The 112,162-nt window shown below is 38.9% G+C and overlaps 1 protein-coding gene across 8 annotated transcripts; it reads left to right on the forward strand.

Annotated features, from left to right (window-relative positions):
- The first annotated feature begins 4,687 nt into the window (after positions 1 to 4,687).
- On the forward strand, positions 4,688 to 104,932 carry Ktn1 (kinectin 1). 8 transcript variants are annotated; one of them, XM_027386554.2, is made up of 44 exons: positions 4,688 to 4,825; positions 23,716 to 24,270; positions 27,317 to 27,454; positions 29,613 to 29,783; positions 31,889 to 32,019; positions 38,018 to 38,134; positions 40,546 to 40,686; positions 44,076 to 44,182; positions 45,394 to 45,526; positions 47,024 to 47,111; positions 50,925 to 51,091; positions 51,608 to 51,676; positions 53,091 to 53,128; positions 54,125 to 54,215; positions 55,054 to 55,122; positions 55,594 to 55,631; positions 55,763 to 55,844; positions 57,905 to 57,973; positions 63,237 to 63,271; positions 63,674 to 63,764; positions 64,363 to 64,431; positions 65,643 to 65,680; positions 66,597 to 66,687; positions 66,833 to 66,901; positions 68,132 to 68,169; positions 68,731 to 68,821; positions 68,899 to 68,967; positions 69,699 to 69,736; positions 73,542 to 73,632; positions 75,469 to 75,537; positions 77,310 to 77,344; positions 79,816 to 79,906; positions 81,909 to 81,995; positions 85,355 to 85,444; positions 91,012 to 91,092; positions 91,717 to 91,806; positions 91,936 to 92,028; positions 92,593 to 92,664; positions 92,890 to 92,973; positions 93,133 to 93,216; positions 99,355 to 99,438; positions 101,625 to 101,720; positions 102,330 to 102,447; positions 104,504 to 104,932. In XM_027386554.2, the coding sequence occupies exons 2-43, from the start codon at positions 23,748 to 23,750 to the stop codon at positions 102,432 to 102,434; spliced, it is 4,053 nt and encodes a 1,350-aa protein (XP_027242355.1). In that variant the 5' UTR covers positions 4,688 to 4,825; positions 23,716 to 23,747; the 3' UTR covers positions 102,435 to 102,447; positions 104,504 to 104,932. The 8 variants fall into 8 exon arrangements, with proteins under 8 accessions (XP_027242355.1, XP_027242357.1, XP_027242359.1 ...); XM_027386556.2 differs by having other exon boundaries at positions 63,674 to 63,737; XM_027386558.2 differs by lacking the exon at positions 93,133 to 93,216.
- The last annotated feature ends 7,230 nt before the right edge of the window (positions 104,933 to 112,162 follow it).

Genomic DNA, 112,162 nt, shown 5'->3' on the forward strand with positions numbered 1-112,162 from the left:
TGGCTCGGGCGCTTGGCCTCACAGAAGCTAAGTCGCCCGGGTACCCGTATCTCCAATAAAGCCTCTTGCGGTTTTGCATCCAAGCTCGTGGTCTCGCTGATTCCTGGGTGCGGGTCTCCCTCTACGAAAGTACCTCTTCGGGGGTCTTTCAACACACACACACACACACACACACACACACACACACACACACACACACAGAGAGAGAGAGAGAGAGAGAGAGAGAGATTAGAAAAGAGGGAAAAAAACTGAAATGAGCTGGTGTGTATCCTTTAGCACTCTTCCATCAAGTTGTTGCCAAGGTGTCAAGAAAACATTGCTGTGAACAAAGTGGCATTTTCTCCCTGGGCTAAAGAAGTTTGAGTGTCATCAAGGATGTATTTTGAAATATAGGGACAGATTCTGCCTGACATATGCAAGATCCATCTAAAGCAAGTGTCTTGCGTAGATTTGATGTTTGGGGAAAATAAGGTGAATGACCAATGGTTCCAGTTTTCCTAGGATGGAGGGATTCCCTAGGATGTGATCTACTGATCAGAAGTTAGATCTTGCTCACAGAGATCCATGACCCTTAAGTCAGAAGAGCACTCCCCTCCTGTGTTGTTTTAGAGACAAAAAAAGGCAAGAGGAAGGCCTCAAGTTTCTATGAAAGTAGGTACGTGTCTCCCAGTAGAAGCCTTCTTCTCATTGGAATGGAGACTTTGAAATCTACAAATATTAGGAGGCAATGAGTGTGTGTGTGTGTGTGTGGTGGGGGTAGGGAGAGAGAGGGAGAAGGTGAAAGAGAGAGAGGGAGTGAGTGAGAGAGAGAGAGGGTGAGGGAGGAAGGGAGGGAGAGGGGAGAGATGGAGTGGAGAGAGAGAGAGAGAGAGAGAGAGAGAGAGAGAGAGAGAGAGAAATGAAAAGAGCCATCTCCTTTTTTTTTTTTTTTCTGTTTCTGCTCCAGTAATGCACTCTAGAGAGCTGTGCTCTTTTGTGTTCTGATTGCAGCTGGCAGCTCTTTAGAGCTTATCTTGCTTCTTGTAGAGCAACACTCCAGTATTGCAAGCCACCATCTCTCTTGCTCATCACCCTCGTCACTGAACTGGGTCTTTAACAGTCATTTCCCACCAGTCTATCATGCCAGCTTCTTCTGGTAAATACTTCAGGCCTTAGCTGTGGCAAGAATCTTTCTGCTGGGTAATGGGTTCCCATCTCAGAAGCCATTCATCTTGTATTTCAGAAAGGCCGCATGACTGAAGTCAAAGAAAGAGAAGCTTTTCAAGAAACAGTCTGTGGTGTCACATGACAGAGAGGTTCTACCAGATGAACTGTAAGATGCTACATGGCTGTCTCCAGGAAAGTGACAGCTTGGATCTAGCTGTGGGTGTAGAAGCAAATTGCCATAGGACAGGCATCAAATAGGTAGAGAGAACACACTGTCAGGTGAGCACCTCTCATATTACTGAGAGTCAGAGAGAGCTGGAGAGTGAAAGCATAGAACAAGAGAGCCAGGAGGGCATTACTGATGGAGCAAGGCCCCTCGGGATGCCAGAGGGCTGACAGCCAGAGCTCTGAGTCATGGGTCTTGCTGCCTAGAAAACTCATTCTGTAGCCTTCATAGAATAATGACTTACAACAGAGCTTGGGATCTACTTCTTCTCAAAGGTGTGACATTTCCTAAACAATATAAAGAAGTACCAAGCCAGGATAGGCTCCAAAGCTACACTGAGAAACCCTGTCTCGAAAAACAAAACAAAACAAAAAAACAAAAAATAAGCAAACAAACAAAAAGTACCAAAAGGGAGCTTTTAAAAAACTGTTGAGACTGCTGGTCGTGGTGGTGATTGGAAGATTCATTCAGTGCTGTGGCATCTTGGAAGGAACAGTTACTTGAAAGACTCCTTGAGCCACTTTCCTCTTCATCTAGCTTCAGGGTCTTTCTAAGTGGTCTCTTCAGCAATGGAGTGGGATTTCTTCTTTTTCAAGACAGGGTTTCTCTGTGTAGCCCTGGCTGTCCTGGAACTTATTCTGTAGACCAGGTTGTCCTGGAACTCACTGAGATCTGCCTGTCTCTGCCTCCCAAGTGCTGGTATTAAAGGCACACCAGTGGAGTAAGATTTCTTAAGAAATCTTAAGAGCAGTTTAGAGCTCTAAGATTAGTGGCTCCAAGAGACAGTGAGTGGAACAATGTGGGCCTGTAACCAGGCATAATTTTAATTCTGCCACATTTGATTGGTCATAGCTATTACAGAGCCCTCCCAGATTCAAGGATGAGGACATACATCCAGAGTGGCAAATGACTTGTGACCCTCTTTGTTATGCAAGCCTTTGTATGCCACAAGTTTGAAAAGATTACCTGTGAAAGGGGCACCTCACAGACTCCCATCTGTACACTTCCTCCTTTGTATGTATGTGTTTCTTCAAGACAGGCTTTCTTTGTGTAGCCCTGGCTGTCCTGAAACTTGCTTTGTAGACCACCTGGCCTCAACCTCACAGCGATCCACCTGCCTCCGACTTCCAAAGGCTGGGGTCAAAGGCATGTGCCACCACTGCTTGGGTGAACTCTTTTGTTAAAGAGTTGATTACGTGTAGTTTCTAAGTTTCTTCTGTAGTTTCTAAGTTTCACTGAAGTTTCTAAGAGTCTTCTTACTCCGTTATTCAAGTGAAAGTGGTCCTAAAATCCTCCCTCCCAGTTCTGTGCACAGCCTCACATCTCTGCCTTTTCAGAGCTGGTGGAGTTAGGACATACAATCTCTTACTCATATGTTGCAGGAATAGGCAGGCTTCTCTTCATCTATCTGTATATTCCAAGTCTTTAAATCTTTTTCACAATCAAGGAAGATGGAAATTGATACATGCTAGAGGCAGTAAGCTCTGTTTTTCTCAAATGAGGGGGAGGAGAGAGACTCTTTAGGTAGCTACATTATAACTTACAGTTTTCAGTAAGGTTTCATTTCTTGGTTATGTTATTGCTGAGTGGGAATCCTTTTTAGTAACTTAGTTGTGGGTTCTGGCAACATTGGTGGGTAGTAAGCAGTGGAGGTAGTTATAACCTAGGTTAATTATATGTATTAATTACAGTTAATTATGTTTCATTGTATTATATTTCAAAACTTAGGGCTGACCTTAAATCCCAATAGGGCTTGCCACCTGTAACATTTCTGGTAAATCTTTTTGTTTTGATGTGAGCAGTTTGAAAGCTTATAAAGGATGAAGCATCCAGCCACTTCCCTTTGAAAAGTCAAAGTTCATCCAGAAAAGATGAAGTAGCTGATGCATTTATACTTCTTTATTGACTGTAAACAGTAGTACATTTAGAGAACTGTTTCCCTAAAGACCATTTTAATGTCTAACAAATGCACCTAAGTATTATTTGTGAGTAAAATGATGTTTCCCCCCAACTGGAAGCCTTTTTTTCCCCCTTCTTCTTTTTCCCTTATTTGGGCAATTAGAGTTGTTTGTAAGCTATTCAATAACCTTTAAATTCTATTACAGAAATGATACAGTTCCTCTTTGTATTAAGCCACTAATGGCTTCACTTCCCAACAAATTGGGATCTTCTGACATTCACCAGTTCAGGAGACAGCCGCTTGGAAATAGTGTTTTGCTGGCCTTGGGGCCGCTTAAGGCTGAGTAACTCTTATGAGAAAGAAAATATGAGAAAGAAAAAGAAGAGCAGGCTCCTTGGGTTCAAATCTGATAGAATGTCGCTGTGGAGTGACTAGACCTTGGCAGGATTCTCAATGCCTCATTAGGCTGCTGCTATATCTGCTTCAGTTTTCGTTTCTGTTTTGGAGTTGCTCTGGAGAGCTTGGACAGAACTCATCCGAACACAGACGCACAGTATTCTTGTCACTAGCCTATAATGAGGACATTCTCTGTTAATGTTGATTAAAATCTGCAGCTCAAATCCTTAAGGATTGTATCTGGTCCGTAGGTGGGTGATGGTGAGCCTGCTTCTTGTATCTTTACCCACACTTCACAAGCGTGTGAATCTTTTGGTAACTTTTGAGAAGAGCTTAGAGTATTTTGAAGATACGTTCTGGGTAGTGACCGGCATTCTCTGAGAGAGTAATACAAAATAACCACTAAAAATCAACACTGGACCAATCACTTCCATCCTAGCAGCGGAGAGCAAAGAGAAGCGGGGATTGTGGCCAGTCCTTTGCGCTGCATCTTCTCGTTATTTCCCCTGGCTTAAGGAATGGCCAGCAGCCAACAGACACTGCACTCGCAGTATTTGCACACAATTTATTTACGTCGGTGTTTAATCTCTCACTCTGGGTCTGTAGCTAGGAGTGCTCCAAGGACAATTCAGAGAGAACTCTAGATAACCAGCAAAGGGAGCGTTGGTTTTTGTTGTTGTTGATTTCTGAGAAACCCCAGCCGAGTGTGTGTGCCTCTGTGTGTATGTGTGCTAGTTGAGTGATGTCTAGTAACTTTGAGTACCGAGGAATTATCCGGTGTCGGGGGCCAAGTGGTACTCTTGTGCGAGGGTCACGTGAGACCAAGGCCGATGGTTGTGGGGGGCGGGGAGGCAGATTACAGTTGAGTCGCTGAAGGGATTCCGTAGAGACTTAAAGGCTGCGGGGTGACGTCTCCGCAGGCCAGCGGGGCATCTCGAGGCCGCCGGCCGTGCGGCCTGTCCCTTTAAGGGGCCGGTCTCCGGGCCCCTGTGGCCGCGACGCCCGGACGTGCGGAGCCGCCCCGCCCCGAAGCCGCCCGTTTCCTGCGGGGCGGCGCGACGGCACCTGAGCTACTGCGGCGGGGCCTCGGAGCGTGCTGACCCGGCCGTAGAGCCCTCGCCGCCGCGTCGTCCCGGCCCGGCTCCCGGCTGCGCAGGGTGAGGAGAGGGCCCGGGGGGCTTCCTTCCGTGCGCTCGGGCGCGGGGCGCGCTCGCCTGCTAGGCCTCGGCCCGGGGGTCGCAGTCTGCAGCGTCCGCCCAGGCCGCGCCGCCGCTGGCCCGCTCTGAGCATCCGCCTGCGGGTTCCGGCTCCGGGGCTCCTCCTCGGCCTTCCCCGGGCCGCGAGGCCCGACCCTTGCTCCGCCAGTGCCCGGAGCTCCAGGGCTGTCTCCCGAGGGCGAGGTCGGCCGCGGGGTGACCGTGGAGCCTATTTTTAGCCGGGCCCGCGGGCCCCCGGGAGGGCGGGTGGATTAAGGCTCTGAGGAGGGTGCACGGAGGGAGAGCCTTGCTCTCGCCGCCCTGGGCCGCGGCCGGGCCACGCGTGCGCCATGCTGGAGCCGCTCGCCTCTCGCCGGTCCCGGAGCGCGGCCCCTCCCACCGCCCGGTGCGCCGAGTTAGGGGAAATCCCGCGAAGTTCTCCCTCCCTTCCTCCCAGGGGTGTGTCCGCCTCAGCTCCCAACAATGGGATTCGGGGCGTCCGGGAATCGGGCCCGGTTCCGCGGTGAGGGGGCAGAGTCCGGCCACCCGGGACCGGGACGCGAGGGGAGCAGCGTCCTCTCCTTTGTCCGGCCGCGTCTCGGTTAGGTTAGTAAGTGGGCTGTTTCTAGTGTCAGCCGGTCCTTCTGGGGGGAGGAGGAGGAGGAAGCCGGGATTCTAACAGACACAGATTCTACTAGAACGGATTCTGAAGCAGCTATTGGAATAAGCAAGCATAGCTCCAAAAGCTACGGCTGAACAGTTCAGAGTTGTTGGGTGTTTTGAGAAATTTACACCCCACGCCCAGGTAAAGAGGAATACCCCAAAGGTGACACTGCATTGTGTTAGCAGGTGACTTAGGGTGATTTGAATTTTTGCTTGAGTTAGGTTGCGCCTGTTTTCCCCACCTCACCCAGTGAGCAGTGGCAACAGTGGCTTCACTGTGGCTTGAGACTTGGGGTAATGTTCCCACGAGCTGAGCCGGAGCTCGCTGGCTGACCTGTATTTTGTGTGTCCCGCAGTAGCGGTTGGTATTTGATGTATTGCTTAATAAGTAAGCTCCTCCCCTATTCCTTTCTTTTAGGGATCTTTTATGAAATACTTGGGCTTAATTATATAGGTTTCTTTCCCGTGCCTACCTTGAGTTAGAAACTCTCTTTTAATTTTGTAGCCCTCAGTGGACATAAGTGCCTTAATTATCAGGTGCGTTTAGAGAATAAGGTGTTCTACTTTACTGAGACACACTGAAACTTAAAATATAACAGGACTTATTGGAGACATTTCCTCAAATGTATTAAAACACTTTTCTTGAGTCATAGTCAGCATTATGAAGAGGCATTTGTTTTTTATTGGTGTTGGGATATTTCTGTGTCCTCCCTAAGTCTGTTGTAGCTTCCCCCTACAAACAAAGTCCAATAAACAAAATCTATCCAAAACCCACTCACCTCAAGCAGTTCATTGGCTTCCTAGTTTCTAAGTTTAAATTTTCCTTTGTTAGGGTTTCTAAAGACCTAAAGAGTAAAGCTTCTTCTGAGACTTAACTTGCAAAGGACCCCTGGTGAGATTGGTTGTTGGTCACATTTTCTTTTTTAGCTGGAATTTTACTTGAACTATTTGGAGGATGTATTGTTTTTCCAGGGAAGGGCGCCTTGGGATGAACCAAGAATCTTGAGAGTGCGGGACAAACACTGCTTTGGAGTGACACCTCTAGCCCTGGAATGTGTATTATTTGTATGCTTTTTTTTTATAGCAAACTTTTAATTAAAAAGATCTTCAATACTTGTAAAAATGAAAAATCAGTAAGCTTAGTGGGTCCATGAGAGTTTGGTTTAGGAAGCTGACCTCATAAGTTGTAAGGGAATGCAGGAAAAAGTGCTTTACATGAACATTAGGTGTTTGATGTGCTTGTGTGTGCTTTCAAAGTACTTTGAAGGCAAACCAAAAGTATCCATGGAGACTCGAAGCAACTGTGAGAAGTGGCAGTGACTGCCTCCTATGAACAGACCGCATGCCATTTCGTGCTGCTTCAGTTCCTGTTCCTAGGAACATAATTTGGGGTGTTCTGATAAAAAAGATGTAATTTATATGTAAGTGGTTGGGGGATATTAGTCTAAGAATATGAGCTGTATTTTCCCTATAAATAGAAATTTAAGGAAAAAAGAACTAGTTGCCACTAACCAAAGAGTTTGATTAACTTAAGCTGTCTCTAAAGTCTAGAAGAGAATAGTAATACTTTACAAGTGTTTGTCAGGTGAATGAACTGGTGTTTACAGTGTCTTTGAAAGACGCTGCATTTCACTTTAAAAATATACTGTTGGAGCCAGGTGTTGGTGGCGCATGCCTTTAATCCCAGCACTTGGGAGGTAGAGGCAGGCGGATCTCTGTGAGTTCATGGCCAACTTGGTCTCCAGAGCAAGGGCCAGGATAGGCTCCAAAAGCTACATAGAGAAACCCTTTCTCGAAAGATACTGTTGGGCACTCTTGAGCCAGAGACAGTCAGTCAGTCAGTTCCAGGTCAGCTAAGGTCACATAGTAAGATCCCATCTCCAAAATAAAAATAAGAAAGGTTGTGAGTTTTAGCCTGTAACAACTAACCTACCCTCCCACTCATCCTTAAAAGAAAGGGCCTAGTCTTTACCATAGAGATAGTTGTACCCATGTTTATTCATTATAGCAAAGAATTGGAATCAACTTAGTTATCCATCAACAGATGAATGGATAATGAAAATTAGGTCTCTGTATTAAACAGAATACTATCCATCTCTAAGGAAAAATGTCAGAAAATTTGCAATAAAATGGATTGACTTGAATGTATACTAGTAATCAGGGTCACACAATCTTAGAAAGGAATAACTGAATGTTCTCTCTTGTAAGTGGAGTCTAGCCTATAGTATCTATAGATATAAACAGTGTACACGTACAATAACATGACAGCAAGAGAACAAAGACTAAGTATAAGGGGACAAGGGAGGACAGTGCTGGTGATGGACATGAGTTGTGATATAGGTTATGAGAGCAGTTAGTTTTCTAGTTCTAATCTGTCATGGACTTTTTTGTTTGTTTTTGATGGTGGGTAAGTACATAAAATATATTTGCTACTGAAGGTGTAAAATTATTGTGTAGCTTCACACCTTCCATTTTGAATGTCAGTTCTAACTATAGAAGCTCATTAAGTTGTATGGACTTTGGGTCTGGTTAATTTTGTCATTTGATGTTTTTATTTAGAAGTTTATAAAATAAATTAATAAAACACTTTGGCACTAAAATAAAAGAAAAAAGAAAGAGGCTCACTGTATAGCCCTGACTGGCCTTGAACTCACAGAGGTCCCTGTTTTTGCAGCTGCCTCTTGAGCGGTATGCCTGACTCCTGTGGGCTTTTAATTGCTTTAATATACAAAGAAGCAAGACAAACTTTTGATAAAAAAATAGTTTTGGTAGAGATTCTGATTGGAAATATAACATTCCCAGGAAAGGTATATGAAACGTTCAGCTCTTTAAAATGTTGTGGTCTACTACTGTGAGGATCATTTACCAACCCCCCTCCCCCCAACATTGAGGACTGACCGGGGCCCCACACATAGTAGGCAAGTGCTGAATGGCTGACTCATCTACATACCTAGCTCTCTATCATCTTAACTACTAAGGAGGAAGGAGAACTTTTAACTATCAGTTAAGTCTGGGTTCAGCAAAGCCATTTGTTGATTGATGGTAACAATTGTTTGTACCCCTTTTCTTCCAGGATTCTCTGGGTATTGGGTTCCATCCTCACTAATTTGCTCTTTTTCTTTATTGGTCATCCTATAAAAGTTGATGTGTTCAATCCTTGATTCACTTTCTTTTTATATTCTTCTGGCAGTCTCATCCAGGGTCATGGCTCAAATAACTATTTAAATGTCTGGTGTGATTTCCTTCAGCACTTCAGTGTTAGGTTTTTCCACTCAAACTAAGCTTCCCTGTTTCTCCTTCGCTTACTTCTTCTGATGCTGCTGAACCCATTGACAGCTGATGCCATCCATCCAACAGTCTGGTAAAAATTGGTGTTCTCTGATGCTTGGCATCCTCTGTTTTTTCTTGTCCTAATAACCACTTTGCTGCTCATGGCTTGGTCCAAGGCATCTCACTTCTTGCTTAGCTATTTGAAATTGTCCTCCCAACTGGGTCTCTTGCTTGAGTCTAGCTCCTCACAATCTTTGCACCATAGCAACCAGATCATATCACTTCTCAAAGTATCCCTTATAGACTGGAAGGCCTTATACAACCTGGGCATGCCCTCCCCAGCTCTCTTTGCCTCATTTAGCTGTTGACCCCACACCAGCTGTGTGGGTTAGGGTCTGAAGGTTATTATGTTTCCATCACTTTCCCCATAAAATATTTTCATTGCTTACTCTCTTCCTTTTCTATTCAAGTGTCGTTTTTTATTTCTGTTTTATTTAAAACTATACTCCTAGTCTCTGTACTCTTCTAGTTTCTGTACCATGTTCCGTTTTATCTTTTAGCACTCACACCTTCTAGCATACAATATACTTTCCCTGTTAATCAGGTTTATTACTTCTTCTACCCTGAAACACATACTGTAATGCAACTTTTAAGAGAACACACATTTTATTTGTATTGCTTGTTTACTTATGTATTTATTTTGAGAGAGGGCCTCCTCATATAGTTGAGGCTGGCCTTGAACTTGCTATGTAGTCCAGGCTGTATAACCTAGGTTGGTTTGAGTTTGTAGGCTTGAGTTTGCAACATTTCTGCCGCCTTCTTCCCATTATGGGATTATAAAAATATGTCATTACAACTGGCATTTCTTTAAGTGTTTAAGGCATCCTCTGGCTCATAATAGGTGTTAAGGAAGAATGTGTCAAGTGAATTAGTTAAGCCTGTGTTCTGCATTTCCTTTATTTGATGGATACTGCCTTCTGGATACCTGTAGCTTTTACTTTGTTCCTTTGAGAGAACAGTAGGGGGGAGTGGCAGGGAGACTCGGGAAACCTTTTGGTAGAGGGAATAATGTTACACTGTGGTGGAGACTAAGTTACCCATTCCATCTAATTAAGACCATTGGTTAATTTAAAAAATTGGTTAAAACAAGACTGTACATTATTTGGGTGAAGTGGCATGTGCCTTTAATTGCAGCACTAAGGGGGCAAGGGAGAGAACAGGCAGGTGGATTTCTGGGAGTTCCAAGACAGCCTTGTCTACATAGTGAGTTTGAGGACAGCCAGAGCTACTACATAATCCTGTGTGATCCTGTCTTGAAAACAAAAACAAAAACAAAAACAAACCCAAACCAAACCAAGACACATTAAATATTTGTACTCAAAGCATTTAGCATTAATTATATGTATATCTTTTTATTTAGAGTAATCAATTTTCTTAGAATAGGGGTCTTCTGATTTTCCTTCCATAGATTGGAGTTCTTCATTGTCTATATCTTGTTCTGTTTGTTTGTTTGTTTGTTTTTTTGAGACAGGGTTTTGCTGTATATCCCTGGCTGACCTGTAGATCATGCTGGCCTCGAACTCAGAAAGATCCACCTGCCACTGTCTCCTGAGTGCTGGGACAAAAGGCATGTGCTACTACTGCCTGAATGTCTAAAACTTACAATACTGTTTCTTTAAAGTAGAATGAAAATGTTGACAGTGGAAAATTCAAAATCCTGCAGTTTTCTAGTCCTTCAAAAGGTCTTGATTTTATTTTCCTACATTTAGCTTTTGGCAGACATTAGTCATATATTTTTGAAAAAGAGGGAGATGCTAGTGCATCCAGGGAGAGGCCAAGACAGCACCATTTTGAGTAAACTTGATAGTAGCTTTAGTTAGGGTCTTATCAGTTCTTACTGCTAAGGAGAATGCTGTTAGCCCACATTTCTTTATTTTACTGTTTTTCTTTTCTTTTTTTCAAAGGGGGTACTGGTGATTGAATCCAGGGACTTAGGAAAGCTAGGGAAGTGCTCTATCACTGAGTTACACCCCTGTACATTTCTTTGTTTTGATTTGAGTAAATTTGTAACTATTAGTACTTTTCTGAGATTCAGTGAGTACATTGTTAGAATATACGTTGTTATGCTACATGCTCATTGGGAAAGTGGGGGCAATTTTTTATTGTTACACAGGAACAAGATGAGTTGCCAAATAAACAGTAGTAAACTAGAAGTTGACTGGAAACCTGCCAGTCCTAGGCCCTATTAACACTTAGGTTTTATGTAAGTTTTTTTTTTTTTTTTTTGGTTTTTCGAGACAGGCTTTCTCTGTGTAGCTTTGGAGCCTATCCTGGCACTCGCTCTGGAGACCAGGCTGGCCTCGAACTCACAGAGATCCACCTGCCTCTGCCTCCCAAGTGCTGGGATTAAAGGCGTGCGCCACCAACGCCTGGCTAAGTTTTTTTTTTTTTTTTTAAATTTAAGATTTTAAAATTTATTATGTATACAGTGTTCTGCCTATAGGCCAGAAGAGGGCACCAGATCTTATTACAGATGGTTATGAGCCACCATGTGGTTGCTGGGAATTGAACTTCAGACCTCTGGAAGAATAGCCCTTAAACTCCGAGCCATCTCTCCAGCCCCATCTGTAAGTTCTTTATTTCTCTTTCTTGATTATATGCATTCATGTGACAATGAATGTTAGGGCTTCTGAAGAGCTTGGCTTTGAATACGGCCTTGCTGGTTAGTACTGCCTGCTCATTGCCATGTACTGAATGCTCTTTGCTTCTTTTTTTTTTTTTTTTTTTTTTTTTTTTGACTTGTGTATATACTTTGCCCCTAAGCCAGTTTTGGCTTTGCTTTGTTTTGTTCCTTTTGAACTCTGTAAGTGGGACTCTGTTTGCATGAATTTATTTGAAACTTCACTTTTTCCATTCAAACTTTGTAGTCACGGTGCTTACTTTTATTGCCACATAGACTTTTGTATGATTGTTGTTTTTTTCTGAAACAGGTTGCCCAACCTAACCTTGAACTCAGATCAGCTGCATCATTGTGTCTGTCTGTAGCTTTCTGTATGTTGCTGGGCATTCTTGTCTCAGTTTCTTAACACATGGCTGTTGATTTTTGTTGGGTTATGTATCTTTTTTTTTTTTTTTTTTGGCTACTATAAGGTATTTGTATGACTTAAAATCATGGCCAATTATATGTTACAGATATCTGCTGCTACATTATGGTTGTCATTTTTTATGTTGACTGTATTAAAACTAGTTTAGTTTGTATCATTATTTCCATTGGTGATTTATACATTGTATACTGATATTGTAGTTTTGTTCCTGAAGTTGACTTTGTAATTTCTTCTTCTATGTGACTGTCTCTTTATCTGCAAGATAGCTCTTCATTGTGTCAGGTTTCTCGTTTTTTTTCAATGATGTGTTTATTTGCTAGATTCCTCAGTAGTTCCTTACAATATAGGGTTGTATCCATGTAGAATTCTTAAAAACAGTGTAGATAGTTATATACTTTGAAATAGCAAACTCAGAATCCATATGAGATGTCACAGATTTGTGGACATATCAGACCAGGCCCCTGTTTGCTCTGCTTTTCTTAATTTGCCAGGCCTTGCTGCCTAACTCAGTGAGGACTGGTTGCTTTGTGTACAGCTGATAGTGTTCTTGCTATTGAGTAATCAGATTTTCTTTAACCTCTCAGCTCTTTTTGAAGTGCTTTGGCATTGTTCCCCTACCACCCTTGCTTCTGGTGGAGCTGTGCTGCAGTCTACTGTTTGTGTAGGCTTTCCATCTCTGCTCTGCTTTCCCTTAAATAGACTGTTAGGAATTTGCTCGTGGAGTGACATTAAAGTCAAAATTAAAATGTAGACTACAGATTAGATTGTAATGTTTTAGAAGCAAGCATCAGTGAGCACCCTGAGCCCATCTGAGAGTGTGTGTGTCTGTAGCATAAACCAGGAAAAAACTTTTCTTGGTTGAAGAGGATGAACTATTTTTGTACTTACTAAATTTATTTTTGTGTGTGTGTGTGTGTGTGTGTGTGTGTGTGTGTGTGCGCGCGTGCGCGCGCAGGTGTGTGTAGACCAGAGAAAAACTTCCTGGGGTCAGTTTTCCTCTTCAATCACAAGGGTCCTGGGGATTGAACTCAAGTTGTTAGCCTTGGTGGCAGACGCTTTTACCCATTGAGCCATCTTGCCAGCTCTATTTTTATACTTTGGTTAGGCCTTTCCCAAGTTCTCTTGTGATTGAATTAATCATACTCAAACTAACATTGTGAAAGTTTTCTTCCCAGCCCATGCCATTAAATATTTGCTAGCACTAGTGAAAGGTGATTTATATTTACAAATGTAATTTTCTGATGGTTTCGTGGAATCTAGCATATAATAAGCTGCATTTGTTTAAAGTGTCACAGCACTGGTGAAGTGGTGACCATTTTCAAAGAACTGAACATGTACTTGATGTACAGCATTTCTTGGTTTTCTTTTTTTTTTTTTTTTTTTTTCTCGAGACAGGGTTTCTCTGTGTAGCTTTGGAGCCTGTCCTGGCACTCACTCTGGAGACTAGGCTGGCCTGGAACTCACAGAGATCTGCTTGCATCTGCCTCCCGAGTGCTGGGATTAGAGGCGTGCGCCACCAACACCTGGCTCATTTCTTGGATTTTTTAGTAATCCTCTTTTGTCCTGGTTGCCAACCTGAAGAGAGGTGTTACAGCATTTCAATTTGTATATCTTTAATGTTATGGAGGTTGCTTTGAAAACACATATGCAGCTGGGTGGGTGTGCTGATGCCAGTCTGAAACCCTATGGGAAAAAAACAAAAGGTGGGGGTCGGGGTAGAAAATGACTAGAAGCCAATCTGATGGGAGGCATTTTCTTAGAGATTCCATCTTACCAGCTATGTCTAGGTTTAAATCAAGTTGACAAACTGACCAGCAGGGTGATTTGACTAGAATATGATTTTAGGTGAAAATTGTGCATTTTGATGGTCTTTTCAGGAAAGGTTAATGCTTTGTCTATATTTTCTTTGGCGTTATTTATCTTTTACAAATTTATTTATAATAAGCTTGTTTTTTTGGGGGGGGGCTGGAGAGATGGCTCAGAGGTTAAGAGCACCGACTGCTCTTCCAGAGGTCCTGAGTTCAATTCCCAGCAACCACATGGTGGCTCACAACCATCCGTTATGAGATCTGGTGCCCTCTTCTGGTGTGCAGATATACATGGAAGCAGAGTGTTGTATACATAATAAATAAATAAAATCTTAAAAAAAATCATTAACAAAAAAAAAAGCTTGTTTTTGAGATCTCTTACTGGCAAATGTAGTTATTTGTAAACCTTTAGTTCTCTTTATAAAGAGAACTCACTCTTTTTTCAGGTTTTAAGTACTTTGTTTTCTATTTATAAAAGTTTGGATTATGCCGGGCGTTGGTGGCGCACACCTTTAATCCCAGCACTCGGGAGGCAGAGGTAGGCGGATCTCTGTGAGTTTGAGGCCAGCCTGGTCTCCAGAGAGAGTGCCAGGATAGGCTCCAGAATTACAGAGAAACCCTGTCTCGAAAAACCAAAAGAAAAAAAAAAGTTTGGATTATTTATTTAAAATACCATGTGTGTGTACGATGCTGTACGTGGGTGGGTACACGTGCCACAGTGCATGAGCAGGGGTCAGAAAACAATTTACTGGAATTATATATCGTTGAACTCACAGGGGATCCAGGAATCACACTTTAGGTTGGGGGGCTTGGATGGTGTGCCAGTTATTTCTGTATTGATAAAATACCCTGACAAAAAGCAAGTTAGGGAAGAAAAGGTGGAGTGGGTTGTGGAGGGGAAGGCGTGGTAGCAGGAGCAGGAAGCGCGAGATCCTGTCTCATCTGTACACAGGAAGTAGAGGGAGAGCTGGAAGCTGGGCAAGGCCTCTAGTGCTGTACTCTGCCCTGCGCTCACAGCCTTCACCAGCACCGCCATGAGCCTGTCAGGGCCGGGCTCTCAAAACCACCACAGACATCAGGCTAAGACACCTCTCTGCCTCTGGATGTTTTTATTTGATGTAAATGATCTTGTCTTTGCTCTACTGATTTGAAATAACTTCAGTAATCTATTTGGGTTTCTTTGAGTTTGTTTTTTGAGACTGGGTCTCACTGTGTAGGCCTGGCTGACCTAAAACTCATTGTGTAGATCAGTCTGGCCTTGAACTCACAGAGATAAGCCTGTTTGTGCTTTGAGCACTGGAGTACTCTGCCACATTGGTTTAGGTTTTTTTTTTAAGTTATTAAAAGAAAATTATGTTTGCCTTTATTCTTTGTGTGTCTGTGTGTGTGCAAAGTGATTTTTTTTTCATTTATGGAATCTTGCAAAGTACAAATATAGTTATTTTGGTCACTTCTTAATTTACAAAGTTACCTTGTCTTGTAAGTGGTTATACTCTGGTACTTATATCTGCACTGGCTTGAGTTTCTCCTCTAATCTAATGGAGGTGTGCTAATGGATGCTCTTTGAGACAGGATCTCACTTTCTAGTTCAGGCTGGCCTCAAACTCCCTATCCACCTGCATTAGCCCTCCAAGTGTTGGTGTTATAGGCATGTGCCACCATGAACCTACTTTTAATCATTTATTAGTTTTAAATTTTTGATTGCTTTTTATTTTTATTTTGCAGAAATCCTAATTCATATTTGTTCACTTTTTCATATTGACTGCTTTTTGTTAGTATTTGTCTTCATTAGGGTTTCTGTTGCTGTAGTAAAATACCATGACCAAACTCAGTGTGCAGCGGGTGGTTTTGAATGAAAATGAGGGCATGACCTCTCCCAATGTTGGTTGAGAAGTTTTTTTTTTTCTAATTGTAGATATGATAGAACAAACTGCAAGAGGCTTTTAGAAGGGTCCAGACTGAACATAGCCAGCAGACTGAACCAGGCTATGAGAAGAGAGAGATAGGAGGGAGAGAGAGAGGGAGAGGAACCAAGAGGCTGAGAGAGCATATGGGAACCAAGAGGGCATGTAGCCCAAGTTGCAGCCTTATACAGGAATCAGTAGCTGGGGGAAGTAGGAGGGGAGGGGAGGGGAGGGCTGGGAAGGAGAGGGGAGAGGAGGAAGGGAAGCCCAGCACATGGGCCAGAGAGATTTAGAGTAGGGAGTGGGGGAGAAGTGCTGGGAGGAGCCACAGGTATTGAGACTTGTCCTGGTTTTTTTGGGACCTGACAATTTCATCTTACAGGTTATATAGTCCATCATCAGGGAAATTAGATCAGAAATTCAGTTAGGAGCCTGGAGGCAGGAACTTATGTAGAGGCCATGGAGGAGTGCTGTGGATTGCTTGCTCCTCATGCCTTGGTCAATCTGCCTTCTTGGTTGCGTACTTGACCACCAGCCCTGGAAGGGCTTGCCCACAGGCCTGTCTGGTGGGGGTATTTTCTCAGTTGAGGTTCCTTTTCCAAAATGACTTTAGTGTCTATCAAATTTGACATAACACTAGCCTGCACAATGTTTGTTAGTATGACATTTTCACGCATGGATATAGCATATTTTGATCATATCCATGCCTCTGTTAGCTTCATCTGTCTGTCTCTCTGTCCTTCCCCTGTATTGCCCTTCTTTCTGGTAGTGCCCTTTGTACTTCATGTGGTTTTCTACCCGTATTCTACAGAGGAGAAAATGTTTGATGCTTGTGTGTCTGTGTCTGGGTTTATTCTGCTTAACATGATTGTTTCTAGTTTTTTTTATTTGAAAATGGTTATTTTTTATTATTTAAATTCTTTAATTACTACTCATTTACATATCCATCCCTCCCATTCCCTCGCCCTTCCATCCTCCCATGTTCCCCACCAAACCCCCTAACCCATCCCCCAACTCCTCCCCAGGGATAGTGAGGCCCTCCACCAGGGACCTTCAAAGTCTGTCATATGGTTTGGGGGAGGGCCTAGTATTGTAGGCTTGAAGGACAGGAAACATGGTACAATGGTGGTCTGTTTGGAATGTAGAGTATTTAGGCTCAGTGATCAAATTACAGATTGTTTCACCAGGTTGTAATAATAAACTTGCTCAGTGTAGACCTCACAGCTCCTGTTAACTACCTTGTTCATTGAATAGCATGCTTATGGACTAACTCATGAGCATGTGTATCTTTTAAAGGTGTGTTCATTTAGAGACCCCATGCCATTGTTTTATAGTTAAGGAATTTTAAGTTCCTAGATTGAAAACTGTATGTACTTGGAGATATATATATATATATATATATATATATATATATATATTTTTTTTTTTTTTTTTTTTTTTTTTTCTTGTTTTCTTGGATGTACCAGTTTGCCTGTGTTGTTTGGTGAGTATACAGAGCGGGGGGAGGGGGAGGATGAGAACCACTTTTAGTCTGTATTTTGATAATTCTCCCACCCCCCCTTTTTTTTTTTTTTGATATAGGGTTTTTCTATATACCCTTGGCTGTTCTGGAAGTGGCCCTGTAGATAAGGCTTGGCCTTGAATTCAGAGATCTACCTGCCTCTGCCACCTGGGAACCGGAATTAAAGGCATCCACCACCACTACCACCGCCTAGCTTCTGGTTTATGTAATTTTATTATTAAAGTGCAGAAAATTTTAAAAGTGGTGTGTTTTTGTGTGAGACTTTAATTTGTTTTAAGACTCATAGTTTGAAGACAATGTTGCTAGATTCGGGAATAAGTGAATATCCCAGTAAGAAGAAAATGTAATTCAAATTTCTTTTATTTATTTGAAATTTAATAGTATGTGATGCTGCCGCTTCAGTTTTCCTCAATATGCAGACAATTTCTTATTTCTGTTTTTACTTTTAGAAGTATGATGTATGAGTGTGATTCACATCTACCATTCTGTATTTGGGAGTGTGAGCCAGCCTGAGCTACCTAGTAAGACCATATCTACCTAAAAAAATACTGTAATACTGTGCATTAAGAATGATTCCATGCTGGAGAAATGGCTCAATGGTTACTGGCTGCTCTTCCAGAAGACCCAGATTAAATTCCCAGCACCCATATGGCAGGTCACAACTGTCTAAAATTATAGTTCCAGGGAATCTAACACCCCCATGCAGTCATGAATGCAGACAGAACACTAATGCACAGAAAATAGAATTTAAAAAAAAAAAAAAAAAAGGTTCCTAGTGGGGCGTGGTGCCACATGCTTTTAATCTTGTGGATCTCAACCTTACTTTAATACAGCTCCTCATGTTGTGGTGATCCCCAACCATAATGTTATTTTGTTGCTACTTCATAACTGTAATTTTGTTACTGTTATGAATGATAAATATCTGATGTGCAACCCTTGAGAAAGGGTTGCTCATCTCCAAAGGGGTCATAACTCACAGGTTGAGAACCACTGCTTTAAGAACCAGATGGGGGAGGTCCTTCTGTATGCTGTGAATGTGTTTCTCTTATTGGTTGATGAATAGAGCTGTCTTGAACAGGATGTAGCCAGGCAGGAAATATCAACAGGTTGACCAGACTAGGAGAATTTTGGGAAGAGGAACTCAGAGAGTGAAGCTAGGGAGACACCATGTAGCTGCCAAGGAAGGAAGAGGCCCGGGCATCACCGGTAAACCAAGACCAGGTGGAGATACATAGATAAATGGAAATGGGTTAATAATTAAGAGAGAACTAGCCAGTAAGAAGTTCGAGCCATCAGCCAAACATTTTATTGTAGTTTATAACTAATATGATTAGTATAATACAATTTAAATGATATATAATAATTATATAATTAATATAAGTCTCTGTGTGTTTGTTTATTTGGGACTAAAGGGCTGCTGGACCAGGAGGGACAGAAACTTCAGTCTATAAGAACCAGTGCTTAAGAGAACCACTGCTTTGAGAACTACCACTTGGGAGGCAGAGGCAGGTGGATCTCTGAGTGTGAGGCCAGCTTGGTCTACAGAGCTAGTTCCAGGAAAGCCAGGGCTACACAGAGAAAAACGTTGCCTCAAAAAACAAACAATAAAAAAGAGGTTCCTTAAGTTTTAAGTTTTTGTTTTGTTTTGTTTTGTTTTGTTTTGTTTTGTTTTTGAGGCAGTGTTTGTATAACAGCCCTAGACCAGGCTGGCTTTGAACTCATTGAGATCCATCTGCTTCTGTCTCTCAAGGGCTGGGATTAAGGGCAAGCACTGCCACCACCCAGCTTAAATTTCTGTTTTAATGTGAAAGAGATTTAACTATTTGTTATTTGATTCTATTTAAAAATGTATCTTTTTTATGCGTAGTCAGTTTATGTAACTGTTATGTTCAATATAAATGCTCTTTTATGCATTTTTCTATATTGTAGTCTTAACTCTGTTGTGTAATGTTTTTGTAGATGTTCCACATTGAAATAATTTATTTTCCCATTAAAAACAGGCAAATCCGGCCAGGCATTGGTGGCGCACGACTTTTAATCCCAGCACTCAGAAGGCAGAGGCAGGCGGATCTCTGTGAGTTCGAGGCCAACCTGGTCTCCAGAGTGAGTGCCAGGATAGGCTCCAAAGCTAGACAGAGAAAACCTGCCTCGAAAAACAAAAAACAAACAAACAAACAAACAAACAACAACAAAAAAAGTCAAATCCATCTCTGTCTCTGTGTATACACACATATACTTTGACTGGTTAAGTAGTTTGACTGGAATTCTTAAAATTATTTTTAGAATTACATGTCTTTGAGGTGGATCTCACGGTGTGGCGCAGTCTAGCTTCTTTACCGGTGATCTTCCTGCTTTAGCCCGCAAGCACAAGGTTTCAGTCACATCTCCCCACATGTCTCATACCATTATAATTTTGCTTATACATATTTTTAATATAAACTATATTTGTGCCCTCTAAGAGATTTATTCAATTCAGTTTAACTCACGATTTAGCTCAATTTTTATAAGAAAACATACATTTTAGGAGGACAAGTAAATAGAATTTAAAAGCACAATGATTACCATTTATAATTAACATATTCTAAAATATGGCATGTGACTATTATTGCTCCATTTTTTTCTTGGTTTTGTAATGCTGTGGGAGTCATGCATGCAGTCAGGTGCTTTACTATTGAATAATCCCAACCCCTACATTGTTCGTATTTTTGGAATTCTTTAAATGTACTGCAGAGTTGAAATCTTTGATTCTTATTTTGGAACAAGGCTTTTATATATTTTCCCTTGGAAGATCTGGGAATTATGGTAAACATTGGTTGGGATTTTTTTTTTTTTTTGGTAGTAAAGAAATAGTTGGGGTATTTCATCAGTTTCTTGAAGGATTTATGCCTGAGTAAAATATAAGAGACTAGTGTGTGGACTGTGCTTTGAGCAGAATTTGGGCTTGATTTCTTGTGATCCTGTGCAAATTTCACTCCTGATTTACTTAATAGAAATTTAATTTGCCATCATTGGCTGTTTACAACATTCAGATTAGAATCCATTAAAGTTTGTATATGGTTAGGTTTAAAAGGTAATTAATACTCCATGCCTGATAAAGGGGAGAGGTGACACAGGTCACTTTTGCCAAGTCTACCTAGTCTCTTATGTCACCAGTTCATACAAACATAATGAATTGCATATTATGGGCTTAGAAAAATTTAATGAACCAGTTTCTATCAACTACAGCTAAATTAACTTTGTCTCAACCCCTTTTCTTCCCCTTTCCCATGGTAAAATCCTAATATAGTCCCGTCTCCCCTCCCCCCCCACACTCTTTTTTTAGTTACTTTTAATTTCGGTCCTAGGCCCTCATTGCCAACTTTTCCCCTTAATGTATAACCCTGTTGCTTGTAGACAATGTGAATTTGAGGTATAGTAATGGTTATAACCCATGCTTATTTATTAATCACTTATTTTGCCTGTAACAAATAAGGAATTGAACATTTTGTAATCTTCTTTTAAGTCAAAGCTTAACATTTTAAGGCAAATGGTTCTGACATTGCTATATCACTATTTTTAGCTACTGAATTTATAATATATAATACATCTTACTTCTAAAATTAAGACTTTTTAAACTTTGGTTATTGAATTTATTATATGTGTAGCTCTGGCTGTCCTGAAACTCATTCTGTAGAACAGGCCTTGAACTCATGAGATCTGCCTGGCTCTGCCTCCCAAGTCCTGGGATTAAAGGCATGTGCCACTATGGTTGGTTTATGTAACACATCCCCCCTCTCCCTTTCATTGAGACAGGGTTTCCTCTGTGTAGCTGTGGCTGTCCTGGAACTCTCTCTGTAGATCACACTGGCTTCAAACTCACAGAGATCCCCCTGCCTCTGCCTGCTGAGTGCTGGGATTAAATGTATACTTTTTGACTTTAGTAGAATTGAATTTAACCAAGAGCTATAGTATTTATAGTTTTTGTTGTTACCTTAATTTTTTTTAGATAGCGTCTTCTGTAACTCAAGCTGGTGTTGAATTTGTACCAGCACATCCAGTTTAATGGTTCTAAGGATTGAATCTTAATGCCCCAAGCAACCTACCAACTGAGCATTCCCCAACCAAGTACTTGTAGTTTAAATAGCTATACTCTGAGTTGGCCTTGAAGCTGAGTGTTTGATGTCTTTAGTTTGTATGTTCTGCTGCTGTGTGTCCTGACATTGTGCTTAGGTTCTCCCATATAACAGCTGAGGTCTGTATGAGTTCAAGCAAAAGTCTTGAGGGAATTCCATGAACATCCAAACGAAGACAGTGACATTCCTTCAGACCTTGGGACCTGAAAACGGATATAGAACTGAGCAAAACTGTGAGGATGGTGTTTCAGACCTCTGGTTTGGAATTGGGTCTTTGTGCCATGAGCATTTGCTGCTTTTCCTTTCTGTTTGGATGAACTTGGTCAGTATGATCACAGAGGAAGATTCTGGAAGCCTAAGTGTGTCCAAGTGTATAGGTTTAGCTTACTTTTAGCTTCTGTGTTTGCTGCTAAGCAAAACTTTGAAATGTGTACCAATTTTTCTTCTCTCAGTGGCCTAGCACAGCTGTATATCCTTTGGATACTTTAAAAAAAGAAAACAAAACCCTGATCTTTAAAAGCATTTCAGTTGAACAGTAGCTAACAGATAGTGTTTAATTGACTCACAAACAAGATGACTTGTCAGGGTGGAACAATTTTAAAACAGCATGTTATTCCCTTCACCCTTGGACTTGTGAGATCTTACCATAGTAAATTGCTTGTGGAAAGGTGAATTTTAATCAGAAAGATTAAATCTTTCTTGTGCCTGTTGAAATATTTTGTTTTCAGGTTCTGTTTCAATTTTAGATGTGGGTCATTGCTGATGTAACTTGAATGCTCTGTTTTGCTGGGGGTTGGTGGCACAGGCCTGTAATTCCAGCACTTGGGAGGCAGAGGCAGGCAGAGCTCTGTGAGTTCAAGGCCAGCCTGGTCTCCAGAGTGAGTGCAAGGATAGGATCCAAAGCTACATAGAGAAACCCTGTCTCAAAAAACCAAATAAATAAATAAATAAAATATAGAATGCTCTGTTTTAAATGAGCTATAAATTAAAGACAAAGTTGATTTTAATAAGTTTAAAGGTGTTTATAATTAGCATATACAGTCATTCTGTGTGGTTGGTAGTTAACACAGACAAATATAAATGGCTCTTTTGAAAAAATTCCATTCATTCAGTCATTCATTCATTTAGGGAGGATCCCATGTAGCTCAGGTTGGTTTTTAACTCTTGATCCTTTTGCCTCAGCCTACCAAATGTTGGGATTGTAGGCATGAGTTACCATACACTGTCCCTAGTACCTTGGCCTACCAAATGCTGGGATTGCAGTGTGTGCCACCATGCTGTTCTGGGTACCTTTATTTTGTCTTGTAATATTTGTAAGTTTGTAAAAATATTTCTGGTAAAGCAAAGTTCTTAAATAACTAAGGAAAATGATTCCACATTTAAGAAGAATTTGCTTTTTGTTTTTGTTCTGTTTTTTCTTTTGAGATAGAGCCTCACACTTTAGCCTAACTTGGTCAGAGGGTGCTTGAGCTTCTTACTATCCTGTCTCCAGCTCTTGACTGCCAGAATTCTAGAGTCATGTGCCACTGTACCCAGTTCATGAGGTGTTGGGAAGCAAACTTTGCTTCATGTATGGTAGACAAGTACTCTATCAATCCTTTACATCCATAGACCATCCTCTTTAAAAAACAGCACTATTTACATATTAATTGATTGTTTCAATAAGAAAAAGACCACATGCATAATATGCTGGTTTTAAGTTCAGTATATAGTTGGGGATAACTTGGGACATAAGATGCTCTTGCTCTACCTCTAGAGTGCTGGGATCACTTGGGGCTTTTACTACCAAGCTTGTTTTTTATGAGGTGCTGGAGCTCAAACCCAGGACTTTGTGACTGCTAGGCCTACCAGTAGATCCATTCTCAGCCGCAGAATATGTCTTCTTTAGTCATCTTAAGACCATTAATTGAATTGAATTCAAGACCAGTGTTTTTAACCCCTGAGTCATCTCTCCAGCCCCCAAATTTGATACTTTTAATAACATCAGTATGTTGGTAATTGCTACTATATCTTTATTTTCTCATGTAGTAAGTGACATATATTAATATTATATACTAAAATGAGGGAAAGTACTAAAATAAGTACCAAAAGTAAGGCTGGAGGTATAGTGTATGGTATAATATGTTAGGAATGTTCTGGGTTCAATTTCTAGCAGTACTCGTGACTCCATCTTTCACCTCCGACCCTGTCAAAAAAGGAGGGCAGTGGAGAAGACTACCCTGCCTTTATTTGCCCCCTTTAGGGTCTTTTCATGTGGTTTGATCTACTAGACTCAACTACCACCTATTTCCCTTTCGTAGTATAGTTCAGTTGACAGAACCCATGTTTCAAACAGATAATTTGTTTTGGGCTCTGTTTGCAGATTGGATTAGATTTGAAATGCTAATTGAAAGGGCAGGGTGTTATAAGTTTAATTGTTTTATAACTGACTAGAGTTTTTCTCTGTCTTTTTTGCCTCCCTCATTTAGATTTTTCATAGGCTCACATTAAGAAAAGCACCATGGAGTTTTATGAGTCGACGTATTTTGTTGTCCTTATCCCTTCAATAGTTATTACCGTCATTTTCCTTTTCTTCTGGCTTTTCATGAAAGAAACATTATATGATGAAGTTCTGGCAAAACAAAAAAGAGAACAAAAGCTTATTTCTACAAAAACAGATAAAAAGAAGTCAGAAAAGAAAAAGAATAAAAAGAAAGAAATCCAGAATGGGGCCATTCATGAATCTGATTCTGAGAATGTGCTTCGGGACTTGAAGTTACCTGACGCTTCGGCCGGGGAGGAGGAGCAGTTTGTAACTGCTCCACTGAATGTACTGGACACTTCCAGCAGTGTCAGGGAGAGAAAGAAGAAGGACAAGAAGCAGAAACCGCCACTGGAAGAGCAGATCATCAGAGAAAGTGATGCATCAAAGACTCCGGGCAAAAAAGTGGAGCCCGTCCTAGTTACAAAGCAGCCGGCCCCACCTCCCGAAGCAGCTGCTTTGAAGAAGAAAGCAGGGCAGAAGAAGTCTAAAAATGGAAGCGGTACATAATCTTTTTAACTCATTGTATGATTGTATGTAGTGAGTCCAAAACAGATTGTTCACTTCACTGTTCGCTAGTTTACAGGAATTGGGAATAGAAATTAGCAGTCATTAAAGAAACACTTTAAACTTCATCTGTAACTACATAAAAGACTCACTGGAAGGACTAGTAGTTATTGAGGGTGACATTTAGTGAAGACATTGTAATCAATGTGATAGGAATTGCAAAGGTGAAACATTGTTTCTCACTTTTGGTTCAGTTTTCAAACAGTTACATATCTGGAGGCACTGGGCCTCCAGAGATGAGTCATATGCCAGCTATGGATACTAGCATAACAGGTCATGATGGTAGAAAAAGATCAGATGATCTGGGTCTCAGGACTTCTAAGATGGGCCACTTGGAGCATGCAATGCCAGGCATAATTTTAAAGCTTGAGAAAGTACTAGCTAGTTGTGATTGTGCATATAAGTATATATTTAGGTAATCTTGTATGTATACATACATACATATATATGCACATATATGTATATATAATTAAGAAACATTGGATTGAAAATACTTCAAAAAGGATTGTGTCTGAAAATATTTGAAAGAGTGTTTTCAGTATGGGCTGTCATTTGAAATTGTCATTTCCTAGACAACACAGTATAATGACTATGTCTACTTTTTATGATGTATTATAAGTAATCTAGAGATACTTAAAGTATATAGGAGAGGTACATGGGTTATACTGAAATACAGTGTCATTTTCTGTAAGGGAATTGAGCACTTTTGGACTTTGATATTGGTGGTGCTTTCTAGAACCTGTTTCCCCCCATGGGTGTCAAGGACGAGTGTACAGCAGAAAGTTCCTGGGAAATGGCAACTGATGTGTGCAGCTGCAGAGCGTTGGCATTATATGAAGGGACTGATATTCTTTGTTTGTCCTTATTTATAGTTTTAATGGTTATGTTGGACTTACAAGTAGGGCTTGCTTGCAGCTATGACCACATAGGTCCTATAGAAATAATAGTAAGTAATGCATGCCTTAGTCAGGAAGGACATTGCCAGTGACAATCAGTAAGCCAGTGACAAAAGGTGCTTTATGTAGAAGTATGGAAGAAATAATATAGAACAAATCAGAAGCCAAAGCAACAGTAATTAATGGAATTTGTGGGTAAAGAGTTTATGGAGGAGGTAGTGCCTCAGCTGTCTTTTAGGGCTAAGTCTCTTTATCAAGGAAATAGTGAGCCTTACCCTACATTGACAGAAAGCTACTTGTCCAGGCATAGGAGAGTTCCATGAGTCTGGAGTATTGTTAAGAGTGTGGTGAACACAGCTGAAGAGGTCACAGTACCTAGGTCATGATGGTTTTTGTAAACATCCCAGGAAGTAGGGCTTATATTAGTTACTATTAGAGCTTTCAGTCAGGTTAATACAGTTAGTTTTCTAAATTTGCTATCATTTGCCTGCCTGTCTATCTGTCTATCATCTATCTAATTAATTAATTGGTTTATTGAGTACTTGGTAGGGAAACAGTGAGTTGTGCGATATTAGATTGTATTTGTATATATATTTAAACACAAATAATTTTTTTAAGAATTAGATATATGATTTATTTTTAATGTATATATATTTGAGTATTTGCCTATATGCATATTTGTGTGTATCACTTGCATTCCTGGTACTTTCATTGTGTCAAATTTCCTGGAACTAGAGTTTTACTAGATGATTATGAGCTACCATGTAGGACCTGGGAACTGAACCAGGTCCTCTGCAAGAGTAGAATTAGTCATAATTATTGAGCCACCTCTCCAGCCCCTGATTATATTTTAGAAAGAGAGTTCTTGGACAGAATTTATGAGAGCACCATGAGGCATTTTCACACAGGCAGAAAGACTGTTAAGACAGTGTCCTAGAGTTAGGTCATGGGGCTAGATTATTGTGGTAGTGCCAAAAGGGAGGAAAGTTGAGAAGTACACAAATTAGGAATGACCAACCTCATATATGAGTGTGGGGGAGAAAGAAGGTGTGCTCAAAGCTGATTGAGATTCTAAGTTAGGTCTGGCAGACTTCAGTCTGTGAGCTAAGTCATCTTGACTTCTGTTGCCAAGAATAGATTTTACATTTTAAGTGATTGTGGCAAAGAATCAAAGAATAACAATTGGAGTTATGTAGAAATTATCAGTTAGGCTTCAGTCTCCATAAAGCTACGTTTGAGTGCCATCGCTTCTGTATACCTGTGACCAGCTTTCATAGTGGTTGATAGTGGACAGTCATGGTTGTGGCAGAGCATGTGTGGCCTGCAAAGGCTAAAGCATTTATTCTCCGGCCCCCAGAGAATAAGGAAGAGTTTTCCAGTCTGTGATCAGTGCATGTTTGTTAGCACTAAGGTAAGGACTGAATGAGAGAAGAGAAGAGGGTGCTGTCAGTTTGTGTCTCAGGCGCCTGTTTGTGTCACTCACATAGAGAGCAACTGAGGGTGCCACTGAATATGTCTGTGTGAGGGCCAGGGTGCAGTGCACGCTGACAGGCCAGAAATGTGAAGGTAGTAGTTGAAGTCATGGGTGTCATTCAGTGTGAAGAACCCCAGCATGTGAGGTGTTCTTAGAAGCAGTTCACTAAGGACATGTGAAAAGAATGTAAGGAGAGAATTAGGAATTAGGGAGCTTAAATTTTTTTAATTGCAGTAAAATTTGGGACCCAGATTTGAGTTAATCCCTTATTGGAGTAGGAGAGATAAAAATGGAAAAGAGAGCACAGCTTATTATTTGGTCCATGGGAATGGATGTGGAAGGTGTGGATTGCAGTGGTAGGGAAGTGACCATACTGTGAACTGAGTGGAGCTGGGAATGGCTCTTAAATGAGAGGAAAGGGCCACGTACATTGAAGAGTTGATATTGTAGAGTAAGAAAGCTGGAAGGAAAAGTTTTTGGTAAGAGAGATTCAATGTGAGACTAAGCTTTTTGTGGTAAAGCGTGCTGGGAATTATTTGTTAATAATTTCTTGTTTTCTGATGTGTTCATTGTTTGCTATGATGATTTTCTACCACTTATATTTAATAAAGATGACCAAGATAAAAAGGTGGAAATGCTGATGGCACCCTCAAAAAAGCAAGACATACCGCTCTTCCATCAAGAGACTAAACAAGAAGGTGTGCCGGGAAAGAAGAAAGGTTTGTCAAAGAAGCAAAAGACAGAAAATGGTAAGATGTGTGGATTTGTGTTTTATGAATGCTAATTGTAGAGAGATGTGGGCAGCAGCAGCTCCCGAGACCTCTTGTGTGTACTTTAACCACTGGAATTCTAGTGCAAGCCTACAATTCTTGCTTTAAAAAGCTTGCCTTGCCTTGCTTTACAGGTGTGCTAAGAATGATTGTGTTTAAATAATCATTCTTGGTTTTGAAAAATAATTAGCAGTATGTACAAGCTAGATAGAATAAAAATATTCCCCAAATGTTTACACTTAATTTTTCCAAACATTTTATTTTTTATTACAATTATTAACCCATTAATTGGACACATTAATCATTTTAAAAAGCTATTTTGAGATTGTCTGATGCTCAGGCTGTCTTCTACCTCACCATGTTAGTTGAGGATGACTTTGAACTTCTGATTTTCCTGCCTACAGTTTCCCAGTGCTAGGTTCACCTGGCTGGTCCAGAATTTGAGTGGTGCTGAGGATTGATCCCAGGGCTTTTTGCATGTTAGATGAGCACTCTGCCAACTGACCTGTATCCCCAGCTCTAGTAATGGGCTTTAATGTGAGATGGTCATATAGATGAATTCTTTTGGTCATATCTACCTCTTACTGTCTTTCCTTCCTTAATGCCCCTCCTTCCCTGGTCTCTTTCCTCTTCGTTCATAGTCATGTTTCTATGTTCAAGTTAGTTAGTTTTTACAAATGAGAGAATGCATGCTTTTTAATATCATTTGAAAATTATAATTCACATTTGTTAGACTTAGCATTAGCCTGCATTTCTTACTATGCCCTACAAATTTGCATGTGTTTATGGTAGGCATCCAGTTAAAAGTGACAAAGCAATCTTATATTTCAGAATTTTCTAGAGAATGCTTGGCTATAAGGTTTATGGAGATTAAACAGCAATGTTCACAAATGATGCTGGGCTGTCATATTACTTAGTGCTAGAAAACAGTGTTTGGAAAGAGAAATTATGAAGTTTTATTACATTAAAATTATGGTGTGCCAGCTATAAGTTATGAGACAATATTACCTGGATATGTTTTCATACAGTTAAGCTTCACCAACTTTAAGTAAGAGGTAGGAATTATTAACACAAAAATCCTTATGGGGAAGGCAGTACAAGATGGAACCCAGGGTCTTAATGAGTTGCTGCTAAGCTGCATCCTCGAGCCCTGAAAGATTGAGTGTAAAGGGATGTAATGAGATTTTCATCTGGGTATAGATATTTGTTATCTCTAAACAAGATATATTCAAATTCTTTATAGAGTTTCTCACATTAACATTGGGAGCAAAATCTGCAGGCTTCCCTCCATTCTCTTCCCCTCCCTCCATCCCCCCCCCCCAAAGACATGACCTCTCTGTATAACTTTGTTTTTCCTGGAACTTAATATGTAGACCAGGCTAGACTCAAACTCAGAGCTCCATCTGTCTCTGCCTCCTAAATGCTGGGATTAAGGGCATGCACACCACACCCAGGCCTTCCTGTGTTTTCTTGATAAGTGTAGTATGGTGTACCATAGAAATTAAAGAAACTTAATTTAAAGTGATCACGTGTGGGTTGGCAAGGCTGCAGAAAGCTGTGGGTGTCATCCCCAGCACTGCTAAAACCAGGCATGGCGGTGCACTCTGCCTGGGGAATCAAGCCAACCTGGGCTGTATAGTGAGTTCATTGCCACTTCTAAGAGTACTTCATCACCATAAATAAAAATGAACTGCCTAAGAGTACTAATGAGATGAAAAAGGTTGATCTGTTCAGACAGAGAAGTGGCTTGGTGATACATCTATAATTTCATCTCTTAGAAGGCTGAGGCATGAGGATCCTGCATTCAGGGTTATCCTGGGCTACATAGTGAGATCTCATCTCAGAAACCGAAGACAAACTCAAAGATTAAACAAGAGCTAGCTACAGGATAGATGTCAAGAAATTTTTAACACCATTAGAGAAGATATAACCATTTTAAGATGGTTTGAATGACTTAAGAACATTAAACTGATACTCTAGAAATCATGTTAAATGATGAAATGGGAGTTTGAAACTAAATTGAGCTACTTGTAGAGACTTTAGAATCACTGTATCTGTAGTTTAAGTATGTCTGTATATTGTTTAAGTACTCTGTTATACCGTTTCAGTAATGATGATCTTGTTACTTAAATTGCAGTCTTGGTAGATGAACCCCTTATTCATGCATCTTCTTACATTCCTCCGATGGATAATGCTAACTCAAATCTTGTGGTGGATAAGAGAGAAATTATTGATGTGATTAAACCTGACCATGTAGAAGGGATCCATAAATCTGGAGCTAAAAAGCTGAAGATTGAAACTGACAAAGGTAGTATGCAAAATGTTGTGATCTGTTAAATTATAAAATTATGATTCTGAGTGCTTGGACTGGCACACATTTTCTTATAGGATCAATGAATTGGAGAAGACTAATAAGCATCCTTGAAGTAAAAAACTTCTAGTTCAGGGCTTCTTAACTTTTAAACACTTGACCATCTTTTGCAATCCTAGGTATATAAAATTGTTATGCCAACAAAACATTAACTGCTAATAAGTCAAAATAATTTGTTTCAAAACAGTATACATATAATGTTACCATTTGTTAAAGTTGAAAGCAAATTTACGTTCTAATGAGATGAATATGCTTGTTTATTTTCACATGAAGAATTAAATGTTGATTAACTATTTGGTATTGCAGGACATCTTTATCTTTCTGAATTGGTTTATTTTAAAATTCCTCTATGCCGAGAATGTTGCACAAAATGACAGAAGTATGTTTAGGGCTATTTCAGAAATTGTTGGAAATTCTGTCTTAATCCTAAGCCAAAATTCATTTAGCGTTAATAAAACAAGAAACAAAACTTCAAATTGGTAACTGAAACAGCATTTAAAAAAATCAAGCATTCTAACAACATAATCTAGAGAACACACTGAAGAAAGACAGTAGGAAAACACTAGTTTGTTTTCTATAATAGCAAAGGACTTTGTATGTGTTGTAAAGACATTACAGTTTATTTCAGGCACTCTGCTGTGGTCTTTTTGTTTGTTTGTTTTGGCAATTGGGTACAAGCTAGGGTCATTTAGGGAGAGAAATCTCCAGTTGAGAAGATAACTCCTCTATTAGATTGGCCTGTAGGTGACTCTGGGGCGTTTTCTTGATGGATATGGGCAGGCCTAGCTTTCTTTGGGTAGTGACACCCCAGGCAGGTGGTCCTAGGCTGTTTAAGAAAGCAGGCTGAGCAGGCCATTGAGAACAAGACAGTAAGCAACATTTGTGCTGACTCCCTTCAGTGAGAGACTGTGATATGGAAGGTAGAAGCCAGAAGGGAGGATGTGATCTGGGACTGGTGTTAGAGATGTCTCTGAGCCTACATGTGGGTGCTGGGAATTGACTTTGGGTCCTCTGGAAGAGTAGCCATTGTTCTTAACTACCGAGACATCTCTCTAGCCCCTAAATAGATTGTTTTAGCTGGGCATATTTCTGTACTTATTCTGAGAGTGAAAAACAGGATTCTAAGTTTAAGACCAACTGGGGCTACATAAAGAGATGTTGTCTCAATATATATTTAAGAGCAGCTTTAAGTTCACATCACAATTGAGTAGAAATGCCGAGTTTTCATTTACTCCTTCATTCCACATGTGCAACAATTTTTTTTTTTTAAACATGTAGTACAGCTGATAATATAAAAGGCTTAGGCTGGCTGCCTTGGGTCTCAGGGGTAGAAGTTCCTTGAAGAAAGGGAATTTGTTGCTTAACAGGGCGCTCTAGGGGAATTAGAATAGGTGAATCCAGAGGCATTTCTGCATACAGTGTTTTAATATATATTGGTATTTAGTTGACTTTTTAGAAGCAGATTGCATTGTTAGAATTATCCTAGACTTATTTCTCTTCAGTGGAGTTTGGTTTACAAAGTCAGAATTATTAAAGTTAAATGAGGATACTGTGAATCTACCCGGTACAGATGCTAGCATATACTACATGCTTAAATGTCTTTAGAAGTGAGGCAGCACTGGTGGGATGCCTCAGTAGGTAAAGCTGTTTGCTGCCAAGCCTGGTAACCTGAGTTCAAGCCTTGGGACTCAAACATGGCAGAAGGATAGAATCTCAGGCAAGTTGTCCTCTGAATTGCACACGTATGCTTCCCTCCCAGACAGACAAACAAATAAATAAATGGAGTAAAATTAGAGCATACTGGCAATTTAGTATCCTGCAGTCTGGATTCTAATGTTAGCTAATGTAACCTTTCTGTGGTACAGATGATAAAACATGTGCTTTCTCTCTTGATTAAAGTGTCTATTGTTACTTGACCTGAAAAGTCCATTTTCTTGTGGTTATTGGCTTTCTGGGTCAGGGATTTTTTATGTTTACCTTTGCTCAAATTATTGTTTGGGTCTCTGCTGCTAACTTTCTCCTGCTTTTGTTTTTTAATAAAGAAAATGCTGAAGTGAAGTTTAAAGATTTCCTTCTGTCCTTGAAGACTATGATGTTTTCTGAGGATGAGGCTGTTTGTGTTGTAGACCTGCTAAAGGAGAAGTCTGGTGCGATAAAAGACGCTTTAAAGAAGGTGAGCACAGGGCTGGAGAGATGGCTCAGAGGTTAAGAGCACTGGCTGCTCTTCCAAAGGTCCTGAGTTCAATTCCCAGCAACCACATGGTGGCTCGCAACCATCCGTTACGAGATCTGGTGCCCTCCTCTGGTGTGCAGATATACATGGAAGCAGAATATTGTATACATAATAAATAAATAATAAAATTACAAAAAAAAAAAAAAGAAGAAGGTGAGCACAGGTGTTGGTTGTGGCCCAGTTGTGAAGGGTTGTTAAGTGTTACAGACGAGAGGTGCCTTAGTAATGACTCCACATTTCTAATGCCCTCATAGTCACCTCTAAATGTTGAGGAATGCTTTAGAAATCATCTCATGTCGATGCTCATTTATGCAATTGTTTACTCAGGTGTCCTTTGAGTCATCTGCTGCTTTGACAAAAGCCACTTGTTTAAAATAGGCAAGATTATTATGGCTTTGAAGTCACTTGGCTCTTCACTGAGTTGGATGGTGCTTTGCTTTAACTTAAAGTCCTGATGAAGTCAACATCAAGGGATTTCTAGATAGAAAACACAGATAATACTTTTGTGATCCAAGATTTCACATTGGAAAGACTCTAGGACCTTCTGTTCAGTGTTAGTGTCTCTGTGTTTGTAATGTTTCTCTTCAAGAATACATGATTTGGAGTCTGAGTCCATAAAGTACTTGATATATACAAGCATTTAAGTCTGAGTTTCATTTTTAGAACCCGTCACTGGGTATATGGCTTACCATGATCATTTAGTGCTCTGTTTCTCATCTCTAGGACTCATGTAAAATCCTGGGTGTGGTGGCATGTGTGCTTACAGGCTTAGTGCTGGGGAGACAAGAGCTGAGGAGGATTTGTTCATGCTCACTAGTTTGCTAGCTGGCCAGGACAAAGAGAGACCCTGCCTCAAATAAACAAGGTTGATGGCCATCCTGAGATGTAACACTTGATGACCCCTGACCTACACACTTTCATGTAACCCTTCTCCCCCTTTCAGACAGTAGAATCATTGCTAGGGCTAACAAAATCTGTTAAAAAACAAACAAACAAACAAAACCTCTGCTGGGTGGTGGTGGTGCACACCTGTAATCCCAGCACTTGGGAGGCAGAGGCAGGTGGATCTTAGTGAGTTCGGGGCCAGCCTGGTCTACAGGTCCAGTTCAGCCAGAGCTGTTACACAGAGAAACCCAGTCTTGAACCCCCCCCCCCAAAATAAAAAAATCCTTGAAAACAAAGCCCTGTATAACTAACAGTGTTTATATGGTTCATGTTCACTATATTGTTGTAAATACTTTGTCATGTGGAAAAAGTGTCAAGTTTGCAAGTGTTAACTTGTAGAAAAGATGACCTGGTATTCTGGTATTCAGTGTTATATGGTTGACTTAATTTTCCTTATTTTCAGTCCTGGCACACACATAACATGCACTCCTCCTCGTCTGCTTAGCTACCTTTAAAACCCAGTTGGATTTTATCTTGAAGACCATGCTAGTGTGAGTTATCAACTATTACCTGCAGTAGTCTGGTTTTGATTTTTCTCTTAGATCTCTCATCTATTTTTCTATGTACCCGTGAGGTGATCTTCAAGAGATAAATCAGGTTATTTACTCACTGCTTAAAAACCCCATTGGTGCTTTTTTTCTGCATGTAGACTAGTATATTTTTTATTCTTTTTTTCCCCCAGTGTTTCTCCTTTATTATTTTTGAGTGTGTGTGTGTGTGTGTGTGTTTGAGATCTTTTGTTTGCTTATACTTTATTTTTGTTTAGTTTTTACTTCTCAACCAAAGTTTTCCTCTTTCTCTCCACCCATCCCCTCTCCCCCCATAAATGTCAGCCAGCCATTATATGTCAGGTTGCAGTGATACTATGCACCTCTTCTTCTGTTAAGGCTTGATGAGACAATCCAGTAGGAGGAAAGTGTCTCAGAAGCAGGCATTAGAGTCAGAGATAGCCCCTGCTCTCACTGTTAGTCTCATAAGAAGACCAAGTTACACAATTGTAACATACATGCAGAGGGCCTAGGTTGGTCCCATGCAGGCTCTCTGGTTGTAGGTTCAGTCTCTGTGAGCCCCAATGAGCCCAGGTTATTTGGTTCTGTGGGTTTTCTTGTAGAGTCCTTGACCTCACTGTCCTACAATCCTTCCCCTCTGTCTTCACAGGATTCCCTGAGCTCCACCTAATGTTTGGCTATGGGTCTCTGCATCTGTTTTCATCAGTTGCTAGGTGAATATATCTAAAGAGGTTTTAGTTATTTGTGGAATTTGGGAGAAGTTTGTAACACATGAATTATTTCAGGTGACACTACTACTAGCCAGCTGTTTAAGGTTATTGTCCTTAAAGTTAAAATCAATTGCTTTAAGTCTATCTCTTATTAAGGAGATTGCTGCTGACTTATGGAGATAGTTATTTTATAGATGGAAGCACTTTTGAAGTCTTGAAGACTGGCAAGTCAGAGTACCTTTGACTTTTAGTTAAGGTAGGCCTAGGAAGAAGTTAAGTAGTTATTAAGGTAAAATTCAAAGTGGGAATAAAAGTAACACTGCCTAATGGTCTGGTTGTAAACAAGCAGAAAAGGACACTGGCATTAAGGCTACAGTGTCCAGTGTTGATAGGAGAAAATAAAAAGTAAAATTAACATTTTTGTTGTTTACTATAACACGAGAAATAAAAGACCCAGAGACTGATATTGGGGTTCAGACTTAAAGCTGAAGATCAGAAAAGCAAAGTAGCAGGCCAATAGCTCTTACTACTGCCTCAGGCTGAAAGAGCTGATCCTGCTGCCTTTCCTCACCTTGGCTGTAGAATCCTGAAACTGAATGTCTTCCTATCCTCATTGTGGCTGGAGAATGAATGCTCGATACTGAGACCAGGCTCCTGTTTTATATTCCTCCCTAATGCTGGGATTAAAGGCATGTGATCCCAGGTGCTGAGATCATCTTTGTGTGAGCTGTTTCTCTTTAGGACTGGATCAATCTTGTGTATATCTGGGTGGCCTTGGACCCACAGAGATCTGTCTATCCCTTAATCCTGAGTCCTGGAGTTAAAGGGGTGTGTACCACCACCTCCCAGCTTCTGGCAGCTGGGATTAAAGGTGTGTATCACCACTGCTTGCTATCTATAGCCTGAGGTTGACTTTGCTTTTCTGAATCCTCAGGCAAGCTTTAATAAATCATAAATAATATATCACCACAATTCCCTTTTTTTCTCTAATACAAAAAGAAAAACCAACAGAAGAAAAAAACTATACAATAAGTACAATAAGTATATAAGGGATATATAGGTAATAAGTTGGCCAACAATGTCTTGTTCATTTGTATTTGACAAATTCGGAGAAAATATCTAGTCCATTATCTGCCCTATCTTAGTGAGTTCAAAGTCTTGTGCCTAATTTACTTTTTGTTCTAATTTGCATTATCAAATTGTCTCTTAATGTCTTTCAAACCATTTATACTTTACACACCTTTAGTGCATTTCTTTTCTGAGTCTGGTAAATTATGAAAACTATATACTAACTAGTCTTCAACTTCCTCAGAGACCCAAGAAGGAAATATTGTTAACTGAGTAAGCAGGAAGTGTGAGCAAGTGACTTCCAAAAAATGTAAGAAATGATAAAAACAGTTGGCTGCCTGGACAATCACCCAGGGTTCTCTGCAATGTTGGGGCATCCATCTTTGGCCTGTAGACCTAGTATCTCTGATAGACTTTTCTGTGAAGCAGGATTTTCTGAAGGGCTGTCCCTCCTTGACTTGGCAAGGTTTTGCAGTCACTCTCTTTTGTGTCCTATTTGTCCAATTTGGATAGCATTTTGTCAGTAGTCGAGGCAGGTGCACAAACTCCATGTGAGTTTCTTCTATGCCTATTATCTTCTCTTAAGTAGACTTGTGCTGCCAGGAGCAGACATGTCTCATTGTCATCAAAAATACCTATGTTATTAAAACATTTAAAATGCCATATTCTGTAGATCTCTGAAGTGTTTGAAGACAATCTGTTTATGTAAAACATATCTCTGTTTGACTTTGAAAACACACCTATTGTGATTGCAAGTCAGATTGTAATAGGTGACTAATTACTCACCTATGTTTCCTTATTATCTTATAATATAGTTGGTAAAACTAACTTTCAAGAACTAGAAATTTGCATTACATTGATAAATGAGCCACATAGGTGCAATAACTTGAACAGGATTAGAAACATGTACAATATGTCTTAACAAATTAATCTCAAATTTGTATCAATATACAATATATTTAAGACTGGTTGTTGCTTTTAAAAGTAGATTCAATAATCTACCTTTTATCTCATCATATCTATACTTTTTAGAGGTACTACCTTTTTATCTTATCAAAAACCTTGAATCAATATTTCCCTATATTCAATTTTCTTTCTGGCCATAACCAACAACATTTTGTAACCAAATTCCTAAACAATGACAAGTATCCATAGCCAATTCAAGGACCAAAAGTGTCCACAGTATAGTAGAACTACTGCTGAACTTCCCACTAGCCAGTGCAGGCAGCAGGTGAACCAGTGGATAAACACTGCTCATTATAATGCTTCAATTGAGAGAATGCAATTTGATGGAACTATATGGCAAGAATGTGAAATTCAGGCTGTTTATGTGAAAAATAGTAAAACAAGAAATAATTGAATTTTTTTCAAGGGAAGAGATTGAAACTCAGGGAGATAAATGTTTAACCTCACTTGACTGTCAAAATCAACAAAGCAGAATCCTAATGTGGCAAAATTTTACAAGTAGAGTTTCTGCAAAACCTTCTTGGACACTCATAGAAACACAATTGTAGTTGATGAGTTTGAAGACGGATGGCGGGACAGCCAAGGTCCGGGCCCACCTTCGAACCACAGAGCCAAGATTAAAGGCAGGGAGGGCCTGCGCCCACATTCTAACCATGGAGCTAAGACTAGAAGCAGGGAGGCAGGTGGAAAATATGACTATGTGGCAAATAGAAATGCTATCAGAGATTGTGAGAGGAAGGAAGAAGGGAAGCTAATCGTTCTTATGTATCTAGTGTGGAGTGCCCCTCTTCTAAGAGGGACCCTTTCTTCAATGGTCGTTGTGATGGGAGTGGATAATGGTGAATTTGCCCCATGCCCTCCTTTGGGGCTGTGTAGGCAGTGAACCCTTTTGTTCTGTTGGGGCCTCCCATAGACATTTCTGGAATCCTTGCTCACTGTGCTCTTACTATAGTAAAGCTGGTACAATTTCTTTATTGTTTTCTCATTTCCTTCATGTATCCTTTACAGCTGTCTTCCAAGGATGTTCTCGCCTGAAACTGCATTTGTTTTTCATGTGAAATGGGACAATCTTGTTTTGTTTTGGATTTTTTTTTTTTCTGTTTGGCAATGGTGTCTGTTGACATCAGATAACTGGACACTGGTGGCATCTGGCATGTTTTGACAGAGTTGTCGAGCACTGTTTGATCTGTCTGTCTTTCCTGTACTGTGCTTTTGAATTACACATGATTGCTTGTTGCTGAGAGGTCACATTTGATTTCAGAGTCTCTTAATCTTCTGGAAGAATAGGGAGGGGAAATTGCTGTTTTTGACTTTTGGGCTTCTAAGTGTTAGTTTGATACTTTTTGGTTAAATATGTTTCTAATCTAATTGTACTCTACTAATTTTAGTTATGTACTGTTGGAGTGACTTATCTTTTTGTTTTTGTTTTTTTTTCGAGACAGGGTTTCTCTGTGTAGCTTTGGAGCCTATCCTGGCACTCTCTCTCTGGAGACCAGGCTGGCCTCGAACTTATAGAGATCCGCCTGTCTCTGCCTCCCGAGTGCTGGGATTAAAGGTGTGCGCCACCAAAGCCTGGCTGATTTATCTGATTTTATTTAACTGACTAGTATTTAGCAATCATTTTATTTTAGATGTTGTACTTCCTATTGACCCGAGGGCTCTTGATGGCAGTTAGTTCATTCCCACGGTTTTCAGTGGATCGTGTTAACTTGCTCATTCTGTATTGATTTCCATTTACAGTCGAGTAAAGGAGAGTTGAGTGCTCTTCTGCATCAGCTTCAGGAAAAGGAAAGGCTGCTGGCTGCTGTGAAGGAGGATGCCGCTGTCACAAAGGAGCGCTGTAAGCAGTTAACGCAGGTGAAGACATTCTTAGGTTAAGGGCTGAGCTTCCTGAGTCAGCAGTGCGACCTTAAAGACCACCCAGGCTCTTTGACTTAATTTTTGTGTTATAATTTGTACACTCAAAGTAATTCTCTTTTAGGATTTTGGTATGGAAGGCTTGCAGTCTTTGATGATAATACAGATAAAATATATTATTAGAGAGTCTAACTAGAATAGGAAAACCATTGTGCTTAGAACATAGGAGTTTATTTGATGTGTATCTGTTCTTCACAGAAGTATAACATTCAATTATGTGATACATTGTGAAGCTCTTATGTTACTTATGGATAGAAAGTTGTGTGATAGTCATACCTTTAAAATCAACTTCTTTAACACCTTAGATATTTCAGTCTGAGGGTAAAATCTAAACATAAACAAACCATTTAAAAAATGCTGTATAGAATAATGAACAGAATTGGAACTCCAGAGAGAACGTGGTCTCCTTTTGATGCAATAGTATAGACAAGTTGTGTGCCATCTCTTCACCACCCACTTGACTGTGTAAATCCTTTGCGTGCTTTTGACTAACGAGAAAATCAGTGGAAGCACAGAATCTGTTAGCCTGCTTCCTTATAGGCAGCTTTAATATAGTTGGATGTGAATATCACTTAATACTGTTTTTTTGAAGTTTAAAAAAGATAGGTAAGTTACTTTTTGATATTTTGGTTGTGAGCCTAGACTAATTATTTCTCCAGTCCACTAAGTTACTTTTTAGTAACTCATTGTCCTGTATACTGGGTTTGTATATACTTACTTGGTAACTAAGTTAAATAGCTACATAAAAAGATAAATCTGACTTAATTATCTTCAAATGAAATTTATTAATACTTTTGAACGCTATATTTTATATGGAATTAAATGCGGTGCAGTACTTATTTTTCTGTTTTATTTTGGGACAGTCTTAGGTAGCCCAGCTGGTCTAAAACTGGCTGTGTTGACCTTGAATTCCTGATCCTCCTGAATCCACCTCCAAGTGCTGGGATTATAGATTATGCCACACACCTGGCTTTAGTACAGTGCAATTCTTTTTTTTTTTTTGTTGTTGTTATTTTTTCTTTTTGTTTTGTTTGTTTCTGTGGTGTCCTGGAACTTGATTTGTAGACCAGCCTGGCCTCAAATTCACAGAGATCCACCTGCTTCCTGAGTGCTGGGATTAAAGGTGTGTACACTACCACCTGGCTTAGTGTAATTCTTTAAAAAGAAATTGTTAAGTATATTATATATCAGTGTAACAACTTTCAAATATAAATCTTTTTTTAAAAATTTTATTAGTTCAAATTAGGAACAAGCTTGCTTCACATGTCAATCCCTTCTCCCTCTCCCTTCCCTCCCCCCCAACATTCCACCTGCCCCTAGCCATCCCCCCTCCACTCCCCAGGCAGGGTAAGTCCCTCAAAAGAGTCTCCCCAAAGTCTACCACATCATCCTGGGCCAGCCCATGGTCCTTCCCCTTCTCTAGTTCAAGAGAGCATCTCTTCACATGGGATGGGATCTCAAAATTCTTTTTTTTTTTTTTTTTTAAGACTTATATATTTAATACAGTGCATTACCCCTGTACAAATTTAAAAAAATTAAGTTCAACATTTCTAGACCAATATGGCTGTTAATTTCAAATATAAATCTTAAATATGAAGTAGAAGTTTATAAGTAAGTTCATAAATTACTTTATAAAAACTTAAATTTTGTCACAGCTTTTTTTTTTTTTTTTTTTTTGAGACATATTAACTAGTTTATTATAGGCTTGGCAGAGTAGGGAGACTAAGAGAGAAGGAGGAACAGGGGTAAAGGCTGACCGCAATGGCCGGTCACCATAGAGAGTCAGAGAACGAGCACCAGATGGGAGAAGAGAGAGCAAAGCAGAAGTGAGCAGAAAGAGAGCTTGTCACAGCTTCTTAAAGCAGGAATTTATTGATATCTTCAGATAATTACAATTGCTTTTGCTTTCTGGCTTAGCCATTTTCAAGTTTCTTTGCTGCTGTAGACAAACCCTGCTCCTTTATTTCCCAATCTAGCGCCTTTCTCAGTGTTTTCACTGAACTCCAAAGGAAAGTAAGAAACAATCACTGTTTTGCCTTAAAATGTTTTTTCTTATCATCACATTAGCATGTAGGACTTATTTTAGGCTCATAGACTTTAATAATTAAACCAAAAAGTGCATTTGAAATAGAAACAAATTGGTAAGTGCTTGTACTATGAAGGGAATTGTAAAGAGTGGGCAGATGTAGAGGACTCTTGGTTTTTAATTCCCCAACTTTGCTTTTTACCCAAGCCCTGATTGAGTAGTCATGATTTTGTTACTGTTAAATCATTGGCTTTTTTTGATAGTATTGTAATACCTTTTTCATGACAAGTTCTTCATAAATTTCTTTTCTGATTTACTATTCTAGGAAATGATGGCAGAGAAAGAAAGAAGCAATGTAGTTATAGCAAGGATGAAAGATCGGATTGGAGCACTAGAAAAGGAACATAATATATTTCAGAAAAAAATGCATGTCAGCTACCAAGAAACTCAGCAGATGCAGATAAAGGTGTGTTTGAAATCTTGGAAAGTAAGAAGAATATGTCTATTCATTTAATTTACAGATGGTGATGATGATGATGATGATGATGATTATTATTATTGGTTTTTCGAGACAGGGTTTCTCTGTGTAGCTTTGGAGCCTATCGTGGCACTTGCTCTGTAGACCAGGTTGGCCTCGAACTCACAGAGATCCGCCTGCCTCTGCCTTCTGAGTGCTGGGATTAAAAGGCGTGCGCCACCAATGCCTGGCCTAATTTACAAAATTTTAAGTGCCTTGTACATACGGGTTGGGCCATTGGCACAGTGGCTAATTAACTCACTGTTGTTCATTCTATTGTAAATAAGTGTTCTATATGGAGATAAGGTAGGAAGGCTGGAAGCCGATAGGGAACTACACTGTGCCTGTAGAGGTAAGCATCGTGTGCTTTGCTACAGTGGAGTTAGGAAGGTGGGAAAGAGTATTGGTAGTAGATAGAGTTTTTACACACACAGTATCAGACTAGGGTCTTCTGGATTAACTTTGTCAAGGGAGACTGAAGGAATAGGGGAAGGCTTTAAGAGTTACTTGGTGTAATTCTTTATTTCCATCTCTGTAGATGGTGGGTCATTGGCTTTATTTTGGAAAACCAGAACTTTTTGTGAGACATATAATAAAAGTTTTAAACGTTGAGAGCCAAGGTTGGAATGAAGAAAAGATATAGAAATAAGTATGGGCCCATTTAAAGGGCCTCCTATGCCTGAAGATTGGACAGCCAGTGAATGAATTCAGGGAAGTCAGCAGTGTGTGATTCATTGTACCTTTTAGTGATCACTCTGGCAGCAGTGTGGAAAGTAAAATAAGGGGCAGTTGGAAACATTTGCAGGAATCAAGTCAGGGTGGTCACAGAGAAACCAGGTGTTGACAATGAGAAGATGAGTTGGACTGATCTAAAGAACTGGATGTGCTTGGCATTGCAGTGGGGGAGAGGGATGTAGGGAGTGATGATTCCCAGAGGGTTAGTGAAAGAGACTGCTGTGTCCTGTGGCCATATACCTTTCACCAATCTCTGAATGTTTCCAGAGATCTGGTTTTTAGGACATTTTCCATATATCATTCATTTTCAAGATTTCAGTTAGGTCTGGACCAGTGAATTCTTATTCCCTTCCTTCCTTTTTTCTTCCTTCCATCTCTTGCAGAACAAAGCTTGGATTTGTCAGTTGAGGTTTTAATATTCCCCATAATGGAACTCTTCCAAATTGTCACTTCCATTTGCTGGCTGATGTTTTAGCTCTAAAGGAATGTATGGATCTGAGACTGAACATAAGTAATGTCAGATTCTTACTGATCTTGTTTTTATTTTCTGATAGTTTAAGATGTTTTCCTTACAGTGAATCCTTCAACTTTTGTGTTTATTGCTTAGTTTACAAATTAATCTGAGTCTTACTCTATGTAGAGTAAGGACAGCTTTTACAGACTGAGGCACTTGGCTTGGTTTAGGCTGTGTGTATTCCCCTCTCCTAAGAATGCACCTGGCACCCTAGGGTTCCTACCTGCATTGAATTGCAAAGTTGTCCCACCTCACCAATACAGTGGAGTAGATTTCTCCTTCTCTAACAACTTTTTTGTGGTTAGTTTCTAGTAAACATATTTTGGGACATATCCAGGTACAGGAGGCAGAAGGCCCATCCAGCCTGACCTAGTTTTGAATGCATGAGTGGTAAGACAAACTGTGTCCTCTGAGTAAATACTGAAAAGTCCCTACTTACCTTCCTTCTTATAGTTGTGCATAATTGACCGTGCATAGATTAAAATCATATACATCACAGGAAGGGACAGGTGTGGGTGAACAAAGGCTTACATAATCCAAGCCTGTTAATCAAAACAGAACTGCCCATATTTGCCTTCAGCAACCAATTCTGTCTCCTGGACCCCATAAACACGGGCCTCAGACAGTAGCCAGGGATATTTGAGTGCTCTATCTCAAGAAGCCACTGCGTACTTGCAGCGTATCTGCTCTGTGATTTAGTTTTACTTCTGTACAGTTACCTTGCTTGTTTGATGTCTATGTATAATTGGTCAAATTTTTGAATAAGATGCCAAAAACATGTAAACACCTAGTTCAGACAGTAACCCTAGTAATATAGTATTCTTGCATTCAGTTCTTTGCTTAGACTAATATGATAGAACTTTATATATAATAATTATAGCCCCTTTCTAGTATGTTTTTCTTTATATTCTAACTTGTAATTGGTTCCAGAAATTTTAAAATAAAATAACTACTTCAGTCATATTACTATTTTGATAAAAAAGTTTTAAAATTATTCTTCACAGCTAACAAAGTTCAGTGTTTCTCACAGAAATATCAAATATCAGATACCAGTAACAGAAATGAGTGGCATTGTTAGGTTGATGTCTGTTTTCCTCTTGTCTGTCTTCTCATCCCTTAGTCATTTGAGGCATTCTCTCTCATCAGGTGGGTTATTAAAAGAAGTGATCTTCATAGTTTTTTTTTAATGTGATCTTTTAAAAAATACTTTTTAAAACATTTATCATTATATGTGTATGAGTGTTTGTCTGCATTAATGTGTATTACCACATGCATGCCTAGTGTCCTCAGAGGTCAGGAAGAGAGTATGGGATACCTGGAATTGCAAATAGTTGAGAACGGCCTTGTGGGTGCTGGGGATCAACTTGGGTCCTCTAGAAGAGCAACAAGTGCTCTTAACCACTGAGCCGTTTCTCCAGCCCAGTGATCTTTTCTTGATTACTAATTGAAGAAGAAAATAGCTAAGATGTTAAATTTATGTCATTTAATATATGTTATTTAGCACAGTAAAAGACTGAGTGGTCTTGAATGTTTTCAGGTAGATTTTGTGGTGTCTGTTAGCTATGCTTAATTTATAATGTTTAAACTTTGGCCAGACTTTTATTTATGTATTTATTTTTGCAATGAGGGTCTCCACTCATTGTCCTGGGTGGTCTGGAACTTGCAGACTAGACCAGGCCCGCTTTAAAACTCAGAGGTCTATCTGTTTCTGCCTCCATGTGCTGGGATTAAGGCATATGACAACTCATTCAATTCACAACTTTAAGAATATTGTTGGCATAATGTTGACCTATTCTGGGGTCAGGACAGGATAATTTTGTGTAGTAGGTTATGAGAAATCACAAATCATATCTTAGTTCTGAAACTTGATGTGTATTTGTTTCTTATCTCAAGATGTGAGAGTAGCTGCTGATCTGCTTGTTTACTTATTTTTCATTCATCACTAAGCAGTTCTTTCTTTAAGTGTCTTCCTATTGACCTGAAAAAAGAATGGTTTGGGTTTCATTTTCTTAGTGCCTTTCACTCTCTTACTATAGTGGACTTTCTCTTAACGTTGGCTTTGTTTACTAAATTTGTCTTTTTAAAATAGTTTCAGCAAGTTCGGGAACAAATGGAAGCAGAGATAGCTCATTTGAAGCAGGAAAATGGTATACTGAGAGATGCTGTCAGCAACACTACCAACCAGCTGGAAAGCAAGTATGTCTCCACGTTTATTCCCAATTAAATGGCAGACTGCTTCTTTTGTCATCAAAAGGATGCTTGAGAAACTGCTTAGACTTTTGCTTCTTCCATTTGCTTCTAATCTTGTTCCAAGTACAACTGTTTTCTTTGTGTGAAGCCCATTGAGTATCACTGTTGCCTGTGGAGTAACATACGTGTACCGAAGCTATCTATGTGTCTCCAGCCCAGCACTTCTTAAATTCCATTATTCTCAATAGCACCTGTGATGCTAATTTAAAAAGCATAGTCTTTGTCCTCCTACTTCTATACAGAATGTGATCCAGGGGCCCAAAAGTGGAGCACAGGTGGTTCATGGGTCATTTGAGAAACTATACTTTAGAAAGTCTTGCACAAAGTAAGCAGTCTTAGTGATTATTTATTTATTTATTTATTTATTTATTTTAATAATGAAGTAAAAGCTTATTCATAGAATTTAAAATGATCTCTTCCTCTGGACAATAGGACAAGACCTGTTACAATAATATTGATATTAAGAGGGTGTTGGTTTTTTAAAACATTTAATTTAGTTAATGTCTAAGAGTATTTTGCCTCTGTGTGCCGCATGTATGCCTGGTACCTATGGGAGGCCAGAACAGGGTGTTGGATTTCCTACAACTAGAATGGTTGTGAGCCACATGTGGGTAATGGGAAATGAACCTGGAGTTTCTTCAAAAGCAGCAAGTGCTCTCGACCACCGAGCTTTCTCTCCAACCTCTGTATCAGGAGGCTTTTAGTATAATGGCAACATTGTCTGTTCATGCACCTTACTTTCTGGTTATCCATTTTAAAAATATTTTATAGTGATTTTCAAATTTAAAATTATTGAGTATATGACACAGCATGTGTTGCATGTTCTGTGTCCCATGGGCACACAACAGCTTTGGGAGTCAGTTCTCTCCTGCCACCATGGAATCTGGGGATGGAACTCAGGTTGTTGGGCTTGCATAGCTTTTACCCTCTTAGCTATCCTGCCAGCTCTGTAGTGTGGTTTTTAGAGCTTGCCATGATTTGAATAGTCAGGAGTACATTAGTACACTTAGGGCAACAATATGATACTTAGTCATGTTCCTTTACATTTGCCTATAAGTAGGTTACCAGCTCAGCACAGCTAACATAGAGTATGTTGTGCTTGTGAATTCTTTGTGTGTGCAACACTGCAAAGCCCCTAATCTAGCCACTGTTTTCAGGCAGTCTGCAGAGCTAAATAAGCTTCGCCAGGACTGTGGGAGGCTGGTGAGTGAGCTGAACGAGAAGACCGGGAAGCTGCAGCAAGAGGGAGTCCAGAAGAAGAATGCAGAGCAAGCTGCCACCCAGTTGAAGGTGACACCACCTTGCCTCTTTGTACCATTTTGTCAATATTATTGATGTCCAGCTTTGCGATCTAAATAATTTCATGATCTAAATGGGAATATAGGCTTGAGAAATCTAGTGTGGAGATTAATGAGACCCACAATGCAAGGGTTCTTTCTTTCTTTCTTTCTTTCTTTCTTTCTTTCTTTCTTTCTTTTTCCTTCCTTCCTTCCTTCCTTCCTTCTTTCTTTTTCTTTTTTCTTTTTTTGTTTTTTGTTTTTCGAGACAGGGTTTCTCTTTGTAGCTTTGGAGCCTATCCTGGCACTCGCTCTGGAGACCAGGCTGGCCTTGAACTCACAAAGATCTGCCTGCCTCTGCCTCTTGAGTGATGGGATTAAAGGCCTGTGCCACCAACGCCAGGCCGGGTTCTTGCCTTTTCAAAGTTATATCTTGATAAAAGAATTGAATGTAGGCCTGGATTTGAAGCTAAAGACTGAAGATGAAATGAAGAGAAATGAAACCAAGTGGTTGACAAGTAAGGGTAGAATTTTGTTTTATATATCATGGTTAGAGTCTACATATGGAAGGCAAAAATTATTTTAGGAACTACCCCCTCCCCCCACACACACTGGAATAGTTTTGTTTTGTTTTTTCTTCTTCTTCATTTGAGCACAACACCAGAGTATCCAGTGGTTTGCACTTGAGCCCATGGTGTACAAAAATCATACTTTTTTTTTCAGGTCCCAGAATGATACAGTGTGTTTGGTAAGCTGCTTATGCTGTCGATGTGGAGGGATGCTCAGGCTGATAGAAGGAGGAACAGATGTATTCTCTTATATTACCTGAATTCTGGAATGTATGTGTTTTGAGGAATGATAGCTACCTATTCCTCCTTTCACTGAAAAAGAAAGATTTTCTAAAAATACATTGTTCAATTTATAGATGTTATATTTAGTGTGAGTATTAGATCATCCATCCATATTGATATGAGGCCAGTTCCAGACAGTTTCATAATTACCTTTAGAAAATGTATAACTTGATTTCTTTTTTTTCTTCCAACTTTTGATGAATCTGTGTGAATGTGACATCAATGTCTTTTCTTTAATACTGGATTTTCTGGGGATTTACTGCTGACATGGATGAGGAAATGTGTTCTGTATAGGTATGAATAAATAATAAGTGACATTACAATTAGTAATCTTGGTGTTTTGCAATATGTATATTTTAAAATATGAACTTTAGGTGCTTACTGAGATTTAGCAATAAAGGTATTATCTTGTCTCTTAAAAGCTTAATGGACTTTAAGAATGGTTGGTGAACAATATTGATCATTGCTGGTGGACGAGATAAGGATGTAGCAGCAGCTGTCTGTCTTGATTCTATAGTCCATGTAATAGAGTTTCTGAGATGTTGGATGAAATGATGGATGTGCCTGACAAATGCCCTCCTCCCTTTTTACATTTGAAATCTTGTCTGTTTGTGTTGATTTTTTTTCTTCCTTTTTTATTTCTCTCTTTAAATATCAAGGTCCAACTACAAGAAGCTGAGAGGAGGTGGGAAGAAGTTCAGAGCTACATCAGGAAGAGAACAGCAGAGCATGAGGCTGCACAACAAGGTAAAGGTAGAGGCTACAGAGAAAGATTATTGGTCTTTAGTAGAGCCAAATAAAATTAGATCTTGTCCTTTTGGATTGTCTTATTTCTTCAGTATTTGTTAGGTGTTTTAAAATAAGCAACCTTTTAGCCTTCTCTGCAGTGCTGTTAACTTCCAGGAGAGTTAGCATCTGATAGGGTAGAAGGGCTTGGTCAATGCATGACATTGTTTCCTTTCATGGTTTGCCTTTGGTATTCCTAGTCTTATGAAGAAACATGTTGCTTTAGTCTGTCTACTTTAGTAAATGTTAACTTCGGTTACTCAATTTTTTATCCATAATTTGATACATTCCTGTGTGCTGTTTTTATTTCTACTATTCCACTTTGTCTTAGGGTTTCTATTGTTGTGATAAACACTATGATCAAAGTCCACTTGTGGAGGAAATGGTTTATTTCATCTTAGAGCTTATAGTCTGTCATGTGGGGCAGTCAGGGTCGGAATTCAAGGCAGGAACTGATGCAGAGACCATGAAGGAACACTGCTTACTGGCTTGCTTCTCATGACTTCTTTTTCTTTGTTTTTGAATTTTTGGGACAGGGTTTCTCTGTGTAGGCCTGGCTTGGAACTTGCCTCTGTCTCCCAAGTGCTGGGATTAAAGGTGCATGCCACCACCACCTGGTCTCAGTCTACCTTCTCATAGCACCCAGAACCACCAGCCCCATGGTGGCACCACCCTGCACCCTCTCACACTAGTTATCAGTTTAGAAAATGCCCCATGGGTTTTTTGACAGGCCAGTCCTTTGGAGACAGTTGCTTGATGAAGATTTCTTTGTTAGATTGATGTGAAAACTAGCTGGTACATCTTTCGTACTTGAATGTGGCTCCACATAGGATAGATAAGAGTTCTTACTTGCCAGTGCTTTGGTTTCCTCCGTATATCCCTTTTGGTCAACACCAAAATGTACACAAGATTCTTTAAGACTTCTTTCTACTTTTATACAAAGTTGGTAGTTCTGTTAAGATATTTGAAATTTAACATTTTATCAGTGAAACACAGGAAATCTTGCTAGGAAGACTGTCAGTGTAAACCAAATAGCTACAGAAAGTAAAAAGGCACTAAACATTTTCTTAGATTTATTTATTTTATTTTACATATGAGTGTTTGCCTGCATGTATATATGTGTATCAGGTCCATATATGCCTTGTGCCCAAAGAGGTCAGAGGAAGGCCTGGGAACCCCTGGAACTGGAGTTACAAATGGTTATGAGTTGCTGTGTGGGAGCTGGGAACCAAACCTGGGTCTTCCTGTAAGAGCCACATGTGTTCTTAAGGACTGAGCCATTTGAGCCATCTCTCAAGCCTCATAACTATGTTCTTTTACTTTTTTGTGATTTACCTTGTTGTTTCATTTAACTACTGTGCTCTGACAGTGCCATGAGATCTTAAGTGTTTTACTCCATATTTCTAAACAAATGCAATGCCGATGCTTAGTTTTTTTTAAATAATAAACTTGATTTATAAGTTTTTTTTTTTTTTAACAATACAGTGGACACAATTCTATAGTCTCAATGAGCTGTATTTACACTCAGTAGTTATTTCAGAGCTGCACATTAGAGTTTACGCTGCTGTTATCAGATATATTTGTATGTATTTATTCATCACCAAAAATGGAAAATCCATGGCAGAGTGTTAACTAGAACATGTATTTAGTTTTATATTCCTTTTCATAACTTGTGTCTATCACCTGTGTCTGGTCCTTCCTTATGTCCTAATAGCTAGCTTTTCTTGTTCTTTTCTTTATATTACACTGTGTCCACTTGTACATTTATTTATGTATATGCTTATATTATTGGCTGATGTCCATGTAAGAGAATAAATACAAGGTTTATTTCTTTTCTGAAATTTTGTGACCTCACTAAATATTTTTCTCCAAATTTGTGATTACATTTTTCTTTAGAGATGGGCAATATTCCATTTTACACACACGCATGCATGCGTGTGTGCACATGCGTGCCACAGCTGTTGATGGATATCTGGGTGGATTTTGATTCTTTGGTTTATTGAGTAAAAAAGCAATAAAGAAGTGCTTCTTCTTGGTAGAAGCTGACTTCCTGTCTTCCTGTTACAGAAAGGAAAGTCTTAATCTCATTTCTTCCACTTGTCTCATTGTCCTGAACTGTTGGTGTACTTTCATTACATCAGTATTCTTTTTTTTTTTTTTTTTTTTTTTTTGTCAGCATGACTATAATGGAATGGTGATCCAGGATTTATGTGAAAACAGATTTGTACTTTTGCTCTTATTTATTTCCTGAAGCTTATTATTACTTCCCTTTTTCCTTGCTTGATGCTATTTTATTTTAAAAATTTTGCATTTCTTAATCCACTGCCCCTCAACATTTTAGGTGCTTGAGGCAGGGAGTTGTGTTAGATTTTCCTCATGGTCCCTCCTGGAGGTCAGTTTTCATGCTCTAGTGCTTGTGCCTTCCTAAGTCTCGCTTCCTCTCTTCCATTCTGTTTGGATTCTATGTCACTGCCATGTTCTCCCTCCTTCATGACTAAAGCTTGGTTTTCACTAGCTGCATATGAATATGCCTAGACGTATGTTTGTGGAGGCCTTACGTAATCTGAAAACATCTTTACCAAGTTAGATTGGTCTGACTGGAGGTTGAATTGCAAGTCAGCAATAATTTAATCTACAGAATTTTGACGTCATGAACTTAATGTTTTAATTGTTGGTGGTAAATATTATCCATCTTGAGTTCTGATCCCCAGTATGTCTATTATATGTTTAATTTTCAGGAGTTCTTTTTTGAGTTGTATTGTTTTGTAGATGTGAGAACTTTCTTTCTTAATGGAGATATATGCTCACGCACAGCTGCATTCTTCTGTCTGTGGTCATGGGTTCCCTCCAACCTGTGGACTTGTTTGTTCATGGTGGGGGACAGGGTGATGGTTCTCATGCTGCCTGATAGCTCCTCTCCTTAAGCTTTTTGATTTAGGGTGTTCCTCTTTTCTTCCCTTCCAATTTAGAGGTTGTCTTTAAGTTCACTTTGTCTTCATTTATTGTGATTTTGAGTTAAAATGGTTTAGATATACTTTTTTGATACATTTTTTTTTTTTGGGGTGTATCTGTAGGAAGGAAGAAAGGCAAACAGAAAAGTTATCTTTCAAATTACTTAAATGCCATTTTAAATGTCAGCTTTTACATAGTAGATTTCCTTGGTGTCTTTCTGTGTAGCAGAGTTCAAGGAATTTATATGAAATATGCTAACATAATTATTCATGTATCTCTGGGGAAATAAAAAGTGCTTTCAGGAAATGGTAGATCAATTTAAAATTTTTGTATCCCATTTAGTTAATGTTTATTAAATGTTGTGCCAAGACTTAGGCACAGTTCTGGATATAGAGGCAAGAAAATCTCTGACCCAGAAGAACTCACTCTTAGGACAACAGGAATTGGACAGGGTGGCAGTTATTATACAAGGAAGGATGAGCTGCTGCAATTGCAGAAGGGCACAGAGAGACCTGTGCAAGTGCTGCAGAGAAGGACACACACACACACACACACACACACAGACACACAGACACACAGACACACAGACACACACAGACACAGACACACACAGACACACAGACACACAGACACACACACACAGACACACACAGAGACACACACACAGACACAGACACACACACAGACACAGACACAGACACACACACACACAGACACACACACAGACACACACACAGACACAGACACAGACACACACACACACAGGATGGAAGAGGTGAAAGAAGAGGCATTTGTAAGACATAGTATTTTTGTTTGCTGTAGATTTACAGAGTAAATTTGTGGCCAAAGAAAATGAAGTCCAGAGTCTGCATAGTAAGCTCACTGACACCCTGGTATCAAAACAGCAGTTGGAGCAGAGACTGATGCAATTAATGGAGTCAGAACAAAAGAGAGTGAGCAAAGAAGAGTCTTTGCAAATTCAAGTTCAGGTATATGTTTTTCTTTCTTTAAAAACAAGGGGTTGTATTTATGTGTTTATATGTATGAATAAATAATTAAAGAAACATCATGAATTAGAGTGAAGGAGAGGATATATTGGAGAGTTTTTCTGGGTGGTGGTATCATTTTGATTTAAAAATTGCAAAAAAAAAATCAAAATCTGTGTCTATGTAAATGCATTACATTCAAATAAACTTCCATTTCAGTGTCTAAAATATTAAGAAAAACAAATTAGGATAAGTGTGGTATGTCTTAATTCTTAATAGTGGCAAATAATTAACATTTAATCTTTGAGTATTTGTTAAAAGATGAACTCATCCACTTCTTCAGGACTTCTTGTGATAGGATCAGGGATAGTTAACAGCCTAGATGTCTGCCTTGTAAATTAACTGAAAAATAAGATGCTTGATAAACCAAGAACATGTAAATCATTGTGTTCATGTTCACTTGGATATTTATTAATAACACATCTGTCCTTTCTCTTTTTGTTTTCTGTTAACGAAAAGGATATTTTGGAACAAAATGAAGCTTTGAAAGCTCAGATTCAACAATTCCATTCCCAGATAGCTGCTCAGGTAATGGTGCATTTTCAGTTACTTATTGTTAATCACAGCTTTCTAGCTGTTTGAACAATTATCTGACGGCCCGTGTAGTGCCAGGCTTCAGTAGTTGGGAGACTGGTCAATGAATCAGTATGTAGTGGCCCCAAGTTTAAGACACTAAATATTATATATAATACTTGTGAAGCATTAAGAACCCCAAATCTGTATAGTTAGAAGGGTTAAGTGAGAGCACTCACCCCTGGGAAAAATGCTCACAGCTTTGTCACAAAACAAAAGGGATAGCCACGTAGAGCTTAGAATAGGGACTGCTGTATTGGTTGATGGATTGTCACAGAATATTGACTTAGCCTCTAGAGTCTCACACATGTACACAGGGTAGCTGTGTTAGCTTCAGCTCCCAAAGTGATAAGACCTGTTGTTTGACACTCATGCTTTGATTGATTGGTAGGTCGGTTTTGGAATATAAATGATAAAACATTTAGAAAAAAAGTGAAAGTTTCTACTATAATACAAATACTATACACATACTATAAATTTCAGTTTTAGTTCAACTTTTTAAATTATAAAAATTATTTGTAGCAACAAGTACTAGAAATGTGTATCCTGGGCTGGGGAGGTGACTCAGCAGTAAAGTGTGCCTTCTGTTGTTCCAGAGGACCACAGTTGAATTCCCAGCACCCCTAGCAGGCAGTTCACAACTGCCTGTAACACCAACTCCAGGGTATCTGATGGCTTCCTCCATCATCTGCACTCATGTGCCCATGGCCCCCCCACAACACTTAACACATACTGAAATAAAAATAAATCTTTAAAAAAGAAATTTGACTCTCATGTTAAAAGTTTTTTAACGTTAAAATTGTATTTTAGAGTTCAGACTCCCAAAGCTTTGTGCACATAAATGTTTTTTCCTAATTGCTTCTTTGTATAGATGATACTTTAAAATTATTTGAGGTTGGATTGAGATCTCTATCATTAGCTGACAGAAAAGTCAGAAAAGCCTTTGAGAATGCTGAGACCTTTCATAGTGGGAAGGGAGCAGCATGTGCATTCTCCCCACTGTCTTAATCACCAAGTGGATCATTTCAGAAGGTTTTGCAGAGCAAGAGAGACACAGGGGTAGAGATGGCCTTTGTGAATGGACTTGCCCCATATGTACTTGTTGCTTGTCAGTTTCATAGTTCCTAGGCCTGCCCACTTGCTCAAGTCTTAATATCCTGTGACGTGATGTGTAGTTTCCTAATAACTGGCTGTTGGTAAACAGATTTGCTTTCAGAATGATAGCTATTCACCATAGGCCAGATTTGTCTTTAACAACTTTATATATGTTAATTTCTCTTGTTTTTTAAAGCTCTGTTGTGATTATTATTGTACAGCTTTTAAGCTTTTTCTCAAATGCTCTTATGTTGATGATGTTTTTCTTTCTCAGACCTCCGCTTCAGTTCTAGCAGAAGAATTACATAAAGTGTAAGCCTGCCATTCCACACTTCTCTTATAATTCTGTCATAACTACTAACAGATACTTGTTTGATACAACACACAATTAACTTCATACTCTGATCTGTTTGAAAAATTAAACTCTTATTTTGCTCTTTGTTTTTTTTCTTTTCTTTTCTTTTTTTCTTTTTAGCTTGTGTCTGTTTAGTCCCCAAACATTACATGTTGTTTTGCTGTTATCATAAAAGAGCTGGGCAAACTTTCTTTCATTTGAGATATTGGTAATTATGTAGAAGAGGCAATTGTGTTTTCAGAGTAGTGGGAGGCAGTTAGTGCTTTTGTCTGCTTTGTGCTTGTGGCTCTTCTGTGTCTAGCCCTGTGACATTAGGCTGTACACGCAAAGTAAATTTATGTTGTTTTGTGTTGCATAACTATACCTATTTGGCTAGTTGTTTGCCGATAACCTATATTCTGGTTTTGATGCCAGACTTCTTAATGTAAATTAACTTCTTTGACTCAAATTTTAAACAATGTCTGTCTATGCATTTGTGTATCTATAATTCTAGGCCTCATTCTGTAGCCCAGGCTGGGCTTGAATTTGTGGTGATCCTCCTGCCTTAGCCTCTTAAGTACTGAGCCACATCATCCTGCCATAAAATAGGGGATATTTTGGGCTGGAGAAATAAATGCCTTAGTAGAAAAGGCTCTCACTGTCATGCCCGATGACCCAAATTTTATCCCCTTGTCTCACATGCTGGAAGGAGGGAGCAGACTTTTGCAAGTTGTCCTCTGTCTCTCTCTCTCTTACACACACACACACACACACACACACACACACACACACACACACACACACACACACACACTCTAATGATATTTTAGGGTGTCATGCTTTATGAAAGTTACTAGTAGGAGGAAAGTACAGTTATATGACACTTAGTTAAGAGGTAAAACATTTTGCAGGTAAAACTAATCCTTTGGTTTGTAAATGCTTATTAAAAGCACAAATCTATTTCCTTTCTGAAGGATTGCAGAAAAGGACAAACAGCTAAAGCAGACCGAAGATTCATTAGCCAATGAACACGACCACTTAGCAAGCAAAGAGGAGGAGCTTAAGGTACAGTAACTCTTGCAGCTTCCTGCTGTTGTATTTTATAGGACTGAATGTTGAAGATTAGTCAGTATGTGTTATATGATTCTGGAGCATGGAAACGTGCTTTCTTCTTTTGAACTAAAGAACTTCTTTAGTGCTAAGAGGAAAACCCAAAAGGTTTATTCAGATGATGCATTTCGTAACAGTTTCATAAATTTGGCAAGTAACAGAAATTGATAATGTTTTGTAGTGATATAATTTATGATTTGTTAAAGCTTGCCTGAGGATTCAGAAAGCAAAGTCAGCCACAAACTATAGAGGGCAGGCAGTGGTGGCACACACCTTTAATCCCAGAATTCAGGAGATAAAGGCAGATGGATCTCTGTTAGTTCAGGGCCACCCAGGGATACGTGAGAGTGACTCAGTCTAAAAGAGAGTTAGAGCTTACACATTTAGTCCCTGGACTCACGGGAGATATTTAAGAAAGGAATAGGGTCTCAGAGCTGGGATTCATTATCCAGCCACATTGAGGATAGGAAGATATCCAGTCTCAAGATTCTCCAGCTACGTTGAGGAGAGGCAGCTTTTTAGGTTTTGTGGAGCTAGTATCGCCTTTCAGTCTGAGGTAGAGGGAGATCTAGTGCCCAGCTGGTTTGATTTTCTGGTTTTCAGCTTGAAGCTTGAACCCCAATATCTGTCTCTGGATCTTTTATTTTTTGTGTTACAATGTTTCTTTTTGGTTTAGGAAATTTGTAATTTGAGACTTTTACCTAACACTTAAAGTAGAACAGATATGTTGCCACAGGTTTAAGGTAAATTTTATGAAATACTTTTAATACTATGTACTTTTTTCTTACTCTAGGATATACAGAATATGAATTTCTTATTAAAAGCGGAAGTGCAGAAATTGCAGGCCCTGGCTAATGAGCAGGTAGACCAATTTTGTTTGTTTACCTCTGAAGAATTTTGATTTGCCTTTTATTGTTTATTTGAGGCTCCGAGCCCAGTTTTCTGTGTGTAAATTCTATCCATAATAGTTACTTAATGTTTGACTGTGGAATGTGTTATTGAGATCCTCTGCACACACCACCTAGATGGCACCTATTCCTATTAGAGGTAGCATATGATACAATGAATTCTTCATTTCTGAGACAGAGGAGATTGTTAAAACAGTCTGAATGTGCTGTTTGTTTTAGCTTTTTCCTTTTAATGTATAAAAGACAACCTTTTTATGAGGAAAAAGTGACCTCTGAGAAGTAAAAAATAAAACACAGAGGTACATAGTTTTGTTATAGCTTTAATCCAAATGTTTGGAAATAGAAATTTTTATATGGACAAATGAATAGTTTGTGGTTTATGGTTTCCTAAGAAATGCTAAGGTTTTCATTTTATTCTGATGCAGGCCGCTGCAGTGCATGAGGTAGAGAAGATGCAGAAGAGGTGAGGAGTGTATTCTGTGCAGAGACTGGTGCATCCACCTCATGGGCAGTGCCGCTTCCACCTGAGGCTTGTGTGTCTAGTCCCTGAAAACCTTGAATGAACTCGTTTTAATTGATACTCTTCTCTCATAGTATCCATGTAAAGGATGATAAAATAAGATTGCTTGAAGAGCAGCTGCAGCATGAAATTGCAAGCAAAATGGAAGAATTTAAGGTGTGTGATTAAGCTTGTGAACTCACCTTTCTCAGAACAACTTCTTATGAGTTATAGTTACAATTCCTCTAAAAAATGCTATTTTTAATATAGTCATTGGAAACATTATTTCCTTAGTTTATTTGGTGGCTTATGTGAATAGTGAATTTTTAATAGACTTTTTGGCTTAAATGTATTTTGTCTTATCTATTATTTATTTATTTATTTATTTATTATATATTTGAATTACAAACAAGATTGAATTACGTGACGATCCCAGTTCCCTTCTCCCTCCCTTTTTCCTCTACCACCCCGACAACTAAAATCCCACCTGTCGTATGTCCTTTCTTCTAATCTACACCTGACTCAAAATTTCTGCTTCCTCATGACCTCTGCATCCTTCCTTTTCTTCCCTTCTCACTCTCGTAGCTTCCTCCCCCTTCTTCTCATGTTCTCAATTTGCTCAGGGGATGGTGACCCTTTCCCCTTCTCCAGGGGACAAAGTTTGTCTCTTTTAGGGTCTTTGTTTACTAGTGTCTCTGGCAGTGTGGATTGTAGTGAGTACATATCATGTTTGTCTTTTTGTGATTGGTTTACCTCGCTCAGAATGGTTTCTTCGAGTTCCATCCATTTTCCTGCAAATTTCAAGATTCCATTGTTTTTTTCTGCTGAGTAGTACTCCATTGTGTAAATGTACCACATTTTCTCTATCCATTCTTCGGTTGAGGGGCATCTAGGCTTCTTCCAGTTTCTGGCTATTACAAATAATGCTGCTGTGAACATCGTTGAACAGATGTCCTTGTTGTATGAATGTGCTTCTTTTGGCTTTATGCCTAGGAGTGGAATTGCTGGATCATTTGGTAGACTTATTCCCATTTTCTTGAGGAGTCGCCATACTGATTTCCAAAGTGGCTGTACAAGTTGGCACTCCCACCAGCAGTGGAGAAGTGTTCCTCTTTCTCTACACATCCTCTCCAGCATAAACTGTCATTGGTGTTTTAGCCATTCTGACAGGAGTAAGATGGTATCTCAGAGTTGTTTTGATTTGCATTTCCCTAATGGCTAAGGATGTTGAACCACTTTATGTGTCTTTCAGCCGTTTTAGATTCCTCTATTGAGAGTTGTCTATTTAATTCTGTACCCCATTTTTTAATTGGATTGTTTGGTGTTTTGGAGAATAGCTTCTTGAGTTCTTTGTATATTTTGGAGATCAGCCCTCTGTCAGATGTGGGGTTGGTGAATATCTTTTCCCAGTCTGTGGGCTCCCGTTTTGTCTTGCTGACTATGTCCTTTGCCTTACAGAAGCTTCTCAGTTTCAGGAGGTCCCATTTATTAATTGTTGATCTCAGTGTCTGTGTTATTGTTCAGGAAGCAGTCTCCTGTACCAATTAATTCAAGGGTATTTCCCACTTTATCTTCTAATAGGTTCAGTGTGGCTGGGTTTATGTTGAGGTCTTTGATCCATTTTGACTTAAGTTTTGTGCAGGGCGAAAGGCTTGGGTCTATCTGTAGTCTTCTACATGTTTGCATCCAGTTATGCCAGCACTATTTGTTGAAGATGTTCTCTTTGTTCCATCGTATAAATTTGGATTGTTTGTCAAAAATCAGGTGTTCGTAGGTATTTTGTCTTATCTTAAGCTAAATGTTTAAAAGTTATTTTGTCCCAAGCATTCCTTGGCAATCTTTTTTTTTTTTTTTTTTTTTTGGTTTTTCGAGACAGGCTTTCTCTGTAGGTTTGGAGACTGTCCTGGAACTCTCTTTGAAGACCAGACTAGCCTCAAACTAGCAGAGATCCACCTGCCCCTGCCGCCTCAGTCTTGGGATCAAAGGTGTGCACCACCACTGCCTGGTTTCCTTGGCAATCTTTAAATGAGTATTTTACATTTGTGCATAGTTTTGCTGTCTATGCTGTTGCTGCAGTGCTGATCTTTGTTGACCCCTGGATTTTTATGCATGTATGTAACTGTAGCATTGCTATGAACACCTAAAGCAACAGTATGCGGTTGTTTGTTGAAAAACTCAATTCAAATGGTGACTGCTTTTCTCTTTCTAAAAAAGTAAATTGGGCTTCATTCTTCCAGATTCTGAGCGACCAGAACAAAGCATTACAGTTGGAAGTTCAGAACCTACAGATCGTTGTTTCTCAACAGGTGAGGCTTTTCATGGAGTAGTGTGGGACAGCCAGAGTATAAGAAGGTCTAGTGAGAAATTGTGCTTAATATTAGATGTATCTTTCAGTCTCACCTCTCTCATTTTGTGCTTAGTTTCAAAATTAAAGTTTTGTGTCTCTGGGATGAAGGAAATGTTAATCTTTTCATAAATATTTTGCAAAAAACAAAGAAAAGAAACCCTGTTTTTGTAGCCTTAATCTTTTCATATAGGCAGTATGGTTTCTCAAAAGGAAGAGTGGGTTTGAAACTTTCAAGTACCTTGTAATTGCTTAATATTTCTGAGTCCTTCTATTCAGTTTTTCACACCAAAGTTATGCTAAACAATTTCTTAGATTTGAATGGCGAAGTTTAAATACTTTGTTTAGTCTCATGATTTGCATAAAGGGCAGATCTAAATTGTTTATTTTTAAAAAAAGATGTATGTGTGTGCACATATATACATATTGGTAAGGTGGATGATAAGAAATACACATTCCATTTTGCAATATTTACATGTATTCTTAAAAAGCAACATAATATATACTCTCTCTCTCTCTCTCTCTCTCTCTCTCTCTCTCTCTCCTAATTATCCACCTTACCTCTATCCGTCTTTCTATATGAATGGTGCTGCTTCATAAGCCAGTATCTAGTGGTATCTTATCTCTGCTGCTTCCATAGTGTTACTTTTATAAATTCTCATACAAGCCCCCCAATTTATATTTTTTGAATATATTCTAGGAGCTGGCCAGACAGTTTAGAAAGGTATTTCCTACTAATCCTGAGAACCTGAGTTTAATTTCTGGGAACTACATGGTAGAAGGAGAGGACCACACCCCACAAGTTGTTCTCTGATCCCCATATGTGAGCCATGAGACACCCCTACATAAATAAATAAAATGTAAACATTTTAATACCAAAGTAGTCTAGAAACTATTGTTATTTCATGCTACATTAGAATATAAATTTTGTAGCTGGGCAGTGGTGGTGCATACCTTTAATCTTAGCACTTGGGAGGTAGAGGCAGGTGGCCAGTCTGGTCTACATAGTGAGTTGTAGGCTAGCCTGGTCTATGTAGTGAATTCCAGGACAGTCAAAGCAACACAGAGAAATCCTGTCTTGAAAAACAAAACCTAAATAAACATACATTTCATGTTTCCTTAATAGTAAGTTCTTGGTATGTCCTTTACTGGAAACGATAGTGTTCCCTTTAGAGATACTTGCATTATTTGTTTTACAATTCACAATTAAGCAAGTATACTATTGATGTACCTCGCTGCTGCCTGAATTATTTGTTAATATCAGTTTGCCACATCACATTTCCCTTTCCTTCTCTGTGATATGAAATATTCTGTAAGTTTTGTTACTTTGTATATGCTTAAAAGTAGCAGCGAAAAATGTAAATCTTCTCCTTTGTTGTATTATAGATTATTAGTGATAAAAACTTCATAAATTATTAGAACCCAAGCTCAAATGACCATCTGTGAAACTTGAATGTCCATTGTATAGTTTTGCTGGAAGGATTTTTAATTTTTACTGTTAAAAAATATTACTTCAGACATGGCAATCTTGTTGGGTTAAGTTAGGTAAATTATGGTAGTTTTTTTTTTTCTGTGTCTGTTAATTCTTACCTGGAGAAGTAGCATGCAGTGTCTCTGTACTGATTACCAGAGATTGCAATATATAGACTTTAAAGTTTTCCAAAGTCAGTCCTATGAAGGGGAAACAAATGTCTAGAAACTTAAGAATCTTCTCTACAATTCTAGTATTTTAACTGTTTTTAGGTGCTGGAAATGCCTGCATTTGAAGAGAAAACCTGAATCTGTTTTCATTCTATTTTTAAAAACATTTATTTACTAATTTATGGAGCGGTGTGCATGTGAGAGAGTGAGCACATACTTGTGTGTGTCTGACTGTGTGTGTGTGTGTGTGTGTGTCTGACTGTGTGTGTGTCTGACTGTGTGTGTGTGTGTGTGTTGGTATATACTCTCTCTCCTTCCACCATGTGGGTTCTGAGGATTAAACTCAGGTCATCAGGCTTAGTGGCAATCACCTTCACCCATTGAGCCATCTTGATAGCTGGGAATCCTGAATCCTTAAGACCACATTTAACTCACAGGGTTTAAGTATAAGTCAGGAAATAAAAGTGAATGCCCTTTCTTACATTTATTTGTCAAACATACTAAACATTATTTGTCAAAGAAACAACCTTGTAAACATCTATTTTTTGCCGAAATGATGTTTCCAGCCTATGTAACAGTAGCCTCTAGATCCTGTGATACTTGGAAAAAATGACTTTCTATTGTCTTACATAGAATTTTAAATCATATTTGTGGAAATGACTATTTTGAAAAAATTCCCTTATTCTTTTGATACTAACTCAACTTTCTCTGTAATATGTTGTACACGTTAGGTATTTTGTTAGTTTGAGATGGAGTTCTCTTACATTTTCTGAACACATTTTTGTAGCCACAATTTTTTATTTATTTAAAAAGAATTAAGGAGATAGAACCTCATTTTGTAGGACTAATTTAGATCTGCTGTTGGGTAATTCTTAAATATATTCTCTGGTCTTACACCAAATAAATTAGGAAATAATGAGTAACATGTATGTTTATTTTAAAATTTGATTTGTGCCTGAGACCTTTTGTCTTAACAAGACAAGAAAACTTGTGCTTTCCTTTAAACATTTATTTATTGTGTACATACACTGCAGGGCATTCAGAGAACAGCTTGCAGTGTAGTTCAGGAATAAGTTCTCTGCCTGCACTATGTGATTCCCTGGGGATTGGGCTCTGGGCATCAGGCTTGACTGCAGGCACTTCTACTGCCTGGGCCATCTTGCCAGCCTCACTCTTTGGCGGCTTCTACACTCACCCTTTTATTGTTACTGATTGTGAAATAAGAGATAAAAAATAGTGTACCAAAGTTTCTTTTCATTTCCAACTTTCTTTAACCTCCTCCTTCCTATATAGCAGTTAGAATTCCAAATGACAGTTAAGAGAGAACAAGTTTGTGATGTAAAACTTCCAGCTCTCCTGCCCGGTGGTTTTGTTCTGGAGAAAAAGGTTGAACTTATTGAAGGAGAAACCGGTAAAGCCATGTTGTTGTTTCTTTAGGTATAGGAAGAGCAAAGGCCAGAGGCCTTAGGTATGGGAATGTGCTTAGACACTGAGGAAAGGGAGGATAGCTGTGTGCAGGTTTTCTGGTCACTAGCTAATATTAGCCTAGGGAAGGAAGACAGGTAAGCTCTGCTCGTCACAGTGGCTGGGTGTGCTTGCTGGCATGATGGTTGAGCAGCAGCAGGCCTTTATTCTTGCCCCAGTAGGATTTTAAGAGTCAGTCCAAGTTCAGAGTTACTGAGTAAAAGTCATGGGAGGTCCTCTTGTTTGCTGGACAGCTCTTCATGATCATACTGAATGATGGAAGGTTTAGGTTTATCATCCTGGAGGAAGGAATAGGATTGGATTAGGTTGGTAAAGGGTGTAGTAAAGTGAGAATGTTGGTCCGTATTTGAGGTGAAGAACCATAGCAGTTAACTAAATATGACTTCTTTAGGGGAACTGAGTTCATTGAGCATGTTTAGTTGAGTGTACCCTAGGTTTTGACTTGCATGCTGAGGCTCTGGAGGTGAATGGTACTTAATTCTTGATTTGAGAATATGACTTAATGTACACATAGCTTGTATAGAAGAAAGGTGTGGTGAGTTAAATTCTTGAATTGTGTCTAGGTTTACAGTGACATTTTATTTGAAGAGTGGAAAGGTAACACGGGACAGCTTAGCCAAGAATTGGCTGAACAGTGAGGAACAGTTGAGCTGAGGGGGAGGCTTTCCAGCAGCATGATGGTGTGCAGCAGAATTGACAGACATTTAGAACATGCTGAGACACTGTGAGTGCAGAGAATAGGGTGTGGGGCTAGAGGAAGACTCTCTAGGACCTAATTAGGAAAAGCTTTGTTCATTGTATAAGGGTTGTGAACCCGATGTCACCCTGAAGAGCATTGCAAGGATGGACAAACATGTACTCTACAAGTGAGAGAAGTCCCAGTGATAGAAGTGAGGTGTCTGATGTTAGTCAGAGAAGCAATAGGGTTGAGTAAGCCTAGGACAACTAAATACGTAAGGCACAGGTAAGCTGGTCTTCATAGTGTTGTCTCTTTTGTAAGGTGGGATTCATTGAAACAAATGTGGATTAAAAACTTTTTATGAGTTTTAAGTTTATAAAAAGCAACTTCTGTAAGAGTGGTTTCTACACTATCAGATTGATGTAATGCACTTTGGGAATTTCCTATCCTTTTTTATGATGGGATGATTTTTCCTCATTGGGGCACTCTTCCTTTGCAACTAACATAGAGACAGAGAATTCAGGGCATTGTGATGTTCAAGATGAGTAAAGATGAGGACCTGAATGTAGGCACTTACAAGAAGGGACTAATTTAAAAATATAGAAGATGTGGAATCTTAGACCTCAGGTTTGCCAATGAAAACAGTTTTATTTTTGAAAATAAGTATAATGAGATAGGTTAAAAAAATCAGAAAATAACAGGATTAGAAGATTGTTTCATGAGGTATGGACAGAAAACCCTAGACCTATTTGGCCAGAGTACTAAATTGCCTGAGTGTCTGAGAACCTGAAGGGAGAAAGCTTTGCTTCCAGACACACAGTAGTAATCCTGGGAGTTTGTGTCTTTGAGCACAAAGGGTCTGAAGGGTCAGGGGCATAAGGTCAGTTTAATGCCATGCTTTCCATGCTTTTATAGGAGATGTATTTGTGTGGCTGCTTCTGCAGTGCACACACACTTTTACTATAGTCTCTGTTTTGGTCTGGTAGCATTTTCATATTATCTGTCTACATGTTCAGAATCCATTGGACTATAAACAAGATTTATGCAATTGCATTAGTGTTAGATTTAAGTGTAGGAGAAAATAACTAGAAAATAAAAAGGCTTCTGTGGCTTTGGTCTTAAAGGCTTAAATGTTTTATATTTGAGGAAATCTTCCCACTATCCTTCTTAGTGACCAAAAATTATCCTCAAGTTCGTAGTTCATTTTGCTAGTGCCTTGCCCTCCTTTTGCATCCTGTATGTAGATGCCTCTTTTCTGGTCTTAAATAAAAAATTTATAATTTTGAGCAGTCCTCAAATAAGGACTAAATTTTGGAACTATTTAGAATCCTAAACTATTTTCACAGAGTCTTTTTCTAAACTAATTTTATCTTATGCAGACTTGGTAGAATTAAGCCTTTTTTAATCTTTTTGTTTTTAGCCTAATAAAGATATTATGGAACAAATGGAAAAATGGTAAGAGTTTAACTTTTCATACTTTGGTGACTCATTCCTACCAAGTTTGTAGTGACAGAATTGTTAGCTGTAATAATCTAGGTTCTTAAAGGTATTACTTGTATTTTGGGGTAGAAAAGAGTGTTGTGGACCGTGGATCAGCCAGGGTTACCTTATGGTCTGTTTGTGGGTGTCATGAGATACTGATTGACTTGTTCAGGCTGTTATCATTCATACATTACCTGAGCACAGTTTACTTATTTGTGAGGAGTTCACCTTAACACCATGATTGAGATCTTCAGAAATCTTTCCAGAAGAATATAATGAATGAGGAACAGAGGGGTTGATCTATGTAAAATATTTAGGAATGATGTTTACCTTGACCAAATAGTTCATACGAATGTTTTAAATTTATAATTTCAGCATTCAAGAAAAAGATGAAAAGTTAAAGACCGTAGAAGAATTACTTGAAACTGGACTTATTCAGGTGGCCACTAAAGAGGAGGAACTGAATGTAAAGCATTTTCTAGATTGTTTTCCTTGTGTTTATTCTGTCAGTGTAAAGGGGTTTCACTGTAATTGTTTTCCCAAAGCTGTGTGTTACATGTTATAAGTCCATAAGCAATTTCATTTAATTTAAGTGATACTTCTTTAGAAATTGAAAATGCATAGATGATGTAGTGTCCACTGCCTAAGTTGTCACTGTAGTTTGGAGATGTGTGTTCCTCTTGCACCCATGTTCAGATTATAACCAGGGATCATTAGCGGATGTCCTAAGTTTGTGAGTGGCTATGGGGGGAAAGCAAGTCAGGACCAACTGCTCCATGCTCACTCTCAGCTCTTACTAACATGAACCTTTGGGAAAGGAAATCACAAGATGTCATTGAATTTGTAACTGCCGTGGCTTAACTGAAAAATGGCACACTGTGTCTTTGAGGATGTCAACATTTTAGTTGAAATGTATATGGTGATAATTGAATTGCAAAATGGTTGACTAACTATAAAGGTTATAGGGAAAAGGGTAGAAGAGGACAAATGGGCTAGCTTATTTTGAAGTAGCTAGTGTTTCACGAATAAAAAAGTATGTTGTGCTTATATGATTTTGAAAACAGGCCATAAGAACAGAAAACTCAACCCTGACAAAAGAAGTTCAAGAGTTAAAGGCCAAGCAGAGTGATCAGGTAATGCATAGTATATAGTGAATGCATTCTGTTGATCTACACATTTCTCCTTACAGCAGGCACAGCTAGTGCATGAAATGTAGCACCCAAATTGTTTATTTTACATGGTTAAATTTTTTCAATTAAACTTTTAATCAATGAATCATTAGTGACTTGAGTAGTAATAGAAGCTGCAATTTATTGAAAACTGTCTATATGATAGGTAGGCATTCTGTGAACTACTCCAAATAGGATTTCATTTTTTTTCTTTATTTACTTAAATTTATTTAATTTATGTTTGTGAGTGTTTTGCTTATATTTATGCCCATGTACTACATGCAAGCAGTGCCCACAGAGGTCAGAAGAGGGCATCAACTTCCATGGGTCTGGAGTTTGAAGATGGTTGTGAGCTGCTATGTGGGTGCTGGGTATTGAACCTGGGTCCTCTGAAAGAGTAGCAATTGCTTTTATTTTTTTTTGTTTTTGTTTGTTTTGTTTTGTTTTTTGAGACAGGGTTTCTCTGTATTGTTTTGGAGCCTGTCCTGGAACTAGCTCTTGCAGACCAGGCTGGTCTCGAACTCACAGAGATCCACCTGCCTCTGCTTCCGGAGTGCTGGGATTAAAGCCATGCACCACCACCACCCGGCTGCTTTCAATTTTTGAGCCATCTCTCCAGCCCAACTTTTTTTATTTAAAAAATGTATTCTTGTTGTTGCTGTGTGTAGGATACATGAAGGTGTGCATGTACCATGGATTGCTTGTAGAGGTCACAGGACAACTTAGGATATGCTTTCTGCTTCCACATTTATGTACATCATCAGGCTTGCATGACAAGCACTTTGCCCTGTGAGTCATCTTGCTGGCCATTGTTTTTTTTTTTTTTTTAATACAACAATAAAGGGGTTGACCACACATATACATTGAGTCTCTAATAATGGCAAAAAAGGGGGGGGCTACATTGAAATGAGGCAATTTCTTAGGTTTAATTTCTCCCCTCGCTAGAATCACTAAGTAATTAAGCATTTATCTAGTGATTATTCTTCTGGACTGTACTTAGTAGTCTCAAATCTGCTTATTTTCAACATGTTACTCGTTTTTACCATTATGATGTTAAGAAAACCTAGAAAGAATTTTAGGTTTCCTTTTTCATTTCGATTTGTATAATAACAAGCTTATTTCTGACTCACTTATAATTTTAAAAATTACTAAATTATGCATCTTTCTACTTCTAGGTTTCTTTTGTGTCTCTAGTTGAAGAACTTAGGAGAGTGTAAGTGATAACATTGTTATAAATTGGTCTTTTTCTTTTGACTTATTTTCTTGGTGCTATTAAATGGAGTTTTATTTACTTGGGAGAGTTGACATACGTCATTACCTCTGTCCATCTATCCATCTCTCTCTATAGCATCTATCTAATCTATCTATCTGGAATTGATGTACACTATTCCTCCCCACTTCTCCCTCTTCCTCACCCTCTCTCCCTTTCTAAGCCTGTCTCGCCAGGGTTTCCCTGCATGCTTGGGACTGGTGTCTCAACTCCTGATGCTCCCCTATCACCTTCCTGAGTACTGAGATAGTGTACACCACCACACCTGGCTCAGTTGAACCTTCATTCTAGAATTTCTCATCAGTGGACTAAGGGAGATTAGCTGCGCTTCCCAAGTTCAAAGATTTTTATCATTTTTAAAGTCCATTTTCATAATTGATTCTTTTTTTTTAATGTGGCATCAATTGTTAATTTTTCATGTTTAGTAGAAACTATTATAGATGAATTTATGTTGCACAGAGAGATAGCTCATGAATGCATTTCCCTTGTGAGGTACCTGTCAGCTTTGATGCCATATTGTGTAGTAAGCTCAAACTCCTATAATCCAATGTCACTGAATGGAAGTCGATTCTCCCTGGTGTTGGTATTCTTCATGGTACAAATAGTAGATTTTCTGTGTATTTTTGAAGCATACCACCAACTTCTTGCATGCATAGATTTCAGTAGTTGCTGATTAAATTCTTAGTGAACAGGAGCTTAAGGTTCTTTCTCTGCTTCTTGTCTGCGAAGTTGAGTTACCATTGCACTGTAAATGAAGGAGTTGGCTTGGAGAGACTTCTCATGGTGGTGCTGTTTTTATGTTTAGTTGGTGGATCTCAGTGATTTCTAGTCAGGTTAATACTTGATTTGTTTGTTTAAGGATCCATGAGAAAGATGGACAGATCAAGTCTGTGGAAGAGCTTCTAGAAGTTGAACTTCTCAAAGTTGCTAATAAGGAGAAAACTGTTCAGGTAGTAGGAGAGAGAACAGTGTCTGCCTTTCTGTTCATCAACTCAAGTTAATACCATTTGATTTCATGTGTTTGTATGTTGCATTTCTTTGTCAACCTCAGTGTGTTTTCCATTGTCCAATCTTGTCTGTTTTATCATTGTCAAGGCTTTGAAACAGGAAATAGAGGTTCTAAAAGAAGAAATAGGAAATGCCCAGCTTGAAAAGGCTCACCAGGTAAAAATCCCAGAGCCACAGCATGACAGATTTATTAGTGTCTATGTTATTTGTGAGCTAGTTTTAAATTTTGTTCCCCTTGCTGTTCAGAAAAGTTCTTTAATAGCTTGCTACAAGTATATTTGCTTATATTCCTTTTAAACACCTTTTACTAAGGCCCTCTTCTAGTGCAAGTTCTCTGTATTAATGTTGCATTTTAGTCAGTCTAAAAAATGCAAAATACAGAACACTCTGGTAAAACCAACTGCATGGAACAGAATGCATTGTTATAGAATGTGTATTCTTCCACTGAATGTAGAAAAAAAATATGAGTTTCCCTGGAGATTCTAGAAGAGAACATTTTTACTTGGTAGGTGGGTTTTATGAAATTTAATCTGATAAGTCTTCATTAAAATGGTTAGAGCCTGTGGAAGAGATAATTTGTTCATCCATTGTATTAATACAACAGCTCCTTAGAACCCCGGGCTAGGATTGGAGATAGTGTTTTGTGACTTCAGGAGAAGCTCCTTCTGCAGGACTAATATCTGAATGTAGGCCCGAGAGGAAATAAAATGTTAGATTGCTGTGTGACTTACTAGAAAGGAAAGGGCTGAGGAGTAAAGTGGGGACAGTGCTAGCATGAGGACTGGAATTCAGATCTCCAGCTCTTGTGTAAAAGCCAAACATGGCAGCACACAGCTGTAACCCGACCGAGCACTGGAGGTGGAGATAGGTTTACTGGATCCAGGCTTCAGGTTCAGTTAAGAGACTGTTTTAGAACATGAGGTGAATAGCAATAAAGAGTCGAGATTCACAATGTGACCTCTGGCCTTTTTGCACATTTTTGTGTGCACATTTAATACACAGAAAATCATGAATAAATACCTATATAAATAAACAGGAAATTAAGGAAGACACAGAGCACTATAGAGCATATGTTCTGGAGAATTCTGATACTGTATGGCGGTGTGTGGAGAGGTGAAGACTTGAGTTCTCAACTGTAGCAATACCTCTTGATGCTGGTGCACTATTTATAACCATCTTCCTTAATTTGACCCCACCCAGTTATGTTGTTACTTTTACTGTCACTGGAACAAGAGGAGGTTAAATGTAAAACACATCTTATTTTGGCATGGAAATTCAGCTTGGCTTTTATATTTTGAAGTGTACACATTGTAAAGATGTATAACATAAAGCTTGATAAGGTTAAAGAAAGGATTTTAAATTGCTTTTCTGTCCTTTGTGTTTTAGTTATCTGTCACTTCTCAAGTTCAGGAGCTTCAGAACTTGTAAGTAACTTTTGTTTCATCTTCCTATAAATAATCTCTTTCCTACAAGTTAAATTTAATGAAAATTATAGCTTTTTTATAATTTAATTTCAGTGTTCTGGAAAATACCAAGTTTTTTTAAAGGCCTTTTTTTTTTTTTGTGGGAAGGAGGTGGTAGTGTGAGAATTCTTCTTTTGATTCATAATCAGAGTATATCTTAAATGGAGATGTTGCTTCTTGCACATTTTAATGATCATGTGAAACTGGCTGTGTCATTGACTCTGAAGCCGGTTTGCTAAATTGTGTGAATTTCCTGATGCTGCCTAGATGGGATGACATAGGGCATGAGGAGAGCGACAGTAATTTATCCATGTGGTAGCATGACTTTCTTAGTTATCTTACACTTAGTAATTTGATGTCTCAAATCTTGTATTCCTTTATATTAAAATGGTTTGTAGAAATTTCATTTTTACAAAAGTCCAGTGGACTTGGACTACAAAAACACTATTTTTACAGTCTTCAGTACTTTTGCTTTTTAAGATCATGTAAATTTTTATTTATCCCTTCTTAATAACTTGCCAGATTAAGAGGCAAGGAAGAACAGGTGAACACCATGAAGGTTGCATTAGAAGACAAAGACAAAGACCTGACGGATAGAGCGAAACGGATACAGGTGAGAAGTTAAAAACAGAAGTGAAAACAACCACTTTTCTGGTATTTGAGTATCAGTTCACATCTATTCTCTTTAAGGATCTCCAAGAAGAAAACGCGTCTTTAAAGGCTTATCTTCAAGAGGCAGCACAGCCTGCTCTACCAGAGGTACAGTATGAACATTACCGCTCTTCCAAGTAAAGGGTTCTGCCATTGTTTAGTTGCTACTCTCAGGTTGTCTTTTGCAACTATCAAGCCAAGTTTGGCTTCCTGATTTCCCCAGCTAATAGTATGAGTGTTTCTTTTTCCTTCCTTTGTCAAGTGTACTCCAGGCTCATGCTTAACTGTGCTTATTTGGTAAACTAACCTATGTTTCTTTAGAAAAATACTTTTTTACCCCTTTTCATTTTGGTTTTTCGAGATAGGGTTTCTGTGTGTAGCTCTGGCTTTCCTGGAACCCACTCTGTAGACCAGGCTGGCCTCAAACTCAGAGATCCTCCTGCCTCTGCCTTCCAAATGCTGGGATTAAAGGCGTGCACCACCCCTGCCTGGCTCAGAAAAAATATTTTTTAAAAGGTACATATGATCAGGAAAACTCATTCCTCTAGGCTTGTTGGCTCACACCTGTGATCCCATCCCTTAGAAGGCTGAAGTAAAAGGACCACAGGGGGCTTGAGGCTAACCTGGGCTACCTAGTGAGTTCTTGTTTAAAAAAAAAAAAAAAAAAAAAAAAAAACCATAGAAAGGGATAAAAGTGTTTCCTTTTTTAAAATAAACAATCTAATGTTAAATTTAACACATGATTGTATTTTTATTTTATAGCTGGGTGGTTCGGCATGTGTAATGTAGTACCTGACTTGCTTTGATGTTAACATTAAAAAGGTTAATTTGTTTCTTAGGCGTGTTCAACACCACGATTTGAAGAACTTGAAAATATGTAAGTATGCTTTTAGCTAGTATTTTGATGAAGTATACAAGAATGTGCTTAAAATTAATTTCTTTTGGTCTCTGAAAGGTCACTGATCAAGTTTTAATTATAGTCTAGAGACAAATAAGAGAAATTTCTGCTTGCTGAAAGGTGAAGCAAAGACCCTTTAAATGTTTTAGGATCCCAAAAGATTCGCTCATTTTCTCCAATACTCTTTCTGCTTTTTTCACAAATTAATCTTGTAATTACTCTAAGAGGAAATCAGTTGATTTTCATTTAATCAGGAGGTAATCTTAGCCATAAACAGATAATGGGCATATCATAATTCTATTTGCTTATAGGAAACATGGATCTTGTCAAGCTAGTTCCATGCTGAATAATAAAAATGTCACCACCTGTTAGATCATAGAGTGTAACACGGATAATAAAAACCCTGAGATTGATATTGGGATTCATGCTGAAGGTCAGAGAAGCAAAGCAGCCAGTCACTAGGTCTTACCTTTACTTCAGACCAAAATGGGTGATCCTGGCTCCACTTATCAGTGCAGTGCAGACTGCACTGTTCTCCACCAAGCCTCAGACTGTAATCCTCTGGGCTCCTGTTTCCTCCTGCATTATATTCCTTTCTCTGTCCAGCCATAACACTCCTGTCTCCACCCTAGTGCTGGAATTAAAGGCATGTGATCCCAAGTACTGAGATCACCTTTGTGTGAGCTGTTTCTCTTTCAGACTGGATCAGTTTCTTGTAGCTCAGTATTGCCTTGATCTGGCTCTGTCTTCCCAAGTCCTGGGATTAAAGGTGTGTATCACCACTGCCTGGCTCTGTGACTGGCTAGCTTTGCATTTTGATTCCAGTGGCTTCATTAGATCAAAAACAATATAGCACAACAATAGAAGTTTGCTTTTGCTTTCTTAGGTGTTTATACCAGAATAGTTTTTTTTTTTTTTTTTTTTAAATTCTGCAAAAGTCATTATTTTTGAGACAGTCTCACTTGTTGCCTAGACTGGCTTGAAACGTACTAGGTAAATCAGGCTAGCCTCAAACTTACCATGGCTTCCTTTTCCCAACTGCTGAGAGTACAGGTATGAGCTGCTGTGCCCAGCAAAAGTTGGTTTCTTTCTTTTTCTTTTGGTTTTTTGAGACAGGCTTTCTCTGTGTATCTCTGGCTATCTTGGAACTCACACTGTAGGTCAGGCTGGCCTTGAATTTACAGAGATCTGCCTGCCTCTGCCTCCTGAGTGCTAGGATTAAAGGCTTGTGCCACCTCTATCACCTGACAAAACTTGGTTTTCTTTAACTACATCACAAACTAAAGAATGAAAACTAGATTCCAAGTTTTTGGAGAATTACTTTAAACATTTTTTGTTTGTGTATGTGTAGTTGTGTGAACCATGGTTATGTGTGTAGGCTACAGGACAATTTGTGGGAGTCAGTTTTTTCCTTTAATCATGTTGGTCCTGTGACCCAAATTGAGTTGTCAGTTTTGGTGGCAAGTGTCTTGAAGATTGAAGATTGTAGGTTGTGTTTGTGAACACAAGGGACTTGATTTTTCTGGGCATCATGATTGTATATTCATTTATTGACCTGTTCATTGAGGGTATTTTTCTCTCATCTGCTAGTAGGAGCTTAGAGACACATTTATGGCCTCTTGCAATACGTATACAATTACTAAAGTATATTGTTTTAGGTTTATTTCTATCCTTCATTTTTCTTGTTCTGTCCTGTCATTTTCTTTTTTAAGACAGAGTCTCACTGTGTAACCTTGGCTGTCCTGGGATTCAGAATATCTCCCTGCTTTTGCTTTCTGAGTGCTGGGAGTAAAGGTGTGCACATTGTGCCTGGCTCTTGGCCTTTTCTTTGGTAAACAATGGACTTTATTTTGGGTGACACACTTTTAGATCTACAGAAAAGATTGATAAGTATAGTTTCAGGATCACCACTCCCTCTTCTCCTATTACCAGCATTACCACTGATGAACAAATAGTACTGCGGTTGTTAGCAGCTGAACACCATGTTTTCCATTAGGTCATAACAAATGTTCAGGAACAATACATCACCCCAGTATCATGCCGGACAGTTTCACTCTGCTAAAAGAATTCCTCTTGTCAGCATTTCACCCTCTTCCCCACCCTTTCCCATTTTCCCTATTCACTATCCAACCACTATCTCCCTCAACAACCTGGAAGCCACTGACTGTCTTCCTCTGTAGTTTTATCTTTATCTTTTCTGGAGTGTCCTAGTTGGAGCCATACACTATGCGTGGCCCTTTTAGATTGATTCCACTTAGCTGTATACATCTAAGTCTGTTTCCCCATACATTCTTTTTTTTTTTCTTTCTCTTGATCACTTTCTTTTAATCCCTTCCCTCTCATTTTCTCTTCCTCCTTTTTTTTTTTTTTTTTTTTAATTCAGGAAGCAAGGTTTCTTTTGTAGCCCAGGCTGGTCTCAAATACACTGTAGTCTTCCTACCTCAGCCTCTTGAGTGCACTCATGTGCCAATGTATCTGGCTTTCTTTACATTTTTTTCCCACTCTTTATGCTATTGTGTTATTTTATAAATTACCTATAAATATCTTGGCACTTTCTAAATTAAGGAAGGATAAAAATAGTGTTCTGCTCAGCAAATACTTGATGAGTCTTGTATATCTACAGACACTCGGGATACTGAAATGGGTAAAAATAGGTTATAGCCCTGAGAAAATATACAAAAACATCACTTAGTAGTGTTAGGTGTTGAGAGAACTCTGTTGCTTAGAATGGCAAGGGCAGTTGGAATTGGCTTGGGCTAGATTGAAGGCTTGTGTGTGTAAGGGAAGACTTACTAGGTAAAGGTGCTTGCTCCCAAGCCAGATTACCCGAGTTTTGATTCCTAGGAATCAGTTGGTTGAGAGAGAAAACTGACTTCTTCATACATAGGCACATAAGATCTCTCTCTCTCTCTCTCTCTCTCTCTTACTCTCTCTCTCTCTCTCTCTCTCTCTCTCTCTCTCTCTCTCTCTCTCACGCACATGCACGCATGCTTGAATGCATGCACATGAGCTAGGAGAGAATTGACTCCTGTAAGTTGTTTTCTGACCTTCAGTGTACACCATGTTATTTGTATACCTATCTCTCCCCCCCCTTATAAATGTATGAAAAGTTTAAAGAAGTAGAAGAAAAGTTGGGTAATGAAATACCCAATTAAATAGTTATGCACATATATTTAACACAAGGATTGAGGCTGGGTTTTTTTTTTTTAACTTCTAGGATTAATGTATTATTAATAAAATTTGTGGAAGCAAAAATTCCTTTCTTTTTTTTTTAAAAGATTTTATTTATTTATTAAATAAACATTCTGCTTCCATGTATATTTGCACACCAGAAGAGGGCACCATCTCATAATGGATGGTTGTGAGCCACGATGTGGTTGCTGGGAATTGAACTCAGGACCTCTGGAAGAGCAGTCAGTGCTCTTAACCTTTGAGCCATCTCTCCAGCCCCCCTTTCTTTCTTTCTTTCTTTTTTTTTTTTAAGTAGTATTTTTTATAGTAAATAGCTGAAATGCTGTTTTGCACTTAACATTTATTTTAGCTTCTCCTCTTGTGTACCTCCATATTTACTTAAGTATTAGAATAAAATATGCTGTCTTAGATTATTCTCGACTATGAAGTAGGGTAACTTAGAAATACCTTCCTTTAAAACAAATGGTAAGTAGATAGAATACAGAAAGAAGTGGCTGCATTGTTTGTGCTGTCTTTTCTTAGGGGTGATAGCAGAGTCTGGTTTTTCTTTTCCATATACATTACTCAAATGATGTCTTTGTAAAAATTCTAGGTTGAAAGAAAAGGAAAATGAAATTAGGAGAATAGAAGCTATATTAAAAGACACAGAGAGTCATCTTTCCAACAAATCAAAGATGTTACAGGTAAGTGTGCGTACTTAAGATTAATTATCAGATGAGTTATTGTCTTTGGTTGTTTAGGTTGTTGGATGTCTTGTGAAGTACTTGGTTAAGTTCCAGTGTTAGGACTTTCCATAGAAGTGCCTTTCTTGACTTTTTAACAGTTTGTTTCTTGTTGATCAAATCCAGGGAATCCAAGGCCTTGTACATGCAAGACAAATCATTTACCTACATCACCAGCTTTTGATTTTTAAAGGCCAGTTCAGCCTGTCCTTGAACTTGCTATGAAACTCAGGCTCGCCTTTAACTTGTGGTCCTCCTGCCTCTGAGCTGGAGTGTTGGAATTAAAGATGTGAGTCAGCTGCCCAGCTGCCCTTACCTTTCATAAGATTGTTTATTATACTATATAAGCAATCCCAGCTAATAAAGATACCCGGGGTATCTAGGGTTGTTCTCCAGTTATAAGCTATACTTTAGTGGCTATCCTTGCACACATATTTTGAATGCTATTTGTCTTATACTAGAAGTAAAATTTTGTGGTCATGGTTTAAACAAGTTTGTTTTCAGAGAGATAAGGAGTTTAAGGAGAAGGTCAGTTATCACCTTTTTGTGTAGTTACTCTTCAAAGTAGCTGCAGGCCATTAGCCTGGAGGGGCAACAAATTTGTAGCTGGCATGCAGTGCCTTGAAGTAGCTTGGCTCATGCTTCATGCCTTAGGGCGAGCTGTTGTCCTGTCACCCTCATGGTTAGTCCCCGTCATGCCCAACACTGGCAGAAGATGCTGACATGATGTCATACCTGAAAAGAAGGACCATTTTGAATTGCTTTAGATTGAGAGAAGTTGAGAGTTCTTAGTATATTGATTGCTCTTTTAATTTTGTTCTACAGTTGTTCTTCTGGGATGACTTAAACAACAACAACCTAATTTTTAGGATCTTTTTACATAATATGGAAAATGAATGTTTTGTTAGTATGTGAGGTTTGACTTTCTTTGACTTCCATTCCCTCTTCCAAAAACTGAGTGTTTATCCATTCAAATACAAGAAGTTTCTTCCTGTTAAATCATAGGAAGAAACACTGATTTTGTGATTGTACACACTTTTTTTTTGTTTTTTTGAGACATGCTTTCTCTGTGGCTTTGGAGGCTTTCCTGGAACTAGCTCTTATAGACCAGGCTGGTCTGGAACTTACAGAGATCTGCCTGCCTCTGCCTCCCGAGTGCTGGGATTAAAGGCATGTGCCACCATCACCTGGCAATTATAAACACTTTTGTGTTTTCCTTTTATTGAATATATATATATATATCTGTATATATATATATATTCATATACATATGAATACATAAATTACGTGTGTGTGTGTGTGTGTGTGTGTGTGTGTGTGTGTGTGTGTGTGTGTGTAATTTACCTCACTGACTGGTGAGAATAGCATTCTAACCTTAGGAAAGGAAGTTGGCTGTGGCAGTCAATCAACTCTCAGTACTGCAGAGGCTCTGCTTCCCAAGGGCATTCTTTTAGCAGGTTGTCCTGCACCTGTCAGGAGCCTGCTCCTAGTACTAGATGACAGAACAGCCTACAACAAATGCTGCAGTGTGAAGTTCGAGAAACCTTGCCCTGCCAGTTGCATGTCACCCTACACTAGATTCTTAAAGGTGTTGAGTTGGTTCATTCTATTGAAACAGAAGTCTAGAACTAAATACAGTTACTGTAATTTAGTAGCATCATTTAATGTGGCCTTTTCCAGCTTTTAAAAATGTTTACTATTTTGGAATTTTCCCAGACCATAAGACATTTTAAAAGCTTATATAGATAAATCATAACCTCTGCCTAGGTATTCATGTTTAATTTTTTTTGTTTACAGGAGGTAGAAGATGAAAATAAATTATTTAAATCCCAAATTGAACAGCTTAATCAGCAGAACCACCAACAAGTAGGCATAATCCTTGTCTCACCTTTTACTATATTGCTGGCTATTTATAATTATTCTTGTCATTTTTACATGTTCATGAAGAGTAAATGATAGTTCTTTTATGAGTATTTCCTATAAAAGCAATTTACTGTGAGATGTCTAAGTAAAATAACGTATAACTTATAGAATATGTTCAAGTAATGTTACTATCAGTGTTCCAGCTTGATTATATACATACACATGTGTGTGTGCCCTGATCAGTGTTCCAGATCTACTGTATATGTACATGTGTGGTGTGTGCTTTGCCCAGTGTTCTAGCTCTTCTGTATACCTATGTGTGCATGTGTATTCTCATCAGTGCTCCAGTTCTGTTATATACACATGTGTGCATGTGTGCTCTAATCAGTGTTCTAGCTCTATTATACTATACACATGTTATGTATGCTCTGGTCAGTGTACCAGCTCTATTATATACATAGATGTGTTTGTGCTCTGATTAGTGTTCTAACTCTATTGTATATAAATGTGTGCGCGCATGTGTGCTCTCTTCATTGTTCTAGCTCCATTATGATATATACACACATGCATGTATGCTCTGATCAGTGTTCTAACTCTATTATATACATGCATGTGTGTGCATGTGTGCTCTAATCGGTGTTCCAGCTCTATTATAATGTACACATATGTATGTGTGTGCTCTACCAGTTACAGCTCGTGTGTGTGTGTGTGTGTGTGTATGTGTGTGTGTGTGTGTGTGTGTGTGTGTCTGTGTGTCTGTGTGTCTGTGTGTCTGTGTGTCTTTGTCCGTGTCTGTACTTATAAGTGTTCCAGCTCCATTATAATATACACGTGTACATGTGTGCTCTGGTTAGTGTTCCAGCTCTGTTATACATGTGTGTGCTCTAATCAGTCTTTCAGCTCTTATTATATACACACATGCTAATGTGCCTTTATATGCCTCAGTCTTACAGAATGCTTTCCTTAGAAGTCGGCTAATGTCTTGGTAGAGGTCTGTTTAAATCTAAGTGCATACCTGTCTTCTCTCCTTAAACAAAATATCAATCATTAGAAAGAAACTAACAGATATATAAGATAGATGTTATAAGTAGTGGGCTAGCATTAATATGCCCTTTAGTATATATTTCTGATTGGTAAAAATGAGCATAAGGTATTTAAGAAAATATATATGTGTATATGATATACACACATTGTTTTGGCATCTTGGAGGCTGAACCTAGAGGTCTTGTGCATGCTGGGCAAGTTCCCTACCATTGAGCAAAGTCCTAAGCCCTACCAAATATGTGTTACCTGTCATTTTATGAACATGTTTGGGCATATCAGAATGCATTTTGAGAGACAATTAAGTGTCCCTGTTGACAAACAACTTCTGGAAGTTAAGTTTGAGAAGACTAGTCATCATACTATGTATCCTATATGTGAAAGCTTTATTATGTAAAATCACTTTTTTTTATTGGATGTGAGAAAATCATCTTTTCTTGATTTTTTTTTTTGTTGTTGTTGATTTAATTTAGATAGTTTTAGGAGCTAATATGAAAAGTACCTCAGTGCTATACAAAGTAAACTCTTTATAGAGTGATAATGAAAATTGGACTTACCACTCAGTACACCTTACAAAATTGTATATGTTTTTATTAAAACCACTTGATTGGGATGCTGGCATAATGCAGTGTGTGATATTTTTCAGTTTATTTTTTATTTATCTTCAAGAAGAATTTAATTTTGTTACGTTCTAGAAAGCATTATTTTGCACTAATATGTAACTCTTTTAATAGGCATCTTTTCCCTCTCAGGAAGAATTACAAACAATGTAAGTAATGCATTGATTCAAAGTTTGGTATGTTATAAAGTTAAGTGCTGAATTACCCTCAGACAAGGAATTTCATATAATTTCAAATGATTGTTTAAATTTAATCTCGTCTTTGAATGCTCTGGGCTTCAGGCCAGTGAGCATTTGTGTTTCCGTTGCCTAATACACAGTTTGGGGCATGTCTCCCCCTTCCAGTATTTTGTTGAGGGAGATGTTTCTTACTCTTGTCTTACATAGACATTCAGAGAACTCAGATAGATGGAGTTGAGCTGCACTCTGGAGGTTTTCCTCAGGTCAACGCAGCCCTCAGCTCCTCTGCTTGTTCGTCCTTGGACCCACTCTGGACCCATGGTGCAGACCTGGGTTCTACTATTGCATTTTTATGAAATTTAAAGTTGTGACAATTCTCTTCGAAAGATTTTTTAAAAGAATAAAACATTTTTTTTCTTGATTTCTCTAAGATGCTACAAAATTGAAAGTCATTTCTGCTTACAGTATGTTTCAAAATGTGAAATTTTAACCATATTAAGTATATCAATAGATGTTAATAGTCTAAATGTTGTCCCATGTTGGCTTATTTGCAGAGTTGGCCATTTAGCATGCAAGGGTTATTAGTTTTGACTGAGTCCTGAGTTGAACTGTATGAAGGAAATAGTATGCAGTGATTTTTCTCTAAAGAGCTGACAGTATTTTAGGCTTTAGGGATAGCCATTTCAGTTTCATGTTACTCTGTTTTGTGTACACGTGGGTTTTATTTTATTCTTGTTGACATGTATACGCGTTTGCCTGCTTGTCTGTATGTGCATCATGTGCATACAGTGCCCATGGAGGTCAGAAGAGGACGCTGGATTTCCTGAAACTGGACTTAAAAGTGGTTGTGAGCAGCCCCATGTTGGTGCTAGGAACTGAAGCTGTGTCCTCAGCAAGAACAGCAAGTGCTCTTAACCACTGAGCTATCACTCTAGCCCCTATTTTAAGTAGGACAGTGACACAGTGGTTCACACCTGGAATCCCAGCTTTGGCATGATGAGGCAGGTGGATTACTTGAACTGTGAGTGATGGATAAACCTTGGCAGCATAGTTAGATTTCTCTAAAAACAATCCTTTTATTTTACATACCGATCCCAGCCCCCACCCCCACCCCCCAGCTCCTCCTACTCTCACCACCCATCCACTCCTCAGAGAGGGTGAGTCCTCCCATGGGATGTCAGCAAAGTCTGTCACATCATGTTGAGGAAGGATCAAGCGCCCCCCTCCTCCCATTTAGGCTGAGCAAGGTATTCCTCCATAGGCAAATCCTCCAAACCTCCCCACAAACCTAAATTAATAGTATTACCGTGTTATCAGACTTGTTACTGTGACCACGATGCTTGATAGTCTATCATTCTTGGCTCTACTAATGCTAAGCTTTAATGGGGAGAACAGGATACTAGGAACCCTACCTCAGAGAATCTGGGCTGGGAACAAGATACTTTTCATTGACCACTGCTAGTGATATGTTTTTTTCATATGGGTCCTATCAGACCCTTTCAAAATAGCACTCCATGTGGGGCCAAACTTCCATCACATGAGTCGTATTGAGGAAGTACTTTTAAGCTCAAGGACTAGATTGGTTGTTGGGCAGCCCTTTAGTCTTTGTCGCCCCCCCCCCCCCGCCCCCAACAGGGTTTCTCTAGCTTTGGAGGCTGTCCTGGCACTCACTCTGGAGACCAGGCTGGTCTCGAACTCACAGAGATCCACCTGCCTCTGCCTCCCGAGTGCTGGGATTAAAGGCGTGCACCACCAAAGCCCTTAGTCTTAAGAAAGCTGTTTGTGGCTGGACATTCTGCTCAAGTGTAACACAAAGGAATTCTGAAATTTTGCCTTTGCTTTCTGCTTTTCTGGGAAATAACTAAGCCATTGGACAGGATCAGGAGAAAAACAAAAATCAAAGCCATGAATTCTAACATTGGGTAAAAATAGCAATAAAATACCAGGTTAATATCATTATATCATTATATTATATATTGTTAGTTTAACGAGCCAATTATTAGTCATTGCTTTAAAATAAATAAAATAAATTTTAAAGGCTGCCTTTGTATCCAACTCAGGCTGGCCTTCAGCTAACTGTATAGTGAGGGTAACCTTGAACTTCTGGCCTTCTGGCTCTACTGCCCAAGTGTTGGTATTGCAGGCACTGTGCAGTAACAAGTGTAGGGCTCATGTGCTGGGAATGGAAACCAGGGCCTTATGCTTCCTAGGTGCAAGCACTCTACCAACTAGCCCCCAAAATCATTTTTGAAATTAAGAATTCATAAGATGAATTCTTTAAACAGTAGCTGATCTATAATTATATTTTCACAGTATTACCTGCTATTTTTCTTTCGTATTTAAATGTTGAAATGTAGGTATCTGAATGCTATTATTGTTTAATATGTAAGTTATATACTTTAGATGCTGTTTACCTAAAATATATTCACATTCTGATTTAGAATTTCAGAAAAAGAAAAAGAATTAACTGATCTTCGCAGTGAGTTAGATTCTTTGAAGAATGCTGTTGAACATCAGAGGAAGAAAAACAATGTAAGCCACTATTCATGAAAAACAGACCTTTCCAGTAATAGAGTGTTTGTTGAAACATGGGCAGGGAATTTTTTTTTTCTTTGCATCTAATTTTGCTTTAGATTACTTGATCTTTGTGTGAGAGCACTTTTGATTTCTTCCTGTCTTTGGGATGTTACTAGAGTAATCATTTTACTGGAAAGCAATTTTAATAGTAAAAAGATGAACTTTTATACCAAACGAAATACCAGTATGGAGCTTTAAAAAAAAAAATATGGTTGAATTCGTGTTAAGATCTTTGTTTAGAGAAATAATTCTTTCTGACTTGTTATTTTAAAAACAAAGGCATTTCCTTTTACTTACTTAACAAGGCTAAATTTTTGTTGTTATTTTTGTGGGTTTTTTTTTTTTTTCTCTGATAGGCTAAAAAAAAAAAATACCAGTTTCAATCTTTATAATTAAGCTTGCAAAGCCTTCTGTAACTGCTCTTTATTTTCAAGTGAGAGGCAGTAAAAATACTGGTAATTAAGTTTGCTAGTGGTCTTAGAACTGAATATATGTATACTAAAATGGGAATGACTAGTTCTTTAAGAATTATAAGTCCTAGTACCCTTACTGAGCAAACACATAGTAGATGCAGCTGAATTTCATAAGTTCCCTCTTACCAAAAGTTAGTAACTAGTAGCCAAGTATTCTTGCTAGAGAAGTGTTATTCACACAAAAGTATGCTTGCTAATATGAGCAAGATCAAAATGTTATTAAATGATAGAATATTGATAATAAATACATGAGTATTTTTCAGTCTGTTAAATCTTTAAAAGTTTGTGTTAAATTGCTAACTAACAAGTTGGCATTTTCTTGTACCCTGAGTTTGTCAAAATTAGGTATGTGAACTGCTCTTTGTGTGTTATTTAATATTTATTACTAACAGCATTACTTAGCCACAAAACTTGGCATGAATGTTCCAGTATATCTCTAACATTGTAACTGTGTTTCATTGCTGGGATTCTGAGATGAGGAGGGCACAGTAATGGAGTTTAATTCATTCTTCATAGCAGCAGCAGCAGCAGCTCTGTAGGTCTTGATTTTAAGCCTGTGAAAAAAGGCAGGGCAGCGGCAGCCCACTCCAGTTCTGCACTCATTTCTTCCACACATTTGCCAGATGTCTTAACTTTCAGTGTGGTGGGTTTCCCATCTATAAAGTGGTAATAAAAAACTTATAAATTGTTGTAAGGATTAATGAGAATTTGTGGATTGCTAAATACAGTATTTGATATCTAAACTTGAAATAAATGGTAATTACTGGCTTTTAACTTTTATGTTTATTCCTAATTCTCGAGATGAAATATAGCATATTGTTTTTATTTTCATTTTCTAAGGAAATGCTTTCTTTCAAAGTTTGCTTTTAAATGGCCTCTGTTTCTCCTTAACGGAATGTGTTTTTTCATTTCTCTGCCTCATTTACTTCAGTCACCTGGCTAGTACAGTTGTGTCTGATTGCTTGTGGCATCCATGGTCAACCATGCCAAGATACAGAACACAAAAGGTTACTGGAAATGTACTAATTGTATTTAAAATAGGGTTAGAGAAAAAAAAAGGTTATGTGGCAGTATAAAGTTCTGTGAGGGTGATATTGGACATCATTTAAAATTACAGCAGAAGTGTTTTGCAGTACTGTGTATTTGCTCTGTCCTTAGCTCTAATGCTTGAACTTGAAGTCATAACTATAATTCTGGTTGGCGTGTTTACCTTCTGATGCTTTCTTCTTTGTCACATTTGCACAGTTACTTGTTTTTAAAAACTGGCATATTTGGTGTGCATACTAAAACATGAAAAGTGGGCATCTTTATTTTCTCATTCAAACTTCTAAACATTACCTTTTTTTTGGCTAATATACACATTTTCCCATTGAAATAATTTTGCAGTAACCAGCATTTAAATGCAGTGCAAAATATTGATGAAGTTAAAGGAGAAATCTTTTAATAATGGATAAACTGAAATCATTCTTTCTAAAAATGATTAGGACCTTCGGGAGAAAAACTGGGAAGCAATGGAAGCTTTGGCATCAACTGAAAAAATGCTTCAGGACAAAGTGAACAAGACCTCCAAGGTTGTAATAACTCCTGGTTAGAAACACCCGTGCACAGACAAAGTCTGCAGCGTGTCTAGATCAGCCTAAGCATTTCCCTTACTGCAGCTTAAATACAATATCCCTTTGCCATCCACATTCATCATCTCCATCATCTCTGCTTTCTCATCTGTCTACTCCTTGAGACTTTACTTTTGGGCACTCTGATCTGTCGGGGCGAGCTTGTTGGTGTTTTGGTGAACACAGCTGTAAGTGGGAGAGTCCAGACTTAATGTTCTGTGTGCAGGTCCTTCCATGCCGGTGGTGTAGTTAAGAGAACTTCGATGCAGCCCCTAAATCAGAGAAATCCATGTGAATTAATGGAACAGATTTAAAAACCTAGCATATATCTGTGATGCATAGTAAAGTGGGGTTTCTGGAGCATACCAGGAGGATTCAGGCAAGGTAGGAAAATAGCAAAATCTTAAATAGTACAGAAAATTTTGAATGCCAAGTATGCTACTGGGGATGACTCCTCAGAAGAGAGACTTAAACTGTCTGTTTTGAAGTGGCTGGAGAGTTGTGGCACACACGTCCTGTCAAGTATGGAATATTACTATGAGTGGAGAATTCTCTTGATGAGTATATAAAATACTTTTTGACAAATATGTTCTCTTTTTATCTTTAAAACAACAAAGGACATTCTTCTTGAGCCCTGTCTGTCCACTAGGGAGAAGGGTCATAATGGATGAGTAATATAAAGTGGGACAACTGAGTATGAATACAACATGAATATTGGATTTTGAAGCCAGGTTAATGAATGCCCCTATGTGATTAATTTCCACATTCTGAAGGTGTTTGTGTGCCAAGGTAATCTATTGCATTTTAACGACAAAGTCTTAAGGATATTTGAAACAGTTTCTTAGTAGAGTACAATGTTATGATTTGTTCATTTTATGTCCTTTCGTGCAGTAGGATTTATACTTACTGCAGTACTTAACCTGGTGAAATTTTTCATTAAGCTTTAAGTTGAGACATTTGGCAGTTATTACTACCAGAGGGATTTAGGCTAGAGACCTAGGCTGTAGCCACACAGATACAGTTTAACTGTGAAGTGTTTCTGTTGTGCAGTCACCTGTCACAAAGGGGACTTGCAGTATGAGCTTTCCACTATTTAGAGCTGACATGTTCTTCATGCCTTTCCTGTACAAGGCATTGTTGCACAAGGCATCGTTGCACCCTCTAATGCACAAAGAGAGCTCCACTGTGCGCAGTGATGGCTTGATAGTTAAGGATTAGATAGACTCCTGCCTTCCCTTAACATCGTGGGTATAAACTATGGGTGTTGATTACTAAGTGGCACAGATTGCGATGTGGCTACATAAAGGGCCTTTACTTTTTTAGGTGCTAGAAATAAAGTCAAAGTGAAGGATAGCATACTGTTGTTAGATGTTTGTTTATTTACTTTTTTGAAGCAGGGTTTCTTTGTGTAGCCCTGGCTGTAGATGTTTCATTTCTTTCTTTTTTTTTTTTTTCCCCAGTCAGGGTTTCTCTGTGTAGCTTTGGAGCCTATCCTGGCACTCACTCTGGAGACCAGGCTGGCCTTGAACTCACAGAGATCCGCCTGCCTCTGCCTCCCGAGTGCTGGGATTAAAGGCGTGCGCCACCAACACCCTGCCAATGTTTAATTTTTATTCTTTTCTTTTCTTGTTTTTGTGATTGGTCTCATTATGTAGTCCATGCTGGCCTGACACTTGAGATCTTCCCGCTCCAGCTTCCTGAGTCTGGGGATCACAGGCGTACTCCATCATGCCAGATTCTGGACTTTTTTTTTAGTTAATTTCTTTTGAGACAGGGTGTCAGAACAGAGTAGCCTTGGCTGGCCTGAAACTAAGTAGATCAGGATAGCCTCAAAATCTTAGAGATCTCCCTACCTCTGCCCTTGCCTCTACTGGCTAAAGGTGTGAGGCACCACACATAGCCTGGAGTTACTTTCAAAGTATTAAATACTTGTTAGAAACTGCAAATGAGAGACTTATATTAAAGGTACTTTGCATATTATAATTAATGGAGGACTAAGGAAATAGTTCAGTTTCTAGCACTAGAAATTTTTCAAATGATGAATGGATGGAAATTGCTATTTACAACCAAATTTATGTCAAATGAAAACTTTATAACTAATACATTCTTAGTTTGCTTGGTGGCTGTTAATTACAGGCTACTTTTCCTCCCTCTGTGGTTTCAGGATGCTTCTATTTCACATTTATCTGTATAGTTAAAAGAGAACAGGCACTTCTTGGTTATCTCTGTTTCCTTCCATTGCTATTGCATACACCCTACTTTGTGCAGTTAGGTATATACGTACAAGTTCATGGACTTTACTAAACTATTGAAAGTACTTGTTAAAACAGCTATTCTAAAACACTGCCAGTAATCTTTAGTAACACATCACCTTTTAATGTGCATAGAATGTGGAATTTCTAGTTTCTGTTGTATAAATTTAGATTTTCATATGATTAATGTTTTCTTAAATTGAAGTGTATGTGTTTTAAATCAAGGACTCATTTCAGAGAGCTGAGTGATGGTTGAGGTGCTGCTTGCCACCCTCATGTCATTGTTGGACCCCAGTAGTATGTGAAATGATTTTTTTGGTTTTGGAGTGCATTTTTATAGGTGTCTTTTGTTTTTAAATCTTGTAGAAATAGTTTGAACATTAGATTTGAGGGAATATGTGTATGGATCAAATTGTTTCCCTAATTTTGACAAACCTTGGCTCTGAGTTTACAGTTGGAGTTAGAAAATCAACAAATGTAGATTAAACATTAGTAATAGTAGAAATTCACAGGCCACTATGTATTAGTATTCTTACCGATGATTGGCATCAGTTAGCCCTGTCTCCCCCCCCCCTGCCCCCACGTCACAATTTATTTGTCTCTTTTGTTTTGTTTAAAAGAAGAGGAACATGTTACTGTTTTTGTTTTTGTTTTTTTTCTTTCTGGGCGTTAAGCCTCATTTATTCCACCCAGATGCACGTTTCTTGGTAAGGTTGTCTGTGAGGTTTTATTGATAGGAAGGGGCGTGCGTGGGTGCGTGTGTTTGTTTGAAGTGTTCCTGGAGAGGCAAATCACTTTATTTCTGATGCCAAAGAAAATCCATATTGTCAGTTACTGCTTTGGCTTGATAATTTGCTATTTAGTATGCTTTAGAGATTCTGCAGATTTTGTCTTTAAGGAAGTATGTTTTCATGCCTTAAAGTGAGAAAAATGTTATTTTTCAATATTAAAGTAAGTTTTAAAAATTGACTTTTTTCTCCATTTGAGCTTCAAAGGTCATAGCTTTTTTTTTTCTTTCTCAAAATTGTGTAACCCTGTAAGTTTGATCTGATATGTCTTTTGCTTTAGGAAAGACAACAACATGTGGAAGCTGTTGAGCTAGAGGCCAAAGAACTGCTCAAAAGATTATTTCCAATGGTGTCTGTTCCTACTAATTTGGTAAGATAAATCTGTTGCCTTTTGACATTTAACCCTAAATTATGTAGGAAGTTGTCGATAGATATATATATATATTTTGAGTCGTATCTGTTAACATGCTAAACTCCCCAATGTCCCAGGCCTTAACAAGGCAGGTGTGCTTTTGAGTAACTTCTGAATTCAAAGCTCACCTGTCTGTACTTGAAACTTTTGTTGTATTCTATCAAATTGATTGGTTTGTAAATGTGTTTGGGAAGAGTTTATTCTAAATGGGTAATAAAACCAATAATAATTTAAGTGATTAATTACTTCTTCGTTTTAACAACAGTCCTTTAATGTATTCCATGCTATGTACTAGGGTTTTTTACATTTTAAAACCATGATTTTCATTTGTTCTTCATCCCAGGCAATGAGGTTGATCTTGGTTCTAGTAAGATAGGAAAGTGACCAGCTCAGACAGCATCTAGTATTTGAGGGCAGAGAAGACCAGAGAATGTCCCAGAAGTTGTTAACATGGCGAGATAGGTCTTCTTAAATTTTTTAATAAAAAAAAAAGTATATATATACTCAAAAGTAGGCAATGAAATAATGATCACAGGATCCACTTTGGGAACTACCATGCATGCATGCATGCTTTTGTTAATATATAAATGACTTTACAGTTCCCATCCCATTATCAGTGGTTTTCAACCTTCCTAATGTTGTGATACCCTTTAATACAGTTTCTCATGTTGTGGTGATACCCAACCATAAAATTATTACTACTTCATAACTGTAATTTTGCTACTGTTATGAATTGTAATGTAAATATTTTTGGGGATTTTGTTTGTAATCCAACAAATAAAGCTTTCCTGAACAGCAGAATGCAGAGCTAAGCTGTTACGATAAATCTTTCTGCCAAAAGCCACTGAGCCCCACCGCCACGTGTAAGCTTTTCGCCAGCCGCCTGCCAGAGTTAGGGCCCAAATGAATACACAGAAACTTGTATTAGGTACAGTGCTGCTTGGCCAATGACTAGGATTCTCATCTGTTAGCTCAGTTTCAATTATTATGCATCTATATATTTTATAAGACTTATCTTATCGGACGCCTTATTGTCGTCCCTCTTTGCCCGTGGCTCACATCCTCCCGCTGGAGGAGGCGAACGGGAAAAAAGGGACCCTTCCTGTTTCTCCTTTGCTTAAATATGAGTCTCCTTGTTATGTTACTTCCTGTCTGGATCAGCACTTCTCTACTACATTTCCCAGAATCCTCTTTGACTCCTAGTCCTGCCTAACTTGCCATTTCATTGGCCAAACAGTATTTTATTTAACAATCAATAAGATATCCATACATAGAAGTACTTCCCCCATCAATAAGCCATTAGTTAACCACATACCTAGTTAAGAGCAAAGACACTTAAGCCACTAGTTAGTCATAGAGGACCGGCAGTGGTGGCCACACCTTAATTCCAGCTCTCGAGAGACAGAGGCAGGTGCATCTCTTGAGTTCAAGGCCACCCTGGGCTACATGAGAGTGAATCAGTTTAAAAGACAAAATGCTCTCCTTTAATCCCAGCACTGGGGAGGTGGAGACAAGAGTGATATGGCTGGGTGGAGAGGGGGAATATAGGCAGGAGGAGACAGGAACTCACTGCTGTCTAGGAAGTCTTCGGAGCAGTGAGGGAAGTTTGGAGATGCAATCAGAAGACACAATCACCCCTTCCGTCTGAGCATTGGTAGAGGTGAGAACTGCCTAGTAGCTGGCCGCTTTGCTTCTCTGGTCTTTAGCTTTAGCTCCAATATCTGTCTCTGGGTTTCATTATTCCTGCTACAATAAACATTTGGCTTAGGAGTTGTGATCCAGAGGTTGAGAACCACTGAGTTAGATTAGGCAGAAGGAACTCCAGCAACAGGGCATTTTTTTTTTTTCTTTTCTTTTCTTTTTTTTTTTCTAGACAGGGTTTCTCTGTGGCTTTGGAGGCTGTCCTGGAACTAGCTCTTGTAGACCAGGCTGGTCTCGAACTCATGGAGATCCACCTGCCTCTGTCTCCCGAGTGCTGGGATTAAAGGCGTGCACCACCCATGATGCTGGTGCATCAGGGCATTTTATCTACAAATATTTTAGCCCATAGTCCTAAGAGATGACAATTATTTATTTTTAAAAAAATTCATCTTTAATTTTACATTCCCCTAATTTTAATATACAGTGCTCATGCCAATTAGATAATAAGGTATTTCATTTTATAATTAGAGCCCAAATAAAATCTACATGTTATTGGTGTTTTCAGTCTGCTGGTTCCCTGTAAGTGTGTTGCATTCCGCCTTTTTTCCCCTTTCATTTTAAGCCTAGAAGTGTCTTGTTGCAGTTTCTGATAGTTTGCATTTAGCTGACTGCATTCCTAGTGCTATGTGTTCCTCTGTCCCTTGTATAATTCATAAATTGGTACCCATTAGAGGCTTATCTGATTCAGGGTCAGTATTTCAGGCTGGGTACTGATCTGTTTGCCTGGTTCATTGGAGCTTCCTTAGGCTGGCTGTGATGACCTTTGGTAACTATTGTGGCTGGTGCTGTAACAAGATGTTCCTTATTTATTGGATACAGTTAAATCTTCAAGCATGGAATGGCCCCTTCCTCTCGGTGTGGGTGCAGGGGCAGAATAAGTACTTCTGGGTATGTTGTATGAGTAGTAGGTTAGCTGCTTTCTCTCTTTAGCTTATATGTACATGCACGCTACTGTTAATTCAAGTAAGAAATGAAGGAAGATTGCTGTTTCCTCTGTAGCTGAGGGGAGGCTGTTAATAATTCATCCCATATCCTTTTCTTTTATGGCCATAATCTGGTTTGTTTCTACTTTGTTTTATTGATGGATTTATTTATTTGACAATATTTCATGAGCCAAGAGTTCTGAAGGTGTGTGGTTTCTGTTCTTCAAAGATTGTAGAACAATTACCAGCAGTCAGAGATTTTTTTTTTCTATTTTCTAATTAAAAAATATTTATGTGCATTTGTGTTTTACCTGCATGTATATCTGTATGAGGGTACTCTGGAACTGGAGTTAGAGACACCTGTGAGCTGCATTGAACCCAGGTCCTCTGGTAAAACAGCCAGTGTTCTTAACTGCTGAGCCATCTCTCCATCCCCCAGAATTTTTCTTTAATGTTAACAGACTTATTGATTATTTGTTTTATTACTTGCTTATTTATTTGGGGATATGGTTTTGCCATGTAGCTCAGGCTGGCCTTGAATTCTTGATTCTTCTGCCTCTAAATCCTGGTCTGGGATTACAAATGTATTCCCCTATGCCTTGTTAAATTCATTCTTAATAGCATTACTGTTGACCTTCATAGCTCTGTAGAAATTTGTAAATCACCATTAGACATGACAATATTCTTTGTGTTTTGTTCACATACTTTTAAAAGTTGACTAGACTATTGCTTCATGTTTTTTGTATTTAAAATATATATTAAACTTTTCATGTGCTAGTTAAAGAGATTAGTATTCTAGGTTTTTTGTTTTTTTGTTTTGTTTTGTTTTTAGTTTTTCAACACAGGGTTTCTTTCTCTCTGTGTAGCTTTGTAGCCCAGGCTGGCCTTGAACTCACAGAGATCCACCTGCCTCTGTTTCCCCAGTGCTGGGATTAAAGGCATGGCCACCACCACCTAGTAGTATTCTAGGTTTTTAAAAGAATTACTTAGTTTAGCCAGGCATGGTGGCACACACCTTTAATCCCAAGAGGCAGAGGTGGGACATTTTGGTCTGTGTAACAGACTAACCGGGATTGCATACAAGAGAAAAAGAAAACAAAGTTAGTTTAAACCTCATTATTACTAGGATTAATTAATGTAATAAAAGAACTCTTTAATCTGGCTTTAATTTATGTTGGATCCCAGTATTTGAACCTAAAGTAGTTTGCTAGTGTACACTGAAGTGGTTTGAGTTTGTATTGTGAGGGTGCTGTTCTTTAAATGGAGAGAGGCTTTCACACTAGTGTGGCGTTGAAAGCACTGCAGTGCCGGCTGATCCCAGCATCCAGTCACTTCTCTTGTGGTATTTGTAGAATACCCTGTTTCAGCTACAGAAATATAAAACTTAACATTGCAGAGTTAGGGAACATTTTATCCATTTTCTTTATCAATTAAATTAAAAAAATGTAAGAAGGAACTTGATTTTAAAATATTAGACACTTGTTACCACAATTTAAAGTTCTGTTAAGAAGTTTCAAAAATCTTAGCTGGGTGGTGGTGGCATATGCCTTTAATCCCAGCACTCGGAAGGCAGAGGCAGTTGGATCTCAGTAAGTTCGAGACCAGCTTTGTCTATAAGAGCTAGTACCAATACAGCCTCCATAGCCACAGAGAAACCCTGTCTCAAAACCACTCCCTCCCCCCAATATAAAAGAAGTTTCAAAAATCTCTAAGTTCCAGATAGTGGCTGGTACTATAATATTCGTATTGTTTTCTTTACTTGACCTGTAAACAGGAACCAATTTTGTGTTGGAGTTAAATAAATGTTTGCTTTTCATCCCCCAGTATGATTTAAAACATGCTTATAATACATGTTTTGCTTTTTAATTTGAAGTATTTTCAGGTACTTTGGAGTACCTTGAAAGAATTTGAAATCTTCTGAATTGAACCCCTTCAGCTAGATTTTGAATTTTTGAATTCTACTTTTTTTTTTTTTTAAGATTTATTTATTATGTATACAGTGTTCTGCCTGAATGTACATCTGCAGGCCAGAAGAGGGCACCAGATCTCATCATAGATGGTTGTGAGCCACCATGTGGTCGCTGGGAATTGAACTCAGGACCTCTGGAAGAGCAGCCAGTGCTCTTAAACTACCAGCCACCTCTCCAGCCCCAGAATTATACTTCGTTTTAACAATTGTTTTGCTTGGAAAAGGTTTTGAAAAGCTGCTCATTCTAGATTGAGTTTTTTACACGTGCTCAGTTGCTTGTTGTTCATGAGTACTTATCATGGCAGGAAAGCATGAATTTTGAGCTGAGGTTTACTGCCTTTGAGTCCAGAATTTAGTTGCAAATAATTTGGTATGGATAAAAAGCATTTATTTTGATAGTTATATGTGTGTATTTAATTTTTAGTGTACATTAAATTATTTATTTACTTACTTATTGTGGCACCGATGGCATTTGTCTTTAATCCAGCATTTGGGAGGCAGAGACCGGAGGATCTCTTTGAGTTCAAGGTCAGCCAGGCTACATAGTGAGGCCCTGTTTCAAAATTTTTCGATTTTTTTTTTCTTCTTTTTATGATAGTCTTCCTATATAGCCTAGGTTGGCCTGAAACTCACACATGACCCTGGCCTTGAACTCGGTATTTTCCTGTTCATGCTTTCTAGGCTGTGTAGCTATAGGCAAGTGGCATCATTCAGCTTTTAGTGTTTTTTTTTGTTGTTGTTGATGTTTATTTTGTAAAACTGAATTATGTTCAATCTGTGAAAGTTAGATCCTCCTCTGAAAGTCTAAGTATGATGACAGTATGTGTAGGTTTATAATTTATAATTATCTGATTTGGTGCTTTTACATGTTTATTTCTTTTAATAATCAGACTTTTTTTGGAAATCTATGACTCAACTTTTCTCTTTTACAGACTTACAGTGAATGGCTACGTGGCTTTGAAAAGAAGGCAAAAGCATGTGTAGCTGGAACTTCGGATGCAGAGGCGGTCAAGGTTAGTTCAAGAAATGAACTTCGTATTTAAACAAACTGCAGGGTTGGACAATCAGAACTTGTTCTCAGGAACTTTGGAGTGACAACAGGATATATTACTAGTTGGATAGTGAAAAGAATATGGTGCTTTGGTTTTTAAAACCAAATGCTTAATTACTGCCATCTCTTTTTAGCTTAGGATTTCAAAGTAAAGATCAGCTGAGACAGTATCTGGTCTCACTGGCTTGCTGCAGCACCCCAGATAACCTCTGTAGCACTCAGAAACCGACTTCCTTCTTACTCTTGACCACAGAGGGTGCAGAACTGTGACCGTCTGAGCTCTGGGTCCTGGGGGCGGGGTGGGGGTTGGGGGGGGATAAAATCTCTTTCCTCCTGTTGTGGCATAAGCATTGTAGTGTTTATTTATGGGCCATGTGTATAAAGAGTAACATCCTTGCTGTAAATGTGTAAATGGACTTAAGAGAGTGTCACAAATAGACACCATGTGACTAAAAGGTTGTCATACTGCATTGCTGCTTAGGAAGGTTGAAATGTAATATTCCATCATAAGTCATTTCTGTCCATTTATCATGTCATCAGATATTTAAAATCATATAAAGTACAGGCTTCCTATTTGTCATTGCAGGTTTTGGAGCACAGGTTGAAAGAAGCTGATGAAATGCACGCACTGCTGCAGCTAGAGTGTGAAAAATACAAATCCGTCCTTGCAGAAACAGTAGGAAATGACTTGAATTTACATTTTCATTTTATTTTTAAATCATTGGCTTATTTCTTCCTGGCCTAAGTGATTTTATCTTGACATCAGAATATAAATTTTTCAGACTAATTCTGCCATTGTCTACAGGAAGGGATCTTACAGAAGCTGCAGCGAAGTGTGGAGCAGGAAGAAAGCAAATGGAAGATTAAAGCTGATGAGTCCCGAAGAACTATTAAGCAGGTATTTAAGAAAGGGCTTACAGCGTCAGTACTGTGCATGTGGGTGCTGTCTGGGAAAGTGATAATACCACATATGATAACAAGGTCAAGAACCCTGGATTCAGAGTTAGTTTTCAAATATTGCTCTGTCCATATCATGTTGTATTCAAGGACAAGCTAAGTCATTCTTCTGTACATGTTTTTTTTCTTTTCTTGGTAGTCTTATTTATTTCTGTCATTTTCAAGAGTGTTGTGAAAGTTTTGTGTGTGTGTGTGTGTGTGTGTGTGTGTGCGCGCGCGCGCGCGCAGGTTGTCCTCTGACCTCAGATGCACAGTGGCTTGTATTTGCCTCTCTCCCAAATAAAATACGTAAATATTTAAAAAACAAAAGTAAAAAACCTCTAAGTTGGAATTTCCAACATGTGGTCCTGGATAGAGTTGGATGTGGCCCAAACATTTGTAGGTTGTGCCAGGTCAGTTCAGGAGACAGGCACCCCTGCGAGTGTAACGTGCCTTTGCAGTTCTCCTCTCCAGGGTGGAAACCTGTGTCCTCAGTGCTTCTCTTTTATGCTGTCTCACGTTTCAGATGCAAGCCTCCTTTACATCTTCCGAGCAAGAGCTGGAGCAACTAAGAAGAGAAAACCGAGACATAGAAAATGTATGTAACTTGATAGTTACACTTATAAACCGTGAACCCATTTTTAGCATTAATGTTGCCCAGACATCTGTTTTAAGATTACTTTTGTGTCTAATAATATGTTTTTATTTTCTTGAATAGTTTGAGTTAATACAGTTTTAAATTCTTAAGGATCCTAACTTCCATTATGGAAAAGCCATTGAAGGAAAAATTAAATGTATTGACTTCCTTTTGTTGTGTTGACAGCTGAGAAGAGAACGAGAACACTTGGAAATGGAGCTAGAGAAGGCAGAGGTTGAACGGTCAACTTATGTGACAGAAGTCAGAGAGGTACTTACAACAGAGTTCTTCAAACTTGCTTTCTAATCACATTAAGTCATGGCAGTGTTAAAAGTGTTTCCTTTTAAGTTGTTTGTAGAAGAGCTTCCGAATAGCTACCAAGTATGGGTCATCATGGAGATCAATCTTAAACTTTAAACTTCATTGCAGCTGAAAGATCTGTTGACTGAATTGCAGAAAAAACTTGATGACTCATACTCTGAAGCAGTAAGACAGAATGAGGAGCTTAACTTGGTAAGCAGCTTGCCCTCCACTGAGCTTCCAGTCGACTCTGGAGACACATGTGCTGGTGTGCCGACTCCACCAGACTTCTCCTCCTGGCTAACACCTTTAGCTTGGCACTTCTGTTCGGTAGAGCCAGTTTTCCTCCTCTGATGTCTCTGAAGATGGTTCTTCTTTCTTAGCTCCTAATAATGGCATGTTTGGCTTCTAACTCTAAAAGTTTTCTGCCTTTTATAGCCTAATTTCTTGAACAGTGTTACTTTTTGGTGAATAAAGAAACAAAAGATTGGAGGAGTTGTAAGGACTGTAATAAGGAGTTGTGGACTGTAATAGTTAACTAGGTTTGCAACCTGGAGGAAGCTGGTTGATGCTTGCAGACGTGTTCTTCGTTTTCACTAGTCTTTCTAAAAGTAAATTTCAGAACCTTTCAAAGTAATTTCCTTTCTGCTTGTTCTTTTGAGACTGGGTCTATTATGTAGACTGACCTCAAACTCACAGTAGCCCTTCTGTCTCAGTCTTTAGCTGGGATTACAGATATGAGCCAGTGTTCATCAATATATTATCTAACACATAATAAACCAAAGTAACTGACTGACTCATTGACTGACTTCCTCCCTCCTTTTTCTCTTTCTCCCTCCTTTCTTTCCTTCCTTGTAGCTCTAGGAATTAAGCCTAAGACTTTATGCATAATAGGCAAGCGTTCTATCTCTGAATTATATTCTCAGCTTCCTTTTACTTTTAATTTTGATAGAGCATTTTGCTAAATTGCCTAAGGTAGCTGTGAGTTTTTTTTTTTCTTTTTAGCTCAGGCCATCTCAGCCTCCCAAGGAACGGGGACTGTAGCAGCACCAGGCAGCTAGGGATTTATACTGACTGTTGACTTTCTGAGCTGTTAGATAGGCATAGCTGTCTTGTGCTGTTTTATACACTAATCATTGTATCTTCCTGTGATTTAAAATATTACATGTTATTTTTTTTTAAAGTATATGAGCATACTCTAGGAAGAATACAGTAAGTTTCTCCTTACCCAAATTAATCCTGCTCTTAAGAGTCCTCTCATTTAGCTCTACACACATACAACCTATCTCATTTATTTTCATTCCTGGTTGCTGTTTATTACAGTAGTTATGTTTATTAAATTTGGTTTCTTACAGTTTAAAAATTGTTTTTAGGCTAACATATAATACTGGATTTCATCATAGCATCCGACACTTTCCTGTCGTCCCCTCTACCTGGTTGTGTTTGTTCCTAGTTAGCATTTTTTTGCTGTGTAATCCCGGCTAGTCTTGAATTGGCAGCAATCTTCCTGCTTCAGCTTGCATAGTATTGTGATTTATTAAGGTTTATAGGGAAGTCTTCACCATGATGCCCAGTAAGACAGTGTTTTATTAGAATTAGCTTTTAGAGTTGTATGAGGAGTAAATACAGAGTACTATGTATACCATGTATGTATATGTACATGCACACACCCACACACACACACACCTAAAATTCTTGTTCTATTTACTGATGCTTTGTTTTAATTAAACCCATGTCCAGTGCAATATAAGACTAGTTTTGTACATGTACTTGCTATATAGTATACCTGTCAGGCCTATGGTATGCCACCCTTGTAAGCCTGTAGTGTGTTTTAGAAGGTTCAGGAGACTGTTTCAAGTGGCAATTTATTTTTTTTTTTCTTTCTTGTGATTGTAATAGTTGACCTATTTAAAAAAAAAAAAAAAGAATTTGCGGGGGGCATGCACACTGTTTGTGCACTTATGCCAAAAGATGAGCCTCTCTGCCATTTAACCGAGCTTTCAGTTAAGTACAAAATTCAAAAGCTTTAGGCATTTAAACATAGCTCCCCAAATAAATTGTGCAAGTGGGAATTCCCCTCCCTGTTTTAAAGGTCAGTGTATTTATTGGTTTGTTTGTTTATTTACTTACTGTTTAGTCTCCAGAAGTGTTTGGAAATCAAGTTTGTGCTGGGCTGCAAACACGATATTTTTTTTTTTTTTTCTTTCCAAATATTTTTTGAGACAAGATTTCTGTTTAGCGCTGGCTATCCTGCAATTCCCCCTGTAGACCAGGTGGCCTCAAACTCAGAGATATGCCTGCCTCTGCCTTCCATGTGCTGGGATTAAAGGTGTGTATCACCATGCCTGGCATTACGTTTTTAGGCAATGTGGATGATTTCCTTTTTATTTAATTGCAACAGTTGTGAGAAAAGAGGTATTATACATGGACACTGGGTTTATATGAAGCCTGTTAGCTATTGAGAATCCTATCTCAAGACTTTTTAAAAACAAATAGTTTATTTTTTGTATTTGATTGTTTTGCCTGCTTGTATGTCTGTGCCTAACATGTATGTCTGGTACCCACCCAGACCAGAAGATGGAATTAGATCCCCTGGGACTGGAGTTATGAATGGCTGTGAGTCACTGTGTAGGTGCTGGGAACTGGTACTCTAGCTGCTAAGCGTCTTTGTAGCTGCTTAGCATTTCTTACTGGTGCAGTTTAGGCTAGAGTTACCTTACACCAGTGTTATCAGAGTTACTTAAACTGTTCATTGTCTTAAAGTGATAAACAGTTGACTCTTTAAAAAATTTAGATTTATTATTTTATGTATATGGGCATTTTGCCTGCATGTATTTCTTTGTAAAACATGTATTTCTTGTACCTGTGGAGGCCAGAAGAGGCATTGGATGCCTTTGAACTGGAGTTAAAGACAGTATTTGGGTGTTGAGCATCAAACCAAGGTCCTCTCCAAGAGTAACAAGTGCTCTTAAACACAGCCTAGTCTTCAGCATCCCAACTGACTAGATTTTTTTCGTTGGGACCATTGGCTCTCCGATAATGACAGACTTATTATTAATTATGAAAGTTCAGCCTATAGCTTAGGCTTGTTTCGAACTAGCTCATATAACTTAAATTATTTCTATTAATCCTGCCAGGTGGCTTGTGGCTGTTACCTCTCCTCCTGCACATCTTGCTTCCTCTCCATCTGCCTAGTGACTCCACCTTTCTTCTTCCCAGCATCCTCTGTGCCCCCCAAATCCTGCCTACCTCTTGGCCACTCAGCTTTCTCTTAAACCAGTCTGAGTAACACATTTCGCAGTGTACAAAAAGATCATTCCACAATAAAACTATATACGATGAGAACAATTATCTGGTATTGTCTAAATTGAAAGGGAAGGTGTGTTAAATGAAACTATATCCAATAGGAACAGTTACATTTACAATGTTCAATCCATTTGTATTTGGCATATAAAGAAAAAATATATCCTTATTTACTCTATCTTTATGAGTCCAAACCCCTGTTCCTAATTTGCCTTCTATCATACCTAAGGAAAATTGCAACTATATAACTACCTCATCTTCAACTCCATGGAAGACCCAAGAAGGATATGTTACCTGAGCAGTCAGAAAGTGCAGTGCAGACCACTTCCAAAACTAAGAAATGATAGAGATATCTGGCTACCTGGACAGTCACCCTAAGGTTCCTCTGTAATGCTGGGGATTCCATCTTCAGCCTAGAATATCTGACAGATTTTTCTGTAAAACCGGAATTTTGAAGGACTTTCCCTCCTTGTCTTGGCATGTCTAGCAGTCACTTTCTTTCTATTTTTGTCTTGCTTGTCCAGTTTAGACAGCATACTGTCAGCAGTTAGGCAAGAACAGTTTCTTGCCCAGTGGTTGGTTTCACCACATTGAAAACAAATTCCATATAAGGAGAAAATATATCCTTACTTATTCCCATCATCTCTCAAGCAAATCAGTGCTACCATGAGCAGACATGTCTCATTTTCATGAAAATCCCTATTTTAACAAAACATTTTAAATGCCTTTTTTCCGTCAGTCTTTGAAGACCATCTGTCTATCTAAAATATGTTTGACCTTGAAAACATACTTAACATGATTATAATTTATAGATGACTAACTACTAATCTGCATTTCTTTGTTATCCTAGTTTGTAATAATAACTTTCAAGGACTAACAATTTACATTGCATATTTAAATGAGTTGCATAGATACAATACCTTAAACGAGTAGAAATGTATGGACAGTATGGTCTTACAGAAATAACCTTAAATTTGTATCAGTATACAAAAATCCACACCAATGTAAAATATTTGAGGCTAGTTGTTCAAAAGTAGACTCGACAATCTTCCTTTTTATCCCACCGTTTCTATATTATATCCTTCCCTTTGCTGTTCAGGAAGAGATCCCTGAATCTAGTCTCCTTTGTTCATTTTTTTATCTGATTATGACCAATAAGAATTTGTAACCAACCCCCCTAAACAATGACAGACATCCATAACCCATCAAATGATCAAAAACCACCCACCCCATGTCTTGGGAATGTGGGCATTATGTTCTCTAAACTGCTTTCTGTTATCTGGGGGCACTAGCATCTTTGGGGACCCTGAAAAAATTAGGATAGTGGTCAAGTCCTGGCTAGAATAGTCTGTGAGGCTGGACCATCTCAACCAGCAGCCCTGAAGCTGTTTTGGATGCAGAGCTCTGAGGAAACTGCAACAGGGGCACTCTGAGAGGCTGCATCACCTGGACCATTCATTTTCATTGGTGTCTGGTCCCTTGCTCTGAAAACACATAAACTTTTAAAGATTACATACATACCTGCATTAACACAAGTATGGAATGTACAGTGCCCACAAGTCAGGTAAAGATAATTTTTCTATGTTTGAGCAGTTAAAATATACGTCACCTGTCTTGTAGGTTTTTAAGCTTTATTTCTTTATGTCTGTAGCCAGGATTTTCAGGTGGTCTTCCCCGATCAAATCTAATCCCTATCAATCTTGAATGAATCCAAAGCCTTTCGCTTTCTGTGGATACAAAAGCATAACCTCTTCCCCTGTGTAACATATTTCTTGACTTCCATTTTGATATTAAGATATTTTTAAAATATGTAGGTTGGTTTAATTTATTTTTTATAATCCAATGTCTCTCAGCAGCTCTTGTTTGCTCATCAGCAATAAAATAATTTAAAGTTAATACAGATTCAGACTCTGTGTGTTTTGCATCTTTTCATGGCTTATCCTTTTTATATTTTTATTTTTTCTTTAAAGACTTATTCTTAAACATTTTCTTCTATGACTATCTATACTCAAATTCTTTTCTTTCTTAATTAGGCCCATGTACATTTTATACACACTGTTACTTGTTTGGAGCGCCCCCCCCCCCCTCCGTCTGAACCTGCTTTTATCTGTAACCTTTTCTATTTGCTTGAACAAAATCCTAAGCAGGTGCAGCTTGGCTCATGGGGCACTGCCCTCAGGGAGTGGCCAGGAGATGCGACTGTGTATCATGGCCTGTATTAGAGACTGCAGGACTAGGAAACCAAGTTTGACTCTGTTTTTGTGTGTTTGGAACCTTTTTTTTTTTTTTAGGTCTTATGTGGAGATTCCTGACCCCATGTTGGATGCTGGTTGTAGTCAGACTTTTTTGTTGGGACCATCACCTCCCCAACCTCCAGTGACATGGAGACTTATTAATTATGAAAGTTTGGCCTATAGCTTAGGCTTGTTTCTAACTAGCCCTTATTATAACTTAAATTAACCAATTTCTGTTAATCTATGTCTTGCCACATGGCTTATGGCTGCTACATCTCCTGCACATCTGTTTTCTCTGCATCTAGCTGGTGACTCCACTTTTCTTCTTTCCAGGATCCTCTGTGCCCCCAAAATCCTGCCTAGCTAGTGGCCATTTGGCTTTTTCTTAACCAATCCAAGTGATACATCTTCACAGTATATAATAAAATTATTTCACAACAGACTTTTTTTTTTTTAAACAGAACTCTAGATTATAGGAGTGTTTTGAAGCTGACTGTAAAGTTTTCTATTTTCCTTTTAATTTGGAATAATTTTAATAATTATGAACTGTAACTCCTTTAAGAGGTACTTTCCTAGTATCTGGCTCTGGTTTGGGGTTGACCGTTTCTACACTAAACTCTAGTTCATTCTGTAGTTTCTCTTAGGTTCTGCTCTGCAGATGGGATCTCTGCTGCCAGCTCTTCTGTTCCTTTGGTCAGTTCTTAGCTAATCCACTGTGCATAATGGCTGTTTAGAGCTCATTCTTTCTTAGTGATGCCTCTAAGCAAATAAGTATGCAAAGTAAGTTAACCATTCTGTTCTTGTGTTTCTATAGTTGAAGACACAATTAAATGAAACGCGAACAAAACTTCAAAATGAACAAAGTGAGAGAAAGAAGGTAGCTGATGATTTGCATAAGGTAAGACATTGCTTGGTCTGGAGACTGTCTCCCCAGCTTATTCTGTGTACAAGTCCTGGGCAGACACACTATAAAACTGCTTTTGTCTTTTTGGGTCCTTAGAAGTGTAGACTGCTGGTGTGTGGGGAAAAACAAACTTTCACTTGCTTCCCCATTTGAAGTTACTTTTTATTTTTTTACTTTTGAAAAATTCTTTAAAATTATTATTTGATGTGTGTGGGTGTTTTGTTGGTATGTCTGTCTATATGCCACCTAAGTACGTGGTACCTTTGGAGAGTTTTGGACCCCCTGTAACTGAAGTTGCAGATGGTTGTGAGCTACATGTGGGTGCTGCATGTTTGGACTCAGGTCCTCTGGAAGAGCAGCCCCTGCTCTTTGCTGCTGAGCCACCTCTCCAGCCCTCTAAAGTTTTAAAATAAGATTTGATATTGTCATTTATTTACAAAGTACATTTCTGTTTGTTTATGAGTAGGAAGAATGTATAATATCTGTAGTTTCAGAAGTTTGTTCTTTTCACTCAGTTCTTTGTACCAATATCTGTTCCTTCTCTTCCTCTTCTCCCACACCTATTCTTCTGAGACAGGGCTTCACTATGTAGCCCAGGCTGGCCTTGAACTCAATGACTTAGCTTCCTTACTGCTGGATTGCAGGTGTGTGCCACCATGTCGAGCACAAATGTTTTTCTTATTCTCATATTCACATTGATGATTTCTTTTAGGATTGTATTTCTTAACTTTGCTTTTGGTTAACAGGTTATTTGTCATTCTGATTTGGTGTGTTTTTAGTTGTTCTTATATGCTTTAAAACAAAGATGGCTTGGAACTCTGCTAGTATTTATGGGAGATTATATATATGTCAGAAAAATTACATATGTCACTTTCTTGGAATTGCAAAATCAAGAATTTGCACAGCTTTAATTTTGTTACCTGCACCAATTACTGGGTACTTATGCTAACAGATCTTTTAAAAGTTTCTCATTTAAATGTCATACCATATCATTTCATAAGAATACGAAAACTATTTTTGTTGTTCAAACTTAAAGCTTATTGTCATTAATACAGAAGACAAAGAATTGAGAAATGCTTGAAAATTTCAGATTATTTAAATGCGGATTAAATGTTAAATGGCGATTCAGGAAGTTTGTATTTTGTTTTGTTTTGAGACAGGGTCCCACTGTGTAGCCTTAGTTGGTCTGTAACTCTGTGTAGACCAGCTGGCCTCAAGCTGCTTCTTGAGCTAGGATTAAAAGTGTGTGCCACCATGCCCAGAGAGAGTACAAACTCTTAATTTAATTAGTTTTATTATTTTAAGTTTTGGCCTATGAGTCAAAATAGAAAAGAAGTAGTTTTAGCAATTTCTCAGACAGTATTTTGAGGACATTAAAACACAGGTGCTTAAAGATGTAGATTGGCCCTGGTATGTGTGATGGCTAAAATGGCAAGGGTAGTTGGCAGTCTATACAATTAGGAATATTCCATTGGAATTGGAAATGCACATAAGTATTTATGGACTGAAAGTGTTAAGAAAACACTTTGTAAAACTTGCAGTGTAAAACCTAGCATATAATCGAGCCCATTCATAAGACATTTTCTGCTAGTTTTCTCTAAACTTGTTTTATGTTCAAAGAAGGACTCAGAGTAGGAGTCGGCAAACTCAGTTTTGGATTAGTGGTCTACACGTGATATTTTTATGTGTTACATTGAGAAACAAAAACTAGAAAAATTTAGAAACGTAAAAGTCCAAGTGTGGTGGCACACACCTATAATCCAACTGCTTAGGAAGCAGGAACAGTAGTTCAACACAAGCCTACTTAATGAGTTCAAGGCCAGTCTGAGCTGTCAGGCTGTCTCTAATTAAAAACATAAAAAACATAAAGCCTGTTCTTGAATGTGAGCTGTACAAAGCAGATTGTGGGTTGGATTTGGCAGACTTGTAATCTAGACTAAAACTTAAATATCAGTGTGGTTATTCCTAGTTTTAATTTCTTTATACAGTTCCTGTGTTTGAATTACTGAAAGTGTGAACACATGTTTTTATAAGCTGGTGGGAAATGTGGCTATTTTCATTTTGGTGACTAAAGTTTTACATTGTACACTGAGAAGAGCTTTAATTTTGTACAAAATACATATTCAGGTTATTTCTTTTGTGTGCTTTGATGTATCTGCTCCCTGTTGCTTTTGTTACAGGCTCAACAGTCACTGAACTTTATCCACTCAAAAATTGCACTAAAAGCTGCTGGAGACAATGCTGTTATTGGGAATAGTAGTGTTTCCCCAGAAACGGTGTGTATTTCCTTCAACCCCAGGCTATTGCCTTTTAAACTTTTTGAAGAACAATCATGTACAGGACCAGTCAGTGGCTCTACACTGTGCTTCCATGTTTGGGAGAGGGGCAGACTTGGGGCTAGAATGCTGCTTGTTAACTTCATGTGTGGCCTAGGGGAAATTCCCTAGTCTCTCTGCTTTAGGTAAAAACAAAAACAATAAACCATGGTGATTATCACCTGTCCTGGGTTGTAGGAAGGAATAACTGAGTACATGTAAAATCCCTTGAAGAGAGGGTATCTTCAGCAGGAAGAACCCTGTGTGTGGCGCCTGTGCCTGGGACTGTTGGAAGCTAGCTCTCCTTTGTGGATGAATTTTTTTAAAACATGGTCCTTTTATCTTCTGGAAGGAAAAAAAAATACATTATTTACAGTATCCACAGACTAGATTTTTCTCTGTGGCCATCATTTTATGTAGCATAGTTTCTTTCATGCCAGCTAGTTTGTGCAAGCATTTTTCTATGCAATTTTTACTGTTGCTAATTTTTTAAATCAAGGTTCAGATTTTCTATATTTACACTTTTTAAAACATTGTTTCTCTTTTTTGGTTGCCTTTTCTTCTTTTCAGGGAGCTCCTGAGAAAGAGACAATGTCTGTGAGTCTGAATCAGACTGTGGTCCAGTTACAGCAACTGCTTCAGGAAGTCAATCAGCAACTCATGAAGGAGAAGTGATCCTGGCTGTGGGGTATGGACACTAAGTATTGCTGTTTGTTTATGAATAACGGTGGGGTAAATACATACACAATACATAAGCTGATCAACTTTCGTGTCACAGTAGAAAAGATCCCCTTTTTATACCATCTCCCCACCCACACTGCACACCCCCCAATTTCTAGGTGGCAGCTTTGACCTTTCTCTTTTTGAAGTTTTTTGGTCTAGAGGAAAAGAATCCTGCATGGTTAGTTACTTCAGCTTCTGTCAAGCAGCTTCTCTGTGACATGGCTACCTGCCTGGGTTGGTCTGTTGTCATGATGCCTTCAGTTTGCCATTAGTTGATTCTGATCCTAGTTCAGGGCAAGTATCTGCCCTTCCCTTTGTGACTTGCTTTTTTGCTTTGTTTTGTCAATGCTGGGCTGAAAATGAAGCCATCATAACTTTGTAACATGAAATGAGTATACAACATTTATTGTATACTTAAAGATGGGAGTGTTAGATTTCCATAATTTCTGTAGGTTGGAAGCTGGTTTGGCCTTTTTTTTGTTTGTTTTGTTTTGTGGTGATTTGCTCAGGCAGTGCCTAGGCCTCCACTGTGTTGGAATTACAGCGACACCACCATATGAACTTGGTATTTTGTTTGTGTTTGCTTTTGTAGATAATCTAAGAAATTTACTTTTCTGTGCTTGAAGTGAGAGTTTTGCTTTGGGAGAAATAATAAACCCACCATTATTAGATCGTGCTATGAGCTTGTGTTGTCTAAGTGACTGAAGAAAGCTCATTTTCAGCAGCATTTAAAAATGCCTTGTATTCCTGCTGGTGAATTCAGGCTTTGTTATCTATGTTTTGCTTTCTTAAATGACTTAAATCATACTGCCTAGGGCAGAGCATTTGAATATACACAGAATATTTCAGATAATCTTCTTTTGAGGCCGTTTGCTCTAAAATAATGGTGATACCCTGTTGGCACAAAGGGGCAACTCAAACTGCCATTCAGAACCTTGGGGACCAAAGGCCCCACCCAGGGACAGGTTAGGTGTGTGAAAACGTTGACAGACTTCCCTTGTGGTATGGCAGGCTTGTACAGTCACACCTTATCTTTAGGATATTTTTCCTTTAGCCTACCTAAGCTCATGCTCTTATAAATGCTAAGAAAAGTGTCTCCTTATCTCAGACACTCCAGACAGTGTAAGCTTCTTTTTCCGTTTTTGAAGTTATGTTTCTGACACTTTCCTTTCCCAAATGGTGACAACCTTGCTTTCTGCTCATAGAGAACTTTTTGCATTTCATGTCTTCTTCCCATGACTTCAATCTGACCTTTTCTTTTTTCTTTTCTTTTTTTTTTTTTTTTTTTTTTCTGTTCTGTAGATCCCTTCCTTTAATCTGTCCTGGAACTCACTATGTAGACCAGGCTGGCCTTGAACTCACAGAGATCCACCTGCCTCTGCCTCCCAAGTGTTGGGACTAAAGGTGTGTGCCACCATCACCTTGCCAGTCTTATTTTACTTATTAACAAGTATTACTAGTAAGTAATTTTTCTCATTGTGTTTTTCTTTCCTTGCTGTAATTTATCTACTCTAGAATAACTTCTATGTTAAACCATTTTGCCAACATTATTAATGATTTGCTGAAGCTTTTCTTCTCATACAGTGAGTGGCACAGATATTGGAAGTATGGACAAAATATGCTGAGTCTGCCAACTTGGTGCTATGAAAAGGGCTTACTTATTAGAGAGCTTTAAAACAAACAGTCCTGAGATTGACTACTACCTCCTGGCTTCAGACTGTGTTTGTGCTTATTAGTGATAGGGTCTGGAAATTCAGCCTGTTTGGCACTGGCACCTTAGGTTACATTATCCTGAGCAACACTAATGAAAATAACTTCTCAGGGTTGTTCTCTTTGTAAAATATGTCCCTAAAATCTTCTTCTGAACCCTGAGCCTCCTCTAGTTGTCATTACCATCTGTGTGAACTGCTCTGGGCACTGCAGGAAGTGCCAGGGTGGATCTCATGAGCTGTGTATGGGATACAGCATTTGGGTGCTTGTCTTCCGTTGTTCTAAATGGGTTACTTTCTTATCTTTTGCAGAGTGAAGTCATTGGAAATTACTCGAAGGCGTTGTATTATATTTTGCCAAATGAAAGCCTTATTTATGTTTCACCCTTTCTACTTTGTCACACACTGAACAGTTTTGTCTTTTCTAACCTTGTTAGACTACTGACTTACAGAGAAAACACTTAAAAAGCCAACTCTGTAGACACCTCCAGAGTTTAGTTTTATAATAAACTGTTTGAATTAATAGACCTGAAAATAAATGTAATCTTTTACCTTATTTTGCTCAAATTGTTCAGAAGATCAAAGTGGTGTAGACGATGTGAAATATAACATTTTAATACTGATGTTGTACACTGCTTTACCTAACATTTGGGAAGTAACTGCCTCTGACATCAACTCAAGGGAACACTTTTGTTGCTAATGTAATCAGCAAATAAAGGGACACTTACTATTCAAACACGACTCACTCTAATTCTCACTGAGTTTTAATAGGTGTCATTAGCACTTCAGATCATTTGGAATGCAGTTTTTCTAATTGCAACCACCAAACAAGACAAGTCTTGTCGATCCTGCAACTTCCTGACTAGACCTTTGTGTCCTCTGTGGGACAGGGCTCTGTCAGGTACCACAGTGTGGGTGATAACAAGGATGGTGCACGCATTCGGGTCCCATCCGTCACGGAGAAGGGCTCCTTTTTACTATTTACTACTGTTGTTTTAAAGTAACAACTGTTAGATTTTTCTGTCCAGAGACTCTGTCATATGCATTCTTTTCTGTTGGAAGGGAGGTGTGTGTGTCTGTGTGTGTGTGTGTGTGTGTGTGTGTGTGTGTGTGTGTGTGTGTGTGTAGGGGAGGGCAGTGTTTTCTTCAGATGGCAATAATAATTGACAATTATCTTGTACCACGGAGTATTAAAGTACCTTTTAGTATTATTGGTGTTTCTTTTTTTTTAATTTCTTTTTATTATTTGTGCATGGGTCATTTGCTTTTATTCACGTATGTGAAACACACATGTATAGTGCCCTTGGAGGCCAGAAGATATTGAATCTCCTAGAACAAGTTTAAAGACTTGTGAGATGTCCTGTGGGTACTGGGAATCCAGCCCAGGTCTCCTGGAAGAGCATAAGTTCTCTTTTACCATTTATTGCTATTTTTTTGAAAAAGCAGTCATGCTTCTACCACATGCGCTATTTTGAAGCAGATCTAGTGTTAAACACCTGTCTTAGCATTTCTATTGCTGTGAAGGGAACCTTGACCACAAAAATATCTAATTGGGGCTGGCTTACAGTTTCAGAGGTTCAGTCCATTATCTTCATGGTGAGAAGCATGGTGGCATATAGGCAGACATGGTGCTGGAGAAGGATCTGAGAGTTCTGCATCTTGATCTGCAGGTAGCAGGAAGTGAACTGTGTACTGGGTGTAGCCTGACGGAGACCTCAAAACCCACCCCCCACAGTGATACACTTCCTCCAAGGCCACACCTCCTAATAGTGTCACTCCCCAAGTACCAAGCATTCACACACAAGTCTGTAGTGGCCATACCAATTCAAACCACCACAACACTTGTCAGATTGCAGTTGGTAAATAGAGGCAAGAGGATCATGAGTTAGACGCTAGCTTGGGTTACAAAGCAAGACCCAATACAAAACACCAATGGCCTCTTTTGTTTTAAATGTCAGCTCAATCCCCTATTATTTTGCACCCCTCCCTCAATGTTGCAACCACACATTAATGCATCTTTTGCCTCTGAAGTGGTGAGACATTCACAGTACTGCTCATCTCAGTTTGGGACATGAGTAATTTTTAATGATATTAAATGATATTAATTTTCCTATATGAGACCATGTTAGAAGTTTTGTTCCTGGTATGTCTATCAGTCTAGCCAGCTTCTCCACTGTGGAGTAATATAGGGAAAGGTAACCATGTTCCCATTCAGTGATGGTTCAGTTGGACACCTGTAGCTCTATGCCTTAGGTTAAATATTCCTAGAGCTGCAGTCATAGGAATGGTGGAAAGTCTTGTAGATGCTTTTCCTTTTGGTCCCAGTGCTCATCTTTCCACTGTCTTGCAACAGTGGAGGAAGGAAAGAACAGAAAATCTCTTGATTATACCACCATACCAGAACCGGAGTGCCAATTCGATTATTAAACTGAAGCTATGGGGTCTCATCAGGGTTTGTGTAAGTCATGAGGGAGCTGCACGAGGCCAAGTGGAGACTGATTGGCAAAGAAGACTAAGTTCTGGTGGCGACAGACTGGCTGGTTGCTAGGTGTTTCTCCTTTCACTCATTTTTTTTTTTTTTTAATGCTTCCCTTGAAAAATAGGCCATTTTACATTCATTGGCAGAATTCTATTATGTAACAGTATCACATGCATAGTTTATCATGTGCTAGCTAGCTTAAAAACATTTGCTTGGATTGGATATTTTATTCTTCACTAGATTACATTGAGGTAGGGAAGAAAGATACTTCTATCATCCTCTTCATTGTAGATGTGAAAACCCGGCCTTGGCTACTCGGGAGAGCCAGTCCTGAGTCTAAGCCATCCGGCCTGTGACTGCTGTGTGTGTATACATCTCTCTCTCTCTCTCTCTCTCTATATATATATATATATATATATATATATATATATATATATATATATATCTGTAATGATGTGTATGTAGTTGTAGCTAGAGAAAAATTTAAGATTGTGTGGAAAAAGTAACTTTAAAAGGAAGGGTTTTGTTCTGTTACCACTGTGCCTTTCTTGTCTTCTGATAGTTTCTAAGGGACTGTCTACCTCAGTGGTTCTCCGAAGTAGGACATGTAGACCACTTGGTACCCCATGACCTTTGATTTCTAGGGTCTTGAAGGTCAAAACCACTTTCATAAGATACCGTCTGCCTTTTCCACTCTGTTGACATTTGTGCTACTCCAAGGAAGCAGTGTCTTCCAGACACAACAGGACTGATGTTCATATAAACTCACAGACTGGAAGCATGCATAGATTACACCGATATGATCACAGCACTGCTAGGGAGAGGTGGGCATGGGCTCTCAACCAAGAAGCAATCTGTGCTTGATACTACTGGCAAAGGAAAAACCACTTTTCTCCAATGAAGTCTCAATGGGCATATAAACTACGCTTCAGGGCAGGTTCCATGCCCAGGAATATCTGACCAGCATAAAATGAGTGTAATGGTTTTGTTTTTGTTTTTTAATAGAATTTCTGTCTTATTTTGCCTTGTTTGGGCTTTTTTTTTTTTTTTTTTTTTTGGTCTTACTAATCGTTTGTTCGTATGTTTTGGTTTCTTGTTTTGTGAGGCTTTTTGCGGGGGCACTTGTTTCCTTTATTAAAGAGAAGTGGGAGGGGTTGGGTGGGTGGAAAGATGGTGAGGATTTGGGAGGAGTTTGGGGAAGCGGAAAGCATGATCAGATATGTTATATGAAAAAGTTTTTTAGTAAATTTTTTCTTGGTTTTAATTTTAGTACATTGAATATTGATAGAAATAGCAAAGATTTTTAAATCTAGAGGAATTCCTAGACCAAAAATTGGAGAGTCACTGTTTCTGCACACTGTTTCCTGTAGTTTTTAATGACATCTGACAATTATCCACACATTAAAATTTATCTTGTTTTATATTTTTGTAATTTTCATTTTGTTCTTTGACAACTTTTGTATAAAATTTGTTTTCAGTAAATTTAGGCTATGGGTTTTTCTCTGGACTACTTTGTTACAAATGTTTATATGTAAGGATTTGCTGTCTTTGAATATATTAAAATGGTTTATTTCAAGCCTGTATGAAATAAGAGGCAAACAGCTTTCTCTCATTTATCAGTTACTAACATGTTTGCTTGACTTAAATAAACAACAGACCTGTAGACTATCTTGTGTGACCATGTAATTCATTGTTGTCATGTAACCAGATAACTATGTACATACCCTTAGCAGTATGTTTTGTATGCTTTCAAAATGTGTGTAATATTCTGCCATTAGTTTAGCAGTAAATTGGAGATTGTATGCCCAGGAATCTAAGTTTGAGTTTGTGGAGTGTCCATAAGCTCAGTGCTACTAGGCACCGTCAGACGGTTTACATTCCACACAAAGTAAACAGGAGCTCCCCTTGTTATATAACTTCACATATTTGATCTAGATTACCTTTGTGAGAACGAGAGTGCACCGAGAGACCTTATGGTTTGTGGTATTACATGTGTATGGTTGGATATATTTTGTTGTATGCCCATGAAGCCACTACAGTTAAGAAAATGAACAAAACGATTAACTGCAATGCATTTCTGTGTTTCTACTTTCTTGTTCCCAGGCAGCTCATATGCCTTCTGCCAGTTCAGGTTACTTTGAATTTTCTCAAGTTTATATAAATGGAATCAGATAGCAGGTACAGCTTTTGTCCGATTCTTTTGACTCAGAGTAATAAACATAGTTCTTTGTATTTCTGAGTGTATTGTACTGTATATACTGTATATTATAATTGGCTTATCTAATCTAGGAATGAATGTTTGCATATATTCTGATTTGCTTTCTGTTGCCGTGATAAACACCATGCCCAACCCAGCTTGAGTGTAAAGGGGTTACCTGGTGTACATGACCTAATCACATGCCATTATTGAGGGGATCCAGGGTGTGAACTGAAATGGGAGCAGAGGCAGGAACCATAGAGGAACTTTGCTCACAGACTTGATCAGGATCACGCTCAGCTATCTTGCTTACACCTCCTAGGATCACCTGCCCAGACGTGGTACTGACACAGGGGACTGGGCCCTCCTGTGTCGGTTAACAGTCAAGAAAACAGAACAGAGACTTGTGTATAGGAAATCTAATGAACTAGTTTCCTCGGCTAAGGTTCTCTCCTCCCAGGATGGGCTGTTATATAGAAAGCCTGAGCATTTCTATGTAAGACTTGTGCATAACTAAGCATGTACAACCCGGTACAGCTCTCATGAATTGTCCAGAGTCGCCTTTCAGGATAGTGCATATCAGTTATGTTCCTAGTGCTCTTGTAGTGAGCCTGTTCAGACTCAGGGTAAAAGATAAGAATCTGTTCCACTGTGGGAGGGGTGTGTGTGTAGGATTCTGAACCAGGAGAAAAGTTAGCAATGTTACTCATGGTCTGTCTGGACCTGATGTCAATGTATTGAAGTCCATGAAAGCAGCAAAGGGTTAAGGCAGGCATTTAGGAAGGATGTGCTTTCTGTAAGAGAGCAGGGGTCTCTAAGTGATTTATGCAAGAGTTGTGGTTGCTGTTCACAGCTGCTCTTTGTGGATTCAGGAGAAGTAGATTGGTAGGGGAAAAGCGTTCGTGGTGTTGTTTTTATTTACAGGCTTGGGTTACCTAACCCTTGGTTCATAGTATAAATCTTCCCCCATGATGCATCTGCTTTTAATCATACTCACGGTCCATTACACATAGGCATAAGATGGTAAATAGTCTTTCTCTTAAAGTTCATTTTGCCTTGTGCAAATCACTGCAAACCAGTCTGCATTGGCACACTATCCCTGGTTTTAGAATCTTTCAGGCTTTGTTTGACCACAAAAGGGGAGTTACTAAAGGAATTCTAGGGAGGGAGATAGAGTTTGGAGTGCCCTGATTGCTTTGTTTGGAGAGGGATACTTTCTAGTGGAGTCCCCGGTTGTTGAGTGCATTACTGGGAGGGTGTGTCTGTAGCTTAAGGCACGCAGTGGCCCGGGCCACTTTCTTCGTGTTTGCCTGCTGCATGAGTCCATGCACTAATGTGTCATATTTGCTCTACATCCTACTTCAAATCCCAACACCCACTTCTTTGACCATGCCAGAAACAAGTTCCACAGTGGAACCAACTGTGCCAGGTTTTAGTATGGTTCCTCTGGGTCTGACTATTTGTCAGATACCAGGCACACAACCTTGAGGGGAAAAATGTACCCTCATGAACTTCCTAAAGAAGCCAGGGAACTTTGGCAGCCAGGCACAGTTGGGCCAGCACAGACTCCTAATCTCATTCACAAGAGAAACAAAAAGCAGATTCTATTTCCACCATCTTCATGACAGCCATAGTCTTTCACTTTAAGTATTTGAGTGATCTGTGTCCTAGCACAGTGGCTCCCAGCCTGTCTAATGGGATCCTATTTAACCTGCTTCCACCTCTGGAGCTGGCCAAAGGACTCCTGGCCAAAGCGCTTAGCTGAAAGCTGAGTCAGCTTGCAAGGTGAGTGTGAGGATTTGAGGTTGAGACTGTTGTGTGCCAAAATAGAACCAGTGCCTTTCCCCATGATTGTTGGCTGGTCTAAATGGGTCCATGTGGGACCGAGTCTAGGAGGAGTAAAAGAGCAAGTGTAATTTGATGCTTTCGGCTCTTTAAGTGTTGGGGAAAGTATCTGCAAGTCCTTAGTGAACTTGGTGTTATACAAAGTCTTGTCTTTGGTGCTCCCCAGAGCCCAGCCTACCAAAGGTCTTTGGGTTTTCAGGTTTGACTGGGTATGGCTTGGACTGTGACACACCAGATGACACTTCCGCACATGATGGCTGGATCAGCTGCACACTGTCAAAGCTTCCAACTCTGTTGTAACTACTCCAGAGTTGTAGAAATTGACGGTGGTGAGCTCACCCAGCCTCACGTGGCGTCATCCCTGTCTACTCCCAAAGGCCCGGTCCTTGGTGCTACTGTTACTGCACATTGGTTTTGCATATGCCTTCCACTGTTTGCTGAAAGGTAGGACTGGGTCTCTTTAAAAAAGAAAAAAATTATTCTATGTGTCTTTTACATCATGTGTCTTGATTCCATTCATTTTGCTGTCCCTTTGCATCTGCTTTGTGCCCCTGTATCCCCTCCCCAATAAAACAAATTTTAAGAGATAAAAAGGGAAGCCGGGCATTGGTGGCACACGCCTTTAATCCCAGCACTCGGGAGGCAGAGGCAGAGGCAGGCCGATCTCTGTGATTTCAAGGCCAGCCTGGTCTCCAGAGCAAGTGCCAGGACAGGCTCCAAAGCTACACAGAGAAACGCTGTCTTGAAAAACCAAGAGGAGAGGGGAAGGGAGGGGAGGGGAGGGGAGGGAGGGAGAGAGGAGAGAGAGAGAGAGAGAGAGAGAGAGAGAGAGAGAGAGAGAGAGAGAGAGAGAGAGAGAGAGAGAGAAAGGGAAATTAAAAGTCTTGTTATGGAAGCTGCAGTGTAACTCAGTAAGTCACGCCATAAACCCCTTTGTCCATTATCTTCTAAATGTTCATTGCTAAGAGTCATTGGTCTGGTTTCTACTAAACCATTGATGCTGGGCCCTCATTAGGATTCTTCCTGGGTATCCTGTTGTTGATATTGTGGAGATCCTGTAGTTTTGGGTATGAGGGTCAGGTTCCTTCATGTGTTCCAGCAGGTCATAGATGGGGTGGACCATGTCTTAACCCTGAATCTGAGCCTGGGCAGCTATAAAGTTGGTCTGCCCAATGAGAAACAGAGCAGCTCTCCCATGTTTATAACTTCGGAGCTGGCTCATTGACACCTGCACTAATAGAAAGTTGTCTTCTAAAGCTTTCACTGAAGCTGTAGCACTGACTAAGCTGTGTCAGCACAAAGTGTAGAAGGGTGTGGCCTGGGAGCACCCTCTAGTTCTGGGGTTTTCTATCTACTTGTTTCTGGATGACAGCTGTCAACAGCATGTGTGGGATGGATACACTGGTGCTTAGCAGTGCTGAGTGTCCGCACCCAGCCCCAGCTAGATTCT

This window comes from Cricetulus griseus (genome assembly GCF_003668045.3).
Source record: "Cricetulus griseus strain 17A/GY chromosome 1 unlocalized genomic scaffold, alternate assembly CriGri-PICRH-1.0 chr1_1, whole genome shotgun sequence".
In the NCBI taxonomy this organism is placed as follows: Eukaryota; Metazoa; Chordata; class Mammalia; order Rodentia; family Cricetidae; genus Cricetulus; species Cricetulus griseus.

Bases quoted from the DNA above. Each gene is read 5' to 3' on its own strand.
- Ktn1 (XM_027386554.2), top strand. From the start codon at position 23,748: ATGGAGTTTTATGAGTCGACGTATTTTGTTGTCCTTATCCCTTCAATA. The intron at 44,183-45,393 runs GTATGTCTCCAC...CACTGTTTTCAG, and splicing joins ACCAACCAGCTGGAAAGCAA to GCAGTCTGCAGAGCTAAATA. The intron at 92,974-93,132 runs GTACTTACAACA...ACTTCATTGCAG, and splicing joins ATGTGACAGAAGTCAGAGAG to CTGAAAGATCTGTTGACTGA.